At 39.5% G+C, this 144,179-nt stretch overlaps 2 protein-coding genes, 1 non-coding gene and 1 pseudogene across 7 annotated transcripts; 1 reads left to right on the forward strand and 3 right to left on the reverse strand.

The window, feature by feature from the left end:
* Nucleotides 1-10,993: 10,993 nt before the first annotated feature.
* On the reverse strand, nt 10,994-38,539 carry FCRL1 (Fc receptor like 1). 5 transcript variants are annotated; one of them, XM_063624934.1, is made up of 11 exons: nt 38,401-38,539; nt 25,453-25,473; nt 22,108-22,374; nt 20,645-20,932; nt 20,183-20,461; nt 19,729-19,845; nt 18,351-18,378; nt 16,899-16,981; nt 16,606-16,677; nt 15,841-15,869; nt 10,994-14,910 (listed from the first exon to the last, which is right to left on the reverse strand). In XM_063624934.1, exons 1-11 carry the CDS (start codon nt 38,429-38,431, stop codon nt 14,839-14,841), a joined length of 1,287 nt encoding a protein of 428 aa, XP_063481004.1. In that variant the 5' UTR covers nt 38,432-38,539; the 3' UTR covers nt 10,994-14,838. The 5 variants fall into 5 exon arrangements, with proteins under 5 accessions (XP_063481004.1, XP_063481003.1, XP_063481007.1 ...); XM_063624933.1 differs by having other exon boundaries at nt 15,841-15,872; XM_063624937.1 differs by lacking the exons at nt 16,606-16,677; nt 19,729-19,845 and adding an exon at nt 16,497-16,558 and having other exon boundaries at nt 15,841-15,872.
* Nucleotides 38,540-45,140: 6,601 nt separating this feature from the next.
* Nucleotides 45,141-61,977, reverse strand: CD5L (CD5 molecule like). Its single transcript, XM_063628131.1, has 6 exons — nt 61,843-61,977; nt 57,452-57,478; nt 53,860-54,180; nt 52,433-52,774; nt 51,215-51,535; nt 45,141-45,675 (listed from the first exon to the last, which is right to left on the reverse strand). The coding sequence occupies exons 1-6, from the start codon at nt 61,868-61,870 to the stop codon at nt 45,671-45,673; spliced, it is 1,044 nt and encodes a 347-aa protein (XP_063484201.1). The 5' UTR covers nt 61,871-61,977; the 3' UTR covers nt 45,141-45,670.
* Nucleotides 61,978-81,775: 19,798 nt separating this feature from the next.
* Nucleotides 81,776-82,133, forward strand: LOC134734743 (small ribosomal subunit protein bS21m-like; annotated as a pseudogene).
* An 18,687-nt stretch (nt 82,134-100,820) lies between these two features.
* Nucleotides 100,821-101,013, reverse strand: LOC134734934 (U2 spliceosomal RNA). The gene has a single exon (XR_010117811.1). It is a non-coding gene; the product is annotated as a U2 spliceosomal RNA (small nuclear RNA).
* Between the last annotated feature and the right edge of the window lie 43,166 nt (nt 101,014-144,179).

A 144,179-nucleotide genomic window follows, 5' to 3' on the forward strand; every position in this document is an offset into this window, starting at 1 on the left:
AGTTACTCAGTAGAGTTTTATTCAATGTCCCCTATTGATGGGCAATACACTTGGCACAAGACATACACAGATAAAAAGATATGGTCCCTACTCTAATGGAAATTGCATTCTAGCATCAGAAGACTAATAGAAAAGAGTAAACATACTTGTGTCCCACTGCTGTGGTGGAGCTCTGTACAGCACGTGAATGGACACAGTGGAGATTAAGGAGTAAAGGCTTCCAGAAGAGATGAATGTTGAGAGATAGGTAGATTTTAATCAAGCAAATAAGACTTAGGAAGATGGAGAAGTTCCAGGCCTAGAAAGCATCAGGAGCATGGTAAGAGGTCAGGGACCCATTCGGGCTGCTCAGGTATCCACAGGCACTTTAGAATGGCAGATCCAAAGGTACGAGGAAGAGCATGACAAGAGGTAAGGCCCAAAGGTGGGAAGGTGGGAAAATCTTTATATTTTCATAGGGTGGAGGAGACACCCACACAATTCCCAGGAAAGAACACGATTAGATAAAACTCTTTTGGTCCTTTTACCATTGTCCTTTTATTCCTACTATTTGTTCCTCTGCATGGGAGAAGAGGCTCATCTGATTGGTCAGTTGGGTTGAAGATGTCAGCTCATGACCTTGTTCTCTCTCTTCACTTGTCCTCAAACAGAAAATAATCTCTTCCTGCTTATTTTCTTATGTGTAATTATCTCAATGAGTTGTCACAGAAGCCAGGGTCCTCTGCTGGCTAAACACAACTCTCCTGACAGTAAGTCCCAAAGCCTATTGATAGAAAAGTAGAGAAAATCTCCATTTGGCTCAAATATAAGTCACATGATCTAGTCTAGTATGGTCATTATTAAAGCTGACATTTTGTCTCCAATCTGACTTTGTCAACTTAGTTCCAAACCTGGAGAAGAGACATAAAGTGAGTAGCACCCATAAACCTTAAATATTTCAAGACTAATGATGGCATTTCAACCACGATCAGAAGATGATCATTTTGAATTTGGACAGCAGGGTGTATGTGGACTAGAGGGAATAAAGCTAGAGATAAATAGAAGAGCTGTATGGCCACTGATACACTCCAGGATAGAAAAGATGAAGGCTTGAACTAAGGTGGTTCTGATGAAGAGGAGGAGATAAATTTTGCCAGAGTCAAAATCTGCAGAGCTTCATGACTGATTAGGTGTGGGGTGTAAGAGTGGAGCCAGAATCCAGAAAGACACCTAGGTTCCTGGACTTTGTTTTTACTAAGTTACAAATCTGCTTTAATTTTATTTATGGCAGCCTGCTCTGCTTCTCTGGATTGAAGTCTTATTTTTTTCCCTCATAATCCTTTATCCCCAAGATTCCTCTTAGAAGCTATCCCATACTTCCTGTAACCAAGCTCATTGCAATCTCATTATATAAATTTTTCAGGGTTCTCCCATTTGAGCCGCTTCCTCATATTTTGTCTCAGCTTTAGCCTCCTTTCTTCTTTCTTCTCTCTTTAACCATCTCATTCAAATTTAGCATTGTCATTTCCTCAATATCATAGTGACAGATTTGTCTGTCTTACAAGAAACTTACACACCTTGTGACAAGAAACCACCACTATTGACCTGTCCAGGAAAACTAGTCATAAGAAGGTATATGCCAAAGCTATAAATGGCCCACTGGTGAAGGAACCCAGAGCTGAGACAAGAATAAGGCAAAGGGTGGGATCAGTTCTAGAGCTAACTTCTAACACTTTCAGTGTTTGTGCATAACTAACAATAGAATTTTCTTCCAGTGTTTCTCAATTAAATTTTTCACTTTTATCTGGCATCAGATACGTAGGAAACTATAAAGAAAAAAAAGTTTAAAGATATAATTGTGGTATTCGTGGACACAATATTGGGAGAATGAAAAAGGTTTTGGTTGCAAGGGAAAGATGATTATAGAATAATAGAACTCCATAAATACAGAGAAAATTAAGGGTCATCAATATTATCAGAAAGCCTCTGACTCCAGCCAATTGGATCAATTACTTATAATGGAGGACATGATCCAAGATAGCAAACTAAGCACTGGTATTTAAATTTTCTTACTTTCAAAATCCACTTAGATGATGAAAAGATTTAAAAATCAAAATAAAATCCACCACCACTTGGAAAATAAGAAGTGGGGAATACTAGTTCTGGCAGGTGTGGGTAGACTAAAACACCTGAAAATTCTCCCACTTTAAATTCTCCCACATAAATGCTTATAAGTGATGAATAAATATTACATAATTTTTAAATACATAACTATATATGTACGAAAGAAGAGAAATTCCCCCATTGTAGATAAATGAGGAAGTGAAAGCAGAGTGTTAAACATGTAAATTGGCATTACTGTTCTCCTGGGAGGTGTAATGGAGGAAATTAAACAGTAGCTATTTTTTTTTTTTTTAGATGGAGTCTTGCTCTGTCCCCCAGGCTGGAGTGCAGTGGGGTGATCTCAGCTCACTGCAACCTCTGCCTCCCAGGTTCAAGATATTCTCCTGCCTCAGCCTCCCAAGTAGCTGGGATTACAGGTGCCCGCCTCCACGCCTGGCTAATTTTTGTATTTTAGTACAGACGGAGTTTCATCATGTTGGCCAGGCTTGTCTTGAACCCCTGACCTCAAGTGATCCACCAGCCTTGGCCTCCCAAAGTGCTGGGATTACAGGTGTGAGCCACCATGCCCAGCCAACACTAGATACTTTTTATGGGCTTAGTGTTTAAAGTCCATGTGGAACTAGGAAACAAAACCTTAAGGCTTCAAAAGGAAGAAACTTGAAACTAAAACACCTGCATAAAGTGTGGACCCTCAAAAGACTACCTTTTAATAAATGAATGGTGGGTGGGGGAAAAAATCCACCTATTAGCATAGATGGATGATAAGCAAGTTTGTCTTTGTATGAGTTCTGGGAAAAACATAAAATTTCCCCTGAAATAACTAAAGCCCAGGACCATGCCACATTAATGTGTATGCTCTGGGAAAGCCCAAATAAGGAATTACCATAAAAATTGTTCCCAGGCCAATGAAATTTCCAGGGCTTAGCAGAAACAAAAGCAAAATGGATTTTAAAGGATGCAGCAGAAGCCGAGGCCACAGTGACATCAGCAAGATGGCAATCTAAAAGATATTAGCCTTCATCCTCCCCCTCAAACACACACAAAATAGTTATCTATGAATGATCATAGCCTTAAGAGGGCTCTAGGGTCCATTTAAGAATTTACAGCAGCACATTAGATTAAGAAAAGAAGAAGAAGAAGAATGACTACACAGAAATAATTTCTGGGGAGAATGGTGACCTAAGACATCTGGAGATGGCTAGAAACAAAGAAGGGCAGGGGCCATTCAGATCAGCCAGGCAGCAGGTGTTATTCACAGTCCCCAGTGGCCTGCTCTGCAGAAAACATGGGCATCTTTCACCACTAAGGCAACCAACAGCCATCCCTGCTGCAGACTCCCAAGGAGGAGATGCTGCTGCATGCCACCTTGCACACCATTATCAATGCAGCAATGAGGATGCCTATGCCCTGACCTAGACCTGTGGCCCTAGACCATGCCAGACTCAAGCCATGGTTCCTCCACATATGACCATGCTTCAGACCCCACCTCTGTGCCTTTTTTCCATGGACACTATACATCAGACACTGGTGCCACTACCACTGCAAGCATCCCCTCAAGCTGAACCTGGCATAAAAGGAGAGCGTCTTGGCCATGACTTCCCCAGTGGAACAAAAAGAGATTGGAAGGGCCACAATAGCCTTCACCACTGGAGACCCTAACAGCTCTCACTATTGCTGAGGATATGCACAGCCTTGGCCACTGAGAACACCTGCAATCTTTGTCAACACCAATCTCAGCTGACAGAGCTGCATGGAGACTAAACTTCTGCATCGTTACTGGAGCTAGAACTTCTGCATTCCTTCACTCCCAGCTGGTACCTTTAGTCCTATCTCAAGGGGACGATTTTTCTCTGCTAAAATCAGTCTATAAAGTCTAGAAGAGATCAATCCATCAATGTGCAGACATCAAAGAAAGGCAACAAGAAAAAAACAAGGAAACAAAATACCACCAAAAATTGCATGCCTGTAATCCCAGCTACTCAGGAGGCTGAGGCTGGAGAATCACTTGAAACCAGGAGGCAGAGGTTGGAGTGAGCTGAGATTCCACCACTGCACTCCAGCCTGGGCAATTTAATGAGACTCTGTCTCAAACAAAACAAAACAAAAGCAAACACAAAAAAAAAGATTTTCCAGTAACTGACACCAAAGAAATGGAATTCTAAATTTACCTGACAAATAACTCAAAATAATTGTTTGGAGGAAGCTCAGTAAACTACAAGAAAACACCCAAACAATTTAACAAAATTAAGGAAATAATATATGAACAAAATCAAAAATTTAGCAGAGAGATTAAATCATTTTTTAAAAAGATAAATTCTAAAGCTGAAGAATATGATGAATGCAATGAAAAAAGGCAATAGAAACATCAGTAGCAGAATTGAGAAGCAGCAGAATTTGTGAATTTAAGGACAGATTATTTAAAAATATCCAGGCAGGGGATAAGGAAGAATGAAAGAAAATGAGGAAAAATTCCTATGGAATTTATGGAAAAGCATCAAGGGAGCTAACATTTGCATTGTAGGAATTTAATAAAGAGAAGAGATCAAGAAAAGGACCAAAAGTTTATTTGATGAAATAATGTCTGGAAATTTTCCAAATCTAGGAAAGGATATAGACATACAGGTGCAGAAAGCTCAAATATCTCCAATCATATTCAATCCAAAGAAGGCTACACCAAGACATTTTATAATCAAACTGTTAATAGTCAAAGACGAAAAGAATCTTGAAAGCAGCAGGAGAAAAGAAGATCCTATCATAAGGGGATTCCTAAAAGGCTATCAGGGGATTTCTCAGTAGCAATTCTGCAGGCCAGAAAACAATGGGATGATATATTCAAAGTGCTGACAGAAAGAAAATGTCCAACTGGCTGGGTGCAGTGGCTCATGACTGTAATCCTAGCACTTTGGGAAGCTGAGGCTGGAGGATTGCCTGAGGTCTGGAGCTCAAGACCAGCCCGGCCAACATGGTGAAACCTCGTCTTTACTAAAAACACAAAAATTAGCCGAGTGTGGTTGTGGGTACCTGTAATCACAGCTACTCAGGAGGCTGAGGCAGGAGAATCACTTGAACCTGGGAGGTGGAGGTTGCAGTGAGCTGAGATTGTACCATGGCACTTTAGCCTGGGCAACAAGAACAAAACTCCATCTCAAAAAAAAAGAAAAAAGAACAAATATTCAACTAAAAATACTAAATACAGCAAAGCTGTCCATCAGAAATGAAAGAAATGCTTTCACAGATGTGCAAAAGCTGAGAGAGTTTATCATCAGTACATCTACCTTATAAAAAATGTTCAGTGGAGTTCTTCAACCTGAAAGAAGGGACACTAACTGGTAACATGAAAACATGTAAAGTAGAAATCTCACTGGTAAATATTAGTACATAGTCAATTTCAGAATATTCTAGTACTGTAATTGTGGTGTGGAAGTCGTATCTCTAGTATAAAGATTAAAATGGAGAAGTATTAAAAATAATTATAGCTACAATAATTTGTTAATAGATACACGATATAAAAGGATGTAAATCGTGGCATCAAAAACATAAAATGTTTGGGGAGGTAAAAAGTATAAAGTTTTTGTATGCAATCCAAATAAAGTTATCAGCTTTAATTGCTGTAACTACAAGATATTTTGCATAAGTGTCATGATAACCACGAATAAAAACCTATAATAGGTATATGAAAGATAAAGAGAGAAATCAAAGCATACCACTACAGAAAATCATCAGATTACAAGGAAAGACAGCAGGAGAGGAAGGAAAGAACAAAGGATCTATAAAACAATCAGAAAACAATTTAACAAAAGATAGTAGTAAGCCCTTACCTATCAAAACCTTGAATGTGAATGTATTGAATTCTCCAATCAAAAGATATTAAATAGCTGAATAGATTTTTTTGAAGACCTAACTATATGCTGCCTACAAGAGACTCACTTCAACTTTAAGGGCACACATAGACAGAAAGTGAAAAGATGAAGAAAGGTAGCCTATGCAAATAGGAACCAAAAGAGAGGAAGAGTAGCTATACTTATATCACACAAAATAGACTTTCATTCAAAAACTATAAAAACATACAAAGAAGATTATTAATAATAAAAATGGGCCAATTCATCAAAAGAATATAGCAATTATAAATTTATAACCACTCAATATCAGAGCACCTAAATATATAAAGCAAATTGAATTGATATTAAGGGAGAGATCAACTGCAATATAATAATAGTAAAATTATTGAATATTCCACTTTTGACAATGAATAGATTGTCAAAATCAATAAATCCTATAGGCTTTCTTTATTCTTTTTCATTATTTTTTCTCCTCTGACTGGATATTTCAAATAACCTGTCTTTGAATTCACACATTCTTTCTTCAGATTCACAGTTCTGCTGTTGATGCCTCTATATGCTTCAGACACAAAATCAGTAAAGAAACATCACACTTGAACTACATTTTAGACCAAATTGACCTAACAAACATCTACAGAACATTCCATTGAACAGTAGCAGAATAGGTGTTCTTCTCAAGTACACATGAAACATTCTTCAAGACAGATCATATGTTAGGGCTACAAAACAATTATTAATAAATTTAAGAATATTGAAATCATATCAGTGATTTCAACCACAACATTCCAACCTCAATGTTTTGAAACTAGAAATCAAGAACAGGAGGAATATTGGAAAACTTACAAATATATAAAAATTAAACAACACATGAACAATCAATGGTTTGAAGAATAAATCAAATAGAAAATTAACAAAGTCTCAAGATAAACAAAAATGAAAATACATTCTGAAACTTATGATATGCAGCAAAAGCAGTTCTTTTTTTTTTGAGACGGAGTCTTGCTCTGTTACCCAGGTTGGAGTGCAGTGGTGCGATCTTGGCTCACTGCAAGCTCTGCCTCCCGGGTTCACGCCATTCTCCTGCCTCAGCCTCTCAAGTAGCTGGGACTACAGGCATCCGCCACCACGCCCGGCTAATTTTTTTTTGTATTTTTAGTAGAGACGGGGTTTCACCATGTTAGCCAGGATGGTCTCGATCTCCTGACCTCGTGATCCGCCCGCCTCGGCCTCCCAGAGTGCTGGGACTACAGGCGTGAGCCACCACGCCCGGCCAAAAGCAGTTCTACAAGGAAAATTTGTAGCAATAAATGCCTACATTAAAAAAATAAGAAATACCTCAAATAAACAACCTAACATGATACCTCAAGAAACTCGACAAGGAAGAACCTATTAAGCCTGAAAATTAGTAGAAGGAGGAAAATAACAAAGATTAGAGTACAAATAAATGAAATAGAGACTAGAAAAAAATAATTGAAAAGATCAATGAAACCAATGGTTGGTTTTTGAAAAGATAAACAAAATTGACATACTTTTAGCTAGACAAACATAAAAATAGACAAAACTCAAATAAATAAAAATTATAAATGAAGGACGAGACATAACTGATATCACAGAAATATAAAAGATTATGAGACTACTATAAACAATTATATTAGAACAATTGGATAACCTTAAAGAAACAGATTAATTCTTAGGAACACACAATCTACTGAGACTGAACATGAAATAATAGAAAACCTGAATGGGCCAAAAATGAGTAAGAAAATTGAATCAGTAATTTAAAGAATCTCCCATCAAAGAAAAGCACAGGACCTGTTACCTTCAGGGCTGAATTCTACCAACAATTTAAGAACTAACACCAATCCTTCTCAAACTATTTCAAAAACTTTGAAGATAGAATACTTCTAAACTCATTTTACAAGGCCAGCATTACTCTAATACCCTAACAAGACAAGGACACTACAAGAAAAGGAAACTACAGGCCAAAATCCCTGATGAACATAGATGCATAAATCCTCAACAAAATTCTAGCAAACCAAATTCAACAGCACATTAAAATAATCTTTCACCATAATATCAAGTGGGATTTATCCCTGGGATGCAATGATGATTCAACATAAGCAAATCAATAAACTGATATATCACATTAACAAAATGAAGTACAAAAACTACATAATCATCTCAATAAATGCAAAAAAGCATTTTAGAAAACATTTAGCATCTTTAGCATCCTTTTATAATAAAAACTCTCAACACATTAGGATAGAAGGAATGTACCTCAACGTGATGTAGGCCATATATCACAGCCCACAGTTAACATCATACTCAATGGTGAAAACTTAAAGCTCTTTTTCTAAGTTCAGGAACAAGGCAAGGATGTCCACTATCACCACTTCTTTTCAACATAGTACTGGAATTCCAAACCGGAGCAATTAAGCAAGAAAAAGAAACCAAGGCATCAAAATGGAAAAGGAAGAAGTACAATTGTCTCTGCTTGCAGATGACATGATCTTACACGTAGAGAACCATAAAGACTCCACCAAATACTGTTATACAGTAATATACAGGCATAACTTTAACATACAAAATCAGTAGCATTTCTATACACTAACAACAAACTATCTGAAAAAGAATTCAAGAAGACAATCCCATACTACAAAAAATAAAATAAAATGGAATAAAATACTTAGGAATAAATTTAACCAGGTAAATGAAAGGTCTCTATACCAAAAACTATAAAATATTGGTGAAAGACATTGAAGAAGATACAAATAAATGGATTGAAAGAATTAGCATTGTTAAAACGTCCATAATACCCAAAGAGATCTATATATTTAATGTAATCCCTATTAAATTTTGAATAATATTTTTAACAAACATAGCAAAAAATCCTAAAACTTGTATGTAACCACAAAAGGCCCCAATACAAAAAGCAATTTCGCAAACCAATTCTGCTAAAATTTAATGCCATTTAATTTGGCATAGTGAAATTTGTTCTTGAGCAGAAATATCAAAGCTAGAGGCATCACATTACCTAATTTCAAAATGTACTCAAAGCTTAGTAATCAAACGAGTATGACAATGGCATAAAAACAGAAATATAGACCAATAGAACAGAGTAGAAACCCCGGAAATAATTTCACAAATTTATGCTCAAGTGATCTTTGACAAAGTACACACAAGAACAGGAACAAGAACACACAATGGGGAAAGGGCAGTCTTTTCAATAAATGGTGTTGGGAAAACTGGATATCTACATGCTGAAGAATAAAATTGGATCCTTATCCTACACTATACACAAAAATCAACTTAAAAACTTAAATGTTAAAACTTGAAACTGTAAAATCCTGGAGGAAACATAAGGAAAAACTTCTTGACTTCAATCTTGACAAAGATTTTTTGGATCTGATCCCAAAATTATGGGCAAAGAAAAAAAGACAATATTTGCAAACCATATATCTGACAAGAGTTAGTATGCCAAATATTTAAGAACCTCAGGTCAACAACAAGGAAATAAATAATTCAGTTAAAAAATAGGCAAAGAATCTGAATAGATATTACTCAAAAGAAGACATACAAATGGCCAGCAGATATATAAAACAGGTGTATGTTAAACATTACTAATCATCAGGGAAACGCAAATTAAAACCACAGTGGAATAGCACCTCATACCCGTTAAAATGGCTATTACCAAATAGACAAAAGATTACAAGTGTTGCCAAGGTTGTAGAGAAAAGGGAATTGATGGTGGGAATGTAAATTAAAACATTCATTATAGAAAACAGTATGGCAGTTCCTCAAAATATAATAATGGAGCGACCATATGATCCAGCAATCTCACTACTGGATTTATATCCAAAGGAAATGAAATCAGTGTGTCAAAAAGATATCTGCACTTCCATGTTCACCGCAGCATTACAATAACCAAGATATGGAATCACCCTACGTGTCCATCAACAAAAGAATCAATTTTAAAAATGTGGTATATATACAAAATGTAATACTATTCAGCCTTTAAAAAGAAGGAATTTATGTCATTTGTGACAATGTAGATGAACCTAAAGAGCACTATGTTGAGTGAAGTAAGTCAGGCACAGAAAGACAAATACCACATGATCTCACTTACTTGTGGAATCTAAATAACTCCAATTCATAGAGGCAAAGAGTACAATGGTAGTTGTCAGGGATTTAGGGGTAATGGGGAAATATTGAACAAAGGATGTAATATTTCAGTTAGAAAGTTTTGGAGATCTATTATACAGCATGGTGTTATAGTTAATAGTAATTTATTCTATATTTGAAGACTGCTAAAAGATTACATTGAAAATGTTCTCACCATAAAAAATGGCAAGTATGCAAGGTGATGTATATGTTAATTAGCCAAATCTAATCATTTCACAATGTATACATATATCGAAACATCACATTATATACCATAAATATATACAATGTTTGTCAATAATACCTTAATAGCCTTCACTTAAAAAAAAAAAGAAAAAAAAAGGAACCTAGGCCACATGGAATCCCCACATTGCACAGGATGCTGCACAATGTAAAATCACAAAATCTATGAAACCACCATAAACAAGGTTTAAAATATGTGAGAGAAAGAAAGATTGCTAGAGGCCAGGAGTTCAAGACCAGTCTGGACAACATAGTGAAAAAGACCAGTCTGGGCAACATAGTAAGACCCCATCTCTAGAAAAAGAAAAACTTAGCTGGGCATGCCAGTGCACCTCTAGTTCCAGCTAGTTGGGGGGTTGAGGTGGGAGGATTGCTTGAGTCCAGGAGTTCGAGGTTGCAGCAAGCTATGATCATGCCACTGCACTACAGCCTGGGTGATAGAGTGAGATTCTGTCTCTAAAAATATTTAATAAATATAAGTAAAATAAAATATGTGATAAATTCAGGATTAAATGCCTAAAACTTCAATTGGTAGATTTATCTGAGAATTACAGTGTATTTAAACTATTTTAAGCTTGTTAAAAATCATAAAATCAAATGTTAAACCAATAACAGTAAAACACAACAAATAACAAAAACACTCTGTGAAGGAATGATAATAATAATTTATTTTTTGAGGACTCAATGTCACTTCAGGCCGTCTTAAGCATTTTATGCAAATAGTTTTAATTAATTACCAAAACAACACTATATTTATATACAATTGTTACTTCAATTTTACACACCAAGAGGCACAAAAGGTTAATTAATTTAACCAAAACTGGAGAGCTAGTAAATAATGGAGGCAAAATGTAAATCCAGACAATCCTCTGAAACCATGCTTTTAACCATTTTGCTAATAAAATCTCAAAAAACAGTAATCATTGAAATAGAAAATAAATAGGTTAAACAATAAAATAGATACAGCTGAAGAAAGAACCAGTAAACTGGAAGATAGAGATTAAGAAATTACCTAAAATGCAATAAGTGATAATGAAATGAAAATTTTGCAAGACTAATTAAGAGTCACGAGAATAGAATGAAATCTAGCAAACTTCTAATATAAATTTCTGAGGGAAAGAATTCAAGTAATGCTGCAGCAGCATAATAATAAAGAGATAATAGCCAAATATTTTCTAAACTTGAAAAAAGACATGATACCTTAGAATTGAGTTATTAATCTCTAGCAAAATAAATGCACATTTAGACAAATCATAGTGAAATTGCATAATATCAAATATAAAAAGTCTTAAAGGCAACTGGAGAGAAAAGATAGATTAATTATAAAGAAACAACAATTAAATAGATTTCTCAAAGAAAACAGTAGAAGCTAGAAGAGCATGGAATAAAATATTACAACTGTTGAGCACAAAGCTATGCTATCAATCTTAAATTCTGCTTTTAGGCTTTTTGGACAAATAAACTCACAGACCCTATCAAAAATGATGGGAAAGTTTAAGTTCATGAAGAAAGAAATTGATTAAGAAGAAGTGGAATGTAAGAAGCCATAGATGGCATTTAATGTATTAAAGTAAAGGGATGATCATACAATACAAACAAGTTCGAACTTCTGATCACATGATACTCCAATTTTATCCTTTGAGGCCCTCCCTGAGCTCCAAGCACATAGCAATGGCAGGCAAAATATAAAATGTAAAAAAGCTGTGTTTGTTCTATAAAAAGAAAATAAAAATGTCCATGGACCAGAAACAGAAAATCAAAGCAGAAATGCAAATGAAGAAAATAAGAAAGCAAGGATATCAAGAGAAAGAACGTTAAAGCATGGAAATAGAAAGTACAGAGTTCCTGAGCTGGGACTAAATTTGGTGTGCTTGAGGAACCCTGAGGCTAATGTGCTAATGTGCTTGAAATGAATTATGCAAGGGTAAGAGTGGTAGGAAGATCTGTAGTATTAGTTGGAGTCTAAAACAGGCTTAGGTTGAATTCAAGTGAGATAAGATAGCATAATAATAAAAGGGAAAAGAACAGACTATTTAAATAAACAGTAGTGCACAATTTATATGTGTTTGAAAAAAAGTTAGATCCCTATCCCACATTTTAAATTAAAAAAACACATAAAGATAAAATCAGTAAAAGTTAGATTCTTACCTCATACCACATAGAAAAATTATGTATTGAGTGAATATATAATAAAACTATGGAGGCATTATAAGAAAATATAAGAATACTTTATAACATGGCAACATGGTCTGATAGAAGATGACAGAAATATAGGAAAGTTAGAAACCAAGATTTAAAAAAATTGAGTTTAGCTGTGTGAAAACTAACCTTCTATATTTTAAAATTCACTGTAAACAAAAAGTGAAGTGAAAGATTGCCCAAAAACATTGTCATCACATACAATGGAGAAATGGTCAAAAGCATAATGTTCAGTAGTTGTTCCTAGAGTGGCATAAATAGACTGGACATGAGTATGAGGGAACTTTCTGGAGTGATGAAAATACTTTATCTCATGATAAAGGTTTGGATTACTCAAATGCATGCATTTGTCAAATTGATGGAACTATGCACATAAAATCTGTGCATTTCACTGTTATAAACTATGCCTTAATAAATCAGTCCTATAAAAACTAAGAAAAACACAAATGACATAGAAGATGGGCAAAGGCTGAACACAGGACACTTTCTCTCTCCTGCTGCCATGTGAAGAAGGACATGTTTGCTTCCCCTTCTGCCATGATTGTAAGTGTCCAGAGGCCTCTCTAGCTGTTTGGAACTGTGAGTCAATTAAACCTCTTTCCTTTATAAATTACCCAGTCTCTGATATGTCTTTATTAGCAATGTGAGAACTAACTAATACACCCCACAAACTGATTTCCCAGACATTGTTGGTGAAGATATAAATTGATACAGCCTTACCTGAGAGACATTGAAGACTATTTAACAAGAATATTTAATATGCATAATCTAGCAATACTAGATTTACAAATTTATCCTTCAGATAATCCAGCAGTAGTGCCATTATATGCTTGTACAAAGACATTTGTTTGAACTTTGTTTTTATAATATGAATTTTTTGAGAGCCTCCTTAACGTCCACCAGTGGTGAGAAGGATTAAAATATATTATGATCGTACGTAATGCCACTGAATTGTACACTTAAAAATGGTTAAAATGATCAATTTTATGTTGTGCATATTTACTACAATAAAAAAAGAAAAAAGTTATGATTTATCTATATAACACACTACTATAGAGACTTCTAAAATAGTATAATAGATCTATTTACAGATTTGAAATTATTTCATGATAGTTTGTTAGATAGGTATACTTCTAAATGTTTATATACTTACATGTATGTATAAGTATGTATACAAAAAAAGAAAAATATCTAGAGAGCTACCTGAAAGTTTTTAACAATAGTTAACATTTGTGTTAACTTACAGGAAAGACTTTAACTTTTTACTTTATATACCTCCAAATGTTTATTAATTCGTAAGACTGAGTGGTTGTTTTAAAATTAAATACATTGCTTGAGCCCAGGAGTTTGAGACCAGCCTGGGCAAAACGGTGAAATCTTGTCTCTACATAAGACAAAAAATAGCCAAGTTTGGTGGCATGTGCCTGTAGTCCCAGCTACTCAGCAGGCTGAGGTAAGAGGTTTGCTTGAGCCTGAGAGGCAGACGTTGCAGTGAGGCAAGATTGTGCCACTGCATTCCAGATTGAGTGACAGAGTGAGACCCTGTCTCAACTTAAAAAAAAAAAAATTGAGATATAGACTTCAAACCATATTACCATGATTTCAAAAATTTTGTGAATAAAAGAAGACACACTGTATTCATAAAGCTTCTAGGGGCTGTAATAGATACATAATTTTGGATGTGGCATAGGTTGGCCTATATATACAAAAATATGACACTAAAATTAAGTGTAGTCACAATAACTTCTTATGTAACTTTGTTTTAGTTCTAATTTGGTAACAGTGACTCAAAATAAATAGAATCATATTTTAGGTGGAAACTCAATGATCCATGTAAGTGGCGAGGCTGGAGTTCTGTGCTGTCTGGGCAGAGAAAGCACTTGGACTGAATGATGGGCATGGCTCTCTATGTGAAGTGCTGCAGAGTCACTAACCTTGAGTTCATGTGCTCTAAGCTTCACTGTCCCTCCAACCCAAGATCCTAATTTCTTTTATTCCATCCTGTTTCCTCTTGTAAACAGAAGAGCACAATTTGACCTGTTTTCAAAGGAGCCGGCAGGAATCTGGTTCTGATAACAAAGTCCCTGTCATTCCTGTGTCTATTGGTTCTCCTAGGTAGTTTCTTCAGGGCTGCGCCAACTTCACTTCACAGTAGATGAAGGAATAGTGCCATGGAGAATGGCATCCAGAAGAGGTATACTAGAAAGCTAATGCCCCAAGATCTCTGAAGAATATATCAGGTCTGAGGCTTGGGGTCATGGATGGTTTTCAAAGAGCAGAATCTTCCATAACCTTACATAGCGTCTTCATAGTCCACATCTGTAATGTTTGCTTTCCTCGGCCTGGAATAGATGTCTAAGGAAACCTGGAAGCAAAGATTAGGACTAGAGCAGGGAAGACAAGCAGAACATGCCTCCACTGGTCCTCTTCACCAGTTAGCTTGGATGCATCTTATCATGGCACATCACACAACCCAAAAATCAGGGCCTCTTGGAAAACTGTGATCCAAGGCCAGCATTTTCAGAGTGCCTGTATCCCACTGGTGGACTACAAAGATGCACCTGATAAGCTGCAAACTGATGCAAACATACAGTGTCTTCCCTCATTCTTATGGGCCACTGTTAGGCAGCCCCATGGGCTGTCATTTTTTAAAAGGTTGTCAGAATTTTATATTCATAAATTAAATGTAGCATGTCACTGGACTTTACCAAGGATTTGAATTTTATCCTGAGATATCTGGCTGCCATACTACACTAGACAAAACTGCAAAGCACCTACTGTTTTTGTGCACATGCACAGAGCTGGAATTTCTGCAGTTTTAAGAAAGTATTTTCGTATCAGTGGTGATATCTTGAATTATTCAAAGTTTACCAAATGCTAATTTTTAGTGACACAAATTACTATTAGCTTAGGTTTGTTCAATATTAATTTAGTTGCTGTAGAATGTTTGGTTAACCTTATAGTACAAAGTGATGGATGTATGGCTCAATAGTATTTTAGGATAAAAATTTTCCGATAAATAGAATTTTTAGACTAGGTATGCACTGCAGTTTAGCTGAAAATCATTCATGTGTCCATTGCTAAAGTAAATCTATTTGTAAGCCTTCAAAATTTCCTTGTACAATGACCCCTTATTGTTGTAACTACATGTTTTTACCTCCACTGCTTTGGGAGGTAGGGAAGAGGTAGACCATGGGATTTTTGCTCTTTCTAAGTGGCTATAATTTAAGAAGTTTGAGAACCAGTCCCCAGAGGAAAGAAAGAACATGGAAGAAAGAACAATAGAGACTCTTACCTTGTCCTCCATATGTGTCCCCAGGGTTTCTGCTGTGGAGAAAAGGCAAGTGCTGTGACATTCCACTTATATTTAAAGTCCTTCACTAAACTTGTGTTAAGAAAAGCTTCTTTCTCTCTCATCTATTTCCCATGAATTGATTTCCATTAATATTTTCTGTCTTGCTTTTCTGTTTATCACAAATATGATTCCCTTAGTAGCCAGAGGAAAATTGGCAGCCTGGGGGTGGGAGGGTAAGTAGATCCCCTATGCCAGGAGGGGCCTTTATACATCTCAGCTATTCTGGGCCCACCATGTGTAGGATGGGACAAGAGCACCAACTAGGCAGCTGTGATGGGGTTATGAGGAGTATGTCAGGCTACTCAAAGAGGGCAGGTAGAGGCCATCACCTCTGGTGCTGCCACATGACTGGGGAGTGAGGCATAAAATGTAGGCCTTACAATGACACCTTATTGGAACTACGTTTTACCTCCATTGTGTTGGGAGGTCGGGAAGAGGTAGACCATGGGATTTTTGCTCTTTCTAAGTGGCTATAATTTAAGAAATTTGAGAGCCCATCCCCAGAGGAAAGAAAGAACCTTAGCATTAGATCTGGGCTCTACTCAAGGTAGCTCCAGACCCAAAGACAGCCATTAAGTACACACAGTGATGCTCACAGCCTTCTGCTCTGAGGAATGCTGTTGTTTGCCATGCACAGCCACTGATTGTTCTCTTGGTTCTGGGAAAGACAAAAGTCAGAGACAAATTTACGCCCCCACGTCTCACCTGCTACTGATTCCTTGTCCGGCTGGTTATAGTACGCCAACGAATAAACCTCATCCCCACTTACAACATTCACTGCAAGGGAAGGAAGGAGATTTCAAGACACAGCCCCTGATTCCTGTCTTTCAAATTACTCCATACCTTCCACCTGTCACAGCCATGAAGACAGATGACTCATTTGTTTGTAGCAGAGGCTGGGGCACAACAAAGTCAGGTTTGTCTAGCAGATGTTATCCCATTGTCCCTTCCCCATCTTGCTGTACCAACTTTGGCCTGGGTCATTTGGGAAGGCTCACCATTTTCATATATAGGCTGGAGCTGCCTTGGGGTAGCTGAGTTGAGGTAGGTGAACTCTTGGGGTACAGGGCTGGGAAGGCTCCTGCAAACACAGAGACACATGTTATTTATCTGAAATTGCATTCCAGATAATGCAGATATCACACTGAAGGAGAGAAGCCTGTGACAAATGGTCCTGAGCAGAATACTAAGTTACAGGGAAATGAGCAGCTAGAAGGCACAGCAGTGTGGTATGAGCCACAGCCCTGTCACAGGCTGAGTGGGGCACTGCAGAGCATGCACCAGAGGGTAACTCTGTGAGCGTAAGGTGTGGTATTGCCCATTCCCAGAATAGTGTCATTCACATCATGAGTGCTCCCTAAATATTAAATGAATAAATATTGATTCACTCCAGATGGAAAACACTTTGCTGGGCAGAAGAAGCAACTTGAGGAAGGGTCAGAAGAAAATGCTCCTTCATGTGCAGGTACCAGTGAAAGAGCTACTCTTACTTGAAAAAAAAGAATATCTGTTTATTGTTGGCATAAATGATAATACATTATATTAAAAAGACAACTAAACATTGGGATCTCTAGATGGAAGTATTTTAAAAAATATTTTCTTCCTCTAAACATCTAAAGAACTTCGCCAATAACTGTTCAGTATGTTTATTCCTGTCTTACATTCCAGAAATGTACATGTATCTTACCTACCCTGAAATACTTTAAAACTCTCAAGAGCCTTTTATATTTTCATACCTCTCAGCACTCAACAGAATGACTTACAGATCCTCAAATATTGGTTGACTGATTGAATGAATGCATGATCCTGGTGAAAGCTATGTGATTATTTATTTATTTATGTATTTATTTATTTATTTATTTATTTATTTATTTATGAGACAGAGTCTTGCTCTGTCACCCAGGCTTAAGTGCAGTGGTGCCATCTCGGCTCACTGCAACCTCCACCTCTCGAACTCAAGGGATTCTCTTGCCTCAGCCTCCTGAGTAGCTGGGACTACAGGCGTGCATCACCACACCCAGCTAATTTTTTGTATTTTGGTACAGACAGTGTTTCACCATGTTGCCCAAGGTGGTCTGGACTCCTGAGCTTAGGTGATCCGCCCGCCTCAGCCTCCCAAAGTGCTGGGATTATAGGTCCCAAAGTGCTGGGAGTATAGGGATTATTGCCACTGTGCCCAGCCGCAATGTGATTTTAAGACTCTGCAGTGGTATTGAGGGGGATCAATAGGAAAAATAACGAAAAGATTTAAAATCGTTAATGTACGAAATCTGAAAGAAGGGAAGTAACAATGAATTGTTCAAAGTTGCCAGTGGGAGAACTCAGGAGTGAGTTCTGGGTATAATAAAACAGAAAAGAAAAAAAAAAAGCTCAGGAGAGAATAAATCTAAATCTATTTTTAAAATAGATTTTTCTGCATTATTGGCACCTATAGTGAAAACAGGTCTCACCTGAGTGGATCTCTGGCTGAACGTCTTCCTGCAAGACAAACAAATGAGCACACACATAAATGGAAGAACCCTCACTGTCAGTGCTTTCATACACCCTGCACAGGGATATGCCTCATGCTCAGATGACCATTGTGGGTGCCACTGTGTGCCCAGCAGACATCCTGGCAATCATTTACAGAGCCTTCATTTCACAGATGGAAACTCGGGTCCTGAATAATTAAGTGAGATTCCCAAAGCCAATTAGTACTAGATCTAGGACTTCGGACCCAAGTCTCTAAACATGCACATTTATTGTATGTTTTGGTTTTGTTTTACAACCACACTACCCAATCTTATTGTGACAAAATTCCTTGGAGGCAGGTGCTGCCACAACCATGCTATAGATGGTGTGAGGTACCCAAAGATGTCAGAAAAGCTTGGAATTTAAATGAGAATTTCACAGTGTCCTCTCTTGCCTTGTCTAAAACTTCCTGAGTGAAGAGGAGACCAAGGTTAAATATATAAATAAATATGTAATTACCAATTGTGATAACGTGTGAATCTAAATAACTTGGAACTCATAATAGGAGAGAACAATTGCAGGCTGTGCAGGCCAGGTAAAGCCTCTTGGAGAAAATGTCATTTCAGAGGAAAAGTGAGAAAGTTCCAGCAGTAAGTAGAACATGTGGACGTGTGAATGTGCATTTCAGAGAGAAGAAAAAGCATGTGACAATAAGAACTGATGCACTGACTTTAGTACTGGGATATAGTCAGGATAGCTGGAACTGCTAACCGTATTTCTCTTCTGTGGCAGATTATTTTAAATAGTTACATTTGTTTGTTTGTTTGAGACAGAGTCTCACTCTGTCACCAGGCTAGAGTGCAGTGGCGTGATCTCAGTTCACTGCAACCTCCAACTCCCTGATTCAAGTGATTCTCCTGCTTCAGCCTCCCAAGTAGCTGGGATTACAGGCATGCACCACAACGCCCAGCTAATTTTTGTATTTTTAGTAAAGATGGGGTTTCACCATGTTGGCCAGGATGGTCTTGATCTCCTGACCTTGTGATCTGCCCACCTCAGCCTCCCAAAGTGCTGGGATTACAGGTATGATCCACCACCCCCGGCCAAATCATTACATTTTTGTATAAAAATTAAATCACAGAAGCACAAAATATCACTCGAACCTCAATTAATAGCACATGAGGGATGGAGAACTTTACCAAAAATGTTACACTGTGTTAATAGGCACTGTTCCTACCTGCTGGGGTTGTGGGCAGATTCATAGGCAAGGTGGTTAACAGCATATAGATCTTTTGCAGTATACGTGTCACAATTTCAGCCTATTTCAGTGAAAACAAAGATCACAGTAACAAAATGCCACTCTCTTTAAATACTAACCTATTTTTCTTTTGAGGCCGTAGCAAAATAATAAGGCCACAGTGGCTGGACCAAGGGTGCCGAGCAGCCCCTCAATGACTCCTGAGGTGAGATGATTGCTTCTGGCCCCAGTAGGCACTAGAGGGAGAGAACTGTGTATGATCTGCTCAGAGGAAGGGCTTGGGGCTTAGAGAGCAGACATCTTGGATGTGGGTTGTGCCCAAGGTCTGCCCTTCCAAGTGGGGATTTATTTATTTGTCTAGGGACTTGTGGCTTATCATCTTTACGAAAAGAGAAGAGATGCACCCAACCTTGAGTTCTCCATGCCCCTCCAATACATCACTCATGACAGCACCTCACACAGAGGCCCCACCATTGGTAGCACACTCCCGGAAGCATAGTGGCACCAGCAAAACTCTCCCAGGACGCTGGGAAGGAGACATTGACCAAGACAGTTCCATAGCCTGAGCTATACCTGTGAAGTTGAGTGTCACCGCCTCACTGCGCTGGGCCCCCAGGCCATTGTTGGCCTCACAGGAGTAGTTTCCAGAATGTTCTGCAGTCAGGGAAAGGTTGAAGGAGGCTCCTCCTCCAGAGGGGGCCGAGCTGCTCCCCAAGGTGATATCCTCGTGATAAAACCAGTACAGGATCGGAGGAGAGCCTCTCAGGGCCTCACAGTGAAGCTCCAGCACATCCTCCACTGCAGCCTGGGCCCTGGGAGCCCTGAGCATGAGGATGGGGCGAGACACCGGGACTGAGAAAGATAGTAGACTGTGAGAGACAGTCTCTGACAATGCAGCAAACTCATAATCCCTGCCCACCGATGCTCAGCCCCATTGAACTTCCTCAGCATGCCCCAGGGAAACTTTGTGTGCCCCAGAGAAATGTGGAGTCCAGTTTGTGACTGGCTGGCTGAACGGAGGGTAGTGGAACTTACTTCTGACAGTGATGCTCACCAGCCCACTGGGGCTGGGACCATAGCCATTTTCAGCTACACAGTAATATTGCTCAGCATCACTCTCCCTCGCTGTAGGAATCTCATACTCTGCTGTCAGTGAACGCTGTATCTTTGTCTGAAGGTTTAAGCCTACAGTCCCTTTGTACCAAAGGAAGGTGATGTCTCCTGTGCCCATAGCAACTGAGCAGATGAGGACCAGCCTGTCTCCCTCCATCACCTGTCCTCCTGGGGGCTGAGTCTCCAAGCTCACATCAGTGACAGGGACCCCTGTGTGAACACAAGATGACATAGGAAGACCCTGAGTAGGGAGAGTTTCAAAGACAGTAAGTAGATGTGACAGTCCTGAAAGCAAAGCGCATGAGTGAAGTCAATGTTGTATATAGCTTAATTTGGGTGAGGGGGAGGGGTCTGCTGATTGGTTGGGTGATGGTGGTAGGATAAGAAAGACACCATATTATTACTATACAAGGTGTAGCATCACCTCTCTCCCTAGAACAATGTGACTTCCACTACCTTAATCTCTCAAACTTTCATTTTTTCAAGAAACAATAGTATAGTGAAGTGATTATAAGTCTAAATTGTAAATCGAACTGCCTTATTTGAAGAGTGGTTCCAATGCTTTTACTCTTGTGTGCTTCATCAAATTACTCAACTTCTCTGAAGTACAATTTCCCATATGTAAAATAGAGCTGGTAATGATAGTTATCTCCTGCAGTTGGAGGGTTCAATTACACAGTATCTGTGAAGCATTAGGATAGGGACTGCCATGTATAAATTGCTCAATGATTATTGTGGTGGTGGTGGTCCAGTTTCACCAGTATTGAGTTTTTAGCAAGTGTGGGAGACCACAGCCTTTTGGAGGCATTAGACATTCGCTTCATGGCACGATAGAATGGGAGAGGATGTTGGAAGTGTCAACGCTGACATGGAATAACAAGATGAATTATGAAGCACTCTTTTCTTTCTATTTTTTGGAAATCAAGCTCCAACTGCCCTTCCGTAAGCCCTGCTCCAGTAACCTATTCTACACACTCCTTCGGCAAAGCCTTCTCTGAGCACCTCAGTCCTTTATCCCCCTTCTCTGTAGTCAACAGCCAGTCCTACACAATGCAGCATCACATATTTAACCCTAGTTATTCAGAGTGCTGGCTGAGCATCAACTTCGTATAGTTAAGGACCAGATATTATGCAGCTCTTCCCCTCACACCGTCCAGCACAGTGAAGACACACAGTAAGGTTTTCCTAAGTACTCTCTGTTTGCTTAAATGGAAACAGAGTGAATAAGGGAAGATCCCTTAAGGATCCTAATAATGAGAGAAACTCAGGAATATCTTTCAAACAGCTCCTACTCTTGCAGAGATAGAACCCATAACAGTGACGATTAGCCTCTTGCCACTGCCCTTCTTAGCCTATCCTGGCAGACTGACCCCACTGACACTCACTGTGCACATTTATCTGGGATCTGCTGCTCCTCAAGACTTTGGACGCCATTGTCTGTGCCTCACACCAGTATGACCCTGAGTCTTCTTTCCACATGGCAGCGATCTGGAGCTTGGGGGAGCTGCTCCAGCCTGGGCCCAAGGCCAGGGCATCTCTGAAGAAGCAGAACTGGAACTGGGCATCTGAATTCCATAGAAAGGGCATCTTACACATCAGGGTCACTGGGCTCCCCTCTATGGGATGGGAGGGGCTGGCTATTAACAACAGCTCTAGAGAGACGAATTAAACACAAATGATTAATGGGGTTCAGAGTTTCCGGTAAGAGGCACTTTGTGTCTCAGCACTTGCCAACAAGACTCAAAGAAACAGCCAGTTGGACACACAGGCCACCCCACATGTCTCCACCCCCCCCCAGTGGCCCATGGGCCCTCCTTTGCCATGAACTCACCCTGCTCACCCTTGGTACATCCTGCCCCTGTGCAGTGTTATCTTTCAGAAGGCAACCCTTACCTTTGACTTGGATCTTATTATTTTTTGAAGTTTCTATCCATAAACTAAAAACACCTTTCTTGAAGCCAGTACAATAATATTGAAGACTGTCACTGGAGTTGGCATTGGAGATGGTGAAGCTTGAAGTTTTATTCAAAGTGAATATGCTTCTTTTGTCCTTGTAAGCCATATTCATTATCTTCTTCTGTTCTCTTTCCCCTGGCATCTCAGAAACACACTATCTTTTTCAAAAACAGAATATGGAACCTGCAGGGTTGATCTGTCCAGGAAAGACATAGAAGAACCCAGTCCCCTCATTGCTGACTCTGTCCTGCCCCATTATTGCTATTTCTATTAGAAGAAATGGGGTGTATTTGCTTGTAAATGCCCAGTACCCACCATCCACACAGCTTCTATACAAACCTCTGTAGAAACCATGATCTAAAGAGGCTTCTATCTGAGGCTTCTATACAAACCTCTGAGGCTTCTATATAAACCTCTGTAGAAACCATGATCTAAAGAGCTAATTTAATTCATATCTGAATTCTCAGAGATGTATCCCTTTGGGGTGTTAAGGGCTCTTTTTCTTTCTTTTTTTTTTTTTTTTTTTTTTTTTTTTTTTTTTTTTTTTGAGACAGGGTCATGTTCTGGCTCTCAGGCTAGAGTTCAGTGATGCGATCTCAGCTCACTGCAACCTCAACCTCCTAGGCTCTTAAGCAGTCATCCCACCTCAGCCTCTCAAGTAGCTGGGACTACAGGCATATGCTGGGCATAAGCCCAGCTAATTTTATTTATTTATTGCAGAGATGAGGTTTTATGATGTTGCTCAGGCTAGTCTTGAACTCCTGGGCTGAAGTGATCCTACTGCCTTGGCCTCCCAAGGTACTGAGTACAGGTGTGAGCCACCACTCCTGGCCTAGGGCTCTTTTCTGGTGATAAGATGATAAAATTGTGCTCTGCTCTCTCCTCATCTCCCCAACTTGCTGCTGCATAAAAATGTCACAACCCCTAATAGCTATGGGCTGTGTGGGCATTTGTTTATCCAACCCTCAGAGCCTCTGCCCCTTGAAAAATATTATACTTTCCCTAAGACAAAACTTTATTCTTTCCTCACCAGATGAAAATGACAAGTGCTTTGGATTACTAAGGGGTGAATTACTAGGAATTCAGCTTTTCTGCTGAAATGTGATTATTTTTATTTTTATTTTTGGAAACTTTTAAACATCAGTTCCATCCATAGTACCAGAATATTTGCTTTGTCCTGAGGCATGGAATATCTTAGAGTCACTGTCTTTCCTTGGAAAACTGTGGTCCCCAGAAGACTGACCAGTAGCACAGCTCTTGGAGCTAGGCAGGGCAATAAATAAAAAGGCATTTAGGCCAGGCGTGGTGACTCACGGCTGTGATCCCAATACTTTGGGAGGCCGAGGCTGGTGGATCACCTGAGGTCAGGAGTTCAAAACCAGCCTGGCCAACATGGCAAAACCTCTCTCTACTAAAAATACAAAAATTAGCTAGGCGTGGTGGCGTGCATTTGTAGTCCCAGCTACTCCAGAGGCTGAGGCAGGAGAATAACTTGAACCCAGGAGGCAGAGGTAGCAGTGAGCTGAGATCACACCACTGCACTCCAGCCTGGGCAACAGAGTGAGACTCTGTCTCAAAAAAGAAAGGCATTTAGCATTTGGGCATCTGTAACCTGCTATTCTCAATGGGGCTAGGGTGGTAATGAAGTGGGAAACTAGACAGGGTGGATTGCAAGGGTCTGGAGCTCAGTCTTACAGTTCAGAGCTTGTTTCAGATAATTCTTAGATAGCAGAGACTATCTGGAAAATATCTGGTGACAGAAACTTGGTTTCTTCATCTTTGATATGGCTTTGGATTTCTGCTTAGGCTGGGATTGGGCTTAGGGGTAAAGATGAGACCAGACACACGGCATGCATGGTATTAACACAAGTCATCAGTTAGACTTGGACAAACATTAGATAAGGAACCTAGAAGGCTAGATTGACTCTGAATCTCTCTGAATCTTTCTGGTCACAGGAATTCCTAGGGAACTTGGGAACTTGTGTTCCCTAGTTGCACTTGCAGCCGATGTTCTTGAGGTGGCAGGACAATCCGTTTTAACTCTGTGGCTAGTATTTTCTGCACAAGATAGCAATTTTTACATTTTATCATTGAGCATGATCTAGTAAAGAGTCCTTGGTGGGGAAAGGAATTCCCTACTCTCCTTCTCTGGTAAAGGTAAGACTTTGAATCAGGATCAGTGCAGTGAAGTAAGTTTGCATAAACTAGAGTCTGAAAGAGAAAATGAGCTGGGGAAACAGGTGTGGCTGCAGAGGAGAGCTAAAAATAGGAAGGAGGCAGCAGTACTACTTCATTCCACACAAGTCTGGAGGATTCACTCTAATGTTCTCCGTGGATGTGTGATTTTGGCATTTCCTTCATCACCCATGGTGATACACCCAGCTGAGAAGCACAACCGGGAATTGGAGCACCTGAGGCTGGGAGGACAGAGACGCTCTCTAGCATGAATCTTCAGTACCCTTTGCCTTCCTTGTGCAAACAGTGTCTCCCTCCCTGTGCTGGGGCTTCCCGGAAATAAGACTGTGTTCTTGAGAAGGTCAAAGCAAGACCTGTTCACCCCACTGAGCAGACACGTGTCAGGTGCAGAGACTGATGTGAAGGCAGAGCAGTCCAGGCCCAAGGGAGCCACTGATGTTTGTACACCTCAGCAGCTGTCACCCTAATATGTTTTGGGCAGGAAGGGGCTGCTAAGACAGCAATCTGCAGGCCTCCTGTGCTGACCTAAGTAACAAAATACCCACAGACCTTGAAGAAGAAAAGGAAGTGCAACTCACCGGCAGGTTCACAGAGTGGGGCTGGGAGAGAATTCAGCAGAGATCAGTACAGAGCAGCAAATCCCACACATCTCCAAAGTTTAAATCCTCTGAGAGCTTCCCCAACACCACACCCTCCATCCCCTGTACCCTCCCTGCGTCTCTCTCTTCCTCTCTCTTTCCCTCTTTCTCTCTTCTCCCCTTCCTTCTTTCATCTTCTCTTCCTCCCTCATCTTAACCCCGCTTCTTTTCTTCTTTCTCTCTGCTCCTTTTCCCATATTCTGCATCACCCACAGAGCACCTGCCCACAGAACAACACATGGTTCTTTTTTATGATCATAAAGTAATTGCCAATGACCTGTGTTGTCTGTGATTAGGAGGTGGCGTCTTTGCTAACTACTTAGCAGCTCCCTCTTCAAGCTCCTCATTCCCATTCCCACCTCCTCCTTTTAAAAGTCTTGAGGATCCGGCTTTGGATTGACTGTCTCATGGGAACAACAAAGTCAGGCAAGGAGAGTGCAAAGCCTCATACTCAAGGCATAGAGACCCTTTGTTTACCAATTTCAGATCAGAGGAGGCTTAGGTCCAGAAAAGGAATTCAAATTTCTCCAAAAATTCTCTTCTATCCCAAGGATTTGACCATAATATTATGGCTCAATGATCAAGAAAAAATAATTCTGGGGAAAATGCAGGCTTTGTAGCTGGATGACACAGATTTGAGTACTGGCTCTTCCTCTTACAAGCTGTGTGACTGTGGGAGAAAAGTTTCACCTCTCTGTGCTTAGTTTCCTTGTCTGTAAAGTGTAGATAATTGTAGTACCTACCTCACAGAGTTTTTGTGAAGATTAAATAAACTGATATTCTTAAGGAGCTTAGACTAGTGCCTGGAATTTACTTATTCAGTAAATATTGTGTCATTGCTATTATCTATTTTAGCCAAGCTTGGTTTGAGATACTTACTTTTTCTTAGGTTAAATGTTTACTTAAATAATTAGTTCCTTAGGTTTTGGGAAAAGTATCAATAGGAGATAGCATAAAAACATATTCTATACATTTGTCCATACAGCAAATAATTTGAAGTGCTCACTGTGTGCCAGACGTTGTGCATGGCCCTGGAGTGATGGGAGTAAACATGAATGACAATCTTTGATGTCAAGAAATTTATATTATAGTGGTAGAGAGCCAATTTAAAAAGAAGTATATAATATTCTTTCAGAGGGTGATTGGTTCTCTAAGAAAAGTAAAGCAGAGAAATAAGATACAGAGCATCTTAAGACGGTCTTAACTGTTTAGATAGATTTAGATAGATTCAGTAAAAACCTAAATGAAATCAGGAAGCAAGTCTTCTGAATATTTGGGAAAGAGCATCCCTGGCAGAGAAAACATCAAATGCAAGTATCCTGAGGAGGAAATATGCTTGTACAAGGAGGAATGAGAAGGCAAGGGCGCCTGGAGCTGACCAAGTAAGGGGGCAGGGGTTAGTTTTCGGTGTCTGAGAAATAGGAAGGATCCAGTCACGGCCACTTTATGGACTTGGCAATAGTTTTGGATTTCATTCTAGGTGTGATGGGGAACTATGGAGAGTTCTTACTTAATTTCTAATATCACTCAGACACTGTGAGGAAAACAGTATAGAAGTGAAAGAAAAGCAGGGAGAACGTTAGTGGGAATTTAGTGTAGGAGAGTAAAGATAGTGGCTAAGATTAGACAGTGCTGGTGATATGAAGTGGTCAGACTTTACTATAAATTCTGAAAGTAGAATTAATAGGAATTGCTTATGGATTTAATAGAAAGTGCAAAAGGAGAGAGAAGAGAATTAAATATGACTCTTAGATTTTTGGCCACAGCAACTGGAAGAATGGTAGTGACATTTCCTGAATTGGAGAAGTTGTGGGGGAAAATAGGTTAAGTTTTGTGGTGGTGGTAGTACAGGTGGAAGATCAAAAGATCTGTTGGAGTTTAAGATGCCTTAAGTTAAACACGTGATGTTAAGTTTAAGATGTTTATTAAGATGTCTATTAGATACCCAAATGCAGTTAAGTACATAAGAGGTATTTAAAAGAGCGGTGAAAGCTGGAGAAATAAGCTTACATTTAAGCTTAAAGTGGCACATGAAGTGACATAATTATATAATTTGGGGAAGTGAGTATGGATGAAGTCTAGGTATCAACTTTGAGGATGTCCAACATTTTGAGGTCAGCAAAGGATCCAAGCCAGATGCAGTGGCTTATGACTGTAATCCCAACACTTTGGAAGGTTGAGGTAGGAGGATTGATGGGGGCCAGAAGTTTGAGTTCAGCCTGGGAGGCAAAAAATTAATTAATTAAAAAAAAAAACCCTGTCTGTAAAAAAAAAAACAAAAAACAAAACAACAACCAAAAAAAACAAATTTTTTTGTGGGGGAAGGAGTTTCACTCTTCTTGCTCAAACTAGAGTGCAGTGGCACAATCTTGGCTCACCACATCCTCCACCTCTTGGGTTGAAGCGATTCTCCTGCCTCAGCCTCCTAAATAGCTGGGATTACAGGCATATGCCACCACACCCAGCTAATTTTGTATTTTTTTTTTCTTCAGTAGAGACTGGGTTTCATCATGTTGGTCAGCTTGGTCTGAACTCCTGACCTCAGGTGATACACCCACCTTGGCCTCCCAAAGTCCTGGGATTACAGACATGAGCCACCGTACCCTGTCAAAAAATTGTTTTAATTAGCTGAGTGTGGTTGCATGTGTCTCTGGTTCCAGCTACTCAGGGAGCTGAGGCAGGTGCATCACTTGAGACCAGGAATTCAAGGTTGCAATGAGCCATGACCATACCACTGCACTCCAGTTGGGGCAACAGAGTAAGGCCTTGACTCTAAAAAAATTAAATAATTTAGCAAAGAAACTGAAAAGCAGCAGATACTGAATTAGAAAGAAAACCAGCAGAATATGATATTCCAGAAGCCAAGTTAAAAGTGTTTAAAAAAAAAAAAAGAGTGATCAAATGCCCCTGAGAAATTGAGTAAAATAAAAAATTAAAATTGACGCCTGGATGCAGCAACATGAAGATGGTTGATGCTATGTGCAAGAACAGTTTCAATGGAGTGGTAAGGATGAAAGATTGATTTAAGCAGGTTCAAGGAAGAATGAGGAAGAAGTATAAGGACTTAAATGAGTTTACCAGGGGTTAGGAATGGGAGAAGATTTGACTATAGAAGGGATTGAGGGCTTGAGAGCATAAGAAAGCTTTTGTTTGTTTCTTTGTTTCTTTGTTTGTTTGTTTGTTTGTTTTGAGACAGAGTCTCACTCTGCCACCTAGGCTGGAATGCAGTGGTGTGATCTTGGCTCATTGCAACCTCTACCTCGCAGGTTCATGCAATTCTCTTGCCTCAGCCTCCTGAGTAGCTAGGACTACAGGCTTGCACCACCTCTCCTGGCTAATTTTTGTATTTTCAGTACATATGGGGTTTCACCATGTTGGCCAGGCTGGTCTTAAACTCCTGACCTCAGGTGATCCACCCGCCTCGGCCTCTCCAGTTGCTGGGATTATGGTCGTGAGCCACTGCACCCAGCCAGGAAATTTTTGAAGGGATGAAAATGTCCTGTATTTTGATTCTGCTGGTGGTTATACGGATCTAAATCTTTGTCAAAAATTATAGACAGTGTTTCAAAAAAGTAAATCTTAATGTAATGTAAATTAAAAATAAATATTAAATAAAGAATGAAAGGAAGTGAAGCAAAGACAGCAATTCACTGAAAACTTTATTTTTTGTTGTATTTTATTTTTTTGAGACAGAATCTTGCTCAGTCACCCAGGCTGGAGGTCAGATCACTGCAGCCTTAACCTCCTGGGCTCAAGTGATCCTCTTACCTCAGCCTCCCAAGTAGTTGGGACTACAGGTATGTGCCACCATGCCAGGCTAATTATTTATTTTTTATTTTTTGTAGAGACAAGATCTTGCTACTTTGCCCAGGCTGGTCTCAAACACCTGGTGTCAAGCAATCCTCCCACCTCAGCCTCCCAAAGTGCTGGGATTATACACCTGGTGCACTGAAAACTTTATAAAGGGAGACAGAAGACTGGTGTAGTAAATGGAAGCCATATTTCTATTATTTTAAGAGAAAAGACATTGTCGGTGATGTCGGCAAGATGGCTGACTAGAGGTGTCTATTACTCATCCCCCTCCCCCACTAAAAAAAACTGAAACAATAAGGAAACAACTACGTTTTGACTGGAGTGTCTAAAGGAGAGCACTGAAGTACAGCAGGGTAGTGGCAGAAACCTTGTGGAGCACAGAAGCTCAGGATGGCTACATAAAGAAGGGAATGGAACCCTGCAACCTGCCTCTGCAACCCTGTCTCTTCAGTCAAGATCAGCTTGGAATGCAGGCTGGGATTCAGGCCTAGGAGGGGCTTTTCCCTGAAAACAAAAGGTAAAGAAGTTCCCAGAAGCCCCCATTATATCTGTGGACACCGGCAGTCTTTGTTGCTGGAGAATCCTGCAGTTCTCACAGGACCTATGTGCAGTTTTGGAAACTGCCTGAAGTTCATATGGCTGCATTATTCTAGAGTAAGAGCCCATACTGTGGCTCCTCCCATCCCATGACCCAAGCTACTTGCACAGCACCATCTTGAAACTAGAGCAACTACTAGAGTGTGTTCTGTTCTTGGGGGCAGTAGTCACTGCATCTCTTCATCCTTGAGGCTTCACCATCATTGCATTATGCTCACACACAGTAGTACACCGTTTGCTAACCAAGCTGCCCCGCTTCCTAATCCATGGGAACAAGCTGTCTAGGAAGCACTCCATTTTCTCCATCCTAGTGGCTTCGGTGCACCAACCCCAGGGACTCAAAACCTAGGCTCAGGGAGACAGCTGTGATCCTGTCACTTGTGTCCACATGACACTCTGCCCTGCCAAGGAACAGGCTGTCTTGCCCAGCGGGGAAGTCAAGCCTTATCCAGAAGACCAGCCATGTGCCTGCCTCCTTGGCATATGACCCAGTCAGGCATCCTGCCCCTAGGGAAGCCACAGCTGAGCCAGCAGACCAACTGCGTGCTCCCTTGGTGTGAAAACCAGCCTGGCACCTTACCCCTGGGGAAACACAGCACCTGCCAATCTGTATTACTCTGCCCTTCTTGGCCAAACAGCCTAAGTGTCCTGCCTGGATCTGGACTAGCCCTCTGAAGCCTAAGCTGCTGAGGCACACCATTTCTTTGGTGTGATGGTGTGTTATTGGGGAGTGAACCCAATATTGCACTGTTCCCTGCTTTCCAGAGCCAAAGCCACAACTGCATCCTATCACCATTCCAGGGTCTTTCTTGTCACTACACCTGGCATCACAGAGCCGGGGCCACTACTGTGTCCTACCACTCCAGGATCCAGAGTCACCACTATGTAATACACTCTCTCCTGGTGCCTAAGTTGCCGCTGTGTCTCATTGACTCTGGGATTTGATTTGTAGTTGTGATCTGCTTCCCAGTGTCTGACCCTTTGGAAAGCCCTTTATCCTTAGAGCCATGATAGTGCCTTATCTTGACCCCCAGGATCAAAGTCACAGGTACAACCTTGCCCATTGGGCCTGAGATACTGGGGGGTGCTTCAGAGTCACATTCTTTGTCTTGGTGGAAGAGCTGTGTCCATCCATGCCTAAGACAATGAACCTGCATCCAGGCACAGATGCCATAGTAGTGGCACTGTGTGCAGGACACTGAGTTCAGGACCACAACCACCTCAAGCATCTGTGCCCTGGAACACAGTACTACCATGCCTGCCTGTGACCCATGCCGGGGCCAAACACCAAAAGACACCCTCTCAGGTATGATGGTCTATGAGGAAAAGAACAGGAAGATCCCTAAAGCTCTTGCCACTGAGAACTGTAACAATCTATCTTGCCACCACCACCCTCACAAATTCCTACAGCCTAGGCCTCTGAGGCACATACAAGCATTGCTGACATTGATTACTGCTGAAGAAATTACACAGAGACCACACTACTATGCTCACCTGGAACTAAACCAATGAACCTTCCTCAACTAAGGATCCATCGGTGCCCTAGGATCAATCTGCAGGTGAAACTCTTTTCTTACAAAAGCCACTCTATAAAATTGAAAGAGGTGACTCTTCCACCAGATGCACAAATGGTAAAGCAGGAACACAACAAACATGAAAAAGCAAGGAAACGTGACACCACTAAAAGAACAAAACAATTTTCTAATAACTAACTGGAGATTTATTAATTGCCTAAAAAATTCAAAATTATAATCTTAAGGAAACTCACTTATAAGAGAATACAGATGAAAAGTTCAATAAAATCTGGAAAAAAATTTATGACCTAAAGAGGAAATTTGAAAATATATAGATATCATGAAAATAATCCTAACAGAAATCATAGAGCTAAAAAATTAAATGCATGAAATAAAAATTACAATTGAGAGTTTCAACAGCAAACCAGATAAAGAAGAAGAATTTCTAAACTTGAATATAGATCTTTTGAAATAACCCAGTTAGCTGAGGAAAATTTTTTTTCAAAAGTGAAGAAAGCCTACAGGACTTACGGGACACCATTAAGTGAGCAAATATTTGTGTTATTAGAGTACTAGAAGAAAAAGATATAGAGAAAGTTTTGGAAAGCATATTTGATAAAATAGTAGCTGAAAACTACTCAAGTCTTGGGATGGATATGAACAACCAAATCCATGAAGCTCAAAAATCCCCAAATAGATTTAACCTGAAGAGGTCCTCTCCAAGGTACATTATAATCAAATTGTTAAAGGTCAAATACAGAGAATTCTAAACACAGCAGAAACATCAAGTCACACATAAGAGAATTTCTCTAAGAGTATCATCAGATCTATCACCAGAAATCATGCAGGCCAGGAAAGAATAAGATGATATATTCAAAGTGCTGAAAGAAGAAAACTTTCAGCAAGAATACTATACCCAGAAAAGCTGTCTTTCAGAAATGAAGGAGAAATAAAGTCTCATCCACACAAGCAAAAGCTGATGGAATTCAAGACCACTAGACAAGCCTTAAAGTAACTGCATAACAGAGTGTTCCAACCAGGAGTGAAAGGACAATAATTACTCCATGAAAACATGTGAAAGTGTACAATTAACTACTAGAGGTAAATTGATCATTAAATTCAGAAAATCTCATTACTGTAATGGTGATTTGTAAATCTTTCAAATCTCTACTATGATGGTTAAAAGTCAAAATGGTCAAAAATAACTAAAGCTGTGATAAGTTGTTAAGAAATACACAATACAAAATATGTAACATAAGGCAACAAAAATATAAATTATGAGGGCAATGGTAAATGTCTGGACCAAAGTTAAGTTGTTATCAGCTTAAAGTAGTCTATTACAACTATAAGATTTTTTATATAAGCCTCATGGTAACCACAAAGAAAAAATTGACAGCAGATAAGTAAATGGGAGAGAGAAAAGAATCAAAGCCTAGTGCTACAAAAAATCCACCAAAACACAAAGATAAACAACAAGAGAGAAACAAAGGAATGAAAGATCTACAAAACAATTAGAAAACACTCAACAAAATGGCAGGAGTAAGTCCGTACCTATCCATAGTAACCTTGAATGTAAATAGATTAAATTATCCAATTAAAAAATATAGAGTGGCTGAATGGATTTTAAAAAACAGGACCCAACTGTATTCTGCCTACAAGAAACTCTACCTGTAAGGACATACATAGACAGAAAGTAAAATGATGAAAAAGAAATACCATGAAAATGGAGAACAGGAATAGTTATGCTTGTATCTGATATAATAGAATTAAGTCAAAAACTATAAAAAGACACAAAGAAGGCCACTGTATAATGATAAGGGGGTGAATTCATCAAGTAGATATAACAATTTTAAACATATATATATCCAACACTAGAGCACCCAAATATATAAAGCAAATATTATTAGATCTAAAAGGAGATATAGACTACAATATAATAATAGTAGGTGACTTTAACACTCCACTTTCAGCAATGGAAAATCATCCAGACAGAAAATCAACAAAGAAATATCAGATTTAAACTGCACTCTTGACAAAATAGACCTAACGGACATTTATAGAACATTTCACCCAATATCTGCAGAATATACATTTTTCTCAACTGCACATGGAACATTCTCAAGGATAGATCATATTTGAGGAAGCAAAATGTCTTAACAAATTTAAAAAGATTGAAACTATATGAAGTATCTTCTGACCACAATGGTATAAATCTTGAAATCAATAACACAAGGTACTTCAGAAACTTCACAAATATATGAAAATTGAACATCATGCTCCCAAAGAACTAATGAGTCAATTAAAAATAATTAAAAGAGAAATTTTAAAATTTATTGAGGCAAATAAAAGTGGAACCACAACATACAAAAATCTGTGAAATATAGCAAAAACAATTCTAAAAGGGAAGTTTATAGCAATGAATGCCTACATCAAAAATAGAAGAAAGATCTAAAATAGGTAACCTAACGTTTCATCTCAAGGAACTAGAAAAACAAGAACGAACTCCACCCAAAGTTAGTAGAAGGAAGGAAATAATAAAGACTATGGCAGAAATAAATGCAACAGAGACTAGAAAAACAATACAAAAGATCAATGAAATGAGTCAGTTTTTTAAAAAGATAAACAAAATTGACAAACTAGCTAGACTAAATAAGAAAAAAGAGAGAAAATTCAAATAATATAATCAGAGATAAAAAGGGGACATCACAACTGACATCACAGATTATAAAGGATAAAGGATTATAAGAGACTATTGTGAACAATTATATGCGAAAAAATTGGTAACTTAGAAGAAATATATAAATTCCTGCACACATATAACTTCTCAAGATTTAATTATGAAGAAATAGAAAATCTGAACAGACCAATAACAACTAAGGGAATTCAATCAGTAATAAAAGTCTTCAATCAAAAAGGAACCTAGGACCTGATGGCTTCATTGCTGAATTCTACCAAACATTTAAAGAACTAATACCAATTCCTCTCAAATGATTTCAAAGAAATTAAAAGAAGAAAACACTTCCAAACTCATTCTAAGAGGTCAATATTACTTTGATGCCAAAACCAGACAAAAACACAACAAAAAGAAAACTACAGGCCAATATCTCTGATAGACATAGATGTGCAAATTCTCAACAAAATAACTAGCAAATCAAATTCAACAGGACATTTAAAAAATTCATTTACCATGATCAATGGGCTTCATTTCAGGGATGAAAGAATGGTTCAACATGCAGATCAATAGAAATAATACATCACATTAACAAAATCAAGAATAAAAACCACATGATCAATACATGCACAAAAAGCATTTGACAAAATTCAACATCCATTTATGTTAAAAACTCTCAGAAAATTAGGTGTAGAAGAGATGTACCTCAACATAATAAAGGTCATATATGACAAGTCTATACCTAATATCATACTGAATGGGGAAAAGTTGAAAGCATTTCTCTGAAATCTAGGACAAGACAAAGATGACCACTTTGGCCACTTCTATTTAACATAATAATGGAAGTCCTAGCCAAAGTATTAGGCAAGAGAAAGAAAGAAGGGGCATCCAAATTGAGAAGGAAGAAGTTAAATTGTCCCTGTTGGCAGATGACATAATCTTACATATAGAAAACTCTAAAGACCCCACCAACAAAATTTTATCTAATAAGTGCTAAAGCTCTATGTCACTGATCTGGGCAGCAGCTTCACTGATGAAGTTGCTGGATAATAGATAGATAGATGATAGATAGATAGATAGATAGATAGATAGATAGATAGATAGATAGATAGACAAAATATATAAATCAGTAGTGTTTCTATATGCTAATAGTGAACTACCTGCAAAAGAAATTAAGAAAACTATCCCATTCACAACAGTTATAAAATAATAAAATACTTAGGAATAAATTTAACCAAGGAGATGAAATGTCTCTACAGTGAAAACTATAAAACATTAATGAAGAAATTGAAGAAGATGAAAATAAATTGAAAGATATCACATGTTCATGGATTGGAAGAATAAATACTGTTAAAATGTCAATACTCCCCAGAATCATCTACAGATTCAATGCAATCTCTATCAAAATACCAATGACATTGTTTTCAGAAATAGAAAAAGCAGTCCTAAAATTTGTATGGAACTAAAAAACAAATAAACAAAAAACCCTGAATAGCCCAAACAACCTTGAAGAAAAGAAAAGCTGGAGGTATTACACTACCTGACTTCAAAACTCTAATAACCTACAAACCTACATTAATCAAAACAGCATGGTACAGGCATAAAAACAGACACATAGACCAATGAAACAGAATAGAGAGCCCAGAAATAAATCCACACATTTATAGCCCACTGATTTTCAACAAAGGTGTTAAAAATACATAATGTGGAAAGGACAGTGTCTTCACTAAATACTGTTAAGAAAACTGGATATCTACTTATAGAAGAATGAAATTAGATTCTTATCTCTCACCATAGACAAAAATCAACTCAAAATGGATGAAAGACTTAAATGTATGACCCTGAACTGAAACTACTAGGAGAAAACATTGGGGAAAGCTCTATGTCACTGATTTGGGCAGTGATTTTTTTGGCTAGGACGTCAAAAGCAAAATCAATAAAAGCAAAAATAGACAAATGGGATTACACACAACCAAAAGCCTTCAGCATAGTAAAAGAAACAATCAACAGAGTGAAGAGACAACCTACAAAATAGGAAAAAGTACTTGCAGTCAATACATCTGAGAAAAAGTTAATATCCAGAATATATAAGAAACTCAAACAACTTAATAGTAAGAAAACAACCCTATTAACAACGGCCTAATTCTCAAAAGAAGAAATGCAAACGGCCAACAGGTATATGAAAAAATGCCAAACATCACTAATCATCAGAAAGATACAAATCAAAACCACAATGAAATATTACCCCATACCTGTGAAAATGACTATAATCAAAAAGACCAAAGTTAACTAGTATTGTCAAAGATGTGGAGAAAAGAGAATCCTCACATGCTGTTGGTGGGACTGTAAATTAGAACAGCCATTATGGAAAACAGTATGGAGGCTCTTAAAATATAAAAAATGGAACTACCATATGGTTCAGCCATCCCACTACTGGACATGTATCCAGAGGAAATTAAAGCAGTGTGTTAAAGAGATATCTGCACTCCCACATTTATTGCAGCACTATTCACAATAGCCAAGACAGCTTCAATGTAGACATTCATCAAAAAATTAATGGATAAAGAAAATGCAGTATATATACATGATGGAATACTATTCAGCCATAAAAAAGAATGAAATCCTATCTTTTACAACAACATGGGTGAGCCTGAAGGATATTATGTTAAATGAAATGAGGTAGGCACAGGATGGCAAGTACTGCATTATCTCACTCATGTGGAATCTAAAAACGTTGATCTCATAGAAGGATGGTGCAGAATGGTAGTCACAAGAAGCTTGGGTAATAGTGGGGAAGGAGGAATGAAGGAAATGTTGCTCAAGGGATATGTAATTACGGTTAGATATGGGGGGTTTGTCCAGAATAGACAAATATAGAGAGACAGAAAGTAGATAATGATTGCATGTGGCCAGAAGATAGAGGGGTGAGGATAAGTGAGAGGTTGGAAAAAAAATTGGGGATGCCTGCTAGTGGGTATGGAGTTCTTTCTTGGGTGATGAAAACATTCCGAAATTGATTGTGGTGATAGTTGCACCACTCAGTGATTGTAATAAAAAACCACTGGATTGTATAGCTTAAATGGTGAATTGTATTATATGTGAATAATATTTCAATAAAGCTGTTTTTAATAAAAGATACTGTAGCATGTTTGTATACTTATGGGAATAATTTAGAATGAAGAAACATATTGATGATGGAGCAAACTTTTTGAGAAAGTAAGAGGGCCATGGGCCTAATGCACAAGTGGAGAGTTTTGTCATCAACAAGCTGAGGGGCAATATATTCGTGGTAGGGGAAGAGAAGGCAGTGTGTGTGTGAATGCAGAGGTGAGTAGGTCAACAGCAATAGAAAGATGACAGAGTTTTCTTCTGACTGCTTTTATTTTCTCAATGAAATATGAAGCAAGATTATACAATGAGAATGAACAGAGAAGTTTGAGACGACAGGATAAGGTATGCAATAGTGATCATGGAGCAACATGGACTATGAACATGTAGGATAATTGCCTGCATTGCTGTTGGCTACCTGAGATTCGGGGGTCCTACACTTAAAAGGGGATAAGTCATCAGGGTTGTGCACTTAAAAAAAAAAATCCCATTCAGCTGTTTATGCCCGAGAGTGAAGCATGCAGAAGTGCGTGTAAACCAGGAGAGTGCTGTGGGGGAAGAGAGATGAAGGTGTACTCGAGAGAGTGTTGTGGTGGTGAGCTGCAGAATCTGAGCTGAGTACCATGAGAAGTGAGTGCATGAAGTGTAGTCACTGATAATGGAAAAGTAGCCCTGGGGTAATTGAAGACATGTTGGAAATAGAGTGCACAAGAAAGTGAGCTAGAAACACAACTTAGTGGGAGTGGGGGATGTATGCTGAAAACAAAGGAGTGATGATAAGTTCTAAGGTTTGACTGTGGGAATGGGGAGTCAGAGAGGGATAAAAAGAAATAGTGTTGGTAGTAAGAAGGGCAAGGAATTCAGAGGCCAATTTATTATACAGATTTTTCTTTTGGCAGCTGTTGAAAACACTGAAAATAAAGACAATTATTGGTGGACAGGAAGACAGATAGTGAACACTTCCTATGAGATAAAAACTGAAATGACAGTTTTCTTGAAAATTCTGGCTTTTTGACATATCTACAACTTTTTGCCTGACTCTGAGCCCTCCGTGGAAGTGGAGATCTGAGCACCCCTGAGCATTACCTGACAGAACCTTAGTCCTAAGAAGTCCTTACAGCCCTTCAGGAAGCAGAACCCAAGCATGATTGCATCCCACACCCTGCTCTGAGTTGTCCAACTCACCACAGATCAACAGCAACAGCCTTGGCAGCATGAGGACCAGGTCAGGGATGGTACCTAGAGATGCCTGTCATCAAAAAAAGAATGCACCTCAGAGTTGAGCAGCAGCAGTTCATCAGAGGTTTGAGGAAGTTGATATCGGAAGTTACCCTTCAGCAGAGGTAGAAGGAAGAAGAGCCCTCCAAAGACCAGTCTCAATTTCCTTTTCTATGAAGGCTGAGAAAATTAAAGATGCTCCTTTTTAAATATAGTTTGATTCAGTTCCACAAGTTGCAGATAGTACACATCAGTATTTGAGGGACTTTTTCAAGAATTCAGGTATTTCAAAGGAAGTTTTCTAAAGGCAGGTTCCTACTTTGATGAGTTTCATTAGGTTATGGTCCTGCTGAAATTCATCTTTGATACATCTACAATACTTTTCACCTTTGATAGGGATGTCTCCTGGATTGTTTCTAATTGGCAAATTCTTCTTGCTCAGCAATATAGTCCCACTGTGCAAACTTTCTCTAGTATAGTCATATTATGCAAACATGTCATTAAGCCAGAGACTGATGGGGCTGTCACCCCGGTTATGTGTAGTGTCTGACCCTTGCTGCATATGATGACTTATGTACAGGGTCAACCTATTCATACAGATATGCGCTTTGATATTCAAACTTTCAGTGTACCAGTAAATGAGCATTAAATCATTGAAAAATAAAATCATGGCAAATTACAATCTGGGGGATATTTGAAAATGAAATACAGAAAAGAAGTATATGCAAATTAGCTTCAGAGCACTTAAGAAGGGTTCACCGTTAGTACTAACTCTGGCATTTGTAAAATTGCCCCTCTTTTCCCTCAAAACCAGGGTACCTATAATCTCTCCCATTGCTACCTTTAGCACATTAAGGCTACCAGTTCTAGGCAAGTGAAGCCTAGATTAGGGATTGGAGGAGAATAAGCTATCTTAATTTTCAATATTTCTTAAATCCGTGAGTGTCTAGGATTAAGAATAACTAGAATGTGTGGAAAGTAACCTATTAGGAGAAAGATGCTATCAGGCAATGATGTCTAAGTCCAGGTATCCAGTTCAATGAGTATGACTGAGAAAAGAAACTATTCAGTGATACACAAAACCAGAGGGAAAAGGGAGCAATGTTGGTAACCAGGCTAATAGCGAAAGTGCTGAAAACAAATAGGTATTCCATAGCTTTATTTATTGGCTTAGGAAAGCTTGTGTGGGGATAAGCTTGCTTAGTGTAAAGTTTCAGGACCAGTGCAAAAAAATCTCCTGAATGAGAATGTAGAGCCCTCTAAATCCAGGGTCTAAAGCTGTTTTTGCATACACTGTGCTGTTTCATCTCTCTCTTTTTCTTTTAATCTGTTGGCTTTTTAGATGTTTTAACTGAAACATTGTAATTGTACATATTTATGGGGCACAATTTGACATTGTAATATAATACACATATATGTTTTACAGTGATGATCAAATCAGGGTGCTTGGCATATCCATTGTCTCGTGCAGTTTTCATTTCTATGTGGTGAGAACATTCAAAAGCCTCTTTCCTAGCTATTTTTTAATATATAATACCTTACTAGTAACCATAGTCACCCTACTGTGCAATAAAACACCAAACCTTATTCCTCCTATCGAACTGGAACCTTGTACCTGTTGACCAATCTTTCCCTCTCTTCCCTCCCCATTCCCTCCTCAGTCTCTGATAAATCCTTTATGCTATACTTCCATAATATCAACTTCCACATGTAAGTAAGATCATGTGGTATTTGTCTTTCTGTTTCTGGCTTAGTTCACTTAACATGATGTCCTCCAGGTTCATTCATGTTGTCACAAATGACAGGATTTCATTTTGTATGGCTGAATGGTATTCCATTGTATATATACACTCATTTTCTTTACGGATTCATCTGTTGTTGGGGTCTTAGGTTGATTCTCATCACATCTCTTCCTGTGTGTCCTGCTCCAGTGACTTCACAAGCTGTTCAGATTAAAATGTGTTTCCTCCTCCACAGATATAAAGGCTATAACATTTTATTTGTTAAGCTCTCTCACACTTTTATTTTTATAATGTGATAGTTCATGCATGCATACAAAAAAGTAACATGAATATAAATTATGAAATACTACGATGAAATGAAAAACCATGAGCCTATCCCCAGACTGTTTAAGAATTTGAACATAACTAATATGATACTATTTCATCTACTTGAGTGTGCCTTTTCTAATCCACTCCTTGTGTACTCTCCAGAAGTAACTATCACTCTGAATATTTTGTTTATAGTTCTCTTTCTTAAAAATCAGCTTACTGAGTTATAATTAATATACATTGAAATGAACCATCATAACTATATGATTCAATGATTTTTGACAAACATACACACTGATGTAAATGCAATCACTGTCATGATCTAGAACATTTTCATCATCTCAACGGGTTTCCTTGTGTGCCTTCCCAGTCACCCCAAACCTCCCAGAACTAGGTATCTCTCCAACTGCTCTCTATAGATTTGATTTGCCTTTTCTAGAATTTCCTATAAATTGAAACATATAATATTTACTCTTTTGTTTCTAAGTTCTTTCTTTTGGCATAATATTTTTGAGATTCATCCATGTAGTATGAATAAAGCTGCTATAAACATTCATGTACAAAATTTTGGGTGACAATTCCAGGGTGGAATTATTGAGTGAGAATATGCCTATCTTTTCAAGAAACTTAAATTACTTCCCTACTTGATGTTTACTATTTTACATTCCCACCAGCAGTCTGAATTCCAGTTTCTCCATATCCTCTCCAACTCCTTTTCTAAAGCCAATTCAATGCATGTGTAGAGATATCTTATGAGTTTAATTTGCATTTCTTGGCGGCCAATGAAGCTAAACATTTCTCATGTGTTTATTAGCCCTTTGTATATTTTCTTCCTTGAAATGTCTCTTCATGTTATTTTCCTATTTATTCATAAAGCTGCTTGTCCAATTTTTGTCAAAAATCAAAAACAAAAAGGAGATCAGAATTATCTAATTTTGGTGAAGCCCAATTTATCCTTTTTTCTTGCATGGTTAATGCTTTTTTTTTTTTTTTTTTTTTGAGATAGGGTCTCACTTTGTGACCCAGGCTGGAGTGCAGTGGTATGATCATGTCTCACTTCAGCCTCGACTTCCCAAGCTCAAGCGATCCTCCTCTTAGCCTTCTGAGTGGCTAGGACTACAGGAGTGCACTATCATACTCGGCTAATTTTTAAATTATTATCTTATTAGAGACGACATTGTGTGTAGTAAAGACAAATCTATATCCAGAGTAAGTGTCTATTCCATTAAGGACAAAACACTACCCCTTCCATGATGGAAGTGGTCCCATGTAATCAACCTGCCACCTGGTAGCTGGCTGATTACTCTGGGAAGTAGTGTCATATTAGGGACTCAGCATGGTCTCCACTGCTGGCATATTAGGCACTCCAAGGCGGCTGTAGCCAGGTTGCCCTTGGAGAGTGCAAGTTCATGATGCTGAGCCCCTGCATTAACTCCATCTTTCCACCATGGCCTCTTTGTTCATGATCCCATTGGGCCACAACAGGGGTGGCTGGGGAAGTGGGCTGACCCACTTCCACAGAATGGGTCATTTTATCCACTTGATTATTAAAGTCCTCCTCTGCTGAGGTCACCCTTTGGTGAGCATTTACGTGGAACCCAAATATCTTTGCATCTATTTTGCTCATTCAAAGAGGTCTATCTACATATCCCTTCCCCAAATTTCCTTATTCACCAATTTTCCAGTCACCTTTCTTTCAAGTCTCTGACCATCCAGCCAAACTATTGCCCACAGTCCATGAATTGGTATAGAATTGCACTTCAGGTCATCTCTCCTTCAAGCAATAGTGCACAACTGGGTGCACTGCTTTACGTTCTGCTGACTGAAGATTTTTTTTCAGCACTGTCTTTTAGGAATGTCTCAGGAAGGTGCTGCAGCTGTCCACTTTCACGTGGTGACTGCATATCATGTAGAACCATCTATAAATCAGGCCAGAGAGTCTTCTCCTCCTCTGTCAACTGATTGGAGGGAACTCCCCATGAAGCCACAGGTGCAGGCTGGGAGAGAGAAGGCAGTGTAGCAGGAGTGGAGATTGGGGATATTTTAACCACCTCTTCATGTAGTATCACTGAGGTACGGGGTCCCTAAATTATTTTCAGATTTATTTCCCATCCTCTGAAACAAAAATGCCTTACCAATAAGTCTAGAGCGGCTGCTACTTCTCACACACTAGATTCAATCAGCATAATGTCATCAATGTAATGGACCAGTGTTATATCTTGAGGAAGAGACAGACACTCAAAATCTCTGTGAAGTACGTCATGATATAGGGCTGGAAAACTGAAATGCTCCTAAGATAGGACAGTGAAAGTGTAGTGCTAGCCTTGCCAGCTGAAAGCAAACTGTTTCTGGTGAGCCTTATTGACAGAGATGGAGAAAAGGGCATTTTCCAGATCAGTAGCTATATACCAGGTATGAGGGGATGTGTTAATTTGCTCAAGCAATGAAACCACATCTGGTACAGCAGCTGCAATTCATGTCACCTCATGGTTCAGCTTATGATAATCCACTGGCATTCTCCAGGACCCATCTGTCTTCTGCACAGGCCAAATAGGTGAGTTAAATAGAATTGTAGGAATCACTACCCCTGCATCCTTAATGGTGTCACTAATCTCTGCAATTCTTCCAAGAATGCAGTCTTGCTTTTAACTTACTATTTTTCTAGGTGGAGGCAGTACTACTGGATTCTACATGGACTTTACCATCATAGTAGCCCTAATTCCACAGGTCAGAGAAACAATGTAGGGTCTTTGTCAGCTGCTGAGTGTATCTATTTCAACTATGCATTCTGGAGCTGGGGTTATAACCACAGGATGGGTTCAGGGACCCATTGGGCCCAATGTGAGACAGACCTCAGCTAAAATTCCATTGATCACCTGAACTTCATAAGCTCCTACCCTGACTTCTGGAGCACAGTGATGTTTTGGGTCTTCTTTACTCAGAATGAATTAGGGCTGGTATCCAATAGTCCCCAAGAAGTCTCAATATTTTATTTTCCCCAATGCACAATTATCCTGGAAAAAGCTATAGATCCCTTTGGAGAGGCTTTGGAGAAAGATTAGTAACAAATTTTTGGTATTGTACTAGTGTTCTTCCTCTAAAGGACCTGCCCTTTCCTTCATTCAGGAGGTTCTAGCTTTGTAAATTGGCTCAAATCTAGAAGTTGATTGAGGACTGTGACTCTCTGTTTCTATGATTTAGGTTAGACTGTTGTTTGCTTGACCTAAAATGTTTCTGTTTATATAGATCAATAAGAAATTAGTAGGCTTCCTATTTCAATTCCAGAAATACATGATGATCTAGTCAGTGTCATAGGTCTCTGTGAGTCAGATTATTCTGATGGTTGCTTTGACTTTGTTGTCCACTTTGGTAACCTACATAGCCTTTGGCAGTTGAATGCTATCACTTGGCCCTGCCATCCTGGGATCCAGTTACTCCTATTGCATTTTAATTTCCCAATTCAGTGACTGCAATTTCCACTGTAAGGCCAGCCTACAGAGAAGAGTGGTGACAGAGTTTTTCAGATGCCAGGGCTCCCCTCAGAAACTTATTTCTCACAGCTAATGATAAAATGTGTGTCTTCTGAACTATTCTAGTGTGTGTAAGTAGGTCTTAAATGATAAAACCTCTTTAACAGTCCTCTCTCCCTAAGTCGTTGAATCCCTTCTTCTACATTAAACCAAGGCAGTGTGTGCCACCTCACTCTTTGTGGGCCACCTTTTGTTCCATGTTTTGTCCTACTAACCAAACAAACTGCAAGAGCCCTTTTCACCTTCATGAGCTGCAACATTAAAGAAAGAATATATACTTTACAAGCCCATATCAATAAATTCTGCCTAATCAAACTTAAGTTCTTTTCATCATTATCTTATACCTTTAGTATTCATTCCCACATGTGTTCCCTAGATTTCTGTCTGTTTGAATTAGAAAAACTCAAGCAGTTCTTTTGGAGTGTAGTGTGACCTTCTCATGGGTCACAATTTATATCTCACCTTTAGAGGCTTGTTGCAATGTGAGTATAGTTATAGATCTAGAATCAAAGAAAAGATAGGAGTGGGTCCTGAGGAGAATTGGCATTGTCTTTCATGACTCTGGGGAGGCCTTACAGTTTCCTCAGGCAATGCAAGGTTAGTCCCTCAGATGGAATAGAGAGGCCAATACCTCTGGGGTGTGGATGCCACTCTGCCAGGTGTGGTTAGGCTTCCTTAGAGTTTTCTCACACATCCCCATCCTAACTTACAGGATCTCATCATTTCCCAATCAATGCCTGCCCTTTAATGGTAGATACGCTGAAGTTCCGGGGGGTTAAATTGCTTTGTAGTTTAGACAGTTGCACAATTAAGATCCAGCATTTGATTTTCAGCAATCTCAACTCTGTAGCTACAGGAGATAAGGGTCTCCCTTCAGAGCACATATAAAAGTTTTCAGGTGATTCATGTGGTAATTGAGCTGTGAATTCAAATCCCTGAGCTCATCTTTTTCTTTCACCACTTTGTCCAGTAGTATTGAGTAACCAGCTAACCTCATTTTATTTGCTAGTTTTCCAAAAATGTTTGAAAGTATCATAAACATAGTCACTCAGCTTCTTGCTTCTTATGGGTGGTTGATTAGGAATATCTAATGTGGATATTTTTGTATCTTTATTACCAATTCAAGCCATGAACACACAGTGCTATCTTTATTATTGTAAATAAAGTTACCAGCATTTTATATCTAATCAGATTATAGAGCCAATTTCAGAAACCCCATAACCAATTCAGAAAATTTATCCTTAAAATTCCGTTCCTCTAGAATCTCTTTCAGTACCAAAATCTGTATTTTGTCAGAGTTCTTCAGAGAAACAGAACAAATGGTGTGTGTGTGTGTGTGTGTGTGTGTGTTATAATGTATTTAAGTAGTTGGTACACACAATTATGGAGGCTGGGAATCTGCTTTGTGCAATGTGGAGACACAGGAAAGGTGGTGGTGTAGTTCCAGACTATGTCTGATGGCCTGAGAACTAGACCTGATATTGTAAGTTCTGATACAACTCTGAAGGCCTGAGAATCAGGGGCACCAAGTATAAGTCCCAGTCCAAGGGCAGAAGAAGATCAATGTTCATCTCATGCAGTCATGTAGACAGTAAATGCTCGCTTCTTTTGTGTTTTTCTTCTATTCAGGCACTCAGCAGATTAGATGATGCCCACCTACACTGGGAAGTGCAACATGCTTTACTCAGTCTACTGATACAAATGCTAACTCATCTGGAAACATCTTCACAGACACACATAGAAACAATGTTTAACCAAATATATGGACACCACATGACTCAGTGAAATGAACATATAGAATTAACCATCAAAGGTAGTTTCAGGGAAAGTATTAAGGAGGAGAAAAATAACCAAGACAGAGCTCAACCAGAGGAATCTTGGTAGGCAGCATAAGGTGGGGTCCAGAGGCAATCATAACTTAGTTGAAAATTCCCATAGTAGAGTAGTTAAAAGTGCGATTATCACTTCTAGTTTATTATCATTGCAACTTTATTAGCTCTTCCTCATGTTCCATTTTCTTCCAGAACCCAGAAGAAGGTTTATATTTGGCTTCTCCCTCAACCATTTCACAGTATAACTCAAATTAACCTTAGATGGAGGAAGGGAAGAAATGAGGAGTAAGTGGAGGAGAAGGAGTGATAAATTCCACAAGACCAGGGAACTGAGTGGTTCTGGGTTCTATGTGGAGTAACAACTTGAGTCTCATATCCTTGCAATGCCCTAGGAAGACATTGGGACCTCAGAAGGGAGTACCTCTAGGGTGCATCTAGAAAATGTAGACGCCATGGTGTCAAACCCAATAGTCAATTTATCTTATTTGGTCCATCAACAGTCAATACATATCTCCTTCTTGAAACACTTTCTTCATTGGTTTTAAAGATACAAGTCTCATGCTTACTCCTACTTCACTGTCTTCTACACCTGTGATGGACAGGTCTTATGTCCCCTCAAGTGCCCACATGTCTTAGCTTTTCTACCTGTAATTTTCACTGGTACTCAGGAGTTCACTCAGCCCATACACAAGGTTTAACACCAGCAGGAGCAACTCTCAATCAATGGGGTATGAGATTTGGTAGATAAATACTTCAGCTTACTCATTCCTTGGTGATAATATTTTGAAATAACTTTTATACAGTGCCTCAGAAGACCCCCAGAGAGATGGAGACTCAGTTGCCCCCAGCAGTAACCAACTCATTAATGCTCACTTTATTGGGTTTTATTTCTTTCCTACTAACCTTCCTCAGTCTCTCACAAGTGTTTCCTGAAATTATCACCTAATAAAAAATCTGCACCTAAGTCCTTGTTTCAAGGGAATGTAAGCTAAATGTTGGATTAAATGTCGGTTCTCTGAGGCTCTGTTCTTGGATCTCCTCTCCTTTTCTGTCTCACTCATTTTCTTGGGACTGAAGTCCTGTAGTCTAATGGCTTTGAATACTATCTATGTGTAATGGTTTCCCAGATCATGTATCCAAGCCCAGACCACTCCTCTAAACTTGTACTTATTATCTCCACATGGAGATCTAATAGGTATCAGACTTAACATATCTAAACAGAGCTTCTGATAGCTCCTCTCACAAAAACCTGCTCCTCTGGAAGACTTACCACAGTTTAGTAAATTTGACATGTTTGAGGAAAGGAGAGAAAGCCCATGTGGTGGGAATGGGTTGTTAGAGGACAAGAATAGCATGAGATGAGGTTGGAGGAGTAGGCAGGGACCAGATCATGCACAGGCATTTAAGTCAAAGTAAGGAGTTTACATTTAACTCATGTGCAATGAGAAGCTCTCAAAGGCCCTTTAGCAGGGTTATAACCTGATTTAAGTTATATTTTAAGAGAGAAATGAGACATTGAGAATAATTAAAAGTTCATCAGGTAACAAAGTTGAAGAGAGCTTTTCCAGCAGAAGAAACAGGAAGCATGAATAGCTGTCAGTTCTGATTTGCCTATCTTCTATAGCCCACCTTCAGTAGACCTTTAATTGTTCTGTGTTTTAATGTGGAGGCCATGAGCTTTAAATGTCACCTTTGTAAAAGAATTATTGGGCATTTATACAACCAAGGCCACTCAAAAGTAGTATCTTGGAGTAACAGAAATAGAAATAGGCCTCTGCTTATAGGCCCTGGTCCTTATCTTTTGAGATCCATAAACATGATTTTATAAATGCAATGAGAGTCTATTCATTAGTAATAACTGGGTTTAGCTGCTCAGCCTTACAAAAAATTAGTGAATTATCATTTTATGAATTTAAAATAAATGTATTATCTGGGGTTCTTTTAGTTGGAAGTACAAAAACAAACATAAGTCAATAAAAAACTTCAAAAAAATTATTATGTACAATACAGCAGTTTGTCACAGAACCCAAGGCCAGGAATGCCATTTGACCCCAGGAAGAGACAAGAATGAGAAACCAAAAATACTTTCTGGGGTTTCTGTGTGTCTCATGTATGTTCCCCTCTGAGCATCTGTTTCATTCTTACTCATATATCTCTGCGGAAGGGCTTCCTCTGGTTCTCTGATCCATGTGGTAAAGCATTTTCTTCCCTTCTCTGAAGCGAGATTTCTCTACCTATTTTCGCCTGCTAGTTTTTAAATATTTATTAAGCAAATTGAGCTGCAATGGAACTGCGGGTTAGGATGCAGAAACACACTCCAGTGTCATTAGCAGTCATGGGATCCCATAGCCAGTATTCAAGAGTCTAGCTCTTTCTGTAGGCAATCTGTCTCACATTTCATATCTGAATAATGCAGAGTAAACATGTCAAGGATGCCCTAAACCTAATGAATGGACAAGTTTGTCAGCAAATAGTATCAGTTCCATGCATTTCTTTAGGGACTCTTTTCAGAGGACCCCATTATTCCATCATTTCAGCTTTACAATGTCACAAATTCATTCTCTCTTCAGTGTTTTTTCATCCTTCATTAAAACCTAGTGCTTTAAGAATGAATCCTCTAGGACAGGCAGTGACTTAGGGAATCACAGTTTTGCCTCTGGACTCCCAGCCGAGTGGTGGGCTCTCTCCCTCCCACTCTCCTCCTGTCCCACTGCACCCCTCCTCCCACTTTCTGTCTTTCTTTGATGGTTGAACTGTTTTGACAGAATTAATTGAGTAAGGAGCCAGAGACCAGTGTGGTTCTGGGTTAGAAACATAAACACACTGGTTAGAAGAAAAGCAAAAAAAAATGTCAGATTAGAAAGGCATGGCATTAAAGTTGGCTTATTAGAAGTGTGTTAGCCTGAAGTGCAGGAGCAGCAGAACTGTCTTTGGGTACACAGGCTGGAGCAGAAATAGACTGGGAGACAGTTGCACACCCAGAGGACAGCTTTTTACACATATGGTTGTATTTGCTGGAAGGTTCTCTTCTACCTAACCCTGTTTAAGAGACTGCTGTAGAGAATCTGACACAGCTGCTTCTCTGTGGGCAAAAAGAGCATATCACACAGACAGGCAATTGCTGAGACTGTGAAATCTGATTTATTAGATAAGTGTAAATGTGTAAATGTAGCCATATAATAAGTACTCAGCCTAGCCTCAGAGTCTAAAGTTGTCAATTTTTACAATCGAGTCTTGATTCTCTTATTTCTGTCTTGCCTCAAGCTTACAGGCCCCAAAGTCTCAGTCGATAAAGTGAAAGTGATATTTTTCGCTTTCACTTGGCATAAGAAACAACTTTAGCCCTCCCTGACCTGTTTCTGCCTCTTTCTTGACCTTTTCCCAGTAACCAATATATTTTTCTTTGAATAAAGTAAAATGTGTTTTTGACATTCCTCTTGTTAAATGTCAACCACGTTGGCAGGTTGTATAGGGATGGACAACAAAGATTTTTATTGGGGCAATCAGAGGATGAAACATCAATTTTTAAGGGTCATGAAAAGGTCTAGGATTATAGGACGCTGCTCTTCTCCTGAAAGAATTGTCTACCTACACTAAGAAATAACAGAATAGTGAGGTGCTGCTATCGTGGTCACCTGAAGCTTGAGGAAAAAAAAAAAGTAATCCAATCAAAAGAATTCTAAACTTTCCCCCAAGTTGCAAGAAATTGTTTACCCACATTTTCTTTCAAATGTTCCTTTCATTGTTTCATTCCTTTAATGTTTGCAGACATAGATCTTGCCTTAGTAATGGTCTGCACATCTGATCAAAGTGACAGGCCTGAGGATTCCAGGCAGCTTGAGAAGAGGCAGGAAAGGCCAGAACCAGTGTCAAAGGGTCAGGGTTGAGCGCAGGATACGTGGAAGCTCATCTTCCCCAGCAAGAGGGAACTCAACAGCTCACATCTACAGGCAGCAATGGGGGCTGCTTGTCCCTGAGAGTAAGGCATAAGCCCAGTGTTCAGACTCCTGAGGGGATGAGGGAGTAGTGGCTGAAGCTGAGCCCCAGAATGAGTATGAGGATAATCAGGGCTCAGGAGAACAAGCAGAGGGCAGGCAGGGCCAGTGGGGCCAGGTCAAGCATCAAGAACACCAGGATACTATCCTGTAAGGAGAAGAGGAAAATGCAGTAAGGATGGGTATAGTCCACAAAGGAATTATTCAGTTGAAACTCACATTAGCTAAGGGAGAAGACTGGGGCTCAACATAGGAAAAAGAGCTAAGCCATGTACGGATCCCACACTGATGTGAGCCAGGCCAGAACCTGGTGCAGTATCCCAGGGACTTACTCAACTAGCTCCATGTGAGTCACAAACAGCACTGACATCTATTAACATATCTTATCCTCACACAATCACAAAGTCTTTGAGGTAAACCGGACAAGTGTCTTTCTATTTTTACCCATGAAAACACTTAGGTTCTGAGGAGTTAAGTGACTAACATTACACAGCTTCAAAATAGCAGCAGCCTGGCTCAAACCCTAGCCGCCTGCAGCTGAATTTATTCTTCTCTGGGCACTAACTGCTTCCCACATTCCTTGGTCAACTATCAGTTCTTATCTAGTTCCAGAGTTAGTGGTTTAACCAAGTAGCCCCACATTGATTACACAACGGGGCTTCAGATGGGTGGCTCTTTTGAATCAGCCACCCAGCGGCTGCACTTGCATTTTCTAACCCAAATTGGGACAGGGCTTCTTCCTTCAATCCTTTGAAGAGGTCTACAGTTCAGGGCTGGTATTGTGGTCTCTCTGATAAGACTCTCTCATGGGCATTCTCAAAAAGCTCCCTACCGTAGTCCTACTCTCACAGACTAATTTAAAATTTAGGAGTGATGACAAATGGAATGAGGTAGAACCATCTTTCATAGTTTAACTTAAGTTTCAAGGTTAGGGTCATCTAAGAGAATAACCTTGGGTTGAGAGTAAAGATGGTTTATTATGGTTCTGCTATATGATTTGAAAGCAATTTTAATGATTTTGAAGAGTTGCTTATTTTCTCCGACTCTCACTTTATGTTTAATATGTTTAATATAAAAATGTTGATGAAATAATTTTCAGAACACCTCTTGTTTTTACATTCAATATCTGTATGTTCTCACGATCCATACCTACATAGTGTCAGCCCTACCTCTACCCACCAGCCCCAGGAATAAAACCTACCACAGGGCCTGGACTTCCAGCCATATCCCTGGAAGTACAGAGCGGGTGATGGCTATGAGCAGCTTCACGGCGCTTGTGGAAATACCCGTTTCCCCAGAGTACACCCCCATCATTTCCTCTTCCTTTATCATCCTCCTTGCCAGCCCTTATGAACTCCATCTGTAGAACTTACCTGAGCAGATGACAGCCACATCTTCCTGGTGGGTGCAGTCGTGAAACCCCCAAAATCTGTGCTGGCACTGCTCCAGGGACTGCTCCTCCCCTGAGCAACGAACATTATCCAGCCAGATGCGGCCAACCCCAGGGCCATAGCTTTTCCGGTCTTTGAAGGAGGGAGAGAGGGACTTCCCACAGCCCAGTTGCTTGCATACCACCTGGTCCTCCTTTTCTCCCCAATTATCATCACAGACAGAGCCCCATACGCCCTTGTGCAGCACCTCCAGTCGCCCAGAGCAGAGCTTGTCTCCTCCTACTAGTCTCAAGTCAAAGGGATCTGCAGGATGGGGGAGGAAGTCAGGGGTTGGAGACAGGAAGGGAAAGGAGAAAAAATAAGATCACTTATTTTTAAAATTTTTTCATTTTGTATTTTTTGTATGTTTTTTTTGAGACATCATCTCACTCTGTTGCCCAGGCTGGAGTGCAGTGGTGTAATCACCACTCACTGCAGCCTCAACCTTGAGGGCCCTAGTGATCCTCCCACCTCAGCCTCCTGAGTAGCTGGGACTACAGGTGCATGCCACAAAGCTCAGCTTTAGTTATTTATTTATTTTTTTTTAGGAGACAGGGTTCTCCGTATGTTGCTCAGGCTAGTCTCAAACTCTTGGGCTCAAGTGCTCCTCCCACCTTGGCTTCCCAAAGCGCTGGTGTTATAGGCATGAGTCACTGCACCTGGCCAAGAAGATCATCTACATCTTTACCAAGCCCCATCAGCACATTTGAAACTCTCCACATGTATTTCTGTGATTAGAGCTCCTTCTGTATCTCTCCATCAAGTTCTAACTGCTGTTGTCCAGGTCGATTTCCCTCACAAGGATCTTTTCACTTCCCCATCTATTTTATAAATCTAATATTTATAAATGACATTCTAAGAAGTTTTAAAAATTGAAGAACTTAACAGATGTATAGAAAGATGTACCTTGTTCTTATAATATAGAATTCAAAACAATAAGAGTTCATATTAATATAGTGCTTAATATTTAAAGCATTTTCAGATACAAAGTTGGGTATTATTATCTCCATTTCAAAAACAAAGGAATTAATTATCTGCCCAGTTAAATAAGTTTGCAATGGTCCTTTGGTGCGTTAGTAGCTCTTTGTAAATACTGTTTGAATGAGATTCCACATAATTAAATCCGTGAATAAACCTAGTCTCTGGACGCACAGGCATTACCTTCACATTCGACCCATGTGTCTTCATCATGGTTGCAAGTGTTCTTCCCCCAAGGCCCAGAAGGGCAATCCTGAAGGGTTGCTTCCCGTCCTGAGCATGACATCTGGCTCAGCCAGATGGGTTTTTGGCCATATCCATGCTTGTTGCAGCGTTTTTGAGTCAGTACAGCCCTCCCACATCCCAGCTGCCGGCACACCACTTTTGCGGCCCGGAGCCTCCAGCCTGTCTGGCACACGATATACCACTGGTTCTGGTGCTTCACTTCCACGCGTCCCTTGCAATGCCCAGGGCCATCAGCCAGCCTGATGCCCTCTGGGACTGGGGAGAAAGAGCTCTCTGGGTCTGAGGGAAAGAAAGAGAGTATGTCTGTTCCCTGCCAGAACATGGTCTTCTCAGTAAAGGCGGCCCAATGGACACATCTCTCAGTTCTTGGTGTTCGGTAGAAGGTATGATAAAGTGCTTAACACTGCCTTATAGATGCCTGCTGAAAGAATGAATGAGGGAATCAGTGAAGAAAATATAATTTCCAAATTCAAAGCTGAATCATTATCATTTCTGTAGCATTTTAATTTTTCAAATTGTTTTCACGTTCAACTTGTCATTTGATCCTCACAAGAGATCTTGTATAGACTTTTAAAAATAAATACAATAACATACAAGATATATCCAACACCAAATGCTTTTTGGTTCATTGTTGGCATTATGAACTAAATATCTCAGATTAGTGCTCCCAACCCTCAATCTTTCTAAAAAATAGGACTGAGTCTTCAATGTCAAGGCAAAAGGTGACTGTTTCCCTAGAAACAAATTCTGTGGAGAGACAAAGAGGAGCCATGGACTAGCTCCTCAGTCACATCGCTGTCTAATGAACAAAAGAGAAGAGACTACTCATACATAGAAAGCAAGTATATGGAGGGAAGTAAAGGAACACAGATCTGTTTGTCTATGTATCTTTCTATCATCTATCCACCTGTCTATTAGATTGTGTTAGTTTCCTATGAGTATCTCCTGTCTACCTGACTAGAAGATAAACTCCTGGAAAACTGAAACAATTTTTTAAAAAGCATACATTATACTTTGTGAGCTCATTTATTCCCCCATAACTCCAGGCCCGGCTCCAGTTACAGTATACTCTATTCAACAAATGTTTAGTGGTATGCATGTTGGCACGTGTGTAAATAGGAGAAACAAGTTCTCATATAGATTGAAACTAAGATAAAAGCATTTGCTCAACCAAGTAGGAATTGTAGTTCTAGGTGAGGATATTGTTTATCTCCAGCACTGACAATTAGGAAAGTATGAGATGTGGGGGGTGAGGGGCCAATTAGCCATTATATGAAAGTCTGTGGTGGGGAATGAAGACCAACAAGAGTGGCCATGAGGGGTATGGCAGCTGGCAAGTGGTCTGGGACCCCTGCCATACTCACTCTCACATGATGCCCCAGCATCTTCATCATGTGAACAATCATAAACTTCTTCTTGCTCACATTGAGCCAATGTATCTTCTGTTCCTGTGCAATTGACTGATTGGATGAGGACCTTTTGCTCTTTTTCTGCTGGTGGCTCATACAAAATACCACTGGGGGTTCCGTAGGCAGCTCCACAGCCCAGCTCCCAGCACACCACAGCCACGTCCTTAATGTCCCACTCGTCATCACACACGGTGCCCCACTGGCCTTTCTGTTCCACCTCCACCCGCCCTTCACAGCGGTGGGGGCCCCCCACCAGCCGCACTCCAGATGGAGACTCTGCAAAGAGACAGGTTGTTAGCTAGAGGCCTGAGAGGAGCTCAGAGGGTCCTTAGGCATGTACTCAGTCAATTTGGGACTCTTCCACCATTCAAATGGTGTAGAGTGTTGGGGAACTAGAAATGAGGGATCAGAAGAAAGAGGAAGGAAGAGGAGCTTCAGAACTCCGTCTCTGAGTTCTGGTTCTGCTACAGCCTTAATGGTATCTTGCCAAGAAATTCTACTTCAAGATACCTGGACATGACTGCTGGCATTTTCAGATTGAAGATTAAGGAAAAGAGGTTGGTTGAAGATCCAGCAGAGTTTTAGATTCTCTGGTGGTCAGAATCAGAAGGCCCTAAAGAGATCATAAAATCCACCCCATTATTTCATAGATGAGGAAAATCATCCTCATGAAAATTGTGGTTCTATGGCTACATTGTCCAAAAGTGGAAGCCCCAGGCCAGAACAGAGGTGTAAAGAGAGTATCTGTTGCATTTTTCTTCTTCATGACTCTGTCTCTCTCCATGGCAGCCGGATTGAGGCAGAGTGTGTACAATTTGGGCTGAACAGCCTATCTCTCACTCTCAGTGGCCAATCCATGCCCATACTTGCTGCTTCCTATGAAATTGTTCTTTGTTTGAGCGCCCACCTCAGGAGAAATACAGAGCACTGGGAAAGGGAAGAGTCAGAGTCTCAGAGCCCCAAGAGTCTGGTCTAATTCCAGGGACTAGAAGCATAAGAGAGGATCCATGGAGTCTCCAGATAACTTGTGAGAAATCTAGGACTTGGTTCAGTTTCATGACTAGAACTCTGGAAGTACAAAAGCTAACAGAGGTGGGGTGCAATGGCTCATGCCTGTAATCCTAGCACTTTGGGAGCTGAGGCAAATGGATTTCTTGAGGTCAGTTTAAGACCAGCCTGGACAACATGGTGAAACCGTGTCTCTACTAAAAAAAATAAATAAATGAATACAAATATTAGCCAGAAATCGCTTGAACTCAGGATTTGGAGGTTGTAGTGAGCTGAGATCACGCCATTGCACTCCAGCCTGGGCAACAGAGCAAGACTCCATCTCGAAAAAAGAGAAAAAAAGAAAAGACTAACAGAAATTTTCTTCCTTACACCAAGACATGCAAGGAGAGTAGAGATGGCTGTGTAGGGAGGCCAGGGAAGAGCCTATCAGACAGCAAGCATTTGTTAGGTGCGTACTACATTTCTGTTTTGTTTGTTTGTTTGTTTGTTAGTTAGTTAGTTAGTGATCTCAGAGAACAGTGATGAACAAGGGACATAGCATTGCTGCCCTCAAGAAGCTTATATTAAGCTTGGCAATCCTACCAAGCCTCCTGCAGCCTCAGAACAATAGAGCAGAGTCTGAATTTGCCATGATTACATGGAGAGAGACGGTTAGCTGAGAGAGTTCTGGTGCACCAGGTGAGACCACATTTGGACTGGAAGTCTATGGCCTATTGGAAGATGAACAGCTTAGTAGGGGCCAACATGGGCCACATGGGATGACCCAGATTGCATGCATGGATGGAACATGACTGCTGAGGACCAGATTTCCCATAGACTGCCTTGTCACAACTGCACACAAAGTCCTCAGAGTTTAGAATCAGTCCAAGAGAAGTAGTTCAGTGAGAAAACTCTAATCTGGCTAATTTTTCTTTTTCTTTTTCTTTTTTTTTTTTTTGAGACGGAGTCTCACTCTGTCGCCCAGGCTGGAGTGCAGTGATGCGATCTCGGCTCACTGCAAGCTCAGCCTCCTGGGTTCACACCATTCTCCTGCCTCAGCCTCCCAAGTAGCTGAGATTACAGGCGCCAGCCACCACGCCTGGCCAATTTTTTTGTATTTTTAGTAGAGACGGGGTTTCACTGTGTTAGCCAGGATGGTACCAATCTCCTGACCTCGTGATCCACCCACCTGGGCCTCCCAAAGTGCTGGGATTACAGGTGTGAGCCACTGCGCCCGGCCTAATCTGGCTAATTTTAAACTGCATCAGGAAGCTTGTGTTTAGTTAATGCATTTGTTGTTTTGTTTCTTTCCTTTGCTTAAATTTTTTTCAGAAAAAAATATAAAAATGGAGGCTAGAGATAGCAATTAAAAGTTAACCATAAAAAATAAGGCTTTTATATAAACCATAAAAAACTAAGACAAGTTTTTCATTTTCACACAACTGAGTTTAAGGCTTATAGATCTAGGTAAAAATATAATTTAAGAGCAGTTATCCAGAAATGTTTTTATCTTCATGAGTAGCATGAACCATAAATAATTTGGGGGTCATTGTATCTGACATTAGAGTTTGGATTGGCATTATTGTGTACTCCAGGAAATACTAGCTATCAGGATTAACAGGATATTTTCTTTCCTTGCTGATTGCAAAATTCTCAATTTTTCATCGATTTTCATTTTATATGGGGTAGAAGACTAAAATAGCCATGAGAAAGAAGAAATAAATAAAAAACAAAAAATAAGTAAACAAGAAATTCAGGGAAAGAAGAAACAAATAAAAAAACAAATTTTTTTTTTTAAAAAACAAGAAATTCAGCTTGAGGAAACAGAAGGGCTGAGAAAAGAATAATCTGAATATCAAGATGAGAACCCAGGAAGGTTGCATCTATCAGGGTATAGGATTCTCCACACCAATAGCAATGTTTCTGGCTGCCCCTCTGTGGTAAAGTCTCTATGATCAAACAGAAGGGGAGACCGGAGGGCTAATATACAAGAAACTGATAATCCACAACCTATAGCCTCCTTCTTCTATAAACTCATTCTCTCTGTGCACCCTTTCCTTGGGTTTATAATTTGTGCATTACCCAAAGACTCCCCAAGCAGGAAATCCAGCCTATACTCTGCTGGTCAAGCTATGTGCTGCAAGCAACAATGCATTTCTAATTCAAACAAAGATACCATTATCTTGGCAGGGGGACCTGGATATGCTGGAAACCAACAGGAAGAAACTAAAAGGAAGCTCATTTTTCAGGTATGCCCATAAGGCAGAGAAGTGCATTCTAGACCTGAAATGAACCTAGCTCTTACTTGGATGCTGGACAAGTGGCCACAGAAACCAAGTGGGGAGAGGTGCCCCCTGCCAGGATAAACCACCCAAACCCTTCTAAATTCTGGAGGTGGAAATCTGCCCACACAAGACTGAGTGGGTGAGGTAGGAAGCCAGAAAGGAAGTCTGCTGGGCCTGTTTTGAACCAGTCTTTCTCTGTGGCTGAAGAAGCTTCAAAATTTCCCCTCTCCTGAGCTTGAGGCCTCCCTCTCAGAAACCCCCAAAAATCTTACCTAGGAATCCAGGTCTGGTGCAAATGGCTGGGGAAGAAAGAAGGAAATGAGTGAGGTCAATTTCCAAGGCTTTATTCAAAGAACATGACTCTAGAAGGCCTTCACAGAACTGTGTGAGACAAGAGTGGTAGATGCAGAGCCTCCACTGTCAGTCCTGTTGGGACCTTCTTCTTCTGGGATGACCATCCTCCAAGGACAGAGGGACACTGGCTAGGAATCACAGAGATCAATTCTACCACAGCTAACTGGTTCAGCCTGCTTTCTTCACATGTGATGGTGGATAAATTGGTTTTCTATTCTAGTCAATTAGATTGATTGGTTATTACTGCCTGAAGTAAAAGTGTGGTGATACAGCCTCTTGGCTCAACAGGAAAGAGTGCTGGAGGCCACTGGGAAGATGCAATGGCCAGTGGAGGTAAAGATGCCATGGTGGGCAGTGCAGAAATTAGGGCAAAGGGGCAGGATATGCCTGTGTTCATTGGCACAGCATTTAGACCAGGTAAGCAAACTCTTACTGTAAAAGTCCAGACAGTAATATTTTCAGTTTTGTGGGCCATACAGTGTCTGTTGCAACCACTCAGCTCTGCCACTGTAGCCTGAGAACAGCCACATATATGTATGCAAATGAGGACAGCTCTGTTCCATTAAACCTTTATTTATTAGACACTGAAATTTAAATTTTTTGTCATTTTCATGTGTCATAAAATAGTATTTTTCGTTTGTTTTTTTCCTACCATTTAAAAATATAAACCTCATTATCAGCTTGCAGGCTGTTTTAGCTGATTTAGATGAATAGCTCAGGAAGTAGCTCTCTATGTAGTTCCAAACCTCCAGATTCCAGCACCAGCCTATCTTTAAAACATGCGGGTTTCTTCCTACAGGATCTCTGTATATTTGGACTCCTTTCTCCATAAGGTCCCTCCTAATGCTGTAGAGAGTCCTGGGCCCTGTAAACTCCAGGAGTCCCTGAGGCCTGTGCATTTTCAACTGCAAAACACCCACCACCCCCATCTTATAGGATTTTTCAGAAGGAGCAAATATCTTTGGACCTCCAGCCTACAGTTTTTCAGGCAGATTCAAGTAGTTCAGTGGTTTATCCTGGAATATTTTCTTTTCTTGGTTTCCAAATAACTTTTCATTACTCTCATTCCCTTAATCTTCAGAATGTGGCCACTCTCAGGCTCAATGAGGCCTTTTCTGCAACTGTGCAAAACTCAAGGTTATATTATACATATGGGAATCATTGCATAACCCCCAACCCAACATGTGTACATGTGAAGGAAAGTGAGCATGGCAAGCCTGATATGCAGGTGCAAACGTGATATAGCCAGTAAGTGACTTGGAAGCTCTGCAGTAGGGTGGGTAACTGCAGAAAGCACAGGCCAGAAAGGCTTCATGAAGCAGGTGGAAGTGCAGATGAGCCTGGGAGACCCTCATATCCATGAGGGGCAAGACTAGCTGTTGAATGATGTGGGGGATGCATGGATGTTTAAGATGTGGTCAGTACCTTACATTGGACATGAAAGTGTCCAGTTGAGAGGCTTGTGTGGGCTTTGGTGATGCACTAGATCATCAAGACATAAAAGTGGATGTGATTGATTAGCATAGGGATTTACCAGGCATTGTACGATGCTTTATATTAGTTATCTTATAAAAAAAAATACTCCTGAGGGTGGAGCCAAGATGGCTGAATAGAAACAGCTCCAGTCTACAGCTCCCAGCATGAGCGACGCAGAAGATGGGTGATTTCTGCATTTCCATCTGAGGTACCGGGTTCATCTCACTAGGGAGTGCCAGATGGTGGGTGCAGGAGAGTGGGTGCAGCGCACAGTATGCGAGCTGAAGCAGCGTGAGGCATTGCCTCCCTTGGGAAGCACAAGGGGTCAGGGAGTTCCCTTTCCTAGTCAAAGAAAGGGGTGACAGATGACACCTGGAAAATCGGGTCACTCCCACCCTAATACTGCGCTTTTCCAACGGGCTTAAAAAACGGCACACTAGGAGATTATATCCCGCACCTGGCTCAGAGGGTCCTACGCATATCTACAACTATCTGATCTTTGACAAACCTGACAAAAACAAGCAATGGGGAAAGGATTCCCTATTTAATAAATGGTGCTGGGAAAACTGCCTAGCCATATGTAGAAAGCTGAAATGGGATCCCTTCCCTACACCTTATACAAAAATTAATTCAAGATGGATTAAAGACTTACATGTTAGACCTAAAACCATAAAAACCCTAGAAGAAAACCTAGGCAATACCATTCAGGACATAGGCGTGGGCAAGGACTTCATGTCTAAAACACCAAAAGCAATGGCAACAAAAGCCAAAATTGACAAATGGGATCTAATTAAACTAAAGAGCTTCTGCACAGCAAAAGAAACCACCATCAGAGTGAACAGGCAACCTACAAAATGGGAGAAAATTTTCAAAACCTACTCATCTGACAAAGGGCTAATATCCAGAATCTACAATGAACTCAAACAAATTTGCAAGAAAAAAACAACCCCATCAAAAAGTGGGCAAAGGATATGAACAGACACTTCTCAAAAGAAGACATTTATGCAGCTAAAAAACACATGAAAAAATGCTCATCATCACTGGCCATCAGAGAAATGCAAATCAAAACCACAATGAGATACCATCTCACACCAGTTAAAATGGTGATCATTAAAAAGTCAGGAAACAACAGGTGCTGGAGGGGATGTGGAGAAATAGGAACACTTTTACACTGTTGCTGGGACTGTAAACTAGTTCGATCATTGTGGAAGTCAGTGTGGCGATTCCTCAGGGATCTAGAACTATAAATACCATTTGACCCAGCCATCACATTACTGGGTATATGCCCAAAGGATTATAAATCATGCTGCTATAAAGACACATGCACACATATGTTTATTGTGGCACTACTCACAATAGCAAAGACTTGGAACCCAACCCAAATGTCCAACAATGATAGACTGGATTAAGAAAATGTGGCACACATATACACCATGGAATACTATGCAGCCATAAAAAATGATGAGTTCGTGTCCTTTGTAGGGACATGGATGAAACTGGAAAACATCATTCTCAGTAAACTATCGCAAGGACAAAAAACCAAACACCGCATGTTCTCACTCATAGGTGGGAATTGAACAATGAGAACTCATGGACACAGGAAGGGGAACATCACGCTCCGGGGACTGTTGTGGGGTGGGGGGAGGGGGGAGGGACAGCATTAGGAGATACACCTAATGCTAAATGACGAGTTAATGGGTGCAGGAAATCAACATGGCACATGGATACATATGTAACAAACCTGCACATTGTGCACATGTACCCTAAAACCCTAAAGTATAATAAAAAAAAAAAAAAAAAGAAAAAAAAAAAGAAAATGTGGCACATATACACCATGGAATACTATGCAGCCATAAAAAATGAAGAGTTCATGTCCTTTGTAGGGACATGGATGAAGCTGGAAACCATCATTCTCAGCAAACTATCGCAAGGACAAAAAACCAAACAATGCACGTTCTCACTCATAGGTGGGAATTGAACAATGAGAACGCATGGACACAGGAAGGGGAACATCACACTTCGGGGACTGTTGTGGGGTGGGGGGAGGGGGGAGGTATAGCATTATGAGATATACCTAATGCTAGATGGCGAGTTGGTGGGTGCAGCACACCAACATAGCACATGTATACATATGTAACAAGCCTGCACGTTGTGCACATGTACCCTAAAACTTAAAGTATAATAATAATAAAATTTAAAAAAATACTCCTAAAAACCTCTGAGGAACATAATATTATCCTCACTTCATAGATGAGAGAGCAAGAGTTCAGAGAGGTATGGTAACCTACGAATTCACACCGCTAAGAAATCAAAATGGCAGGATTGAAATCCAGGTCTCCTTGGCTCCACAATCACCAGATTAACTAGATTAATCTCTAGATTACTCTAAGCAATGAGAAACTGAAGAAAATTAGAAAAACATTATATGAAACACTTTTCAGAGGAAACCAGACAATATGATCAATGAAAGGTGATTTTCTTGCAGTTCTGCTTCCTTTCCTGGCTCTACTTGCTGCTACCCGGTGCCCATTCATTTGTCTTCTTACCAATAGTACATTTAGGAACACTTATGTAAAAAGAGAAATGGGATAAACTATCATGACTCTGTCATTACAAATATAAGAAAATAGAAAAAAAATCTGTTAAAGTGACTTACAAATGTGTATGGATTAAGTGGCTTTTTAAGGATTAGAATAGTTACCAAATAGAAAGGAGGAAGAAGCTCATCCTTGAAAAACATCTAAATCTATTCCAGGTTGGCAGGGAGAAAGTTCTCCTAATCAAAGTTCCAGAAAACTCTGAAGCCTAAACCAACAGGTGCAGAGATACTCACCAAGGATCAAGGAGAATAGCAGAGCCATGACCAAGGCAGCTGAAGATGATGAGCTGAAATTTAAGGCTAGAAGTAGGTCCCTAAGCAGCAATATTTAGTTTTAGCTGCAAGTATGTTAAGAGGAGGGACAAAGACAGGTCCTGAGTGCAGTCAAAGCATCATCAGATGATCAGAAACCAATAGACTCGGTGGGGCAGAGCTGACAGAGCTGGACTTGCTGAAATCAGCATGTTCCAGAGGAAAGGAGGTGGCCAGAACTGGCAGAAAAATGCTGAAAACAAAACAGAAACAGGCTATCATGACTTGGTTCTGCTGTAAGTCCAGCTCCATCTGTCTCTGCTACAGCCCCTTTGCTATGTAAACAGAGGAAACACCTCCCACAAGGAAAGGCAGGTGCCAAAAATATGGCCATCTCTCAGTAGAAGACAAGGCAGTACTTAGTCTCCAAGGATGGTTTGCAAGGGAAGTAAGCCAATTTTGATTCCTTTTCCCCAGAGGGAAGTGCCCAGAAAATCTGGAAGCCAGAGGCCATAGGATAAATGCAGAGTTGCCCTTGGAGGCATATCCCATAAACCATAATCCAGGATCATGGTGCCAATCTCCACATATAGGCCTGGCTTTATTGTCTTCAAACCTGCTTTCTCAGTGCTAAGCAGAGGGTCCAATATACAGATTTGTTATTTTTCTGTGCTTGTGCTGGTGTATGCCCATCTTTGGAAGCTGGATGGAAACAGATCCTTGAGGTGAGGGGCATCATAATAATTGAACTCAAGTTGTCTGTAGGTCTAAGACATGATGGACAGAGATGAAGCAGTAAGACCCTCTCAGGCCCCTCTGCTTTGCTGTATTCATGAGCTATTCTACTCCAGATTGATCAAGCAATCAATTTTGTATGCTGACATAATCCCTGCATTCCAAGCAGGGTAATTGTTGCTCTACAGTGATAATTTTTGCTTCTTTATAATATTCAGGTGACTGAGCAGAAAGCTTGGTTCATTGTAGGCATTCATTTTTAATCCTGCATTTCTTCATTTACTTAATATTGTATTCAATGAAAAGTTTTTAGCACTCATGAATGTCAGGCAATGTGATGGGTGGAGGCAGTACATGAAGGAACACGTGATAGTTTTGCACTATAAAAGTATACGGTCTAGTAATTGCAATAACATGTGGAAACCGCTGTTAAGAGAGAAAAGTATAAGAAACTTTGGAGGCCAGGCAAGGTGGCTCATATCTGTAATCCCAGCACTTTAGGAGGCCGAAGTGGGAGGATTGCTTGAGCCCAGGAGTTTGAGGCTGCAGTAAGCTGTGATCAGGCCACTGCACCTCAGCCTGAGTGACAGAGTGAGATCCCATCTGTAAAATAAAAAAAAGAAATGAAACTTTGGAGGATATGGTTACTATGTTTGGAGCTAATCAGAGAAGACTTCACAGCAATGATGATACTTGAGCAGGGGTTTAGAATGAGTTAAGTGGAGAATCAGAATAGGAAAAGATTTTGCTATGCATATGCAGACAAGTGAAACAGTATTACTTATTTAAGGCACCACAGGTAGTTTGGAATGACTGGATTACAGCCTGCTTAGTGATCAGGGGCCAGGGGTTATTGATGTTGAAAGGTAAAGATACTAGATGATATGCAAGTAGCAACAAGAACCAGATAATGGAGGGTCTATCATGAATGGGTTTGTAAATGCTAACTATTCACATCCTTCCCTCTCTAGATTCTGAAGTGATACAGTAATAGGTACAGAATTCAGAAAAGGTTCAAAATATCATCTTTACTGTTGATGAAGCTACATTAGACTGCCACTGGGATCTAAGGCTCTATGCTTTTACCTCCATTCTTCAGGAGCCAGATGTGCACAACTGAGTTTGCCCTTGGAAAAGAAAAGACTTTGTGTGGCTTGAAGGCAGACAAACCCATTAGCAAACAGAGGCTTCATGATTCAGAAATATATTTTCCCCATTCCATGTGGAAAATTGAGTGAAAGAAGAAGAGAAAAGAAAAAGAAAACTTCCCCCCCCCCCCAATATAGTATTTTATGAACAGGCGTGAGAACATGAAGGAAGGAAAAGGAAGCTTTTTAGCCAGGAAGGACACTATCTCACAGGACACAAGAAGCCACCGAAGGGTGTTACACATTTAAGGTGTGTATTTTGGCTGTAGCACTGAGGAGGAATTGGGATGGAGAAGACCAGTAATCGGTCATTAAGACCCATTAAGAGACCACTGCATCAGAGAGAGCAGAGGAGGACTTCAATAGGAGGTAGAAGAACTTACCTGAAACCTACTATGTTTGGAGGATAAAAGTTACTTAACGTGAGCAAGGAGGCTGTATTGGCTGGCAGCTTCTAAAAAGTGGTAAAGGTCTGAAATAATCACTAAAAGGAAAGCGAGTCTGAAAAAAGATAAGTAAACTATCTGTTTTCAGCACTGGGTAGAAAAACTTGCATTTGTAAGCAGCATCCACGTGCCCAGTTGTGGGATCTTCTCAGGCTACAGACAGAAGGCTGGTGTGAGAGGCCCATAAAGCCAGAGTTCAAGCTGAGGGGCCCGCCCAACTGGTGTATGAGGCTTAGAGAAGATCAGGACATGGGCTGATGAAAAGTGAAAACAGAAATAAGTTCTGGGAAAGGGAACCTCAGTGAGGAGGTGCTGGGGAAAAGGAGAGTGTTAGAAAGTTCAAGGTATAGGAAGTTGTTCAGAGATTTGGAGAGAAGTGCTTGAGTCAGAGAAGCTGTTCTGGGCAATGACTAGGCACAAACCAGGGTATGAGAAGAGAGTGAAGGAAGAAGTTTCAGAAGCTGAGGGTTTAGGGAATTGAGAAGAGGTTATCAAGAAGAGGACTGCCAAGAAGAGGGAGGTGGAATGGGAGGCACAGGTTGGGGAAGCCCAAAGCTGTGCGGAAGTAGATACCTGCCTGGAGAACGTCAATACATGACACACAACAAAAGCTAGAAGACACTCTGAGGGCCCTCTCAGGAAGGGCAAGCTTCGTGTCCTGCTGGTTTGGAATCAAGGTGAAACCCCTTGGGTAAATAGTTGAGTATGTCAATTATGGCTCTGTGAGAGTAGAAAACCATCCAAATTGCTCCCCCTTATACATCTAGTGCTTAGCATGCAATAAGTGATTGCTGACTCAACAAATGAATGTATGAATGATTGTATTGTGAGACAGAACATCACTGAGCCTTTAGACTCACCAGAAATGCCATCTCTTGGCTTTATTCCTTGTCCACATTGTGTCTTCTGGTGGCTGGGACTGACATTCTGAGACAGTTACAGAATGACTGGGCCTGTCCCAGGCCGATGTTTTATAAGCAATTGATCTAGAACACAGGGTTCTGATGGGTTTGGTTGCTCTTTCTTGTGTACATCTGCAAACACCTCTAAATAATCGCTTTGATTCCCTTCTGTTGCTCTCACTGTGTCCCTTCTCCCTCCCCAACGGTGACCAAGATGGAGGAGAAGCTCAACATTATGTCATATGGGAAATAAACTCAGGACTTGGGGTTCAGGGAACATGAGCACTGTCTTCAGGCATTTAAAATAAAATTGTTTTGTGAGATTTCCGAGGAGAAAACACCATGTACGTATGGAAACTACAGTTGACACAGGTGTGAACTTGACAGATCCATCCACTAATATGCAGATTATTTTTCAACCAAATACAGAGGGCACATTTTTCACATATGCAAGAACTGAGTATCCATGTATAATAAGGAACGACTGTATGAAAAAAAAATTTAAACCCATCATGAGAAAAAAAAGACAGAATAGGTTGCCCCAGAGACCATAAGCTCTCTATAACTGTAGATGTTGAGTCACATCTCCTGTTAATAGATCCATTACTTATGGTTGGTTATTATTAATACTTTTTTTATATCACCAATCTTAGGATTGTTTATGGCAAAGAAAAATCCAATCACTCACAGAAAAGAGGTCCTAAGGACTTAGGACTTAAAACTCCAGCACCAACCCTGTCAGCCTGGGCCCTTGTGGATGCTGCAGGGCAGACAGGACACCTGGGCTGTGGCCTCCCTCAGGGTCATGACAAAATTGCAATGGTTTTTAATTCTCCAGGTATCTGCAATGATGGATCCAAGAGGACAGAGAACAGATGATGGCAGCCCAAATACTGGAGTCCACGGGGAGGAAACTCAGCAAGCCTCCCTGTCTAGGGTGCCCGGGCTGAACCCGGACTGGCTGCCCACATCCTGCTAGCAGCAAAATCAGCCCTAGCTGTCCTTGTATCCCTGGTGTGCTCTGCCCTGGAACTTCTACCTTTGCTTTTCTGGACTTTCCTGGAACCATCTGTAAAAAGCAGCATTTTCAGGGACATGGATGAAGCTGGAGACCATCATTCTCAGCAAACTATCGCAAGGACAAAAAACCAAACACCGCATGTTCTCACTCACAGGTGGGAATTGAACAATGAGAACACATGGACACAGGAAGGGGAACATCACACACCAGGGCCTGTTGTGGGGTGGGGGAAAGGGGGAGGGATAACATTAGGAGATATACCTAATATTAAATGATGAGTTAATGGGTACAGCACACCAACATGGCACATGTATACATATGTAACTAACCTGAACGTTGTGCACATGTACCCTAAAACTTAAGGTATAATTTTTTTTTTTTTTTTTTTCAAAAAATAAAACAGCATTACAGTGCAGAGGCTATGACCATGGGTTCTGGACGCAGGCAGACTTGGCTTCCAATTCCCACTCAGTAACTTACTAGCTGTGGGACCCTGTACAAGATAGCTGGGTCCTTTCTTGGTAGCTTTGTTAACTAGATCTATACTTTTTTTTTTTTTTTTTTGGCTAGGATGATCAGTTTTCATTTCTTCCTTTTAAAAACTGAATGTTTAATTAATTTAATCTTGCTTAATCCACATTCATGTTCCTCTTTTAAATGGGAAATCATAAGTGACAGGAAAGCAAATAACTTACAGGGTCACACCTCAGAAGCACTCTGGAAGCACCCTGCAAAGAGGCTAGCTCACTTCCAAAGGCTAATTAGCTTTGCCCAGGCACCATTGTGCCCCAAAGTAGGGTCACTGGACACATATTCATGTTGAAAGCCCACATTCTCATAATGTCAGAATAAATAGTTCGGTACAGGACCTGTGAAGGAAGAGGAAAGAGAAGCTGTCCTATGAGCTGGCCTGGCATGGGAAGTATCATGAGGGTTACTAGACATCACTGCACTTTGCTGCCCCTGCATGGAAAACATTACACCAGCGCAAAATTTGAGTTTCATAAGGAGTCACATGAACAGTTTTCTCATGAGCACTCCCTACTTAGCCTTGAGAATATTGTACTGTGAAATTCCAATCCTTCCTTACCAAGGAGATGATGATTTTCCTTAATCTGTGTGATTGAGAGAACCATCTGTTCTACCCAGACCCCCTACACCAATTTCTCTTCTTGAGGGTCTGCCAATCCTCTCTGTGTGTCCACATCATTTCTGTCACATGTGATCTCGGGGACAGGGAGAGGGTGTGGTTTCCTATTTTCAGCTCCTCACTCCTCTTTTATTAACTGGTGTTCATCACCTATTCTTGAAAACAGGTTGGAAATGGAATAAAGAGATAATAATGTTACAGGAGATGGCTAAATGCATTTAGGAGGAGGGGGGAAATGAAGAGCAGACTGGGGCTATCCTCTGTCACCCCTTATTTCAGTGCTTTCAAAGTTGGTAATACAATTTTTATTGAATAGTACTAATTTAACCACAAATATTTAGTGATTATCTCTTGTGAACCAAGCAATGTCCTAGGCTTGGAAAAGAGGAGGACAAGAATTAGAGTTGGTTTAAACATAGTCTTTAACACACAAGCACCATATTAAAAGGCAGTACTTTTGAATGCTACAATATAAATGTAAGAAACTTGGGATGGGATGGGCGCGGTGGCTCACGCCTGTAATCCCAACACTTTGGGAGGCCGAGGTGGGCATATCACAAGGTCAGGAGATCAAGACTATTCTAGCCAACATGGTGAAACCATGTCACTACTAAAAATACAAAAATTAGCTGGGTGTGGCGGCACGTGCCTGTAGTCCCAGCTACTCAGGAGGCAGAGGCAGGAGAATTGATTGAACCCGGGAGGCAGAGGCTGCAGTGAACGGAGATGGCGCCACTGCACTCCAGCCTGGGCAACAGAGTGAGACTTCATCTCAAAAAAAAAAAAAAGAAAAAAGAAACTTGGGATAATTATTTACTCATAGTCCCTATTGTATTCTTGTAACTATTAGTACAGTATCTATTCTTAATATTTGGTTAGTAAATATTCTAATCAATCCATACTTAATAATTAATTATAGACACTTCTCAAAAGAAGACATTTATGCAGCCAACAGACACATGAAAAAATGCTCGTCATCACTGGCCATCAGAGAAATGCAAATCAAAACCACAGTGAGATACCATCTCACACCAGTTAGAATGGTGATCATTAAAAACTCAGGAAACAACAGGTGCTAGAGAGGATGTGGAGAAATAGGAACACTTTTACACTGTTGGTGGGACTGTAAACTAGTTCAATCATTGTGGAAGTCGGTGTGGCGATTCCTCAGGGTTCTAGAACTAGAAATACCATTTGACCCAGTCATCCCATTACTGGGTATATACCCAAAGGATTATAAATCATGCTGCTATAAAGACACATGCACATGTATGTTTATTGCAGCACTATTCACAATAGCAAAGACTTGGAACCAACCCAAACGTCCATCAATGATAGACTGGATTAAGAAAATGTGGCACATACACACCATGGAATACTATGCAGCCATAAAAAATGAAGAGTTCGTGTCCTTTGTAGGGACATGGATGAAGCTGGAAACCATCATTCTCAGCAAACTATCGCAAGGACAAAAAACCAAACGCCGCATGTTCTCACTCATAGGTGGGAATTGAACAATGAGAACACTTGGACACAGGAAGGGGAACACCACACTCTGGGGCCTGTTGTGGGATGGGGGGAGGGGGGAGGGATGGCATTAGGAGATATACCTAATGCTAAATGACGAGTTAATGGGTGCAGCACACCAACATGGCGCATGTATACATATGTAACAAACCTGCACCTTGTGCACATGTACCCTAGAACTTAAAGTATAATTTAAAAAATAATAATAATTAATTATAATATTAAAAATTAACCATTATAAATAATGGTCTCAATTCTGGCAGAAGCCCCAAGGCCTGGAAAAATAAGTGCTAGATCATTTGTTCAGGACATGTTCAAATTTTATAAAACTGGTCACTGCCATCATTAGTCTATCTTGCCCATCTGGGCTTTATTAGACAATGCCAAGAACTCATTCATTAATAAGAAATATGTAATAACAAGGAATTTTCTTAAATAAAGTTTTTAGTGCACTGTGTACTTTCTTCTACCTTCCCCTAAATGAACCAAGAGAGGGACTTGGAAAATCTGTAAGAAATTTCTGCTCAGGTTCACTGAAGTTTAGAGGGACCTGGTCTGGTAGCTGGCTCATATCTGTAAGCATCTGAAGGTGAGCAGCTGGCTGGAGCTGTGTCATGAATCTCCTGTGCACTCAAATAAATTTATTTATTTATTTATTTATTTATTTATTTATTTATTTATTTGAAACTGTGTCTGTCTCTGTCACCCAGGTTGGAGTGCAGTGGTGCGATCACAGCTCACTGCAGGCTTGATCTCCCAGGCTCAAGTGAGTCTCCTACCTCAGCCTCCTGAGTAGCTGGGACCACAGGTGAATGCCACCGCAACTGGCTAATTTTTCTGTATTTTTATTTTTATTTTTTTGTAGAGATGAAGTTTCGCCATGCTGCCCAGGCTGGTCAAATTTCACACAGGAAAGAAGCATGTTTTCTAGGATCTTATGTGGACCAGACTGGATCTTCTTGAAGGTGACGCTACACAGAGCATGGCTGGGATAGTGAGGAGACCCCTCAAGAGGAACTGTGTGAGGAAGGTCCAGCAGCAGTAGGGGCATTATAAGTAGCTGGCCAGAGGCATCATAGCATCAGGGAACAGCAGGTGGATGAGTCTCTGAAGAAGCCACAGAGGGGTTGCTAGAGAGGCAGCACGTGACAGGGCACTCACTAATGGACACCAGCCCCACTATAGCTGCCTTCTTAAGAAATACTTTATCCTTCATTGTTAACCTTCTTGTCCTGCCCCCGCTCCTTCTTTAGGGACCCAAAATAGCAGCTAATGGGTTGGGAAGGAAGTGAAGCAAAAAGAGAGAGAAAACTAACAGGATCTCCTCTTTCTCTGCTGCAGGCTTCCAAGCAGAAGTCACTCAGCCCTGTGCTGAGAGAGAGGCAAAAAAGAGGCTGTCATATGAGGAAGTCACCCTATAAAAAGAACCAGATTTGTTTTTTGCTTGCTTGCTTTCTCTTTCTCTTCCTGCCTCCCTCCTTCTCTCTCTCTCTTTCTGTCTCTCTTTCTTCCTTTCATTCCTATCTGAAGAGGAACTACTTAATTAATACCTGAAAGTGATTGGAAATCTTACCAAGTTTGCTTGAGATTTCCTCTGGTAGTGGAAAATTTAAAAAGACTCAACAAAGTAAGTTAACAGGTAAGTTATTGGCTGATAATGAAATTACTTTGTGTTTGCACCCTACCAAATAATGTAATAGACTGAACTTTGCCTGTTTAGTTAGTAATGCTCTGTGGGGAGGAAGCTTCTTTCAGGAATGAGAAAAAGAGATGAGTGCTCCATCAAGCTGGGCTGCATGGGAACAGCCACCATCCAGGTTACAGAGGAGCAAAGGACATGGTGTGATAACGTGACTCTTGTTCAAGATGAAAACTCTAGGCTAATAAACATTTGTTTTGTAAACATCTATGGTCTGATATGGGATATAATACAAAGATAGTCTTAAGGTCAGACATATGTGAAAGAGAGAGTAAAAACTTACATACTGCAGTGCAGATGTGCAAAAAAATTAAACTTTCATTTTCATCTATAGCCAACCACATCTTATTTTTGAGTTCTCGCCCCTGCTGATGTCATAAGAAAATGTATGCCAATTAAATTCATATATTTAAAAATCTATGCTAAGTAAATATATCTCAGACTTGGCTAATTTTAAGTGGTTTCTTCTTTCCTAATTCAACCTCTTTTGGATACATAGTCAGTGAATTCCAAATTTAAACTCCCCAAATAGTTGTTTTGTTCCTTTCACAAGAAGACTCCTTTGTTTTCCTTCTGAAGATGGCAGATAGAAGTAGAGGAGGGAGGCACGGGCTGGGAGTAGGGGAGGAGGCATAGAAGGCACTTATTCTCCTGAAGGTAACGGAGCCAGACCTATGAGCAGTGAGTTTTCTCGTTGGTCTCTTTGGTGCTTGGGTAGCGCTCATTTTGGGACACCCTGGACTGCTGTCTGCTGAGGTGTGACTAATTCTTTCCAGCCTTTCTGAGGTATTTTGCTGGCACCTACTGCCCATTTTTGTGATAGTCACCAAATCTTTTGAATTATTACTATCTATTTTTCATAATCTGCAGCCTTTTCATCCAAGCCCCAGGCCTCTGCCAGGGTCTTCTCATCATTTCTGGGCACCTGCTGCAGCCCTGGAAGTCCTGAATTTTTGATGTGCCCTCCCTCAGGCCCATTTATCTAGAAGCCTCCCTTGCACCTGCTGCTTTACAGATGCCACGATGGATGTGGCAAGGCCATGGAGCCCAGCCAGACCACTACCTCCCTAGGTAGGACTGTGAGAGGCAGGATATGCCCCAGACTGGCACACAGTTAGAAATCTACTAAGGAAGATATACATTCTCCAGACTTGAAGCCCAATCCAGGCCTGAGGTTGAGGTGGCTGTAAGAGAAGGTGAGGCAAGGAAAGGTGAGCATCTTCCTCACCACACCTCCTCCCTACTCTGCTCTTACAGTATGTCTTAGAGATAAGTAAGAGTTTTCAAGTGGGAAGGCATAGACACTGAAACTTCTGAGAAAAATTAGCTATTTTGTGTTTACAAGATAATGGGACCATTTGCTTTTATGTCATGAAAGTGGGGAAAATAGAGCAGGGACCAAAAGGAAATGTGTGGAGATTGAAAAGCTTCTCAGAGCATGCAACACATGCAAACAGTTTTGAAAATCACTGCTTTTCAGTCCACGCCTATCTTTCAGCTCAGGCCAGCATATGGTCCTGACTTGTCCTGCTCTTTGCACTCGAAACTGAGGTCAGCTTGGCCAGCAAAAGGAATGGGGTTGCCTGTCTAGGTCCGCACTGGATAAGACCGTACTATTGTATCTTTAGTGAATAGATTGCAACACTTCAACAATGATCCTGCAGGACCACCTGGTCTGGACTAGGCCTTCCTGAGGCTGCAGAGTAAGGAGAGTATGCATTAAGGGTGCTAATATGAGCTCGTCTACTAGAAGGCCTAGGTTCCTTCCCAAATCCAGAATTCCTCCGTGTATCATTTCTTCTTTGTGTCCCACAGCTCCAAATTTCTTTGAGTTCTCTCTCCTGCCCCAAACTAGCTTTGCATTAGATACAGTTCCCACAAATCCCATCTTTCTAGGTTCTCTCAAAAATAAGCACATAGACAGTATTTCTTTTCACAGTTTTTCTACTATTATCTTTGATGTCATCTAACTGCATAGTCACAAGGGAACTTCATGAGCACAGACTCATGATAAAGAGAAGATGGAGCAGGACTGTCATTTTCTTTTTTTTTTTTTGAGATGGAGTCTCGCTCTGTCGCCCAGGCTGGAGTGCAGTGGCGCAATCTCGGCTCACTGCAAGCTCCGCCTCCCGGGTTCACGCCATTCTCCTGCCTCAGCCTCTCCGAGTAGCTGGGACTACAGGCACCCGCCACCACGCCCGGCTAATTTTTTTTTGTATTTTCAGTAGAGACGGGGTTTCACCGTGGTCTCGATCTCCTGACCTCATGATCCGCCCGCCTCGGCCTCCCAAAGTGCTGGGATTACAAGCATGAGCCACCGCGCCCGGCCAGGACTGTCATTTTCTAATTCAGCGAGAAGTCAAGAAGTATAGGATAGGTACGAAGGATAGTGAGATCTGTAAATATGTAAGCTTTATAACTTCTCTATGACTTGCTTAGCTTTATTCTGCTTTTTTGTTGGCAAACTGTAGCTAAGCATGAAATCAAATAGAAGTTTTCAGGGTCAATGAGAACATTTTATCTGGCTACATAAAAAAGATGATTGCCTTTAGCATATTCAGTGCATAACCTATGTCATGTACCAGACACTATAGTAGGTACTATGAAGGAATAAAGATGAATACAATACATTATCTGCTGTCAAGGAGGTTGCAGCTAGTGGGTGAGACTGATTCATAAATAGTAGATTGTAATAAAAAAAGTTGAAATACAGATAAAATGTGTTCAAGAAGAGTAAAGTGAAATTAAATCCAATTAGGAGGTTGTCTTTGAAAGTTAAGTAGAGTAGCAATAGAGGAACATGATGGCAGGGTATTTCATATTAAAGAGAGCCTTATCAGTATCATACAAGGGCAGAAGCCTAAATATGCTTATAAAATGAGGAGGTGAGCCCCATGACTCAAGTGTGGGGTGTGTAAAAGGATGTGGTGGGAAAGGAGTCTGGAGAGACAAAGAAACTTCGTTATAAGTACCATTGAGTCCTTGGGTAAGAAGTGTGGTCACTGATGTGTCACCATTTGGGAATGACAGACTGGCTTAAACAGGGAAATGGTATAAATAAAACCAGAAGATAACTCTGGCTGGCTGTGAGTGGTGGGCCAAGAGGAATAACATCCTTAGCAAATATTAATAATAGTCTGGAGAGAACCTGTGAGGGCTTGAGTGGGGAGCAACAAAGAAAAACAGAGAATCACTGAAATGATTTTAGTAGAACCAGAAGGCACTATATACAGCAGTATCGTTCCTTCCATCAAAGGAAAATCAGAGACTCCACTGTTGGGGCTACATTTATAGACTCAAAGAACCGACAAATGTCAAATCCAGAAGGGGTCCATGAGATTATGTTGCTTTGGCAGGTGGAAAAACTGGGAAGCCAAGAGAGGTCTACTGACCCCAAGCTAGTACTGCATCCACTGCTCCAGCAGTTCCTTTAGTGTAAAAGTGTAGCTTCCCACCCCCTAGGTCAAGGGCCTATGAGGGCCAACATTTCATGCTCTTTTTAGATTATATGTACCTTAATGTACTCAGTGTAAATGAGTTTCAGTTCCCATTCTTTTCTGAGGCTTTGAAGTCAGAAAAGATCTTCTTGAAAAAGGGATTAGAGAGGAAAGGATGTCTGAGTAAGAGAAGAGGTGCAGATGAGGAGATAGGTGTATTAGTTTCTGAGGGCTGCTATAACAAATTACCATGAACTGGTGGCTTCAAACAGCAGAAATTTGAGCTAGGTTGGGTAACGGGTGCCTATAATCCCACCTACTCAGGAGTCTGAAGCTGGAGGATTGCTTGAGCCTAGGAATTCAAGGCTGCGGTGCACTGTAATCCTACCACTTCACTACAGCCTAACTGACAGAGCAAGATGCCATCTCTTAAAAAGACACACACACACACACACACAAATCCACAAATTTATTGTCTCACAGTTCTGGAAGCTAGAAGTCCAAACTCAAGGTGTTTGATAGGAATAGCATTGAATCTGTACATTGTTTTGGCAATGTTTTTCACAGACTTAAAAAAAATTATTCTAAAATTCATGTGGAATCAGAAAAGAACCAAAATAGCCAAAGCAATCCTAAGCAAAAAGAACCAGCCAGAAGCATCATGCTACCCAACTTCCAACTATACTACAAGGCTACAGTAACCTAAACAGATAATAATGATACAAAAACAGACACAAAGACCAATGGAACACATTAGAGAACCCAGAAATAAAGCCACACACCTATAGCGATCTGATCTTCGACAAAGTAAACAATAACAAGAAATGGCAAAAGGACTATTCTATTCAATAAATATTGTTGGGATAACTGGCTAGCCATATGCAAAAGACCTTCTTTTCATCATCTACAAAGGTTAACTCAAGATGGATTAAAGATTTAAATTTAGGACTCCAAACTATAAAAATCATAGAGGAAAACATAGGAAATACCCTCCTCCTTGGCAAAGAATTTTTGGCTAAGTCCCTAAAAACAATTCCAACAAAAACAAAAGTTGGCAAGTGTGACCTAATTAAACTAAAGAGCTTCTGCACAGCAAAAATCAACTCAAGATGGGTTAAAGACTTAAATGTAAAACCTAAAACTATAAAATCCCTAGAAGATAACATAGGAAATACCATTCTAGACATAGGCCCTGGCAAAGATTTCATGACAAAGATGCCAAAAGCAATTGCAACATAAACAAAAATCGGCAAATGGAACCTAATTAAACTAAAGCACTGCTGCGCAGCAAAAGAAACTATCAACAAAGTAAACAGACAACCTGTAGAATGGGAGAAAATATTTGCAAACTATGTCTCCAACAATGTCTAATATCCACAATCTATAAGGACCTTAAACAAATCAACAAGCAAAAGACAATCCCATTAAAAATGAGCAAAAGATATGAACAAACACTTTTGAAAAGAAGACATACATGCAGCCAAAAAGCATATAAAAAATTCAATATTACTAATCATTAGAGAAATGCAAATCAAAACCACAATGAGATACCATTTCATGTCAGTCAGAATGGATATTATAAAAAAATCAAAAAACAACAGATGCTGGTAAGGTTGTAGAGAAAAGGCAACGCTTATACACTGCTGGTGGGAATATAAATTATAATAGTTCAGCCAATTTACATTTCCAAACTGTGGTTTGGAGATTTCTCAAAAAACATAAAACAGAGCTGTCATTCAACTCAGCAGTCCCATTACTGGGTATATACTCAAAGGAATAGAAATTGTTCTACCATAAAGACAAATAAGGGCAACTGTTCATCACAGCACTATTCACAGTAGCAAACACATAGAATTAACCTAAATGCCCATAAATGGTAGACTGGAGAAAGAAAATGTGGCCCATATATACCATGGAATACTATGCAGCCATAAAAAAGAATGAGATCATGTCCTTTGCAGCAACATGGATGGAACTGGAGGCTATTAACCTAAGTGAATGAACACAGGAACAGAAAACCACCCCAATGCCACATGTTCTCACTTATAAGTGGGAGCTAAGCATTGAGTACACATGGACACAAAGAAGGGAACAATAGACACTGGGGCCTATTCAAGGATGGAAAGTGGAAGGAGGGTGGGGATTGAAAAAATATTTTTGAGTACTATGCTTATTACTTGGGCAATGAAATAATTTGTACACCAAACCCCTGGTGACACACAACTTACCTACATAAGAAACCTGCACATGTACCCCTTGAACCTAAAATATAATTTGGAAGAAAAAAACAAAAATGAGATCAAGGTGTTGGTAAGGCCATGTTCTCTCTGAAGCCTCTAAAGGAGGATCCTTTCTTGCCTCTTCCAGCATCTTGCAGCCACAGAAGTTTCTTGGTTTGTAGATGCATGATTCTAATCTCTGCCTCCACTTTCATATAGCATTATCTCTATCATTTGTGTCAAGTTTTCTGTTTTCATAAGGACATCAGTCATATTGAATTAGAGTCTACTCTAATAAACTGACCTTAACTTGATTTCCTTTGCAAAGACTGTTTCCAAATTAAGTCGCATTCACAGGTATTGCGGGTCAGAACTTCAACATATCTTATTGAAGAGTCTTAACAATGGAGCTCTGGAGACAAACCTGGCTGCACACTGTTTTTCCAGGTTGAATCTAGTAGTGGGGACTCTGCAAGAAACAGTGTAAGCCTGATTCACTCTCAGAAGTTTCTCTATCTTTGCCATACCTGCAGATGTCTGATCTGAATGCCAGAGGGCAAGCAAACAGTGAACACTGTCTTCTCAATTTGGTAGCTGAGAATAGCAGTGAGATTCGCATCTTCCTGCAATTAAACAAAGCAACTGACTACTAGAGAAATCTTTGGGAAATTTCTGCCCAAAGAAACTAAGCAGTCTCATCCCATTAGGGCATAATGACTTGAATTTCAGATGCAAGGGGGAGATAGTGTGTATGTTTTTATATCAGCTGTTAGCAACAGGGCAGTCCTTTTGCCCCATTTGTACAATATCCCCATGATGAAGGCAACTTTATTACTCTAAAATAAGTGAAACTTACTGAAATGATTAATAGACCTTAACTAGATGACAGAAGGTCAGGGTATAAAGGAAAGATCCTTCCACATATTCAGTGTTGGAGTAGGAGGGAAACTTAGAAATCAACTAGCCCAGGAGTTTTCCTTCTGTAAGATGAATGACCAGGTTCAGACTTGAATGAAGGAAAATGTTGTTGATACTGGGGACGATGTGGGGTAGAAGAGGAGAGAGAGAAAATGTAGGAGAGATTTTTGAGGCAAAGAGCCTTCCTCACAGTTCATTCATGACTATCCTTCCCTGCTTTGAAGGGAGCCTGATGGCAGCTTCTAGTCTGTGAATCATTCAGCAAGGACTCAATCTAATTCAGTTCCTTTCTCTTCAAAAGGAAACTGAGGGCAAGAAAGATGCAATGACTTGGCAGGGGTCACACAGTGGGGTAGTGTCAGAGTTGCCTCTGGAACCCTGGATCCTGATTCTTTCTAGCTCATTGTGGTATCTTTCACCCACACCTTGTGACATAACACAAATCTGTAAGTGAGTCTTCCCAGCTCTTCATTAACTTCCCAGTGTAATGAGAAGATTTTGATATGGAGGCTATGGGCACTGGATCAGGGAGCATTGGTGTAGATTTCTGGAATCACGATCACCAATATCCACTTTTGACTATCTTCTCTGTGTGTATTACAGTCTTCTTTTTGCACTGCTTTCTATAAGGACATTATATCAAGTGTTAATAACTATTATATTGACATACTGCTTTACTGTGCGACCTTGAACAAGTTAGATAATCTCTTTGGACCCCAGTTTTCCTTCTTGAACATTGACAAATAGTGTAACTGGTATATTAAACAAGCAAAACTCATGCAACTTCTTTCTGCTAAGGTATGTTCACTTCTTTCCAAGAGTTAGCTCTCTCACATGGGTAACCTATATGTGTTCATGGAACACAAATTAAGCATTCTTTATTCCAACAAACTCTAGAAGAGCAAGGCCTAGAGGGTTGAATCATCTTAATAGCTTTATTCAGCCTTTATTCATGATTTAAAACAAAATAAAACAAAAAACTCTCAATAAACTAAAAATGAAAGAAATTTTTTAAGTTGATAAAGGACAATGATGAAGAACCTTTACTTATCACACTAAGATTAGGAAAGAATCAATAAATTCTATTCTCACTGCCTGTATTCTACATTGTGTTATATGCCCTTGCCAGTGCAATGTGAAAAGACAAAAATTATAAAAGTCATAAAAATTGGAAAAATAAAGAGGTAAAACTGCTATTATTTGAAGACAACTTAGTTATGTTCATAGAAAATATATGGCATTTACCAAAAAAACCTATCAGAAATAATAACTTATCAAAATTGGAGGATTTGAGGGCAAAATACCAAGTCAATTTCCTTTTAATAGGTTAGGAGCAAAGAAATGGAAAATAACATTTCAAAACAACACCATTTACAATAGCATCAACATATATTAAGTACCTAGGAAATGATCTAATGAAATATGTACAAAACTGCTGCACTGACAATGTCAAAGCATCACTGAGAGAAATTTAAAACCTAAATAAATGGGGAGTTATACCTTATTTCTAGATAGGCATATTCAAAAATGTTACGAATCTATTCTCCCTAAATTGATCTATAGATTTAATGCAATCCATACTGAAATTCCAGTATGCTTTTTTGAACATACTGAATAGCTAATTCTAAAATTTATTTAAATGCAAAATTTAGAATATCCAAAATAATTTTAAGAAAATAAGAAATGTATAAAACGTCTTCAACACTCTGATTTCAAGGCTTATTACAGTAATGAAGACAGTATGGTATTGGCATAATGATGTACGAATAGATCAATGGAACACAACAGAGAATTTGGAAATAAAACCACATATAAACAATCAGTTGATATTTTTCTTTTTTAAAATATTTATGTATTTATTTGTTAATTTATTTTTGAGATGGGGTCTCACTCTGTCACTCAAGCTGCAGTGCAGTGGCACTGATCTCAGCTCACTGTAACCTCCACCTCCTGGGATCAAGGAATCCTCCAACCTCAGCCTCCCGTGTAGCTAGGACCAGAGGCACAGGCCACCACGCCTGGTTAATTTTTTTTATTGTTGGTAGAGACAGGATTTCATCATGTTGCCCAGGCTAGTCTCAAACTTCTGAGCTCAAGCAATCTGCCTGCTGCAGCCTCCCAAAGTGCTGAGATTACATGAATGAGCCACTGCACCCCAGTTGATTTTTTCTTAAACCCAGATGCCAAGTCAATACACTCAGGAGAAGAAAGACTTATCAGCAAATAGTGCCAGGTCAACTGCATATCTGTATGGAACACATGAATCTTGGATTTTTTTCTGAATACAATAATAATAATAATAATAATAACAATTGAGATAGATCACAGACTTCAGCACAAAACACAGTTCCATAAAGCTTCTAGAGGAAAACATAGGAAAATGTCTTGGTGGCCTAAGGAGAAACAGAGATTTCTTAGAGAGGAAACAAAAAGCTTTACTCATTTAAAGCAATTTGATAAATGGGTCTTCATCAAAATTAACTTTTTTCTTTTAAAGGACACAATTTTTAAGAGTAGCCAGAATAGAAAAAAGATATTTGTCCCTTGACTATTACAAAAAATTCCTACAAAACAAAGATAAAATATTATGAGCAATTCAGTTAACAGTGGCAAAACCTTTGAACAGACACTTCACAAAAGAAGACGTGTGAATGTTCAATAAGCACGTGAAAATGTACTTAACCTCATTCATCATCAGGGAAATGTGCACTAAAGTTACAATGAAGTATACATCATATCCATCAGAATGTCTCTAATTGAAAAGATTGACAACACTAAATGTTGATGAAGATGTAGAGCAACTGGAACTTTCATACATTGCTAGTGATGGTATAAAATGGGACAGTAACTTTGAAGGACTCTTCAGTATTTCTAAAATTAAATATACACCTACACTGTGACCCGGCAATTCCCTTCCTAATGTTTATTCCAGATAAATAAAAATATGTGTCCTAAAAAGACTTGTACAAAAATGCATATAATGATCTAACTCATCATAGCCAAAAACTAGAAACAACCTAAATGTTCATCAACAGGAGGATAAGTAAATTTCAATATATTCATATAGTGGTGAAATATTTAACAATTTTAAAAGGTAAACTACTGTTACATACAACAACATGGATGATTTTCACAAACATTCTATCAAATGAAACAAAGCAGAACAAAAAAGAATACACTGTATGATTCCATTTATATGATGTCTAACATCAAACAAAACTAATTGATAGTACTAAAAATCAGAAAAAAAGTTGCTCCAGGGTGAGAAATGTGTACTGAACAGAAAGAGGGATAAGAGAATTTCTTGGTGTGATGTATGTTCTATACTGGAGGGTGGATAGATACATGGGTAGATACAGTTGGTCAAAATATAGATATAGGCATAGATAGATGTGGATGTATATATGAAATAGTGGATTAATTCCACAAATAATTATTGATCAGCTACTATGTACAAGATACTGCTGTGGACACTGGGGATCCATTAGTGATTAACACAGACAAAAACTCTTCTTTCTCAATGGGGTTCACATTCCAGTCAGCATGTAATCAAATTAATTAGCTGCATTATTATTTGAAATAGGTAACAATTAGAAACAATCTTTATGTCCATCAAGAGGAAAGTTTAAATAAATTATGTTACATCCTTGTGATGGGATATTATTCAGCTATAAAAGTGAATAAATTTTTTATATACTGTGAGAATAATCTTTAAGACTTCTTGTTTACTGAAGATAGCAAGATACAGTAAAATGTGTATAGTGTGCTGCCATTTGTACAAAAATGAGAAGCAAACATATATGTACTTAGCTATCTGTTTATGTATAAAATTTCTCTGGAACATTACCTAAACAATTGATAAGATAGGTTGCTTCCAAAAGATAAAAACTAAAGGATAGGTGTGCATGATCTTTTATACATTTTAAATTTGGAACCATGTAAATATATAACCTATTAGCGAATAAATAAAACAAAAATTGCTTAAAATATTTTACAATTGGAGAAAGCAAACACATATTTCTTTTTTTTAATTATACTTTAAGTTCTAGGGTACATGTGCACAACGTGCAGGTTTGTTACATATGTATACATGTGTCACATTGGTGTGCTGCACCCATTAACTCATCATTTACATTAGGTATATCTCCTAATGCTATCCCTCCCCCCTACCCCATCCCACGACAGGCCCCGGTGTGTGATGTTTCCCTTCCTGTGTCCAAGGGTTCTCATCGTTCAGTTCCCACCTATGAGTGAGAACATGTGGTGTTTGGTTTTCTGTCCTTGCGATAGTTTGCTCAGAGTTATGGTTTCCAGCTTCATCGATGTCACTACAAAGGACACGAACTCATCCTTTTTATGGTTGCATAGTATTCCATGGTGTGTATGTGCCACATTTTCTTAATCCAGTCTACATTGATGGACATTTGGGTTGGTTCCAAGTCTTTGCTATTGTGAATAGTGCTGCATGTGTCTTTATTGCAGCGTGATTTATAATCCTTTGGATATATACCCAGTAATGGGGTGACTGGGTCAAATGGTATTTCTGCTTCTAGATCCTTGTGGAATTGCCACACCATCTTCCACAATGGTTGAACTAGTTTACAGTCCCACCAACAGGCAAACACACATATTTCCAAAGCAACTTTAAATCCTCCATAGCCAGGGTCGACTAGGTACTGAGCATGCCAGGCTCTGCAGAGTGGAGACTTAAATCCAAGGTCATGGCAAAACATCTGAAATTAATTGCCAGGACTGTGATGGTACAGGAAGGAAATGTGGAAGGTGCATACAGGACCCTAAACAGAATCCTCACTATGGATGGGCTCCTTGAGGACATTAAACATTCACGGTATAATGAGAAGCCATGCCACCAGTGACAGAGTGAAAGCTATAAAAGGTGCCAGCAGATCAATAACACGGAAATGGCTCACAAGATCAACTTCTTGATGTGAAAGAATTGGGTAGATCCGTGGCAGGGCTGCTGAGGCCTTTGGATGGGACACCCAGTATGAAACCCTCATCCAATTTTGTCTCCATCTCCTTTCTTTCTACAATCCCATTTCCTATTACCGTTCTCTACAATAAACTCAATCACATGTTTGCAAGAAGGCCTCCACATATAGAAACAATCCTATTAGTCAGATGTGGACCCTCTCTTTTATTAAGTGAAAGAAGAAACTGAGTCTGAAAGTAGTCTGGGAGTAGGATGGTGTTTGCCAGGGCTGGAGGAGGGGGCAATGAGGAGTTATTGTTTAATGGGCACAGAGTTTCAGTTTGGGAAGATGAAAAAGTTCAGGAGATGATGGCTGGGCATGGTGGCTCATGCCTGTAATCTCAGCACTTTGGGAGACTAAGGCGGGCAGACCACTTGAGGCCAGGAGTTTGAGAGACCAGCCTGGCCAACATGGTGAAACCTCGTCTCTACTAAAAATAAAAAAAAAAAAAAATTAGCCAGGCATGGTGGCAGGCACCTGTAGTCCCAGCTACTTCAGAGGCTGAGGCAGGAGAATCACTTGAACCCAGGAGGCACAGGTTGCAGTAAGATAAGGCCATGCCACTGCATTCTAGCTCAGGTGACAGAGTGAGACTCCATCAAAAAAAAAAAAAAAAAAAACAGGAGAAGGATGATGGATGGTGATCATGGTTGCACAAAGAGGTGAATGTGCTTAATGCAACTGAACTGTATACTTAAATGGTTAAGATGGTAAATTTTATGTTTTACTACAATGAAAAATTGATTGAAAGCAAAAAAAGGGAGCCAAAATGGCAGAATAGGAACAGCTCCAGTCTACAGCTTCCAGCATGAGCAAAGCAGAAGATGGGTGATTTCTGCATTTCCAACTGAGGTACTGGGTTCATCTCGCAGGGGAGTGCTGGACAGTGGGTGCAGGACAGTGGGTGCAGTGCACCGTGCATGAGCCGAAGCACGGCGAGGCATCACCTCACCCAGGAAGGGCAAGGGGTCAGGGAATTCCCTTTCCTAGTCAAAGAAAGGGGTGACAGACAGATGGCTCCTGGAAAATCGGGTCACTCCCACCCTAATACTGTGCTCTTCCAATGGGCTTAACAAACGGCATACCAGGAGATTATATCCCACACCTGGCTAGGAGGATCCTATGTGCACGGAGCCTAGCTTATTGCTAACACAGCAGTCTGAGATCAAACTGCAAGGTGGCAGCAAGGCTGGGGGAGGGGCGCCTGCCATTGCTGAGGCTTGAGTAGGTAAACAAAGTGGCTGAGAAGCTCGAACTGGGTGGAGCCCACCACAGCTCAAGGAGGCCTGCCTGCCTCTGTAGGCTCCACCTCTGCGGGCAGGGCACAGACAAACTAAAGACAGCAATAACATCTGCAATCTTAAATGTCTCTGTCTGAGAGCTTTGAAGAGAGTAGTGGTTCTCCCAGCATGCAGCTGGAGATCTGAGAATGGGCAGACTGCCTCCTCAAGTGGGTCCCTGACCCCCGAGTAGCCTAACTGGGAGGCACCCCCAAGTAGGGGCAGACTGACACCTCACATGGCCGGGTACTCCTCTGAGACAAAACTTCCAGAGGAACGATCAGGCAGCAGTATTTGCAGTTCACCAATATCCACTGTTCTGCAGCCACTGCTGCTGATACCCAGGCAAACAGAGTCTGGAGTGGACCTCCAGTAAACTCCAACAGACCTGCAGCTGAGGGTCCTGACTGTTAGAAGGAAAACTAACAAACAGAAAGGACATCCACACCAAAAACCCTTCTGTACGTCACCATCATCAAAGACCAAAGGTAGATAAAACCACAAAGATGGGGAAAAAACAGAGCAGAAAAACTCAAAACTCTAAAAATCAGAGTGCCTCTCCTCCTCCAAAGGAACGCAGCTCCTCACCACCAATGGAACAAAGCTGGACAGAGGATGACTTTGACGAGTTGAGAGAGGAAGGCTTCAGAAGATCAAACTACTCTGAGCTAAAGGAGGAAGTTCAAACCAATGGCAAAGAAGTTAAAAACTTTGAAAAAAAATTAGACAAATGCGTAACTAGAATAACCAATGCAGAGAAGTCCTTAAAGGAACTGATGGAGCTGCAAACCAAGACATGAGAACTACGTGACAAATGCACAAGCCTCAGTAACCGATGCGATCAACTAGAAGAAAGGGTATGAGTGATGGAAGAGGAAATGAATGAAATGAAGCGTGAAGAGAAGTTTAGAGAAAAAAGAATAAAAAGAAATGAAAAATCCTCCAAGAAATATGGGACTATGTGTAAAGACCAAATCTACATCTGATTGGTGTACTTGAAAGTGATGGGGAGAATGGAACCAAGTTGGAAAACACTCTGGAGGACATTATCCAGGAGAACTTCCCCAATGTAGCAAGGCAGGCCAACATTCAAATTCAGGAAATATCGAGAACACCACAAAGATACTCCTCGAGAAGAGCAACTCCAAGACACGTAATTGTCAGATTCACCAAAGTTGAAATGAAGGAAAAAGTGTTAAGGGCAGCCGGAGAGAAAGGTCGGGTTACCCACAAAGGGAAGCCCATCAGACTAACAGCTGATCTCTTGGCAGAAACTCTGCAAGCCAGAAGACAGTGGGGGCCAATATTCAACATTCTTGAAGAAAAGAATATTCAACCCAGAATTTCATATCCAGCCAAACTAAGCTTCATAAATGAAGGAGAAATAAAATCCTTTACAGACAAGCAAATGCTGAGAGATTTTGTCACCACCAGGCCTGCCCTAAAAGAACTCCTGAAGGAAGCACTAAACATGGAAAGGAACAACCGGTACCAGCCACTGCAAAAACATGCCAAATTGTAAAGACCAAGGGTAGGAAGAAACTGCATCAACTAACGAGCAAAATAACCAGCTAACATCATAATGACAGGATCAAATTCACACATAACAATATTAACCTTAAATGTAAATGGGCTAAATGCTCCAATTAAAAGGCACAGACGGGCAAATTGGATAAAGAGTCAAGACCCATCAATGTGCTGTATTCAGGAAACCCATCTCACATGCAAAGACACACATAGGCTCAAAATAAAGGGATGGAGGAAGATCTACCAAGCAAATGGAAAACAAAAAAAGGCAGGGGTTGCAATCCTAGTCTCTGATAAAACAGATTTTAAATCAACAAAGATCAAAAGAGACAAAGACGGCCATTACATAATGGTAAAGTGATCAATTCAACAAGAAGAACTAACTATCCTAAATACATATGCACCCAATACAGGAGCTCCCAGATTCATAAAGCCAGTCTTTAGTGACCTACAAAGAGACTTAGACTTCCACACAATAATAATGGGAGACTTTAATACCTCACTGTCAACATTAGACAGATCAACGAGACAGAAAGTTAACAAGGATATCCAGGAATTGAACTCAGCTTTGCAACAAGTGGACCTAATAGACATCTACAGAACTCTCCACCACAAATCAACAGAATATACATTCTTTTCAGCACCACACCACACCTATTCCAAAACTGACCACATAGTTGGAAGTAAAACACTCCTCAGCAAATGTAAAAGAACAGAAATTATAACAAACTGTCTCTCAGACCACAGCGCAATCAAACTAGAACTCAGGATTAAGAAATTCACTCAAAACCGCTCAACTACATGGAAACTGAACAACCTTCTCCGGAATGACTACTGGGTACATAACGAAGTGAAAGCAGAAATAAAGATGTTCTTTGAAACCAATGAGAACAAAGACACAACATATCAGAATCTCTGGGACACATTCAAAGCAGTGTGTAGAGGGAAATTTATAGCACTAAATGCCCACTAGAGAAGGCAGAAAAGATCTAAAATTGACACCCTAACACCACAATTAAAACAACTAGAGAAGCAAGAGCAAACACATTCAAAAGCTAGCAGAAGGCAAGAAATAACTAAGATCAGAGCAGAACTGAAGGAAATAGAGACACAAAAAACCCTTCAAAAAATCAATGAATCCAGGAGTTGGTTTTTTGAAAAGATCAACAAAATTGATAGACCACTAGCAAGACTAATGAAGAAAAGAGAGATGAATCAAATAGACACAATAAAAAAAGATGAAGGGGTTATCACCACTGATCCCACAGAAACACAAACTACCATCAGAGAATACTACAAACACCTCTACGCAAATAAACTAGAAAATCTAGAAAAAATGGATAAATTCCTCGACACATACACTCTCCCAAGACTAAACCAGGAAGAAGTTGAATCTCTGAATAGACCAATAACAGGTTCTGAAATTGAGGCAATAATTAAGAGCTTACCAACCAAAAAAAGTCCAGGACCTGATGGATTCACAGCCGAATTCTACCAGAGGTACAAGGAGGAGCTGGTACCATTCCTTCTGAAACTATTCCAATCAATAGAAAATGAGGGAATCCTCCCTAACTCATTTTATGAGGCCAGCATCATCCTGATACCAAAGCCTGGCAGAGACACAACCAAAAAAGAGAATTTTAGATCAATATCCTTGATGAACATTGATGCAAAAATCCTTAATAAAATATTGGCAAACTGAATCCAGCAACACATCAAAAAGCTTATCCACCATGATCAAGTGGGCTTCATCCCTGGGAATGCAAGGCTGGTTCAACATACAAAAATCAATAAATGTAATCCAGCATATAAACAGAACCAAAGACAAAAATCACATGATTATCTCAATAGATAAGAAAAGGCCTTTGACAAAATTCAACAACCTTCATGCTAAAAACTCTCAATAAATTAGGTATTGATGGGATGTATCTCAAAATAATAAGAGCTATCTATGACAAACCCACAGCCAATATCATACTGAATGGACAAAAACTGGAAGCATTCCCTTTGAAAACTGGCACAAGACAGGGATGCCCTCTCTCACCACTCCTATTCAACATAGTGTTGGAAGTTCTGGACAGCGCAATCAGGCAGGAGAAGGAAATAAACAGTATTCAATTAGGAAAAGAGGAAGTCAAATTGTCCCTGTTTGCAGATGACATGATTGTATATCTAGAAAACCCCATCATCTCAGCCCAAAATCTCCTTAAGCTGACAAGCAACTTCAGCAAAGTCTCAGGATACAAAATCAATGTGCAAAAATCACAAGCATTCTTATACACCAATAACAGATAAACAGAGAGCCAAATCATGAGTGAACTCCCATTCACAATTGCTTCAAAGAGAATAAAATACCTAGGAATCCAACTTACAAGGGATGTGAAGGACCTCTTCAAGGAGAACTACAAACCACTGCTCAGTGAAATAAAAGAGGATACAAACAAATGGAAAAACATTCCATGCTCATGGGTAGGAAGAATCAGTATTGTGAAAATGGCCATACTGCCCAAGGTAATTTATAGATTCAATACCATCCCCATCAAGCTACCAAAGGCTTTCTTCACAGAATTGGAAAAAACTACTTTAAAGTTCATATGGAACCAAAAAAGAGCCCGCATTGCCAAGTCAATCCTAAGCCAAAAGAACAAAGCTGGAGGCATCATGCTACCTGACTTCAAACTATACTACAAGGCTATGGTAACCAAAACAGCATGGTACTGGCATGAAAACAGAGATATAGACCAATGGAACAGAACAGAGCCCTCAGAAATAATGCCGCATATCTACAACTATCTGATCTTTGACAAACCTGACAAAAACAAGCAATGGGAAAAGGATTCCCTATTTAATAAATGGTGCTGGGAAAACTGGCTAGCCATATGTAGAAAGCTGAAACTGGATCCCTTCCTTACACCTTATACAAAAATTAATTCAAGATGGATTAAAGACTTACACGTTAGACCTAAAACCATAAAAATCCTAGAAGAAAACCTAGGCAATACCATTCAGGACATAGGCATGGGCAAGGACCTCATGTCTAAAACACCAAAAGCAATGGCAACAAAAGCCAAAATTGACAAATGGGATCTAATTAAACTAAAGAGCTTCTGCACAGCAAAAGAAACCACCACCAGAGTGAACAGGCAACCTACGAAATGGGAGAAAATTTTTGCAACCTACTCATCTGACGAAGGGCTCATATCCGGAATCTACAATGAACTCAAACAAATTTACAAGAAAAAAACAAACAACCCCATCAAAAAGTGGGCAAAGGACATGAACAGACACTTCTCAAAAGAAGACATTTATGCAGCCAAAAAACACATGCAAAAATGCTCATCATCACTGGCCATCAGAGAAATGCAAATCAAAACCACAGTGAGATACCATCTCACACCAGTTAGAATGGTGATAATTAAAAAGTCAGGAAACGGCCGGGCGCGGTGGCTCACGCTTGTAATCCCAGCACTTTGGGAGGCCGAGGCGGGCGGATCACGAGGTCAGGAGATCGAGACCACAGTGAAACCCCGTCTCTACTAAAAATACAAAAAATTAGCCGGGCGTGGTGGCGGGCGCCTGTAGTCCCAGCTACTCGGAGAGGCTGAGGCAGGAGAATGGCGTGAACCCGGGAGGCGGAGCTTGCAGTGAGCCGAGATTGCGCCACTGCACTCCAGCCTGGGCGACAGAGCAAGACTCCGTCTCAAAAAAAAAAAAAAAAAAAAAAAAAAAAAGTCAGGAAACAACAGGTGTTAGAGAGGATGTGGAGAAATAGGAACACTTTTACACTGTTGGTGGGACTGTAAACTAGTTCGACCATTGTGGAAGTCAGTGTGGCGATTCCTCAGGGATCTAGACCTAGAAATACCATTTGACCCAGCCATCCCATTACTGGATATATACCCAAAGGACTATAAATCATGCTGCTATAAAGACACATGCACATGTATGTTTATTGTGGCACTGTTCACAATAGCAAAGATGGAACCAACCCAAATGTCCAACAATGATAGACTGGATTGAGAAAATGTGGCACATATATACCATGGAATACTATGCAGCCATAAAAATGATGAGTTCATGTCCTTTGTAGGGACATGGATGAAGCTGGAAACCATCATTCTCAGCAAACTATCGCAAGGACAAAAAAAGGAACACTGCATCTTCTCACTCATAGGTGGGAATTGAACAATGAGAACACATGGACACAGGAAGGGGAAAATCACACACCGGGGACTGTTGTGGGATGAAGGGAGGGGGAAGGGATAGCATTAGGAGATATACCTAATGTAAATGATGAGTTAATGGGTGCAGCACACCAACATGGCACATGTATACATATGTAACAAACCTGCATGTTGTGCACATGTATCCTGGAACTTAAAGTATAATAATAAAACAAACAAACAAACAAACAAAAAACAACAAAAAAAGAAAGTAAAAGAAAAATTCTCCATAGCTGATAGGATGGTGTAAATTCATTTCTGAAAAGTTGGCTCTGCCTCTCATAATAAGTTCAAGGATCCATTAGAGTAGAATGCCCTCTGCTGTTATAGATAAAACTTATTTTTTTCCTTGAAAGAGAAAGCTCAGCTGCTGACCCACCCAGGTGAGGGCTTCTGCTTGTTATTACTTTGCCCCTGTTCCTAGGTGATCCATATAGGGTCATCCTGGTTGTACGCTGCACAACTCCAGCAGAGGCAGTCAGTCCCATTGAGCACAATGTGAATGGTACCTACCCCAACTACCCTAGGAGGTGCACATGGCACAAACTGCACAGCAGAATATGGTGTTCTGAGGCTACCCCTAATGTAAATGAGGACAAAGAAGAACAGTGAGTCAGGCCTAGTCACCACCTGAGTCTTCCGTGTGTACCTCCTCCTGCTTGGGTCCCAATCTCTTGCAAGGCCTGGAGTCCTAGCTCTCCCACATGGACATGATTGCTTTCAGGTATTACAGTCTTCTTGTGATCAGCCTGCTTCCACAGGCCCATCAAGCTATCCAGGGTCTTGCTATAGATAGGATTTCAGGAATGTTTCTTCTGGGGAGTAGTCTGAGTGGGTCATGGCCAATGACTTAGGTAAGGGGGCAGTGTTTCATGAATTCATTCAGCATTAATTCAGCACCTGTTAGGTGCCTTCGACTATGCTAAGTTGTAGCAATTATATGGAGAATGTGATGAGATACAGCACTGGAGAAAGTTCCCACTGTAATCAGATAGGGACTTTAATGGAGTAGATAGATCAGATAAAGGGTAGAAATTTATGCCAAGCTCTGCTTAGGTACACTGAGACTGAAGAGCTAGTGGGACATCCCTTCAGATGCTGATTTTGTATAGAGTTTGAAGAGTTTCTTGGCTAAGAAGTTAACCTATACCCACTGCAGGGATTCAGCTAACTGGCATTTCCAGTGGAGTGATGAGACAGAAGTCTATTTACACACTTTATTCCTCTTTATGATCTAAATACATGTTGTTCTTTCTGTTGTATCATTCTTCTTCATTTCACCTTCACAGAACTAATTAGTCCATGTAAAAAAGGAAGACAAAAAATCAATAAGGATGTAGAAAATGTGAACAGTACTATCAATTAACTTTAATAGATATTTATATAACACTACATTCAGCAAATGTAGAATGTATATTTCAAATGCATACAGGATATATTCAAGACACATTCGTTTTATGGTCCGTTAAGTAAGTATCAAAGGATTTTAACCAAATTTCCTACAAAGGAGATTTGTAGGAAACCTCTGCCTCCCAGGTTCAAGAAATTCTCCCTGCCTCTCACTCTCCTGAGTAGCTGGGATTACAGGTGCCTGCCACCACACCTGGCTAATTTTGTATTATTTATTTATTTATTTAGACAGAGTCTCACACTCTGTCTCCCAGGCTGAAGTGCAGTGGCACGATCTCGGCTCACTGCAAGCTCCGCCTCCCAGGTTCATGCCATTCTCCCGCCTCAGCCTCCCAAATCGCTGGGACTATAGGCACCCACCACCACGCCCGACTAATTTTTTGTATTTTTTTTTTTTCAAGACGGAGTCTTGCTCTCTCTCCCGGTCTGGAGTGCAGTGGCGTGATCTCGGCTCACTGCAAGCTCTGCCTCCTGGGTTCACGCCATTCTCCTGCCTCAGCCTCCCCAGTAGCTGGGACCACAGGCGCCCACCACCACACCTAGCTAATTTTTTGTATTTTTAGTAGAGACAGGGTTTCACCATGTTAGCCAGGATGGTCTCGATCTCCTGACATCGTGATCCACCCACCTCGGCCTCCCAAAGTGCTGGGATTACAGGCGTGAGCTGTCGCGCCCAGACAATTTTTTGTATTTTTAGAAGAGACGGGGTTTCACCATGTTCGCCAGGCTGGTCTTGAACTCCTGATCCCAGGTGATCCGCCCACCTCAGCCTCCCAAAGTGCTGGGAATACAGGCTTGAGCCACCGCACCAAGCCCCCAGTTCTTAATAATGCATGGATCAAAGAAAAAAACTCAAGGTGAATTAGAAATTAAAAACACGTGTCAAAAATTTGTGGAAAGCCACTAAAATGGTACTAAAAGGAAATTTCACAGTTTTAAATGTTTATAAACAGGAAAGATTGCTAGAATTTATTATCCAAAATTCTACCTTAACGTAGTAAAAATTCAAGTAAACCCAAAATAATAGAATGGTAACAATAAAGATAAGCGTTGGTATCAATTATATAGAGCAAAACAACAATAGAAAATAATAGTAAATCTAAAATTGTTTGTAAAGATAAATTAATAAATCTCCAGCAAAACCAAAAAAGAAGATATTCACAAATTACTAATGCACTATCATACTAATGTAAGAGGGTCCAGAGCTATGGATGTAAAAAGGATAATAAGGAATCATTGTGAACAACTTTATGTCAACAAATTCCATAGCCTAGATGAAATAGGAAAGGTCTTCACTGTCCACAGCCACACTCTGTGTGGCCAGTGTCCACCTGCTGCTTCTTTCTTTTGGGCAGCATTTTTGTGGCTTCTTCAGGGATTTCCCCACCGGGATCTTTCACTTGCAATTCCCTGACATTGATGAAGCCCGCTGTAGCCAGCTACTTAGAACATTCCCCTTATCCCTTGACTGCCAGTGGACTTCCCCTCAACATGCCCTCTGCTGAGGTCACCTCATCCTGCATCCTTGTGGACAAGGTCACTTTCAAGATGATCCAGTCTGGTTCACAGGGAACCATAGGAAATATGCACCTTTCCTGCCAAACTCTGAGTGAGGAGGTTATTCCTGATGCAGTTTCATCTTTGCATTCTCTTATTACAGGAGGGTTCATCCAGTTACTCACATTTAGACCCTTTCAAATGTAAGTCAGATACCAGTACCAGGGCCTTCCCAACTCCAAAAAGAATGCGGTCAGCTTTGTAAGAGATTTTCTGTAACCTCCATCATTTTGTTTGAGAGAAGAGGGTGGAAGATGACGTAACATATAAAAAACTCTCTTAAAAGAAATTCCTTACTATCAATCTATTCTTAGAAAATTCTTGTCCTTCTCTTAAAAATCTAGAGGCTCATATGGCAAAAAGCATTTTTCCAATCTCTTAGCATTTCCAACACAAATGGTCTATGATGTATTTTCTTGCACATTTGATCTGGTACTTATTTTTCTAGGTGTGCCAAAACCTCAATACTGCACAGAATAAAAATCACAATTAAAATTTTATGAGAGCCATATATATTTTATTAATTATAAGGAAAATATAGGAGAGTATTACACCACCTCCACCCAAAACAAATGCCAAAATAAATACTCATTGAACATTTTGGTTCTCCCTAATGTTCTCCTTCACAATGTGATATAAAACAAGCATTGACCCTAAGCTTGACAAACAGATGATAGATAGGTAGGTAGGTAGGTAAATGATAGATAGATAGATAGATAGATAGATAGATAGATAGATAGATATATAGATGATAGGGTGGTAGATAATTTTTCATCAGCTTTAATTGCCACTCATATAGATTGCAGAAATAAAAACAAATCTATTCCTTCATCATGTGCAACGTCTTTGCAGCTTCTCCCTTCAAAAGATGGAATTTTTCTTCACCCCTAGAATCTGGGCTGCCTTAATAACTTGCTTTGGCCAATAGGATGGTAGCGGACATGTTGCAAACAGAGCTTTGAAAAGCATTTTCCCATTTAGGGCTTGCCTTCTTGCTGCTCTGGGAAGCTCTGCTGTGAGGTGAACAAGCCCAGGCTAGCTACTTGATGATGAGAGACGTGTTGCCCACCACCTGTCCCTGTCACCCCCAGCAGAGATACCTAATTGTCCTACGGCTGACCACAGACCCATGAGTGAGTCCAGCTGAGAAACGAACTGTCTAGCTGAGCCCAGTTCAGATTGCTGACCCATAGAGTTATGAGCTAAACAAACAGCAGTTGTTAGTTGCTAAATTTTAAAGTAGTTGGCTACATAACAATAGATAACTGATACGCCCATTTTACATACCCTTAATAAATGCTCTGTTTTTAAGTATGTTAAGGAAAGATGAATTATTTATTTACACTAAAAATTACAAGGGTACAAGGGGGCTATAAACAAATTATTTTCCTCTCATTACACCTACACTGTAGCATTACTAAGTTCTGCCTCTCTCTAATGATTCTTTATCCTGACAGAAGAATCATGGTTCATTCATGAGTATCCTGTTGCTCTCTTTCCACAGAGCCTAGCACAGTGATTGATATACAGTTGATAATCACAAATATATGTTGACTAAATTAATGGTGTTTGAATAAAAATAAAAAGAGACTTATTCTAAGTATTGAGAAAATCAAGAATGAAAAGAGATAGAGCATATTCTTTGTCTTTTTCACCTTAAAGCTTAAATTTTCTTTCTATATTTATTTTTTCATGTATATAAAAAACACTAGGATCTCCTCCACATATTTTCAGCCTACAATTCATATTACTTCATCTCTTTATTCCTAATTTCAAAAAGTGGTGACATGCCCTGAAAAAGGTGGAGAAAGTCCTGATACAGGAAAGTGACAACTCCAGCCCAAACTATATGGAATAATAATAGTGTAGGTACACAGAAAATGACCCGAAGAATCTGGAAGGAGTGGACTTCAGATAGGATTAGAACAGAAAGTATTCTCTTTGTTAATGTGAGTAAGGAAAATCACCATTTTCTTAGCAAAGAAAGACTGGAATTAAGCATCAGAAACTACTGTATCATATCCTTAGTTGCTACATAAAAGACATATTTGAATTATTTTATATACATCTCATTACAGAGCATAGACTTAACCACTTGTAATCAATTCTTTCATTGGAGGGGCATAATATTGACATAAGTCCCGACAACACCTGTGACACATCTCAATCCTGCTAAAGAGCCCTATTTGCTTTTTTCTTTCCTCTCATGAGCCCCTGTACTAAACAGTTTATTCTGGAGTAACCAGAACAGGAGCTTTTTAACACGAGAATGACTATCTTAAATAAAGTCTACATTGAGATTAAGGCCAGTCAAAGAACCCACTTGGGGTACAGCAGGGGCTTAGGCAATCAAGATTAATAAATAACCTGAATACACCATGACACAGTGGGTGTATTCAGGAATTTGAGGGGCTTTTGACATTGGAAAATATGTTAATATAATTTACTGTATTAATAGGTTCAAGAAGATAAATATAATTGCCTTCATAAATGCTGAAAAAGTCTGATGAAACCCAACAGCCATTCCTCATAAAAGTCTCTTAAGAAAACAGGAATTTATAGATGCTTCCTTAACATGTTACAAGTATATTTATCTAAAATCTAAAACCAGAATCTTATTTAATGAGGAAATATTAAAAGTATTTCCACTAAAGTCATAAAAAAGGCAAGAATTCTCACTATTTACCATTGTTCTGGAGGCATTATTCAAAGTAGTTTAAATAGAGAAAACAGTTAAATATATAAGACATAAACAAGAAAAAAAGGCTATTGATATCTACAGATAACATTATAGTACATCTGGAAAACATTAAGAATAAATGGTAAAGATAACACAATAAAATAATTTAAGAAAGTAACAAGATATAAAATTAAACTGCAAAATTAATAAAATTTATATATCCAAATAATGGCACATATTGTTGGAATTATGTTATTAAAAACATAAGACGAAAAAATTTAAACAGCAATAAAAACACATAATACTTAGAAATAAACTTAACATGTGTACACCAAAATTATCTGAGACAGGTCTCAATCAATTTAGAAGTTTATTTTGCCAAGGTTAAGGACATACTCACAACACAGCCTCAGGAAGTCCTGAGAACATGTGCCCAAGGCAGTCAGACTATAGTTTGGTTTTATATATTTTAGGGAGACATAAGACATCAATCAGTACAGCAGTCCCCAACCTTTTTGGTGCCAGAGACTAGATTCATGAAAGACAATTTTTCCATGGACCAGAGGGGTTGTGGGTATAGTTTGGGGATGATTTAAGTGTATTATATTTGTTGTGCACTTTATTTCTATTATTATTGCATTGTAATATATAGTGAAATCGTTATACAACTCAGCATAATATAGAATTAGTGGGAGCCCTGAGCTTGTTTTCCTGCAACTAGATGGTCTCATATGGGCATGATAGGAGACAGTGACAGATCATCAGGCATTAGAGTGTATGCAACCTAGATCCCTCTTATAAGGTGTATGCAACCTAGATCCCTCTCATGCGCAGTTCACAGTGGGGTTCAAGCTCCTATGAGAATCTATGGTCACTGCCCATCTGACAGGAGGCAGAGTTCAGGTGGTAATGCAAGTGATGGGGAGCAGCTGTAAATACAGATGAAGCTTCATGTGCCTGCCTGCCATTCACCTCCTGCTGTGCAGCCCAGTTCCTAACAGGCCATGGAACAATACAGGTTGGGGACCCCTGAATCAATACATATGAGATATACATTGGTTCAGTCCGGAAAGGCAGGACAACTCGAGTTTCGAGGAGGGCTTCCAGAACATAGGTGGATTCAATTCTGATTGGCAATTGGTTAAAAGAGTTTATCTAAAGACCTAGAATCAATAGAAGGGAGTGTCTGGGTTAAGATAGCAGTTGTGGAAACCAAAGGCTTTTTTTATGCAGATGAAGCCTCCAGGTAACAGGCTTCAGAGAGAAGTGATTGTAAATGTTTCCTCTCAGACTTGAAAGGGTGCCAGATTCTTAGTGAATTCTCTCCTGGATCAGGAAGAGGATTCTCTTCAGAATATAGGTTTTCCCCACAAGAGAAAGCTTGGCAGGGCCATTTTAAATATGTCAAAAAAATATATACTGGGGTAAAATACTTTGATTTCTTTTAGGGACTATTATCTGTCATGTTATCTTATTGCTACAAAGAGTCTGCTTTGTCAGTCCTAAGGGCTCTGTTTTAATGTTAATGCTGGTCAGTTGTGCCTGAATTCCAAAGGCAGGAGGGTATAATGAGACATATCTGACCACCCATTCCTATCATGGTTTATACTCATGTTTAGGGTTAACTTTGGAATGCCTTTGGCCAAGAGGAGGGCTCCATTTAGTTGGTTGGGGTGGGGGAGGGATTCGAATTTTATTTTTGATTTACACAAGAGATGCTCAAAACCTAAAATCACAAAAGTACACTTGAGCAAGTGGAAAGACATTCTTATTTTTGGTTAGGCATCATCGAGCTAGACAAATTCCCACTAAAGTTCTTATGAGGGAGAAGAGAGGACTTGTGCTTACAGTGGAATGGTAAATGGCAGTGGAGAGTGTTGAGGGAGTGCTGGAGGGGGAAAATCATCCTTTTTCACTATTGCATTAAAGATTGGCTCAGGAAATCAGTGTAATACCTGTGGGATGAAAGTTTGATGAGAAGCAGGATACTTGTTTGGTCTTAAAGCGTCTCCTCACAAATTTCTTACTAGGTGCAAGTGGGGGAAAGTGTAACTACAGTGAGGAGAAAAAAAGACAGCACCTTGACTACATAATGGAAACTGACATTGTCAGTGAGGGGCAGATGGACATCTTGAGCATTGACTTGTGATACACTAAGGCAACAGCATCACGTATGTCATTTTCTTGCTGGGAATTCATGAGAAGCATCAGACAGATTCAAAATGAGAAATATCCTTTTCTTAAAAAAAAGAGTCAAAGGAACAATATACCAAATATATATATATATAAAATTCTACAGGTATATATATATAATTCTACAGGTATATATATAGAGAGAGACATATATAAAATTCTACAGGTATATATATATACCTGTAGAAATGCTCCAGATTAAAGGAGACTAAGGAGACATAACAGTTAAATTACTGTAGACTATATCCTCCACTGGATCCAGGAGGAAAAAAAATACTATAAAAACCATTATTGGGTCAATTAAAATTACAATACAGGTGATAGATTAGATAATTATTATCTCTTTATACCATTTCCAGCCTCTTTTCAAGAGGCAGCATACCCCAATTGATAAAAGAGAAACTAGGACCTTGAAAAAAGAAAACATATTCCTCTGCCCAGACAACGTGGAGGAAACATGTGTGGATACACAGAGAGGATTGGCAGAACCTGAAGGAGAGAAACGGGCTGAATAGAACAGATGGTTCTCTCAGTCACGCAGATTAAAAAATCATCTCCTTGATGAGGAAGGATTGAAGTTGCATGGTACAATATTCCCAAGGCTAAGCAGAGAGCGCTCATGAGTAAACTGTGTATGTGTCTCCTTACAGAGAACTTATTTCACCATTAACATAACATCACCTCTTCAGGTAGCTCTGCTTTACTCTCTTCTTGTGAGCCCCATACTGACTCATTTATTTTGACATTAACAGAATAAGGGCTTTTAACATGGAAATTTCTATCTTTCACAGGGCCTAGGTTTAGAATCAGAGATGTCCAGGGAATAAGCTTTGAATCACAGAAGGGCTAATTAAGGCTAATAAGCAGTAGGAAGCAAGCTGGCCTCCCTACTTTGTGCTCCTCTGAGGTGTGAATCTGTAAACTACTTGCTTTACTGTCACTTTTGATTTCCCATTTAAAAGAGGAACATGAATGTGGATTAAGCAAGGCTACCTAAATATTTAATAAAAGGTGGAAATGAAAAGTGATCACCCGAGCAAAATTTAAAAAGCATAAATCTAATCAACAGAACTACCAAAAAAGAGCCAATATATGCTGTTCAAGGCCACACAACTAGTAAGTGACAGAGTGGGAATTAGAACTAGGTCTACCTTGCTCCAAAACCCAAAACTCATGCTCTTAGCCTCTGCACTATAATGCTGCTTTTTTTTTTTTTTTTTTTTTTTGAGACGGAGTCTCACTCTGTCACCCAGGCTGGAGTGCAATCTTGGCTCACTACAACCTTCACCTCCAAGGTTCCAGTGATTCTCCTGCCTCAACCTCCTGAGTAGCTGGGATTACAGGCACCCACCACTATGCTCAGCTAATTTTTGTATTTTTAGTAGAGACAGGGTTTCACCATGTTAATCAGGCTGGTCTTGAACTCCTGACCTCAGGTGATCTGCCTGCCTCGACCTCCCAAAGTGCTGGGATTACAAGTGTGAGCCATTGCACAAGGCCAATGCTGCTTTTTAAATATGGTTCCAGGAAAGTCCAGAAAATCAGGGTAGAAGTTTTACGGCAGAGCACACCAGGGACACAAGGACAGCTAGAGACGGTTTTGCTGCCAGCAGGATGTGGGCAGCCAGTCCGGGTTCAGCCAGGGCACCCTGGACAGGCAGGCTCACTGAGTTTCCTCACTGTGGACTCCAGTCTTTGGGTTGCCATAACCTGTTCTCTGTTCTCTTGGATCCGTCATTGCACATACCTAAAGAAAAGAAAACCATTGTGATTCTGTCATGACCCTAAGGGAGGCCACAGTGCAGGTGTCCTGTCTGCCCTGCAGCATCCACAAGGGCCCAGACTAACAGGGTCAGTGGTGGAGTTTTAACTCCTAAGTCCTTAGAACCTCCTTCTTGTGAATGATTGGAAATTTTCTGCACTAATCAACCCTGAGATTTTGTGATTTTAAAAATGTATTAATAATAATCAGCCATCAGTAATGGAATATCTATAAATAGGCAATGTAACTAAACATTTACAGTCATAGAGAGCTTATGGTATCTGGGTCAACTTATTCTATCCTCAGTTTTTTCTTCTGATGAGTTGACAGAAAAATGTTTTCCTGTAATTTCCATATATAGGTAGAGATTTCTCTTCAGGAATCGCACAGAGCAAATTTAATGTAAGTGTCTAAAGACTGTGCTCATGCTCCCTGAATCCTAAGTCCTGAATCTGTTCCTTGTGTGACATAATATGGAGCTGCTTCTCCATCCTGGTCACTGTGAGGCATGGAGGTAGGTGAAAAAATGAGAACAACAGAAGAGAATCAAAGCTACTATCTGCAAGTGTTTGCAGATGTGCACTGGAAAGAGCAACCGAACCCACAAGAATCTAGATCTATAGCTCATAGAAAGTGTATAGCAGCCTAGGAGAGGCCTGGTCATTCTGATAACTATCTCAGAACATCAGGTTTTGCCTTCTCTAGCCTAGAAAGCATACCTCCAGTGACTGTCACTGGTGGGCCCCACCCAGCTCCAAGGCCAATCAATCCTAAGCAAGACAAGTGCATATTAAGAGCCTTGTCTTGGCCACGAAGGACTGAAATGAATCTTCCTGGTGGTAGGCGTCCTGAACGACCTGAAACCTATTAGCTCTCACGTCTTTGATGATGCAAACTCCATCTTGACAGAGTACTTATTTCCTGCCAGTTGTTCCTCCTGAAGACACTAGTGCCTCCATCTCCCAGCCCACACAAGACAATGTGTACATAATGGACAAGAAGTAGAGCCAAAGTTGGCGTTTCTGGCAAGTTTAAAGGCTCAGTGATGTTCTTTCACAGCTAATACCTTCATTCAAGCATTCACTGATTCAGTAACCATTTATTGCATGCCAAGCACTGGGATTATAAGGGGGAACAACTCGGACGGTTTCCTACTTTCAGAGTCCACAGCCTAGTAATTGACATATGCAATCCATAGAAATTCAGGTGAAAGAAACTGTGCTTACAGGACTCTGTAAGTCCCCCACCAACTTTAGGTTACTGTAATTAGGCAATAGCATAGCAACAACAACAAAAGTTCATTGGGAGAAAAAACATTAGCTCATCCCAAGTTTGGGCCAGGGGAGCTCCTGAGGACTGAAACTTTGGAAACTACTCAAAGAGCCTCGGGGGCAGGGGTTTCACAATGATGCCAAACAAACCAGAAATGGGGCTTATTTTTCATCAGAGTACATTGCAGGGCATCTTCTAGCCTTTAGTGTGTGTCTTATATCAATGTTCTTCAGAAAACTGTCTACTTCCAGACAGCTTTGGGCTCTTTCCCTAAAATCCCGCACCATTTGTCTCAGCTGGCAGAGCCTCCTGTTACTAACCTCATCTCAATTCCCTGAACCCCTTGGCTTCTGAAACTTCCACCTTCTCTCTCTTCTAGTCCTCTGTCTTAGACCTCATCATTGCCCAAAAATGCTTCTCCTCTGAAATATGAAATGCCACCAGCCAAACCTCTGAACATAGCTTCTCATTTCTTGAGCTTTCTAACTCTTTTTTCCAGCCCTTTCTCATTGAGGTCCCCATCCCCTAACTTGTTTCTATTTCCATTGTTTTAATCCGACCATTTCCTGATCTTCTTTAATCCTGATCCACCACGGTAAACAACTTGAGTTGGTCTCTCAACCATAGCCTAACTTGTCAGGTATTTGATTATGTAACAACCTGTCTTTTAACCCTGTTTACCTCAACACATCTTCAAGAAGGCAATAAAGGGAATGTCTCCATCTGTACTTCGTTACTGTCAGTGCAAACCCTGATGGAATCAAAACCTGCACTTACTCTTCATCCCTAGCCTTAAATTGAAGCCAAATGTTTCATAAACACTCAAATCTCAAGATATCAATCCTAAACCAAAGGTATTCTAGACCTACACCCGGTTATGACTCTAATGCCAAAACTCCCATAAATGTTGTCAGAAACACAAAAGTGAATTCACTTTAATACTATATCTATTTAATCCAAAATCACATGGAAAAACTTTCTAATCACACAGGTACTTGATATCTCCTAGAATATATTTTACACTTGATCTTAGCCAAAAGGCCGAGAAGCGATCCTAGAATATATTTTAATGCCAACCCAAATGCTAATCTTAGTTACCATGCAACATATTGACTTCAAAGTTATTTCTAGATAATTTCTGTTCAATTAGATTTGTAATCAGATGTACTGGATAAAAATATACAAAAAACAAACTAAAGTGTATGATAATTATAACTTTTCTATGATGTGTATAATTAAATTTAATTTCTATCTCTAATCTCCATTCTGCTTACTGCCAAATAAGTAAATAGATATTAATCTTGACGACTCAGGTTAATTTCAATTATGTCAGGGTTTTCTCACTCAGCCCGATATTTCCCTCTCCCACTTTTCTCTGAAAATGACTCTAGAATAAGGGGCAGGCATGCAGTGCAGAAAGGCACATGTTGCAGATCAGGTCCTTAGGAATCACTTTCTATCCATGTAGGCAACTGGAGCATGTCTTTTGGCCTTCAGGCTAGATCATTTCTCCAGGTTGATATCTGTTAAGATGTCCATATCCTTGCAGGTCATTCCATGCAATTTGCTTCCTTGTCCCAAATATGGCCCCCAGAGGAGATTTTGTGGGGCTCCTTCGGCTCACTAAATATAAATTCCTTAGGGACAGAGATGCTGCCTAAGTTGTACACCATTGTTCTCCCAGTTTGTAGCATAATACCTAGAATATAATACATACACAGTGAATGTTTGCTGATTGATAGACTGTTTGTTCCTTGGTTCGCCCACATAGCAATCTCTAACCTGTTTCGAAGTCCTGGCAGAATACAGGATTTCTTGTTGTCCAGAGCTCTGTATATAAAGCAGGTATGAATTTGGATTTTCCACAACTTATATGAAGGTTGAATGGAATCTGACACCCACAGCTCATTGAATTTCTTAAAACAGAGGTTGGGTATCACATGTCATGACACTACTGGATACCAATAAATTAGGTTCTGCTTTCTCATCAACATCCATTTTGAGAAGGTAGCACTTTCAAAAATACCAAAATTCAACCTCCAAAAGTTTTGAACAGTAACACAGACTTTTATAGACTATCTCTTGAGGAGACAGAAAGTTTGGGGAGTGATATGATGGATATTATAATACATGGCACATTAAAAAACTTTTTAAAATTATCCTTTAGAAATATCTTTTGTCAAATATAGTCATCATTGCATCAGCTCACCCTAAATCTCTTATTTTTCCCAAATTCCCAAATTTTCAGCTTCCTTTTCTCACTCTAGACCTCCTATCCCAATTTCCTTACTCTCTTGCCCCTCCTCTCACCACCCAGAGCTTTCTTTTATATTTTGTCTTTGGGTTCCTTCAAGTTCCCTCTCTTCGTTAGAAAGACCCTAAAAGCTGTGACTTCAAATCCAGAGGCTGACATGTAAAAGATGCTGCATTCAATAATATGCTAAGTAAATATCTATTAGAGTTGTGCTCCTGCCAGCTAAAATATAAAGAGAATTTAGAAAGCAATTAATTATTAGAACCCAGTCTAGTGGCAAAGAGGCCTGGTGGGAGATTGGTGAGGGGTGCTCATAGCCTCAAATCAGACTTGAAATGTTAAGATGCCCTTCAAATCCAAGGACACTGAGCTGCAAGTCCATTCCATTTATAGGACATGGATTTGAAGTCTCTACTGGCACAGAAATTATAAAACAAAACACAACTTATTTTTTTACAGTTTTGTAAAAAACAATCCCAGAAGTCTTGCTCTAGATCTCATGCCTCAACCCAAAGTTCAGGTCTCTATGAAGCATCAGTGCACTGACACTGTAAAGTCAAGGTGCCCAGCTGGTTATGACAGAGACTTCCAGTTGCACATCAATTATTCAATCCCCCCCTTCTTATTTGGTAAATGCAGATGATGGCCATGCGACCAGATGAACGTCCGGATTTCCCATCCACCTCCTTGTGGATAGGGGTAGCCACATGACTGCATTATGCGCAATGATATGTAGGTTGAAGTTGTTGGGTGGTACTTCTGGGAAAGCTTTTGTGAACCTCTTTGAAACAATTCAGTCTTTGCAGGAATAGCTATCTTTTAGGTGAAAGAAAAACAAGGTCCTAACATATTTAAGCCATCATGATTCAGGTTTTTGTAACTGCAATTAAGCAAATTCCTAATATTTAGTAACTCAAAATTACATCGAGATGCTAAAATTGTTTTTTTAATGATTAAGAGGGCTTAGTTCAATGAAGATGAAAATAAGAATTGAAATGATGAAGTAAACACATATTAATATTTTTCTACTTATTGAAAAGTGACCTTTGGATGTTTAGTGTTTTGAATATTTATAATATTTAAGATAATATGGAATATTATAGTATCTAATAAATTAGCCTTGAGATTCCAATTTTTAAAATATGTAACAAATAAGTTATTTAGAATTGTGGAGGGAGTTGAGAGGAAAAACAATCAACATTTACTTGAGCTCTAATATGTTTTGCACATATTTCTGTAAAGGTTTTCTAATTAAGAAGGAATTTTCACTGTATCCTAGGGAAACAGTTCTAAATACTCTAATTATCAGCATATTTTCTTGAAGACAGTATATTTTCATAATACTCCATGGCTTCAATATGATAATCTTAAATTGATGACTCTTATTTTTTATGTTTCTCTTCTTTTTGGTTCTCCTTTTCCTCTTCATTTAATAATTTACACAAGCTCTCATTTTTCTGTTTAGTATAACAAAGAATAGAATAACCAAATTCAGTAAGCGCAAAAATCTTATCTCAGTGTTTAGAAAAATGCGCAGTGGTATGCACAGCAAACAACTTGCCAAATGCATTAAACATTGAAGAGCAAAGGACCCTCAAGAGAAACAAGTATCGTAACTAAGAGTGTCAGAACTCCAAGCTTCTGATAGGAAACTTCTTTGGTTAAAAACACGGCAAGGGTTTTTAGTAGCAGCATGTAATTATACCAGCCCACCTTGATGATGCTCTATCTATCTCCTAACCACTGATTTAGAGAAATCACAGCACACCTGTCTATTTTCATGACCTGGCCTCATAAGTGACCAATTAAATAAACCAAACCACTGCATGGTTGAGAAAAAAATTGTTCAATAGAATTGTGGTTTGAAGTTAAAATTTAGAAGAGAAATGTACTCAGTTTGTAAACATAATTGAGAACTTAATAGTCACCCTATTTATAAGTGCAAGTTATTTGATTTGTGATTACTTAAGTACATGAGAAGATTTGTTAGACAATTTGCTGGAAAAGGAAATCAAATACAGTGCATTAAATTTAAAAATGCAGTTTATTGCAGCACTATTCATAATAGCAAAGACTTGGAACCAACCCAAATGTCCATCAATAACAGACTGGATAAAGAAAATGCGGCACAAATACACCATGGAATACTATGCAGCCATAAAAAAGGATGAGTTCATGTCCTTTGCAGGGACATGGATGAAGCTGGAAACCATCATTTTCAGCAAACTATTACAAGGACAGAAAACCAAACACTGCATATTCTCACTCATAAGTGGGAGTTGAACAATGAGAACACATGGACACAGGGAGGGGAACATCACACATTGGAGCCTGTTGGGGGGTTGGGGTCTGGGAGAGGGATAGCATTAGGGGAAATACCTAATGTAAATGATGAGTTGATGGGTGCAGCAAACCAACATGGCACATGTATATCAATGTTACAAACCTGCACATGGTGCACATGTACCCTAGAACTTAAAGTATAATAATAAAAATAAAATAAGAATTTAAAAATGCAGTTGAAAATGTCTAGGAAATTTAATTAACTAAGCTATTTAAAAATTCCTTTTTCAAAATACTCGTTAAATTTTCATTCTTGTAAACTTATATTTGGAAGTATTGTTTTAAACTGTAAGCATCTGAAAAGTCTTGTGTGTGCCTCCAAGCCACCCTCAAATACACTCCAAACCTCATACTGACACTCTCCTTTGGTTATACGAATCTGCCCAACTGAGCGGTACAAACAAGGAATTTTCCACAGAAGACAAGGATAGAGGAAATACAGAATATAAAATACTTTTGTTTTTGTCCCTGCCAACTTTTTATCCAGGGAAATTATTGTAATCTTTTCAAAGAGGTTTTTGAAATTTAATTGGGTCACTTTGGACCCCTGCAACTTCAAAGTTTATGCTCAGCCTTGATATCTTGATATTATTTTGTTCTTACTGGTTTGCCTGGCTCCTCCCTGCCGCCCTTTGGAGTGATTTTACCTGGCTCAGCCTACAAATGTTTGCCAGAATTCTTTTTAGAACTTTAGATTTTGGAAATTTGTAACATTTCTGATGGAAAATACATCAAGAGATCTGGCTGCTATCGTAGGAACATCTGCCTATATCATGCCTCTTGATAAGTGAGGATGACATGTTCACAGAGCTTTTTTCTTAACGAGTGCCACCAGATGTCACTCTTCTCCATAACTAAGATCAGTGCCTAGGGTATCCTTGCCTTCTCAAATCCTGTGAAGTCCTGGATTTGTGAACAAGTCTGTGCCATCCATGGGGAGCAGTGTTGGCATCAACTGGACCTTTCAGGATCTCATTTAATCTCCAATAATGTACCTCCCAGGTTGATCAACATGTAATCTTCCGGAGTATGCTCATAACTTTGAGTCTTCCTCTACTATCACTACTAGAATCCCCACGAGTTTTTCTCATTTATGATAGCATATGACCTCTAATTGTGGTTCCAAAATTTGTTTAATGGCATGCCTCACAACAGTCATTCAGTCCCTACAAGGCCCTGTCTTAGGTGCTAGTATAGGGCAGGGGGCTACCCAGAGATTTTCTCCTTCTAGGAAAGACTCTAATTTATTGGGAAATTGGATATTCATGGAAGTTGTGCATTTAAAAAAAAAAAAAGAAAGAGAGAGGGGGAGAGAAAGAAAGAAAAAGAAAGAAAGAGGAGAAAAAGAAAGAAAGAAGAAAGAAAGAAAGAAAGAAAAAAGAAAGAAAGAAGAGAAAGAAAAAAGAAAAGAAAAGAAAAGAAGAAAAGAAAAGAAAAGAAAAGAGAAAGAAAGTCTGACCTGTAGGGAGTTATTTTTTTTTTTTCCATGTCAATGAACTCACCTAATGCTCTAAGTCTGGTTCTCCATCCCAAATACCCAGGTCGAAACTGCATTATTTCCTCAGTGGGCATTATTAAGATATCACAGTTTTCTTCACAATATCTCTAATTTTTTGCGGGGCGCAGGGAGTATTTTGAGGAACATAATATGATGGGGATATATTCCTACTTATTTATGCCATAAGCCAGAGTGTGGTAGTCTTAGTAAAAGTTACCTGCTTCCTAACTATATTAGAAAAGAAGAAATGTTATTGTACAACACAAAACTGAATTTCCTCAGTATCTTTTTTTTAACACCTTTTCTCTCAAAAAGGCATTCAGCACAGCACCTGTTACTTCCAACACAATTTTAAAATCTCTTTCAATATTCTAGTTTTCCTACCTCTCTTCTTCTATTACCTCCTCTCCTATTTCTAACCTCCTTCTCTCTTTTGCTTAAAATATTTTTCTTTTGCAGCTACTTCTGTGCTCTTTCTCATGGAAATTAATCACTTCATTCTCAGCTTCTAGTTTTCTTCCTATTTTCTCAATCATGTCCAGACGGTGAAAAGAGCAAGCAAAGATTTCTATTTATAAAGAGAAACAAGAGAAAAGGCTGTATATTTATATCTATAAATTTTTCTGGACACAATGTAGTTAAATTAACAAAAGTAAGCATAAGGGATAAAATGCAATTGTAACAGGTCATTTGGAAATAAGTATATTGCTCATGGCATTGAAAAATGGTAGTTTTTTAGAAAAATAATTTCACAATATATGATAAGATTTGTTCAAATTCTTTCTGACTCAGTAATCCCATTTTAGAAATATACCCCTAAGAGGAAAATAAATGTCAAAATCTACCAAGATGTTTGAAGCACTGCACTGTGACATAAGGTAACAGAGGGTATCATAAACATTACATCTGATTTATAGCCAAAATCATTATAGAAGCTGTACACATAGGATGCAGCCACAGGATTTAAAGAAAAATAAAGTACTGCAAAACTGAGGCAAACCTGATTCAACAAATGATAGAGGGAATATGCCATGGCCTAGTTCTTCCCAACAGGAGTAACCCATCCAAAAGAATTATTTATAGATTTGTTTTGATAAGTCTTGGTAGCTCCCAATTCCCAACAAGGAATAGAAAGTAATAAGCTGGCAATCAGTGAGCTATCACCTTGGAAACTATGATATAAAAGAACTTTAAAAGTAAGATTAACTATTAATGGTTCTTAGCCATTTTTTCTCTCTAAAACTTTTGGTGGATATCATCTGCTCCAATCAGGCACCAAAGCGCACTATAACTACAGAAGTTTTTCTCAATTAATTGGATGTGTCAGGGATGGGCAAAGGTATATAGCAGGTGGAAGGTGAAAAAAAGAAGAAGAGAGCAAATTAGTCTCCCTGAGCTTCCAAGAAGACCAACACATTCCAACACATTTTAAAAAATCTCCTGCTCCAGATTCTGGTGACCAGCATTGATACATACCTTCAGGTCACTTAACCCCACCCTGCTTCAGCCTTAGAGAATCTGCCTGCACTGGCATCAGAAGTTAAACATGTGTCCATGTGTCTCCAACACAATCTGTGGAGGAGAAACACTCCTCTTAGCTGACAAAGGACAAAGTATAAAAAGTGTATACTTCCAGTCAGTGCTTCCCAAAGTTTTTCATATCATAATAATAATTTTTGGGCAATCTGGTATAAAGTGGGGGGTATTCAAAGGCCCAGGGGAGGATGCTGTAGTATAAGATTAATGGTCCAGGGATTTCAGCAGCCTTAGGCAACATCTCAATGAACTAAAGGCCCAGGGAATCAATATCTCAACATGGTTCAGTGTGCCACAGTGTAACGAGAGTTAAGAATGTCTGTATAGGGGAGAGGGGACAAAGACCTACCACAGCCCCAGTGACTTATTATAAGCCCTTTACTCTGATTCTATGTTCATTAAACATTCTAGTGTTTGGATTAAACACCACAACACAGGCTGTGGGAGGAGCAGATCGATTCTCTGTTCTCCCTCATTCTCATGGAATGCTCTGTGGCATGACTTCATTGCAACCTCTACAGAGAAGACTTTCCAGATAAGTGGTACACTGGTTTTTTGTGCCCTTGCTGTTTTTCTTCATGACTTGATATGGTCAAGACCAGCACGATAACGCTCCGCATCTCCACTTTTCTCACTTCCCCTCTTTTTTGCCTGTGTTAACTGGAGTATTTGCATTCCAAAAAAAGTGTTAACAATTTAATCCCTGTCTCAGGCTCTGATTTCTAGAAAACTCAGACCAAAACAGTCATTACATTCTCTTTTTCTCTTTTTTTAACCTAAGCTAATTTGAGTTTTTGTCACTTGCAATAAAGAATTCTAACCACTACAAGTCCAATATAAGTGTTTACCCTATTGTATTTGCTTATACACCCTATAAATTTCCTTTGAGGCACTTAACACAATTTTTAATATCTATCTTCCTGTATTAAATCATAAGCTCCATGGAAATAAAGATCATATATTTTTGTACATCACTCAAGAGTCAGCCTCTATAATAGAATTCAGCATAAAGTAGACAATTGATAAATACTCACATTTTTGAATGAGTAAATAAATGAACTAATTCTATTTGTCAATTATCTTGGTACTAAGAAAGTGGTATTGTGTATAGGTCAACCAAGTGTTCTGAACCTTGAAAGATATATTCAATATATAAAACTTATAAATGAGTCTTCTGTGAGTCTAGATAATGAAAACTAATTCAATCATGTGAGATCAGCCCTGGCTGATCAGCCCTCAATTCAATACAATTGAGTTATTAAATCTAAGACATACACAAATAATCTTCAGAAGCTATTAGCTCTGAGATTTGGAGTATGTCATTGAAACTCTCTGATTTGACATTTTCATTTACCAAATGATAACAATGGGAGTGTTTTCCTCCACCCATCTTACTGGCAGTTTTGAGAATCAACACTTCAAATGGTGTGAATGCTCTTTCTACCTGTGAAGTACTGGGTGGATGCTGTGATGTCATGAGAATGATTCCAACAGGCAGACACAATATAAGGAAGTTCAAGCCTGACAGACACAGTAATAAAAAAGTGACTTGTAATATTTTTGAAAATTATTTTCCCATGTTGTTTATGACTTCATTAATTTTATTACTAAGAAGAACTTTAGCCATTCTTCATCTTACCAGCTACTACCTGGATATAGTGGTAGCATGGGGTAGGGAAGGTGATGCCTTCTTTAACATATGACAAACTAAAGTATTTTTCTCTAATAAAACAGCAGTTCTTTTCCTACAATAAATTTTGTTTCTGATATTGGTTTTTAAACAGTAATTTCTTCATAGACATGTAAGCGGATCATACTGTAATGCTACAGTATAACCTCATTTTGTTTACTTAGCCATCTATCACGTATATCTCGCTATATCAAAAAATATTTATTTACTTCATATATAACTACATACTACTCCATTTTGTAAACATACAATAATTAATCGAATCAACTCCCTAACATTGACAGTGTTATTGTTTTCAGTATAATTAATACCCCAACAATGAACATTCTTTTGCAACCATCTTTGATGGGAAATTTGGGGCACTTTGATTTGGGGTTGAATGTAGGACACACAGGTAGCTTAGACTTTTAAGTTAGGGATTTATAAACACAGAGACATTATATATAGCATCAAGCATTTAGTCAGTATTTTTCTATGAAGAGAAAGCTGTCATAATTGCCTGAGAAGTATCTCTTTAGGATATGATCCCTCATCCTGGAAATACAATCCACCTGATTACTAATGCCTCTCCTAAGGTACGGTTACCATCCCAGGATGGCAGTCTAAAAGTACATTTATCAATCTCGACCAACAATGGCCCTGGCTCTAAGATCGTCATGAATAGTTTCTATACCAGTGAAAAGGGAAGAAGTAAAGGAACTGTAGAGCCCCTTGGCTTCCGCCTTCATAGATGGCCTCTCACAACTCAGAAATCTCCTTCCTTCTTCTGGGAAGCCACAGCAGCTTTATTCAGAAACACAGAAGTTGTTCACTGGTTCTGTATCCACACATTTATTTCCTAGGGGTAGAGAAAAGGAAATGATTTCAACAGAGCCCACTGATATCTGCAAATCTAGTCTGGTCTCCCCTGCACATGCTATTCTTTGCCAGTAATTCACTTGTACTGTCTTCTCTCCTTTCTAGACATACTGCCCTTTCTCGGTGGATCTAAAATAATACGGAGCCTGATATAAGCTGAAGTGTGATCCCTTTGCAAGTGAGTGAAGTGAGAGTACAGTAAGATGGCACTCTCATGCCCTGGTAGTATTCATTATTTGCACTTATAGTTACTGCTTACATGTACCAGGCAACATGAGGTATGGGTGACATAATAGTAAGAAAAAGAGCAAGTCTTTGCACTTGTGTAGCTTAAATTCTAAAGGGGAAAGAAAAGATAAATAAAATATATAGTGTTTCATGTATTGATAAATGCTATTTTAAGAAATAAAGTAGGTGGAGGAGAGGGTTACTTCTTATATGAGTTAATCAGGCAAGACCTTATTAATAAGGTAAGAGTTGAGTAGAAATGTGAAGAAATGAAAGGATGAGCCATATGGTTCTCCGGAGGGAACTTATTGCAGACAAAGGGCGTAGCCAATGCAAAGGCCCTGATGCAAAAGTGCACTAAGCATTTTCAAGGAATACCAGGAAGGCTACTGTGGCTATAGCTGAAAGCAAAAAAAAAAAAGAAAAAAAAAAGCAGTAAGGAATGGGGTCCAAAAAGTAGCCTGGGTAGCCAGATAATGTAAGTAGGACCTGACCTGGAAGACTACTCTGAAACAATTTGGACTTTTACTCTAATATGAGACGGAAAATCATTGAGATGGGGTGTTGTGATGGTTAATACTGAGTGTCAACTTGATTGGAATGAAGGATGCAAAGTATCAATCCTGGGTGTGTCTGCAAGGGTGTTACCAAAGTAGATTAACATTTCAGTCAGGAGTGTTTCACCCCATAGGTGAAACGCAGCAGAGGCCTGGAAGTGGTATGTATGTGATCGGGCTTGAGTGGGTCCTGAAAGTACAAGTAAGTTACATGAGGAAGTGGCTCAAATGCCCGTGGTCTCCACTCCTGCCACCCTGCCTTCTCTCCCCCAGCCTGCACCAGTGGCCTCATGGGCCATTCTCTATGATTAGTAGACAGAGAAAGAGAAGACTAGGGCCTGGTTCATAGACGGTTCTGCATGATATGCAGGCACCACCCAAAAGCAGACAGCGCAGCACTACAGCCCCTTTCTAGGACATCCCTGAAGGACAGCAGTGAAGAGAAATCTTCCCAGTGGGCAGAACTTTGAGCAGTGCACCTGATTGTGCACTTGGCATGGAAGAAGAAATGACCAGATGTGGAATTATATACTGATTCATGTGCTGTAGCCAATGGTTTGGCTGGATGGTCAGGGACTTGGAAGACGCATTATTGGAAAATTGGTGACAAAAAAATTTGGAGAAGAGGTATGTGGATGAACCTCTCTGAGTAGTCAAAAACCATAAAGACATTTGTATCCCATGTGAGTGCTCACCAATGGGTGACCTCAGCAAAGGCGGATGTTAGTAATCAAGTGGATAGGATGACCCATTCTGTGGACACCACTCAGACTCTTTTCCCAGACACCCCTGTCATTGCCCAATGGGCCCGTTAACAAAGTGGCCATGGTGGAAAGGATGGATGTTGCACATGGGCTCAGCAACATGGACTTCCACTCACCAAAGCTGACCTGGCTATAGCCACTGCTGAGTGCTCAATTCACCAGCAACAGAGACCAACACTGACCCCTCAATATGGCACCATTCCTTGGGGTGATCAGCCAGCTACTTGGTGTCAGGTCAATTATACTGGACCTCTTCCATCGTGGAAAAAGTAGAGGTTTGTCCTCACTGGAATAGACACTCTGGATATGGATTTGCCTATCCTGCACGCAATGGATCTGCCAAGTCAACCATCCAAAAACTCACAGAATTCCTCATGCACCATCATGGTATTCCACACAGCATTGCCTCTGACCAAGCCACTCACTTTATGGCTAAAGAAGTGTGGCAGCGGGCTCATGTTCATGGAATTCACTGGTCTTACCATGTTCCCCATCATCCTGAAGCAGCTGGATTGACAGAATGGTGAAATGGCCTTTTGAAATCATAATTACATTGCCAACTAGGTGACAATGCTTTGCAGAGCTAGGGAAAAGTTCTCCAGAAGCCCTGTACGCTCTGAATCAGCATCCAGTATATGGTACTGTTTCTTTCATAGCCAGGATTCGTGGGTCCAGAAATCAAGGGGTGAAAGTGAAAGTGGCACCACTCACCATCTCCACTAGTGATCCACTAGCAAAACTTTTGCTTCCTGTTCCTGCAACATTACATTCTGCTGGTCTAGAGATCTTAGTTCCAGAGGGAGGAACACTGCCACCAGGAGACACAACAATGATTCTATTAAACTGGAAGCTGAGATTGCCACCTGGACATTTGGGGCTTCTCCTACCTTTAAGTCAACAGGCTAAGAAAGGAGTTACAGTGTTGGTTGGGGTTATTGACCCAGACCATCAAAATGAAATCAGTTTACTATTCCACAAGGAAGATAAGAAAGAGTATGCATGGAATACAGGAGATCCATCGGGACACCTCTTAGTATTCCCATGCCTTGTGATTAAGGCCAATGAGAAACTACAACAGCCCAATCCAGGCAGGACTACAAATGGCCCATACCCTTCAGGAATGAAGGTTTGGGTCACTCCACCAGGAAAAAAAAACACAACATGCTGAGGTGCATGCTGAAGGCAAAGAAAATACAGAAAGCGTAGTAGAAAAAGTAGTCATCAATACCAGCTATGACCACATGACCAGCTGCAGAAATGAGGACTGTAATTGCCATGAGTATTTCCTCCCTCTTTTGTTAAAAACATGTTTGTGCACGTATACACTTGTACTAAGAAAATGTCTTGATTTCATTTCCTTTTTCCTTTATCATGTGAGATATTTATTGACTTCATATCAGCATTTAAGTATTGTTAACTTTATGTAATAGTATTTGGGGATTGGTGCATTTCCAGTTGTACGAAGGATAGTTGTATTATATTACGTGTAATTATGACCTTATTATTGTCTTTATTTGAAGATTATGTATGATCTGAGCAGATGTGTATGGGTTCCAGTTGTCAAGGAGTGGTTAATACTGAGTGTCAACTTGATTAGATTGAAGGATGCAAATTATTGATCCTGGGTGTGTCTGTGAGAGTGTTGCCAAAGTAGATTAAATTTCAGTCAGTGGGCTGCGAAAGCCAGACCCACCCTTAATCTGGGTAGGCACCATATAATCAGCTGCCAGTGCATCCAGGATATAAAGCAGGCAGAAAAATAAATGTGAAAAGGCTAGACTGGCTTAGCATCCCAGCCTACAGCTTTCTCCCATGCTGGATGCTTCCTGCCCTCAAAATCAGACTCCAAGTTCTTCAGCTTTGGGACTCAGACTGGCTTCCTTGCTCCTCAGCTTCCAGATGGCCTATTGCGGGACCTTGTAATTGTGTGAGTTAATACTACTTAATAAACTTCCCTTGATGTGTATATCCTATTAGTTCTGTCCCTCTAGAGAACCCTGACTAATACAGGTGTTGAAGACAAAGCTAACAAAATCTTTTTCAATCCATGTTCAACTACCTGAGCAGAGTCTTAAACAAGGTAATGTGTAATTGTAAAATTGTTTAATTAACCAATTTGACAAAATAGATTAAGAGTCTTAAAATGTCCAAGATCAATCACTAATAAGAAATTGTAATAGAAAAAAGATCCTACAAATAAATTAGAAAAAAAAGATAATATATCTAGCAATAAGGCTAGCAAAACATTGAAGAATAAACATAAAAAAATTTTATACTCTCATGAATAAAATAGGATTTAAATAATAATGTAAACTCTATTCTTATTCTAAATATTCTACGTATGTTAAATACTTATGCATTTATTTTCATGCATATTATTCATATAGTAATTTATTTTTTATGTATTATGTATTAATTATTTACATCTACAGATTCATTCTGATTCCAACAAAAATGTAACAATAATTTTGGTCTTTTGTACTTCACAAGCCCCATTCTAAACTTCATATGAAGAAATAAACTTATAATGGTAATGAGAGAAAATCTGAAAGAGCACTTAGGAGTACAAGCCCTGCAATATATAACAGTGTATTTTAAATCATGAGAATTAACCCACAATTAAAGTTGAAGACTTCAAAAACCCCCTGTCATCAGTTGACAGAACTGCTAGACAGAAAATAAGTAAAGACACAGAAGAACTGATACACACTGTCAATCAACACGATCTAACTGACATTTGTGGAACACAACACTAAACCACTGCAGAATATGCATTCTTTTCAAGTAGTTATGCGACATACACCAAGATAGACTATTTTCTGAGTTATAAAACAAACCTTAACCAATTTGAAGTAATTGAAATCATGCAGAATATGTTCTCTGATCATAACAGAAAAAAACTAGAATAAATAACAGAAGAGTAACGTCTTCAAAGAAGTGAAACTTAAACAACAAACTAGCCTCAATGTCACAAAGAAAGTTTATAAAAACTTTCAGCTAACATCATACTTAATGGTGAAAAACTGTTTCTCCCTCAAGATTGGGAACAAAACAAGGGTATCCACCCTAATCATTCTTATTCAAGAATACTGGAAATTTTAACTACTGCAATAAGGCAAGAACCAAAAAGACTTGGAGGTTAGAAAGGAAAAAATAAAACAGTGTCATGTGCAAATGACATGATTGACTACATAGAAAATTCTAAGAATCACCAAAAACAAAACCTCTTAGTGCTGCCAAATGAATTCAGTAAGGTCAAAAAATACAAGATTAGCCACAAAAAAATTAGTTGCATTTATGTATGTTGGCAACAAACAAGTGGAAATCAAATTTTAAAACACAACACTATTCACCGGTACGTTGAGGAGTTACCTGTACTCCCATGTTCTTTGCAGCTTTATTTATAATATCTGAGATATGAAATTAACTTAAGTGTCCATCAGTGGATGAATAGATTTTAAAATGTGGTATAAATATACAATGGAATACTATTCAGCCTTTAGAAAGAAGGAATTACTATCATTTGCAACAAGATGAACCTGGAAGACATTTATTAAGTAAAATAAGCCAGGCACAGAAAGACAAATACTGCGTGATCTACTTAAATATGAAATCTAAAAGAGTTAAACTTGTAGAATTGGAGAGCAGAATGATGATTACCAGGGTCTGGGTGTGGAGGAGAAGAAAGCTGGGGAGATGCTGGTCAAGGTATACAAAACTTCAGTTAGATAGAAGGAATAAGTTCAAGAGTTCTATTGCACAACATGATGACTATAGTTAATAACAACATACTAGTTTTTGAAAATTGCTGAGAAAATAGGTTTTAAGTATTCTCACCACAAAAAGCAGGTGAGATAATGCATATGTTAATTCACTTGATTTAGTCATTCTTCAATGTACACATATTTCAAAACAACAAGTTGTATGCAATAAATACATATAATTTTTATTTGTTAATTAAAATAAATAAATTCTCACAATTTTTAAATGGGCAAAAAACATGAAAATGCATTTCTTTGAAGAGGCTATACAAATGGAAATTAAGCACATGAAAATGCATGCAACATCATTAGCTACTAGAGAAATACCAGTCAAAACCACAGAGTTATCACAACACACCAATCAAAATGGCTATATTAAAAAAAAATACAACACAAAAATAGTGGTAATAATATGCAGGTAAAAAGGTGGAGAAATAGTATTACTTACAGTACTGTTGCAAATGGGAATGTAAAATGGTACATTCACTGTGGGAAAGTTTGGTAGTTTTTTAAAGTATGTATATTAAAAATGGGCTTACCATATAATACAGCACTTGGACTCTTGGGCAGAGGAAAAAACTTATTTTCAAGCAGAAACTTACACATAAATGTTTAAAGCAGCTTTATTCATAACAGCCAAAACCTATAAACTATGCAAATGCCCTTTAATGGGTGAATGGTTAAACAGTGCTTCATTCTGTGATTAAAAAAGAATAAACAATTGATACAGACAAAAACTTTGATGAACTTCAAGGGAATTACACTGAATTAAAAAATCCAATCTCAAAAGGATACACTACACAATTTCATTTACACAGTATTTGTGAAATGACAGAATTCTACAGATAGAAAACAAGTTAGTTTTTGCTAGTGGCAAGGGAATGGATGTGGAGTTGGTGGCTAGAAATGAATTGCACCAGGGATCCCGTGATGACAGTACTGGAAGTAGCTTGATTATGGTATGATACGGTTTGGATCTGTGTTCCCACCCAAATCTCATGTTAAATTATAATCCCCAATGTTGGAAGTGGGGCCTGGTGGGAGGTGATTGGCTTGTGGAGGTGGTTTCTAATGGTTTAGCACCATCCCCCTAGTGCTGTCTTGTGATAGAGTTCTCACAATATCTGGTTAAAAATGTGTGGCACCTCCCCAGTCTCTCTCCCTCTTGTTCCAGCCATGTAAGACATGCCTGCTTCCCCTTTCCCTTCTGCCATGATTGTAAGTTCCTGAGGCCTCTCTGAGCAGATGCCAGCATTATGCTACCTATACAGTCTATAGAACCATGAGCCAATAAAACATCTTTCCTTTATAAATTGCCCAATTTCACGTATTTCTTTTTAGTAGTAAGAGAATGAAGTAAAACCTGGTGGTAATTATGAAAAGCTGTACATGAGATACAATTGCACAGAGCTACACATACACCTACACACACACACACACACACACATACACACATAAATCAAATAGTTGCATGTTTAACTGGTGAAATCTGAATACGTTTTGTGGATTATACCAGTGCCAATTTTCTGGTATTAATAGGTACTATAATTATGTTAACATTGGTGAAAGTTGGACAAAAGATGCATGAGATCTTCCTGTGCATTTCTTTGCAATTTTGTAGGAATCTATAATTATTTCTAAATAAAAAGTAAAAACAACAACAAAATATAAAATGATGGCAATTAACTTTGGTGCTAGAACATGAGTAGACACACCAATGAAACCAAATAGAAATTCCAGAAACACACTTTAACATATAAATGATGAAGTAATATATGTTAACAATTTAAAAAGCAGCATCTCAACTTAGTGGACAGAAAATTGACTGCTCTCTAAAGGTCCTGGGACAAATGACTGTTCATTTACAAAAATAAATCTAGATCCCTACTCAATAGTTAACAGAAATGAACTCCAAGTGGATGAAAAATTAACATACGAACAGAAACTGTACAAGTACTAGAAAAAAGTATGACGGATTTTTTTAATAATCTAAGATGGAATCTGTCCTTCTAAGTAAAATTCAAAAATTTTAAGCTATGAATGCAGAGACTTACATTTGATGACAAGAACAGTTTTTTATAAATGCTGGTGGAGTAGTCAGCCTCCAACGTGACTCGCAACAACCCTTGACACTTGGTATTCACACCCTTTTGTAGTCATCTCCCACATACTGTAGCAGGATTGGTCTGTGTGATCAATAGCATTGAGCAGAAGTTACGGTGTGTTACTTCCAAGACTGGGTTATAATAGACTATGCCTCCTGTTTTTTGTGCTCTCTTATTTCACTCACTCTGTGAAAGAGCTGGCCTGTTGGCAGGAGGTCCATGTGTTGAGGAATTGAAGCCTCCAGACAATGGCCAGTGAAGACCTAAGGCCTGCCAACAACCACCATGTGTGAGCTTAAAAGAACATTCTTCAGCCCCAGTTAAGCCTTGAGGTGATGGCAGCCCTCATGAGAGACTCTGAGCCAGAGCCACCCAGCTAAATTATACTGGATTCCTGACCCCCAGAGACAGTCTGACATAAAAGTTTGTTGCTATAAGCTGCTAAATTTGGGGGCAATTTGTTACACAGCAATAGATAACTAATGCACTTGGATAGCAACATGTAAATTAAAAATATTTGCAAGAATATGACAAAGGCTAACTTCCCCAATATATAAAAAAAACCCTTAAAAGTAAATAAGCAAAAGACAACCCAATACAAAATGAGGCAAAATAAATGAATAGGTAGTTCACTGAAAAAAAATAAGAAAAGTGATTATTTATATACACCTGAAGGATACACGCACCTACTAATAACTAAAGAGACACAAACAATAGGGAGGTATCACTTTTCATCTGTTAAACTTGCATACCTCAAAATTTCACTGCAGTTCCACTTCTGGTTTGGATGTAGAATATCACAAGATACTATTCCTCTCACTCTAACAACCAAAATAAGCCAGGTCAGCCACAGAAATGTAATAGTCAGGGTCCAGTCAGAAGACAGAACCCAACCAGTGATTTAACTATTAAAAGAGTTAAGGAGAACTCTAAGGTGTAATAGAAATAGCAATTGCTAAAACAAGCTGTTATCCTCAGGGTTGAGGGAACAGATGAACCAGGAAAAAGCTAGAAATTTAGAGGAGAGGCTCACAGGACTGAGATCCAGACCTCTGAAGAGAATGTGCATATGACACAGGAATGCCAGTCACCATGAAAACCCTATCTAAGCCACATCGGCCTTCTTACTATTTACTTGATATCTTTGTATTCACTCTTTCCCCAATCTGGAATGCTTGTCCCTAGATTGGCTCCTTCACAAGGCCTCTATGTTATTGATATCATATCATTAAATATCATATCATGTCAATATCAGTATAATTCATATCTTACTACATTATTCAAATATCAATCCTTTCACTCTCTATGGCCTCACAGTACTTTATTTCCACTTAGGCACTTTAACGCTTTAGCATTGTCTAAAGTTACCTTATTGTTTGTTTGTTTGTTTGTTTGTTTTTTAATCTTTCTTCTCTATATAGAATGAAAGCTCCATTAAAGGAGGACTTTACCCAGTTCATAGAACAATGTCTGGCAAATAACAGATAATAAATATTTGTTAAATAAAAATATTTAGGGCCAGGTGTGGTGGCTCACGCCTGTAATACCAGCACTTTGGGAGGCCGAGGTGGGCGGATCATCTGAGGTCAGGAGTTCAAGACCAGCCTGGCCAACCTGGTGAAACCCCATCTCTACTAAAAATACAAAATTAGCTGTGCATGGTGGCACGTGCCTGTAATCCCAGCTACCTGGGAGGCTGAGACAGGAGAATCACTTGAACCTGGGAAGTGGAGGTTGTGGTGAGCCCATATGGTGCCATTACACTCCAGCCTGAGCAACAAGAGTGAAACTCCGTCTCTAAATAAATACATAAATAAAAATAAATAAAAATTCAGTTATTTTAGTAAGGGGGGGCTTGGGTTTTTATTTAGTTTAAGAAAGTTTTCTTTTATAGTTCTCTCCAATATCTGAATTTAATTATCTGGAATATGAGTCAGATTATGATTTTTCCCATGTCTGCTTGTCTTCCTCACTTTCTCCTCTACATTTTCTTAATCAAAAGGAGATAAACCATTTTCTCCTTAGTGTCTTTTTTATCAGCAAGCTTTTTCTAGATGTTTCCAAAGAGACTTCCCTACATGTCTCATTGCCCAGGACTGAGTCACCTGCCTCTCCCTAGTCCAGCCACTGGCAAGAGAAATGGAACTGCTTTGACTGGCTGGCTAATGTTAAATAAAACCTATCTTCCTGGTGAGGGATTGAGTGGATTACTTTTCTGTGTGCCTGGCATTGTGGAGGGGCACAAATGTGCCAAAAAAATTGAGTCTATGCTACAGAAGGGAAGGGGAGATTAATTTTGGCAATCAATCAACATTCTTGACTGCAGTCCCATTTTTCAGCTCCTTTCGTCTCCCCCTATTATTCAAAGGTGTTCGAAGGTTATGGTTTTTATCAGAGTAGCAGCATACTTGGTGCAATCCCTCAAATTCCCATTCCAATAACTTCCTAAAAACAGATATTAGTGGACAGTCAAGGTCTTTCCCAACACCTCAAAATTGAGGGTAAAGCCAAAAACATTATTTCTGATGGTATGGTATTCTATTATTTAGTAAGTTAATAAATATTCATATAATGGCTTATGATATGTCAAACACTATTTTAAGCATTTTATGATGTTAAAGGGTTACCAGGACAGCCCTGATGAAATAGCTGGAAAAATTATTTTTCTTACTGTTTCTCATTAGTCCCTTATTTATAGGCTCAGCTGCTTAAAGAAACCAGACAGCCCAGGTTGGCACCAGAGCTTCATGACTCCCGACCAGATATCAGAGGGAGATAATGTTATGGAATACTTGGAGTGTGACTTCGCCAGCCAGAAACTCTGTAGCCAGTGGCGCCTTTGCCTGAGTTTTGCTTTCCATGGCAATGACTGGATGACCTGGAAGTTACTGCCTTTTTCCTAGGAATTTCTGCATAAACCCCCCCTTAATTGGCATGTAACTAAAAGTCCCTGTTCCTACCTCAAGCAGTCTACATGGAAGCACTTCCTAGAGCTTAACCTCTGGGCCCAGAGAGGTTAAACAGTTTGCCTAAAGTCACACAGCTGTTAAGCAGTGAAGGCAAGATTCACACTTCAGCTTCAAAATCAGTGCTCTTAGCCACTAAATGCTAGCTGCTGGCTCCTCTGATCTATTTTTCAAGCTTAAATTTCCCCAGTATGCTGTATAAATTCCTGAGGCTGTATGTCTCCCTAGGGATCATAGAGGCTTCCATGCCTCAGCTATTGTAAAACTGCATATTCTGGCCAACTCTAAAAATATCTCCCTACATTTGAGTTAATTCAAATAGGAAACATCAAAAGTATGGGATTTTTTTCTTGTAACTTTAGATGCCTTTGTTCCCTATAAGGATAAACTTGGAATTCACAAGTAAATTGATTAGCCAACACAAATATGCTCTTAATGATTCTGCTATTTAGTTTCCAAGAGAACATTATGCCCACCAGCTCTAGGAAGTGCTTCCATGTAGGCTGCCTTGTTAGAAATAGGCAAATTTCTCACATTTGTATTTTTTAATTAAACTTTATTTTGAGATAGCTGTAGATTCTCATGCAGTCATAAAATAATAATATAGAGAGATCCTGAGGTAGGAGCAGAGACTTGACTCCAGAGGCAGGGCTTGGACATGGGACCAAATTGAGGACTAGCTAAAATAGACACTGCAGGGGAAGCAGGTTTCCATAGGACATGCCCACCACTGTGCCATGTCAATTTACCATTGCCATGGCAACACCCAGAAGGTACCACCCCTTTCCATGGCAATGACCAGATGACCTGGAAGTTACTGCCTTTTTCCTAGAAATTTCAGCATAAACCACCCCTTAATTTGCATGTGATTAAAAGTCAGTATAAATATGACTGCAAAACTGACTTTAAGCTGCTACTCCAGGTACACTGCCTATGGGGTAGTCCTGCTCCATAAGGAGCAGTACCTGTGGTGCTGTTGTACACTGCTGTCAGTGAAAGTTGCTGTTTAACACCTCCAGCCCACCCTTGAATTCTTTTCTGGGCAAAGACAAGAACTCTCCTGGGCTAAGCTCCAATTTTGGGGCTCGCCTGCCCTGCATCAATCCCATCTCCTTTTTATCCAGTTTCCCTCAATTGTAACATCTTGCTAAACTATAGCACAATATACAGCCAGGATATTGACATAGATACAGTCAAAAACACAATATATCCTTCACCACAAGGATCCCTCAAGTTGTTCTCTTACAGCCACACTCACTTCCCTCTCATAAACCTCCTTTTTAACGTTTGATAATACAAATGTATTCTCCATTTCTACAGTTCTGTCATTTCAAAAACGTTACATAAATAGAATCATATATTTCTTAATTATTTAGATGTTTTCTCTTTATTCAACATAATTGGTAATTCGTCCATGTTGTTACGTGCATCAATAGGTTTTTTTATTACTAATGTATGAGTTCGTTTTCATGCTGCTGATAAAGACATCCCCAAAACCAGAACAAAAAGAGGTTTAATTGGACTTACAGTTTCACATGGCTGGGGAAGCCTCAGAATCATGGCAGGAGGCAAAAGGCACATCTTACATGGCGGCCACAAGAGAAAAAGAAGGAAGAAGCAAAAGCAGAAACCCCTGATAAACCCGTCACATCTCGTGAGACTTATTCACTATCACAAGAATAGCCTAGGAAAGACCAGCCAGCATGATTTAATTACCTCCCCCTGGGTCCCTCCCTCAACACGTGGGAACTCTAGGAGATACAGTTCAAGTTGAGATTTGGTTGGGGACACAGCAAAACCATATCATTCCACTCCTGGACCCTCCAAATCTCATGTCCTCACATTTCAAAACCAATCACACCTTCCCAACAGTCCCCCAAAGTCTTAACTCATTTCGGCATTAACCCAAAAGTCCAGTCCAAAGTCTCATCTGAGACAAGGCAAGTCCCTTCTGCCTATGAGCCTGTAAAATCAAAAGCAATCTAGCTACTTCCTAGATACAATGGAGGTACAGGTATTGGGTAAATACAGCCATTTGAAATGGGAGAAACTGGCCAAAACAAAGGCATTACAGGGCCCATGCAAGTCCAAAATCCAGGGGGGGCATTCAAATTTTAAAGCTCCAAAATGATCTCCTTTGACCCCAGGTCTCACAGCCAGGTGACATTGATGTGAGAGTGGGTTCCCATGGTCTTGGGCAGCTCCACCCCCGTGGCTTTGCAGGGTACAGCCTCCCTCTTGGCTGCTTTCATAGGCTGGCATTGAGTGTCTGTGGCTTTTCCAGGTTCACAGTGCAAACTGTTGGTGGATCTACCATTCTGGGGTCTGGAGGACTGTGGCCCTCCTCTCACAGCTCCACTAGGCAGTGCCCCAGCAGGGACTCTGTGTGGGGGCTCCAACCCCACATTTCCCTTCCATACTGCCTTAGCCTAAGTTCTCCATGAGGGCCCTGCCCCTGCAGCAAACTTTTGCCTGGGCATCCAGGCATTTCCATACATCTTCTGAAATCTAGGTGGAAGTTCCCAAACCTCATTTCTTTACTTCTGTGCACCCGCAGGCTTAACATCATGTGGAAACTGCCAAGGCTTTAGGCTTCCACCCTCTGAAGTCACAGCCCAAGCTCTATGTTTGCCTCTTTCAGCCACAGCTGGAGTGGCTGGGACAGAGGGCACTAAGTCCCTAGGCTGCACACAGTACAGGGACTCTGGTTCCAGCCCATGAAACCACTTTTTCCTCCTGGTCCTCCAGGCCTGTGATAGGAGGGGCTGCTGTGAAGGTCTCTAACATCACCTGGAGACATTTTTCCCATGGTCTTGGGGATTAACATCAGGCACCTTGCTACTTACGCAAATTTCTGCACCTGGCTTGAATTTCTCCTCAAAAAATGGGTTTTTCTTTTCTACTGCATCATCAGGCTGCAAATTTTCTGAACTTTTATGCTCTGTTTCCATTTTAAAATGGAATGATTTTAACAGCACCCAAGTCACATTTCAAATGCTTTGCTGCTTAGAAATTTCTTCCACCAGATACCCTAAATCATCTTTCTCAAGTTTAAAGTTCCACAAATCTCTAGGGCAGGGGCAAAATGCTGCCAGTCTCTTTGCTAAAACATAACAAAAATCACCTTTGCTCCAATTCCCAACAAGTTCCTCATCTTCATCTGAGACCACCTCAGCCTGGACCTTATTGTTCATATCACTATCAACATTTTTGTCAAAGCCTTTCAATAAGTCTCTAGGAGGTTCCAAACTTTTCCACATTTTCCTGTCTTCTTGAGCCCTCCAAACTGTTGCAACCTCTGCCTGTTACCCACTTCCAAAGTTGCTTCCACATTTTCGGGTATCTTTTCAGTGACACCCTACTCTACGGGTACCAATTTACTGTATTAGTTCATTTTCATGCTGCCGATAAAGACATACCCAAAACTGGGAACAAAAAGAGGTTTAATTGGACTTAACAGTTCCACATGGCTGGGGAGGCCTGAGAACCATGGCGGGAAGCAGAAGACACTCCTTATGTGGTGGCAGCAAGAGAAAAATGAGGAAGAATCAAAAGTTAAAGCCCGTGATAAACCCATCAGATCTCATGACACTTATTCACTATCATGAGAATAGCACAGTGAAGACCAGCTCCCATGATTCAATTATCTCTGGCTGGGTCCCTCCCACAACATGTGGGAATTCTGGAAGATACAGTTCAAGTTGAGATTTGGGTGGGGACACAGCTAAACCATATCATCTAAGTACTTTACTATGTATTACTAACCATTCACTTGTTGAAGGACATCTAGATTGTTTCTAATTTAAGGCTGTTACAAATAACTTTGCTATAAACATTCCTGTAAAGTTTTTTATATTAACATAAGCCTTTATTTGTCTTGGATAAGTGACCAATAGTGCAATTTCTGGGTCATATATAAGTAACATATTTAGATTTTAAGAAACTGCCAAGCTGGCTTCCAGAGTGGCTGTATCATTTTACACTTCTGCCACCAATTTATGAATGTTCTACTTTCTTTTTATTCATGCCAGCATTTGATACTGTCACTGTTTTTTATTTTAGCCATTTCAATAGGTAGGTAATGATATGTCCTGATGATTTTAATGTGAATTTCACTAATGGGTAATAATGTTGAATATCTTTTCATTGCTTATTTGCCATCTTATATCCTCTTTGCTGAAATATCTCTTCATATCTTTTGGCAATTTTAAGTTGGATTGTTTTGGCATTTTTTTAAACTCTTGAATTTGAGAGTCATTTATATAGTCTAGATACTGTTTTTTGTTAGATATTTGGTTTTCAAATATTTTCTCTCAGTCTATAGTTCATCTTTGCATCATTTAAGTAAAGTATTTTGCACGGCTAAATTTTTAAATTCTGAGGTTCAATTTATCATTTTTTTTCATATGGATCATGTTTTTGGTAACAAGTCTAAGAACTCTCTGACTAGCCCTAGATTCTGAAAATTTTCTCCTAGGTTTTTTCTACAGGTTTTATAGTTTTACATTTTACATTAATAGCCATGATCCATTGTAAGTTAGTTTTTGTATAAGGTGTCAAACTTAGGTTGAGGTTTATTTTTTTTCCTATGGATGTCCAATTGTCCCCCTACCATTGGTTTAAAAGGCTTCCTTTTCTCAACCAAATTGCTTTTGCACCTTTGTCAAAAACAGCAGGGGATGTCAAGGAAATGATGAAGTAGGAAGCATCAGGAATCTGTCTGTCCACCTAGGCAACAATTCTACTAGCAGAAATTGTCTGAAGTAACTATTTCTGAATGCTTAAGTGAATTTGAATGCTTGAAGCTTCCAAAAGAAAGGTCAGCTGCTAAATTGCAGTTAATTTCTATCACTCTTAGCTTTCCCTCAGTAGTGTCTACCACCTCCCAGTCTCCAATTCTGTACCAGGTAGCTGTGAGGATGAAAGCCCATATTCTCAGTATAGCTTTCTGGAGCCTGAGTGGGCAATAAAGACCTTTCCCTACAAATATTGGAGTTGTGTGTTCTGATTGCAGATTACGACTTTTGATTGTTGAGGTGCAAGTTGGGATATTCAAGTGCAATCACATATATGAAAGAATTTAGAAAGCCATCACACATGCCCAGAGAAAGATATAAGCTCAGAAAATACCTGAGAATACCTTAAGTCTTCACCTCAAACTGAGGCCTGGCACAGAGATGACCTGCAATAATTTTTTTAATAAAACAGCAAACCCTATGGAAAGGGGACAACCTGCTTTCCAGAGTTACCACATTATATAATTTAAATGTTCAGCTTTCAACAAAAAATCACAAGGCAAACAAAACAATCAGAAAAGTATGGCTCATTCAAAAGAACAAAACAAATCAATAGAAGTTGGACTTACTGGACAATAACATTAAAACAACTGTTTTAAAGATGCTCAAAGATCTAAAAAAGAAAAAACATTTAAAAAGACAGGAAAACAATGTATGAATGAAATGAGAATGTTAATAATAATAGAAATTATTCTTTTAAATAGCAAAAATGAAATTCAGAAGCTGAAAGATATAATAACCAAAATGAAAAATAAATCCCAGAGCTGAAAGGTAAGATAACTGAAATGAAAAATTTACTAGAGGAGTTAAAAAGGAGATTTGAAAAGGCAGAAGAAAGAATGAGCAAACTTTAAGATGGGACAATTAAAACCATTGAGTCTGAGAAATGGAAAGAAAAAAGAAATATAAATAGAGCCTAAGGAACATGTGAGACATCATGAAATAAACCAATATGTCTACTGTGTGAGTTCCAAAAAGAGAACAGAGAGAAAATGAGTCAGAAAGAATAGATTTTAAAGTAATGACTGCAAAATCCCCAAATGTGATGAAATATATGAATCTGTAAGTCCAAGAAGCTCAACAAACTCCAAGCAGGATAAACTTAAAAAGACCCACAGTAAGAAATACTATAATCAAACTATCAAAAACCAAAGACAATAAGAGAATAATTTTATTTTTTAATTTTTAAGTAACAGCTTCACTGAAATATAATTTGATGTTTTACACATATATACATTGTAAAATGATTACTACAATCAAACTAATTAACATATCCTTCACTTTATATAGTTATCATTTCATTTCCTTTGGCTATGTATCCAGAAATGGAATTGTTGGATCACATGGTAGCTCTACTTTTAATTTTTTGAGGAATTTCCATACTGTTTTCAACAATAGCTATAACCAATTTGCATTTTCACAAACAGTACAAGGGTTCCCTTTTCTCCATCCTCACCAACACTTGTTATTTTTTGTCTTTTGGGGAATAGCTATCCTAACAGGTATGAGGTGATATCTCCTTGTTATTTTAATTTGCATTTCCCTGATGTTTGGTTATACTGAAATTTTTTTCATATACCTGTTGGCCATTTGTATGTCTTCTTTGGAAAAATGTCTATTCAGTTTCTTTGTTCACACGTACAGAATCTTGAATGCACCAAGGCAGAAGCAACTCATAATACACAAGAATCTTAAATAAGATTATCAGCCAATTTTTTATCAAAAATCTTAGAGAGCAGAAGAAATCAGATAGATATATTCAAAGTGCTTGAAGAAAAAAAAAGTCAAGTAAGAATTCTATTTCCAGCAAAATTGTCCTTCAAAAATGAAGGAGAAATTAAGACATTCCCAGATGAACAAAAGCTGGGGGAATTTGTTACTAAAATACCTCCCCTGTAAGAAATGCTAAAGGGAGTCCTTCAGGTTGATATGAAAGGAAACTACACAGTAACTTGACAGTTTGAAGGAAAAAAGGTCTTTTGTAATTGTAAACACATGGGCATTTATAAAAGCTAGTATTCTTGTAATTTTGGTTTGTAACTGTACTTTTCATCTTCTATATAATTTAAAATACAGATGCATATAAAATCACTAATCTATGTTTCTGGGTGTAAAATATATAAAGATGTAATCTGTGGCATCAATAACAGAAAAGGGGAGCAGACTTGTATTGAAGCAGAATTATTATGTGCTATTGACATTAAATTGATATAAATTCAAGTTAGTCTTACAACTTTGCATGTTAAACATGACCACATAAAACACAACCACAAAAAACTATAGAACATGAAGAAAAGAAAATAAGAAGGAATCAAATGCTTAATACAAAAAAAATAATTAGGCTTCTGGATTCCAAAATAGCCAAATAGGAACAGCTCCAGTATGCAGCTCCCAGCGTGATCAACGCAGAAGACAGGTGATTTCTGCATTTCCAACAGAGGTACCTGGTTCATTTCATTGGGACTGGTTGGGCAGTAGGTGCAGCCCATGGAGGGTGGGCTGAAGCAGGCTGGGGCATCGTCTTACCCTGGAAGTGCAAGGAGTTGAGGGATTTCCCTTTCCTAGCCAAGGGAAGCCATGCCAGACTGTACCAGGAAAATCGGGACACTCCTGCCTTAATACTGTGCTTTTCCAACTGTCTTAGCAAACAGCACACCAGGAGATTATACCCTGCACCTGGCTCAGTGGGTCCCACACCCACAGAGCCCAGCAGTATGAGATCGAACTGTGAGGTGACAGACTGGCTGGGGGAAGGGTGTCCACCATTGCTGAGGCTTGGGTAGGTAAACGAAGTGGCTGGGAAGCTCAAACTGGGTGGAGCCCACCACAGCTCAACAAGGCCTGCCTGCCTCTGTAGACTCCAAAGACAGCAGAAACTTCTGTGGACTTAAAAGTCCCTGTCTGACCTCTCAGAAGAGAGCAGTGGTTCTCCCAGTATGGTATTTGAGCTCTGAGAACAGACAGACTGCCTCCTCAAGTGGGTCCCTGACCCCCGTGTAGCCTAACTGGAAGACACCTCCCAGTAGGGGCTGACTGACACCTCATGCAGCCGGGTGCCCCTCTGAGATGAAGCTTCCATATGAAGGGTCACGCAGCAATATTTACTGTTCTGCAATATTTGCTGTTCTGCAGCCTCCACTGGTGATACCCAGGAAAACAGGGTCTGAAGTGGACCTCCAGCAAACTCCAACAGCTCTGCAGCTGAGAGACCTGACTGTTAGAAGGAAAACTAACAAACAGAAAGAAATAGTATCAACATCAACAAAAAGGACATCCACACCAAAACCCCATCTGTAGGTCACCATCATCTAAAACCACAAAGATGGAGAGAAACCAGTGCAGAAAAGCTGAAAATTCTAAAAACGAAAGTGCCTCTTCTCCTCCAAAGGATCTCAGCTCCTCACCAGAAATGGAACAAAGGTGGACAGAGAACGATTTTGACGAGTTGATAGAAGTAGTCTTCAGAAGGTCAGTAATAAAAAACTTCTCCAAGCTAAAGGAAGATGTTCAAACCCATCACAAGGAAGCTAAAAACCTTGAAAAAAGATTAGACGAATGGCTAACTAGAATAAACAGTGTAGAGAAGACCTTAAATGACCTGATGGAGCTGAAAACCATGGCACAAGAACTATGTGACACATACACAAGCTTCAGTAGTCAATTCGATCAAGTAGAAGAAAGGGTATGAGTGATTGAAGATCAATTAATGAAATGAAGTGAGAAGAGAAGCTTAGAGAAAAAAGAGTAAAAAGAAATGAACAAAGCCTCCAAGAAATATGGGATTATGTGAAAAGACCAAATCTACATTGATTGGTGTACCTGAAAGTGACAGGGAGAATGGAACCAAGCTGGAAAACAGTCTTCAAGATATTATCCAGGAGAACTTCCCCAACCTAGCAAGGCAGGCCAACATTCAAATTCAGGAAATACGCAGAACACCACAAAGATACTTCTCGAGAAGAGCAAGCCCAAGACACATAATTGTCAGATTCACCAAGGTTGAAATGAAGGAAAAAATGTTAAGGGCAGCCAGAGAGAAAGGTTGGGTTACCCACAAAGGGAAGCCCATCAGACTAACAGTGGATCTCTCAGCAGAAACTCTATAAGCCAGAAGAGAGTGGGGACTAATATTCAACATTCTTAAAGGAAAGAACTTTCAACTCAGAATTTCATATCTAGACAAACTAAGCTTCATAAGTGAAGGAGAAATAAAATCCTTTACAAACAAGCAAATACTGAGAGATTTTGTCACCACCAGACCTACCTTGCAAAGAGCTCCTGAAGGAAGCACTAAACATAGAAAGGAAAAACCAGTACCAGCCACTGCAAAAACATGCCAAATTGTAAAGACCATCAATGCTAGGAAGAAACTGCATGAACTAATTAGCAAAATAACCAGCTAACATCATAATGACAGGATCAAATTCACACATAACAATATTAACCTTAAATGTAAATGGGCTAAATGCCTCAATTAAAAGACAGACTGGCAAATTGGATAAAGAGTCGAGACCCATCATCAGTGTGCTGTATTCAGGAGACCCATCTCACGTGCAGAGGCACATATAGACTCAAAATAAAGGGCTGGAGGAAGATCTACCAAGCAAACAGAAAACAAAAAAAAACAAGGAGTTGCAATCCTAGTCTCTGATAAAACAGACCTTAAACCAACAAAAATCAAAAGAGACAAAGAAGGCCACTACATAATGGTAAAGGGATCAATTCAACAAGAAGAGCTAACTATCCTAAATAGATATGCACCCAATACAGGAGCAGCCAAATTCATAAAGCAAATCCTTAGAGACCTACAAAGAGTCTTAGACTCTCACACAATAATAATGGGAGACTTTACCACCCCATTGTCAATATTAGACAGATCAACAAGACAGAAGGTTAACAAGGATATCCAGGACTTGAACTCAACTCTGCACCAAGCAGACCTAATAGACATCTACAGACCTCTCCACCCCAAATCAACAGAATATACATTCTTCTCAGCACCACATCATGCTTATTCCAAAATTGACCACATATTTGGAAGTAAAGCACTCCTCAGCAAATGTAAAAGAACAGAAATCACACAACAAACTTTCTCTCAGAACACAGTGCAATCAAATCACAACTCAGGATTAAGAAACTCACTCAAAACCGCACAACTACATGGAAACTGAACAACATGAATTTGTTGCTCCTGAATTACTACTGGGTAAATAACAAAATGAAGGCAGAAATAAAGATGTTCTTTGAAATCAATGAGAACAAAGACACAATGTACCAGAATCTCTGGGACACATTTAAAGCAGCATGTAGAGGGAAATTTGTAGCACTAAATGCCCACAACAGAAAGCAGGAAAGATCTAAAATCAACACCCTAACATCACAAATAAGAGAACTAGAGAAACAGGAGCAACCACATTCAAAAGCTAGCAGAAGGCAAAAAATAACTAAGATCAGAGCAGAACTGAAGGAGATAGAGACACAAAAACCCACCAAAAAATCAGTGAATCCAGGAGCTGGTTTTTTGAAAAGATCTACAGAATTGATAGGCTGCTAGCAAGACTAATAAGAGAGAAGAATCAAACAGATGCAATGAAAAATGATAAAAGGAATATCACCACCAATCCCACAGAAATACAAACTACATCAGAGAATACTATAAACAGCTCTACGCAAATAAACTAGAAAATCTAGAAGAAATGGATAAACTCCTGGACACATACACCCTCTCAAGACTAAACCAGGAAGAAGTTGAATCCCTGACTAGACCAATAATAGGCTCTGAAATTGAGGCAATAATTAATAGCCTACCAACCAAAAAAAGTCCAGGACCAGATGGATTCACAGCCAAATTCTACCAGAGGTACAAAAAGGAGCTGATACCATTCCTTCTGAAACTATTCTAATCAATAGGAAAAGAGGGAATTCTCCCTAACTCATTTTATGAGGCCAGCATCATCCTGATACCAAAGCCTGGCAGAGACACAACAAAAAAAGAGAATTTTAGACCAATATCCCTGATGAACATCGATGCAAATATTCTCAATAAAATACTGGCAAATCGAATCCAGCAGCACATCAAAAAGCTTTTCCACCACGATCAAGTTGCCTTCATCCCTGGGATGCAAGGCTGGTTCAACATATGAAAATCAATAAATGTAATCCAACATATAAACAGAAACAAAGACAAAAACCATGATTATCTCAATAGATGCAGAAAAGGCCTTTGACAAAATTCAACAAACTTCATGCTAAAAACTCTCAATAAATTAGGTATTGATGGGGCATATCTCAAAATAATAAGAGCTATTTAAGACAAACCCCAGGCCAATATCATACTGAATGGGCAAAAACTGGAAGCATTCCCTTTGAAACCTGGCACAAGACAAGGATGCCCTCTCTCACCACTCCTATTCAACATAGTGTTGGAAGTTCTGGCCAGGGTAATCAAGCAAGAGAAAGAAATGAAGGGTATTCAATTAGGAAAAGAGGAAGTCAAATTGTCCCTGTTTGCAGATGACATGATTGTACATTTAGAAAACCCCACTGTGTCAGTCCAAAATCTCCTTAAGCAGATAAGCAACTTCAGCAAAGTCTCAGGATACAAAAATCAATGTGCAAAAATCACAAGCATTCCTATACACCAATAACAGACAAACAGAGAGCCAAATCATGAGTGAACTCCCATTCACAATTGCTACAAAGAGAATAAAATACCTAGGAATCCAACTTACAAGGGATGTGACGCACCTCTTCAAGGAGAACTACAAATCACTGCTCAAGGAAATAAAAGAGGACACAAACAAATGGAAGAACATTCCATGCTCATGGTTGGGAAAAATCAATATCATGAAAATGGCTATACTGCCCAAGGTAATTTATAGATTCAGTGCCATCCCCATCAAGCTACCAATGACTTTCTTCACATAATTGGAGAAAACTACTTTAAAGTTCATATGGAACCAAAAAGAGCCCGCATTGCCAAGACAATCCTAAGCAAAAAGAACAAAACTGGAGGCATCACACAACTTGACTTCAAATTATACTACAAGGCTACAGTAATCAAAACAGCATGATACTGGTACCAAAACAGAGATATAGACCAATGGAACAGAACAGAGGCCTCAGAAAAAACACCATACATCTACAACCATCTGATCTTTGACAAACCTGACAAAAATAAGAAATAGGGAAAGGATTCCCTATTTAACAAATGGTACTGGGAAAACTGGCTAGCCATATGTAGAAAGCTGAAACTGGATACCTTCCTTATATCTTATACAAAAATTAATTCAAGAAGGATTAAAGACTTAATTGTTAGACCTAAAACCATAAAAACCCCAGACGAAAACCTAGGCAATACCATTCAGGACATAGGCATGGGCGAGAACTTCATGACTAAAACACCAAAAGCAATGGCAACAAAAGCCAAAATTGACAAATGGGATCTAATTAAACTAAAGAGCTTCTGCACAGCAAAAGAAACCACCATCAGAGTGAACAGGCAACCTACAGAATGGGAGAAAATTTTCGCAATCTACCCATCTGACAAAGGGCTAATATCCAGAATCTACAAAGAACTTAAACAAATTTACAAGAAAAAAATCAAACAACCCCACCAAAAAGTGAGCAAAGGATATGAACAGACAGTTTTCAAAAGAAGACATTTATGCAGCCAACAGACACATGAAGAAATGCTCATCATCACTGGCCATCAGAGAAATGCAAATCAAAACCACAATGAGATACCATCTCACACCAGTTAGAATGGTGATCATTAAAAAGTCAGGAAACAACAGGTGCTGGAGAGGATGTGGAGAAATAGGAACACGTTTACACTGTTGGTGGGGCTGTAAACTAGTTTAACCATTGTGGAAGTCAGTGTGGCAATTCCTCAAGGACCTAGAACTAGAAATACTATTTGACCCAGCAATCCAATTACTGGGTATATACCCAAAGGATTATAACTCATGCTTCTATAAAGACACATGCACACGTATGTTTATTGTGGCACTATTCACAATAGCAAAGATTTGAAACCAACCCAAATTTCCATTAACGATAGACTGGATTAAGAAAATGTGGCACATATACGGCATGGAATACTATGCAGCCATAAAAAATGTTGAGTTCATGTCCCTTGTAGGGACATGGATGAAGCTGGAAACCATCATTCTGAGCAAACTATCACAAGGACAGAAAACCAAACACCACATGTTCTCACTCATAGGTGGGAATTGAACAATGAAAGCACTTGGACACTGGGCGGGGACATCACACACTGAGGCCTGTGGGGGGTGGGGGGCTGGGAGATGGTTAGCATTAGTAGAAATACCTAATACAAATGACAAGTTAATGGGTGCAGCAAACCAACATGGCATGTGTATACATATGTAACAAACCTGCATGTTGTGCACACGTACCGTAGAACTTAAATATAATTAAAAAGAAAAAAAAGTCAGGACAACAGGTGTTGGAGAGGATGTGAAGAAATAAGAATGCTTTTACACTGCTAGTGGGAGTGTAAACTAGTTCAACCATTGTGGAAGACAGTGTGGTGATTCCTCAAGGATCTAGAACTAGAAATACCATTTGACCCAGCCATCCCATTACTGGGTATATACCCAAAGGATTATAAATCATGCTACTATAAAGACACATGCACATATATGTTTATTGCAGCACTATTCACAATAGCAAAGATTTGAAACCAACCCAAATGTCCACCAGTTCTAGACTGGATTAAGAAAATGTAGCACATATACACCATGGAATATTATGCAGCCATAAAAAAGGATGAGTTCATGTCCTTTGTAGGGACATGGATGAAGCTGGAAACTATCATTCTCAGCAAACTACTGCAAGGACAGAAAACCAAACAATGCATGTTCTCACTCATAGGTGGGAATTGAACAATAAAAACACCTGGACACAGGGCGGGGAATATCACACAATGGGGCCTGTTATGGGGTGGGGGAATGGGGGAAGGATAGCATTAGGAGAAATACCTAATGTAAATGATGAATTAATTGGTGCAGCAAACCAACATGGCACATGAATATACACGTAACAAACCTGCACATTGTACACATGTACCCTAGAACTTAAAATAAAAATAAATAAATAAATAAATAAATAAAAATAAAATAGCCTTCTATATAGGACCTTATGTCATGAAAAGACCTGGATTTAGCCTCTAGAACAAATCCTAATCACCCACTAAGAAACAGCTAAACCTACTTTTAAAAAAGTCAACATCAGATGAACTTAAAAGATGTATCTTAATAATAAACTGAACTTTTCTGATAGTTGTCAGAATCATAAGATAGAATTTAATTCCTAAGTGAAAATCTGAAGTAATTTCAGGGAGACAGGAGTTTTAACAAAATCAAACTAAAATATATTTAACATAAACATCTATTTGGCAGGTTTTTTAAAGACAAATGAAAGCTAAATTTTAACAATTTATAGAGAGAATGTATAAATTTAAAAACTGATATTTAAAATCATGCTCAAATTACAACAGATTAACATGATTACTTAGCCTAATTAATTCAATTAAGTTACTTTTCACCATTCAAAAAATAATAATAACTAAATGAAGAAGAAGGCAGTAATGGAGAAACTGAGGGACAAAAAAAGCTACGAAAACAAATAGGAAAAAGCTAGGAAACAAATAGCAAAAGAGCAGAGGTCTCTCCTTATAATAACTTTTAGTGTAAGTAGATTAAACTCTCTGCTATGGTTTGAATATAGCTTGCTCCCCCACTAAAACTCATGTTGAGTCTTGATCTTCAATGCAATATTGTTGGGAGGTGAAGCCTAGTAGGAATGTTTGGGTCATGGGAGTGGATTCCTCATAAATAGCATGCCATGTCTTGGAAATGAGCTCTCAGTCTCATGAGACTGGATCAGTTACCATGAGAGTGGGTTGTTGTAAAACAGGGCTGCGTCTCATATTTGCACGTTTTGCACGTCTGCCTACTTTCTGCTTCACCATAATATTGTGACACAACTTGTGGCCCTCACCAGAAGCCCAGCAGATGCCAGCCAGTTCCATACTTTTGGACTTTCTAGCCACCAGAATTGTGAGTCAAATAAATCTCTTTTCTTTATAAGCTACGTAGCCACAGGTATTCAGTTATAGCAACACTAAACAAAGACAGAAAATTGATACTGAGGAGTGAGGTGTTGCTATACAGATATCTAAAAATGTGCAGCAGCTTTAGAATTGGGTAACTAGTAGAGGCTGAAAGAGGAACAGTCTAGAAAAAGCCTAGATTCTAAAGAAGGCTTAGAAGACAAGAAGACTAGAGAAAGTCTGGAACTCCTTAGAGATTGGTTAAGTGGTTGTGACCAAAATGCTGACAGAAATATGGAAAGTAAAGTCCATTCTGATGAGATCTCAGATGGAAATGGGAAATATCTTATTGGAAACTGCCGTAAATGGCATTCTTGTTACACATTCGTAAACAAACAAACAAAAAAAACTTGGGTGCATTATTTCCATCTCCTAGGGCTTTATGGAAGGCAGAATTTAAGAGTGATGAACTAGTATATCTGTAGGAAGGAATATCCAAGCACCAAAGCATGCAAGAAGCCGCATGGTTATTTTTAACTGCTTACAATGAGTTACAGGAGCAAAGGATAATCTATAGGCAAAATGTACACTTAAAAGGGAAACAACATAAAAATTCGGAAAATTCTCAGCCTGGCCATGTGGTAGAGAATGAAAGAGCATATTTAGGAGAAGAATCCAACAATGCATCTGAGAAACTGGTTGTTAAAGGGATTAGTACTGATAGAAAAAAAAGCCAATAGCTAATTGTGAAGACAATGAGGAAAAGGTCCAAAGACTATTTTAGAAATCTTAGAGGTTGCCCCTCCCATCACAGGCCCAGAGGCATAGGAGGAAAGAATGGCTTTGGGAGACGGGCCTGGGGCACCTTCCATAGGTTTGCTGCCCATGGTTGCCTTGGGATGCTGCTCCCCATATCTTGACCATTCTGTCTACTCCAGCAATGGCACAAGCAGCCCCAGCTATGGCTTGGGCGACCACTCTAAAGAGTGCAGATGGTTAAGCCTTGAAAACATCTACATCCATGTGGTGCTAATTCCTCAGGTGTGCATAATGCAAGAGCAGTGGAGGCATGGCTGCCTCCATCAATATTTCAAAGGAGGCTGCAGAAAGCCTGGAGGCCCAGGCAGAAGCTTCCCCCCAGGGATAAAGCTGCCACAGAGAGTCCCTACCAGGGCAATAACTAGTGGAAAAGTGGGAGTGGGGCCACTGCCCTCAAGACCCCAGAATGCCACCAGCAGCATTCAGTGCCTACCAGGAAAAGCTACAGGCACTGAACTCCAAGGTATACAAGCAGCCACATAAGCTGCACCTAGCAAAGCCATAGGGGCGGGGCTGCCTGAGGCACTGGGGGCCCAACTCCCATCTCAGTATGTCCAGCAGGTGGCACATGGAGTGGAAACTTATTTTGGAGATTTAAGATTTAACGTCTGCCCTGCTGGGTTTCAAATTTGCTTTGGGCCAGTTATTCCCTTCTTTGGGCCTTCTACCCTTTTTTGAAGTGGGAATGTTAAGCCAACATGTATGCTACCACTGTATCTTGAAAGTAAATAACTTGATTTTTTATTTTATGGGCTCACAGTTGGAAGGAACTAGTCTTGAGTCTCAGATGAGACTTTGGACTTTGGACTTTTGGGTTGGTGCTTGAATGAGTTAAAACTTTGGGGACTATTGGGATGGGATGAATGTGTTTTGCATTGTAAGAAGAATGTGAGTTTTTCAGGGGGAGGGGGCAAACGCATTGGTTTAAATATGGTCTGCTCCATATTCATATCAATGCAGCAGTGCTAGGAGGTGAGGAATAGCAGGTAGTGTTTGGGTCAGGGGGGCAGATCACTCATTAATGGGTGAATGCTGTCTTGCAGGAGTGAGTTCTCACTCTTGCACAACTGAATTAGTTACCACGAGAGGGGATTGCTATAAGGTGAGGCTGCCTCTCATGTTTACCTTCTTTGTACATGCTTGTCTATCAATCTGCTTCTCTACTATGTTATTATGCTGCACAAGGCCCTCACCAGAAGTCAAACAAATTCTGGCACCAGGTACTTGGACTTTTCAGCCACCACAGTTGTGAGCCAAGTAAATCTCTTTTCTTTATAAATCATTCAACTTCAGGTATTCTGTTGTAGCAACACTAAATAGACTAAGACAATCTCCAATCAAAAGATAAAAATTGGCAGAATTGAATGAAAAATAATCCAGCTATATGCTGTCTACAAAAGACTCACTTTAAAACCAAAGATGTAAATAGTTTGAAAGTGAAAGGATGATAAAAAGATACTCCATGAAAATTGTTACCAAAAGAGAGCTGGGGCGGCTACACTAATATCACAAAAATAGACGTTAAATTTTTAAGGTTTACAAGAGAAAAATAAGGACATTGTATGATATACAAGAAGATATAACCATGTTAAACACTTTGTGCACCTAATAATAGACTGTCAAAACATATAAAGCCAAAATTGACAGAAATGAAAGGAGATATAAATTGTTCTACTTAATAGTTGGAAACTGCAATAATATATTTTTTATGATGGATAAAACAGACAAGAGACAGATAAGGAAATAGAGGGCTTGAACAGCACAATAAACCAACTACAGCTAACAGACATATACAGACATATGCAGAACAACCAACAAAAGCAGAATACACATTCTTCTCAAATGCCCATGGAACATTCTCTAGAATAAACCATATGCTAAGTCTCTGTACATTTTAAAATATATATATCATATAAAATATCTCCTCCAACTACCTCAGGATGAAGTTAGGAATCAATAACAGAAGAAAACTGGAAGACATATGAGCAAGTTAAACAACACACTATTAAACAATTAAAGGATCAAAGAAGAAATCACAAGGGGATTAGAAAATACTTTGAGATGAATAAAAAGAACAGCATAACATACTAAAATGTATGGGATGCAGTGAACACCGTGCTCAGAGAGAAATTTATAGCTGTAAATGTCTACATAGAAAAAGAAGAAAGACTTCTGAAAATATTCCAAATAATTGAAGAGGAGGGAAAACTTCTTAACTCATTCTGAGGCCAGCTTTACTCTAATATCAGAGTCAGACAAAGACACTGCAAGAAAAGAAAACTACAGACCAATATCTCTTATCAATATTGATGCAAAAATTTTCAACAAAACAATAGCAAATCGAATTCAACAGCATGCTACAAGAATTATACACCACTTCCAAGTGGGATTTACTCCTGGAAGGATAGTTCAACAAATGAAAACCATCCACGTAATATGCAACATTAACAGAATAAAGCAGGGAAAAACACCTCAGGATCATCTCAACTAATGCAGAAAAAGCATTTGATGAAATTTAACATACTTTTACGATAAAAAAAAAAAACACAACAAACTAGAAATAGAAAAAACCTACCACAATATAATAAAGGCCATATGTTAAAAACCCACAACTAACATCATACTCAATGGTAAATAACCGACAGCTTGTCCTCTAAGATCAGGAACAAGGCAAAGAGTCCATTTTTACCACTTCTATTCAACATAGTATTGAAAATCATAGCCAGAGTAATTGAGCACTAGAAAGAAGTAAAGGGCATCTATTTCAGAAAGGAAGAAGTAAAATTATCTCTGTTCTTTGACAACATTATGTTATATGCATAGAAAATCCTAAGGATTTTACCCAAAAAATGTTAGAAATAATAAAAGAATTCGGCAAAGTTACAGGATACAAAATCAACATGCAAATATCAGTTGCTTTTTTTTTTTGGCGAGATAGGCTTTTGCTCTGTCAGTCAGACTGGAGCGCAGTGGTGCGATCACAGTTGACTGCAGCCTTGAACTCCTGGGCTCAAGCAATCCACCCACATCAGCCTCCTTGGTAGCTGGAACAACAGGCACACACAACCATGCCTAGCCAATTTTTAAAATTTTTTGTAGAGACAGGGTCTCACACTGTTGCCCAGGCTGGTCTCAAACTCCTGCCTTCGAGCAGTCCTCCTGCCTCAGCCTCTCAAAGTGCTGAGATTACAGGCATGAACCACTGTGCCTTACCTCAGCTAACTCCAACAACATCGAAAAGAATAAAACACTTAGGAATAAACAACCAAGGAGGCAAAAGAATTGTACACTAAAACTAGAAAACATTGCTGAAAGAAATTAAAGAAAACACAAATAAATGGAGAGACATTCCATTTTTATCATTGGAAGACTTAGTATTGTTAAGATGTCAATACAACCCAAAGCAATCTACAGATTCAGTACAATCCCTATCAAAATCCCAGTGAGGCTGGATGCAGTGGCTCATACCTGTGTTCTCAGCATTTTGGGAGGCTGAGATGGGAGGATCTCTTGAGCCCAGTAGTTCAAGACTAGCCTAGGCAATATAGAGATAATGTGTTTCTACAAACAAACAAATAGCTGAGTTTGGTGGCATGCACCTGGTGTCCCAGCTACTCGGGAGGCTGAGATGGGAGAACTGCTTGAGCCCATGGAGTTGAGGCTGCAATGAGCCACGATTGTGCCATTGCACTCCAGCCTGCATGACAGAGCGAGATTCTGTCTTAAAATAAATAAAATACAATAAAATTTCGTATACATTTTTTGAAGATACAGAAAAATCCATCCTAAAATTTATACGGAATCTCAAGAGATCCCAAATAAGCAAAACAACATTGAAAAAGAACAAAGTTGTAGGTCTTAGATATCCTGCTTTTAAAACTTACTACAAAGCTACAAGCAATCCAAACAGTATGGTATGAGCATAAACACAGGCATACTGACAAGTGGAATAGAATAGATACCCCAGAAATAAACCCTTATGTATACAGTCCAGTGAATTTCAACAGGGTGCCAAGAACATTCAATGGGGAAAAGATAGTCTGTTTAACAAATGATATTGAAAAACTAGATATCCACACATAAATAATGAAGTTAGATCATTACAACATATACAAAAATAATTCAAAATTGATCAAAGACTTAAACATAAGGAACTAAAATTACAAAAATCCTAATATATAGGAAAAAAGCTTAATTGCATTGGATTTGTCAATAATTCTTGGATATGACACCAAAAGCACAGGCAACAAAAGAATAAAGATAAATTACAGTATATCAAAGTTTACAATTTCTATGCATCAAAGGTCACAATCAACAGTGAAAAGACAACTCATGGAATGAGAGAAGATATTTGCAAATTGTATATCTGATAAGGGATTAATATCCAGAATATATATATAACTCTTACAATTAAACATAAAATGAACAATGTAATTTTAAAATAAGGAAAGAATTTAAATAGGCATTTCTCCCAATAAGATATACATATGGGATGGAGCCAAGATGGCCGAATAGGAACAGCTCCGGTCTCCAGCTCCCAGCATGAGCGGCACAGAAGATGGGTGATTTCTGCATTTCCGTTTGAGGTACCGGGTTCATCTCACTAGGGAGTGCCAAACAGTGGGTGCAGGACAGTCGGTGCAGTGCACTGTGTGTGAGCCGAAGCAGGGCGAGGCATTGCCTCACTCGGGAAGCGCAAGGGGTCAGGGAGTTCCCTTTCCTAGTCAAAGGAAGGGGTAACAGATGGCACCTGGAAAATTGGGTCAGTCTCACCCTAATACTGCGCTTTTCCAAGGGGCTTGGAAAATGGCACACCAGGAGATTGTGTCCCGCACCTGGCTCAGAGGGTCCTATGCCCACGGAATCTTGATGATTGCTAGCACAGCAGTCTGAGATCAAACTGCAAGGCGGCAGCGAGGCTGGGGGAGGGGCGCCCACCATTGCCCAGGCTTGCTTAGGTAAACAAAGCAGCCAGGAAGCTCGAACTGGGTGGAGCCCACCACAGCTCAAGGAGGGCTGCCTGCCTCTGTAGGCTCCACCTCTGGGGGCAGGGCACAGACAAACAAAAATTCAGCAGGAACCTCTGCAGACTTAAATGTCCCTGTCTGACAGCTTTGAAGAGAGTAGTGGTTCTCCCAGCATGCAGCTGGAGATCTGAGAACGGACAGACTGCCTCCTAAAGTGGGTCCCTGACCCCCGAGCAGCCTAACTGGGAGGCACCCCCCAGTACGGACAGACTGACACCTCACTCGGCCAGGTACTCCTCTGAGACAAAACTTCCAGAGGAACAATCAGACAGCTGAATTTGTGGTCTCACGAAAATCCACTGTTCTGCAGCCACCGCTGCTGACACTCAGCAAACAGGGTCTGGAGTGGACCTCTAGCAAACTCCAACAGACCTGCAGCTGAGGGTCCTGTCTGGCAGAAGGAAAACTAACAAACAGAAAGGACATCCACACCAAAATCCAAACTGTACATCACCATAATCAAAGACCAAAAGTAGATAAAACCACAAAGATGCGGAAAAAACAGAGCAGAAAAACTGGAAACTCTAAAAAGCAGAGCACCTCTCCTCCTCCAAAGGAATACAGTTCCTCACCAGCAACGGAACAAAGCTGGATGGAGAATGACTTTGATGAGTTTAGAGAAGAAGGCTTCAGATGATCAAACTACTCTGAGCTACGGGAGAAAATTCAAAACAATAGCAAAGAAGTTAAAAACTTTGAAAAAAAAATTAGACGAATGGATAACTAGAATAACCAATGGAGAGAAGGGCGTAAAGGAGCTGATGGAGCTGAAAGCCAAGTTGTGAGAACTACGTGAAGATTGTAGAAGCCTCGGGAGCCGATGCAATCAACTGGAAGAAAGGGTATCAGTGATGGAAGATGAAATGAAGCGAGAAGGGAGGTTTACAGAAAAAAGAATAAAAAGAAATGAACAAAGCCTACAAGAAATTTGGGACTATGTGAAAAGACCAAACCTATGTCTGATTGGTGTACCTGAAAATGACGGGGAGAATGGAACCAAGTTGGAAAACACTCTGCAAGATATTATCCAGGAGAACTTCCCCAATCTAGCAAGGCAGGCCAACATTCAGATTCAGGAAATACAGAGAACACCACAAAGATACTCCTCGAGAAGAGCAACTCCAAGACACATAATTGTCAGATTCACCAAAGTTGAAATGAAGGAAAAAATGTTAAGGGCAGCCAGAGAGAAAGGTTGGGTTACCCACAAAGGGAAGCCCATCAGACTAACAGCAGATCTCTCGGCAGAAACTCTACAAGCTAGAAGAGAGTGCGGGCTGATATTCAACACTCTTAAAGAAAAGAATTTTCAACCCAGAATTTCATATCCAGCCAAACTAAGCTTCATAAGTGAAGGAGAAATAAAATCCTTTACAGACAAGCAAATGCTGAGAGATTTTGTCACCACCAGGCCTGCCCTAAAAGAGCTCCTGAAGGAAGCACTAAACATGGAAAGGAATAACTGGTACCAGCCACTGCAAAAACATGCCAAATTGTAAAGACCATCGAGGCTAGGAAGAAACTGCATCAACTAACGAGCAAAATAACCAACTAACATCATAATGACAGGGTCAAATTCACACAAAAGAATATTAACTTTAAATGTAAATGGGCTAAATGCTCCAATTAAAAGACACAGACTGGCAAACTGGATAAGGAGTCAAGACCCATCAGTGTGCTGTATTCAGGAAACCCATCTCATGTGCAGAGACACACATAGACTCAAAATAAAGGGATGGAGGAAGATCTATCAAGCAAATGGAAAACAAAAAAAGGCAGGGGTTGCAAACCTAGTCTCTGATAAAATAGACTTTAAACCAACAAAGATCAAAAGAGACAAAGAAGGCCATTACATGATGGTAAAAGGATAAATTCAACAAGAAGAGCTAACTATCCTAAATATATATGCACCCAAAACAGGAGCACCCAGATTCATAAAGCAAATCCTGAGTGACCTACAAAGGGACTGAAACTACCACACAATAATAATGGGAGATTTTAACACCCAACTGTCAACATTAGACAGATCAACGAGACAGAAAGTTAACAAGGACATACAGGAATTGAACTCAGCTCTGCACAAAGTCGACCTAATAGACATCTACAGAACTCTCCACCCCAAATCAACAGAATATACATTTTTTTCAGAACCACACCACACCTATTCCAAAATTGACCACATAGTTGGAAGTAAAGCTCTCCTCAGCAAATGTAAAAGAACAGAAATTATAACAAACTGTCTCTCAGACCACAGTGCAATCAAACTAGAACTCAGGATTAAGAAACTCACTCAAAACCACTCAACTACATGGAAACTGAACAACCTGCTCCTGAATGACTACTGAGTACATAATGAAATGAAGGCAGAAATAAAGACGTTCTTTGAAATCAATGAGAACAAAGACACAACATACCAGAATCTCTGGGACACATTCAAAGCAGTGTGTAGAGGGAAATTTATAGCACTAAATGCCCACAAGAGAAAGTAGGAAAGATCGAAAATTGACACCCTAACATCACAATTAAAAGAACTAGAAAAGCAAGAGCCAACACATTCAAAAGCTAGCAGAAGGCTGGAAATAACTACAATCAGAGCAGAACTGAAGGAAATAGAGACACAAAAAACCCTTCAATAAATTAATGAATCCAGGAGCTGGTTTTTTGAAAAGATCAACAAAATTGATAGACCACTAGCAAGACTAATGAAGAAAAGAGAGAAGAATCAATTAGATGCAATAAAAAATGAAAAAGGGGATATTACCACCGATCCCACAGAAATACAATCTACCATCAGAAAATACTACAAACACCTCTATGCAAATAAACTAGAAAATCTAGGAGAAATGGATAAATTCCTCGACACATACACCCTCCCAATACTAAACCAGGAAGAAGTTGAATCTCTGAATAGACCAATTACAGGCTCTGAAATTGTGGCA

The sequence above is a fragment of the Symphalangus syndactylus genome, chromosome 12 (genome assembly GCF_028878055.3).
Source record: "Symphalangus syndactylus isolate Jambi chromosome 12, NHGRI_mSymSyn1-v2.1_pri, whole genome shotgun sequence".
Taxonomy (NCBI): Eukaryota; Metazoa; Chordata; class Mammalia; order Primates; family Hylobatidae; genus Symphalangus; species Symphalangus syndactylus.

Excerpts from the sequence above, each read along its gene's own strand:
- FCRL1 (XM_063624933.1), bottom strand. The coding sequence starts at position 38,431 with ATGCTGCCAAGGCTGTTGCTGTTGATCTGTG. Across the intron at positions 25,474-38,400 it reads GCTGTTGCTGTTGATCTGTG|CCCCACTCTGTGAACCTGCC; the intron begins GTGAGTTGGACA and ends ATTCTCTCCCAG. Across the intron at positions 14,911-15,840 it reads GGACACATATGGAGGACAAG|GTTTCCTTAGACATCTATTC; the intron begins GTAAGAGTCTCT and ends CTTTGCTTCCAG.
- CD5L (XM_063628131.1), bottom strand. The coding sequence starts at position 61,870 with ATGGCTCTGCTATTCTCCTTGATCCTTG. Across the intron at positions 54,181-57,451 it reads CACCAGACCTGGATTCCTAG|AGTCTCCATCTGGAGTGCGG; the intron begins GTAAGATTTTTG and ends GTCTCTTTGCAG. Across the intron at positions 51,536-52,432 it reads CACATGGGTCGAATGTGAAG|ATCCCTTTGACTTGAGACTA; the intron begins GTAATGCCTGTG and ends CCCATCCTGCAG.